We start from the raw sequence: 144,179 nt of genomic DNA, 5'->3' as shown, positions 1-144,179 counted from the left end.
ACGCGCCCGATGATTGGTTGGTGTAGCGCATCAATGGCAGCGCCCATGGTCGAAAAAAGTCAGTGCTGTGGCGAAGAGATCGTCAGGTAAGCTTACTACATGTATAAAATAGGTAGTTGTTAAAAGTAAAACATCTCTTGTCAACTGATAAGTTGTTTATATATTGCAATTTTATCTGTATCCTTATTCTCGCACTAACATTAGGTATGAGAGACAAACCTTAGTCTTAAGTACTACGCCTACTAGCCCTAGAACTCTGGCCATAGTATCCGTTTTTACTTCTACTAGGGCCAGAGGCACTTACATTGAAAAATTTGTTGGAGATGCTTGAACGATCCAGTACGAAAAATGACAGCATTTCAATGCTTGATCGAGGTCACTAATTAACATGATAAAACTCACTTGAGAACACACAATCGCCGGTCATTTCTAAAGATGCATTTATACTCAATCGCTTTTGGAGAAACCTGAATCGCACGCATGGTCAGTGTACTAAATCGCCGTCGTATTTGCCTGCTGAGCATGCGCATGGTTCGCTGTTTTTCAAAAGCGACACGTAAACCTATAATGACACCCTCTGTCGGTCAACGTTCTCTAAAATTGCACACATAACTTGTGTAGTTAGCGACAATGATTCAGTCTGGGTATAAACACAGCTTTACACAATGACTAATTTACATAGGCACAAAGACCGTGTTCATGTACCGTTACTCAGCCAAACATGGCAGAGTAGGTCCCGGATCTTCTGTACATGTTCCTATCTCCTCAACGTTATACCTTTCCAACAAGGAAAGAGATACGAAAGGCGAACGTCTATACGCCTACGCTAAAGTTGCTACGGTTTAAGGCTAGCCCGAAACACCATATGGGCCCTGTTCGGTGTTCCTTCCTCACTAGGGCCATGAATGCCCCTACGCACTGTTTACGCGCACGTTGTCACTTTGTACTTCAGAGTGGACAAACTGTAGACAGCCATTGTAATCGCCTAGACCATGTAGACCAGCCATAGGCTAGACTCGCTTGCCAGTCCTACGCCGTACCTATCATGTATATTAAGGACTGGCTTACGCCATTTTGGATGTCAATGGGAAATACACACTTCACGATCTGCGCCGGTTAGAAACTTGAAAAAAAATCTTTAAAATTTCATCAATGTATATTAAAAGTGGTACCAACCTTATTGTGCTTGCTAATTTAAGACTTGGTTGAAACAAAATTAAGGATCGAATGCATTTTGGTGTCCAAAAAGGCAAAATTAACGTCAAAGTTCTGCGAAATCGGCACCCTTGCGAAAGGGTTCAGAATTCGAATGGGGAGCGAAAATATCTGATTTTTGCGATCAAAAACACAAAATTGCAACTTTAAACATACTATTGGCAAAAGACATTATTACCAAACAATATAGAATAGAAAATTTGACATCATTTTCTCAAAATATTGAAGAAATTTGCTCACTAGACATCGAAAAAGTACGCAATCCAATTCCCGTTCAAACGCGTGGGAAACTGAAAGTGCATAATCCCCACTACCATAGGCCTAAATAAGTAAGTATGACAGGCAAACATTAAAACACATTTGCTAGTCAGCCAAATTGTTATTCACCTAGAACACAACCGCACAATACATATTTACGTAGAAATTTAAAAGAAAAGGTAGGTCAAGGAAACCTACATAAATATGTTGTCTATACTTCACTTGAGCCAGTCAGTGAAATTTTTTCAATGGTTGTCATTTATGTATGAGTTGACTTGTGTTAAAAACCTTTCTCATATTTAATTTATCACATAGTTTGACTTTATTTCTCCATCATGGCCCTAGTTGTTCCGTCCTCCAATCCTCACTATAGATAGTGATGGAGGTGTGATACATGTACAATGTACCTCAGGCTATGTGGGAATGTAAATTATTCATTTCATACATACATGCTATAACAGGCTAACAGCGCATGTGATTGGTTGAGACTTGAGAGCTGGGCACAAACAACGTTAATGCCTGGTGGCCCGGATGTGTGATCACAGGGTTTAGAAAACAAAGGAAATTCATGTTTTTTAATGATGCTACTTGATCGGCATGGTTAAAATCAGTGTCCGAAATAAGGAAAATATGGAGGTTGTCCCAAGGATATTAAACTAAAGCTTATAAATTCTGCTTGTCCTCAAAACATTTTGGTTGTCCCCAAAATGTGTCATATTTTTGAGTGCAAAAAATCAAATTTGTTTGATGTCTTTTCTTCTGGAAAATCCGTAACCACAAACTGTGAAACCTGTGCAAGCTTCAAAATTCGCCATTCTGATCATGTGGATCTCAAGCACTGTCACCATTGGGTAAAACTCAGTGAAATGGTTACCGGTACCGGTAATTAAAAATATTCAGAACTAGACATGCTGAACAAGTGGACATCACATCATATTATAATAGGCCTACTATGTGCTAGCAGTGTGGTCTATAGATCTCGCTAAAAGGATACAAATTTACAATCAAACCTGTGAAACATGAAGTCAAAAGTCAAAATTTAATGTTAAGTTTTATTATATATTAATATAAATCATGATTTGGGGGGTAAAATATAGTGGTTGTCCAGGGGATAAGTACAAGCTCAATTTGGTTGTCCCCAGTGATTTTTGGACAAGAGGACATTGAGGACAAGAGGATAAGTGCTTATTTCGAACACTGGTTAAAAAATATATAATTTTAGGCCCACGGTGATCTCAAAACCATGCTATGACCCAAGGTGCAGTAGGGGGTCATACATGTAGCATGGTTTTTAATATCATGCAATCATTGAACTAAAGTCTAGTTCCCAGACTGCATGCGGCTCAATCATGAACAACCAGCATAAGGCAGAATATATGTATACATATGTAATAGTGATCATTTTAGTAAATCTGGTGATAAATATTGAGGGATTTTTTCTACTTGTTGCATTGTATAATCCATATCTTTTAATCAATCTTTTTTCCCCAGAATCATAATTTAAAGATTCAGTTATGACTGAGACTACAAGTGAGGCAACAACAGTAGCAGCAGCTATGGGAAGTCAGCTTAGCTATGCTAACAAGGTCATTATGGCCCCCATGGTGCGCATTGGGACTTTACCCATGCGTCTCTTGGCTTTAGACTATGGTGCTGATATTGTATACTGTGAAGTAAGTACCGTATCTTCAGGGGTCCATTTCACTAAACTTTTAACCCTTTGTAACCCAAGTAACTGTTCGTAAGGTTACGAATATCCTATAATAGACGTAAGCGTCCCTGAAGTAAGTCCTTATTACTTACGAAGTGTACCTTTCTTAAAGCCATATTATAACATTTGCTGAGGAAGACTCCCTCACTGATTTTTTAAAATTCCTTTTTTTACACGATTAAATTATATTTATTAAACCAATATACCCTGCAAAAATCAAGACTCTAGGTGCTGTAGTTTCGTCAAAATCCGAGATTTTGAATAAAACGCCTGAACCGGCGCTTTATTATTACGATGGAATTATTAGTCGAACGCATACACGATGTTCATAACACACAGTACGTACACGGCGTGCGGGGCGGTGATATACACAACAAAGGGTCGTACCACAACATGACCGAAGGAGTGGTACGTATTGGCGACATGTGCGCTGGTACTGGTAGTAAATTCCAATTTTCTTTGCTTTGCCGTAGTTGTTCGGCTCAAAAATAAAAGGGGATATACCTGACAGTAAAAGCTAACATTTTATGGCAAAGAAATGCTAATCTATTTTGTTTGAAAATGTTATAATATGGCTTTAAGTAAACTGGAACTTACAACTCATCCTAAGTTACGAACGATTTCGAGACATACAAAGCTCAGTAAAGTTTAGTGAAATGGACCCCTGGTCATAGTTCAGGGTTGTACTTAGTTTAATATCGTAATGTTCGGTTCCATACAACTAGATTTGAAATTTCTTTTCCACAAAATGTTATTTTTCACTGTTAGTCAGATATGCCCCCTTTTAATTTAGCACCAGACAAATGAGGTAAAAGAAAGCAAACCACCATTTAATTCCAGCGTTGATGTCCCCAATGCATGTCACTCCGTTGGTTGTGACTACGGTCTGTCGTCTGGATGTGTATGAATATCCCATACTCCATTTACGTACAGTGTTATGGACATCACATGCGCATTTGAATGATATTTTGATCATGTTAAAATTAAACGAGGGGACACATCATTTTAGTGAAAATCTCAGAATTTGTCACAAATATGGTACGGCACCTAAAGCCTTGATTTTTGCAGGGAATATGTGAGTTAGAAATTAAAAACATTGAGGGTGCCCTCCTCAGCAAATGTTACAATATTGCATTTAGGTCCGATACTGTGTTGGCTACCGAGGCAGTAAGGTTTGATTTGTGTGACCACCACAAATGGGCCGTTGAGATATGGTCATGAACCTCTCAAAAACAAAACCTCTCAGTCTCAACAAAGAATTTCCCAAGCAATTTACCCATTTATTATAGTGCCTGCCAAACAAACAATATGGACATGTACATGTAATATATCATTGTTAGACTTATTTTTGGAATATTTGTCTGGCCAATATATCTATTTGTGAAAATTCCACTATTACATCCCATTTGTGGTGGACAGTGACATTGGTTGGTTTGTTTTTCTAAATATTTTCCAGGAAATGGCTTTCGAAATTCCTCATTAAAACCAAATTTAAATCACACCCCACACCAAGGCTTATATTATAAGCAGGCACCCAGGCTTTTTTTTTACCCCATGGTTGACAAGTTTTGGCTCCTGGCGTGTATTTTACACTACAAAGTATAGGACCATGAGTCATCTTTGGGACCAGCAGCTCATTTTAGCTCGTGGAACATACTCTTTGCGTAGCTGTGCGTAGTAAGCTGTTGTATGCAGATAACCTCGCAATATGGAGGCGTAGAATAGCGCTGTACGCTCGTGTATTAGCATGATTAGTCGTGGAGTAACAAGAGTAGTTGAATGTTCCACGATGTTTAATAATTTTTCTATAGTTCAGGCATACTTAATATATAGGCCTGCCCCACACACAGGCTAGCGTGAAGGAACTTATATGTTTTAAAGATACAGACAAAAGATTTTGAAATCAAACATGATTTAATTTTAACATGGTATGTCATTTCTCATAATGTAATAAACCTCAAAATTATTTCAAACTTCTTCCTATGCAGGAACTTATCGATTTCAAACTGCTGAAGTGTAAAAGAATTGAAAATGGTAAGTTAGCATGAATTCAACAATATCAACTTCAGGGGAATAACCAAAGGGTGTGGTTTACCTGCCGATACGCTTGCCTGCTGGGCCGGTGAATTGTTGTCACCAAAATTCTGAAGACAAATTCAATGCTAACTCGATAGGCATGAGAATATTTTTTTAGCTCATTTTGGCATTTTGAGGATGTTTGCCATATTTTACAGACTTTTCCTTTTTTTTTCAGAATTTTCCTTTTTTATCATTAAACTGTATTCTCATGCCTGACTTTATCATCAATACATGACATTATCTGTTTTTGATTTGTGAGTCTGAAGAGTCACAAATGTGGACCAGCATTAGAATTTTAACAATGTGCGCCCGTAGATTTCTTGATGGCCCTTGAAGGTTGTGGCTTGCTGAGGTATGTGACAAACAAATTCAAAAACAAGGAACTCCTTTGCAACTGGTACTTAAAGTTAGCAACTTGGGATTTTCATCGCCAGGGCCCAAATTGCAAAACACAAGGGCCCAATGGCCCTCGTTATGGTTATTTCAAGCACTGTACAGGGTGTATCAAAATTAAGTATACAGTTTGATAAATTGCCCTAGATTAAAAAGTATGAGGTCTGTGGTCAAAATTCTCTTGATGATAACTTAATCAACATCTTGTCCTCATACAGCTGAAAAATCACTGGCTTGTGACCAATAATAAGGATTTGGTGGACACTTTTGTGAACCGAGTACAAAAAGGTGTTGCGCGAAGTCAATTAAAATCAAAATAACATACAAATCACAAAAAAGACTCACCACTTTCTTTACTGTTTACAGTTATTGACAGTTTTAGTCTTAGTCTTCCACATGCCCACAATTCTTATGTATGCAGATTTCGACTCTTCTCAACATGGCGTTCACACCACGCCTCATGAGAGGTCAGACTGTCCTGCCTGAGAATGTCAACTTGTGCAATTATGCATCTCTGAAGTTTATCACGGTATGCAGGAGGACTTGTGAAAAAAAATAATGCAAACCCTGCTTCATCGCCAATGATGAAATCTTCCAGGAAACGTAAAGTACGAGCAAGAAGCCACTGACAGAACACAGTGCGACGTTGGTTACCTGCTTGTTGAAGTCGATGTCTCCTTATCATCTGATAGGGATGAAATCGCAAGTCCTAAACGAGTTATTCTGTTAAAGGTTGCAGATGGTATTCCAAGTCCATTTTGACGGCAGCTATAATTTGACCTCCTGCTTGCCCGCCTGCATAGTGTTACGGACTGCTAGGATGATATTAGCAGCAGATCTTCCAGTTCATGGGCGACCACAATGTTCACTGTTCAGATTACGACTCGTTCCAGTTTATCTGATACTTCGCAACATTTTTGTAAATAGCGCCACGTGAAGGGGGACGGACATGCATTTGGGTACTGCTGACGGAATATCCGAAACAATTCTGCTGGACTCTGGGTGCGATGGTACTTTGCAACAAGGAAGGCCGTTTGCTCTGGCGTGTACTGTGGAGTATCCATTTAAATGTTGCTATTCTCCTTGTCAAGTAAAACCTAGCATATGTAAGGAGATAGTTGCCCAGATTTACCACGTGTTATGTTACTCACACATGCACAGGATTAGAACCCTAACAATGAGGACAAATGATCTGAACACCTGCATGTTTCTCTTGACTGCACAACAATAGCAAGCACCGGGCATTTAAAACCCAATTGACTTCGCGCAACTGCTTTTTGTACTCGGTTCACAAAAGTACCCACCAAATCCTTATTAATGGTCATACGCCAGTGATTTTTCAGCTGTAGGAGGACAAGATGTTGATTAAGTTATCAGCTAGAGAATTTTGACCAAAGATATCATACTTTGTAATCTAGCGGCATTTTTCAAACTGTATACTTAATTTTGATACACCCTGTATATTCAACAAACATCTATGATATGTATATATGTACCTGTAAAAATGTTAGTTATTTGTGATGCATTCATAATTAGTTTGCCTGAGGATGAACTGATATTCTCAAAAATGTTATTGAAATGTTTATTTTTCGTTGTGTGGCTCTCCTGGCAGTTTTCAAATTCAATGAATAGATACAGAGGATGTAAATACATTCCCATAACCCAGTGGTATGTCTGCATTTTGTACACATGTGGCACAGTTGATCATACCTTTCATTGGGATTGTGTGCAAATATCTGGTGTTTTCATCCTTTTATTTAACTTTCAAAACATTGAGACTAATGAATAAAACTAATGCAGTGGGATATTATGAATGTTTTTTATAAGAAAATCTAATTTATTTTGATAAGTCTAGACTATTAGCACATTGGCTGCAATTTTAAAATTACCATTTTGGGTGTGTGGTAATGGGGACTTTGCCTTTAAAATTATATTATGTTGATCAAATTTCCCAATCATAGTGCATTATAGGAATGCCTTTAAGCCTCCTCTGGAATAGATATAATTTATAGAAATATGTTTGTGAATATACTCTACATTGCTCTTTATACACCTTGATATTTATTTTCATCTGAGCAGACATTCTAGGCACAGTAGATTTTACCATGGATGATGGTGTAGTGGTGTTTAGAACATGTGCACAGGAGAAAGATAGAGTGGTATTTCAGATGGGGACAGCGGATCCACAGCGAGCTCTCAGGGTTGCAAAACTAGTGTGAGTATCATACATACACTACCAGATGAATTCCTATTGCTGCCAACCCAGACGTACACTGCTGCCCAGCTACTTTGTGGCCATTCTAGAGTACCAGTGCAGTACCAAGATGCATTACCTGTGTGTGTACTGTTTAAGTGATTCCGATATGTGTAGTACATATTGTGTACTCGTCTCCAGAATACCCACATAGGTACTCTAGAGTACCAATGAAGTAGCTGGGCAGCAGTGTACTTCTAGGAGTGGCAGTAATAAGAATCTGGTGGTGTAGTTAGCTACAGCAGACCAATAAAAATCCTATTAAGTACTTTCCCTAAGAAATATGTCATGCGTCGAGAGTATACGAGGGTGAATGCAGAGGTGATGAACAGTCACAGTGATTGACTGATCAACAATCATGAAAACAAGATGGTTGGGCCAGTAGTCATCGGGTGCATACTGCATAGAAGGGGCGAGAATTCTATTCTACGCATGTGATGATCACCATTGCATACCAGGAATGAATTAGGAAATTTCCTTAAATGAATGAGACTATTCAGTATCCTATATTCCATACAATATTATATAACAAGAGCACATTGCTGCAGAATTTTATTGTGCCATTCAGACTAACAGGGTGAATTTGACTGACATCCTGCCTGGGCAACAATGATCAAACAAAATCATGTTCTTCTTTGATAGTGATAATATGAGCAACCATATTATAATGTGTACTCATTGAAAGTGTTTGCAATATAAGTGGAGCTGATATTTCTGTCAATGCAGTATTATCACATAGGTCATAGGTAACCCACTAATGAATGAGCAGTGCACATGTAGTGCATGGACATAGCACCATCAGAATTGGCCATGTGAGAAAATAGGCTATACATTTTACACTCAGCATATTGGTAAAACCAAATTCACAACTCGTCTTGGATATTTTCTTTACAAGGTATGTAATGAAGTTCTGCTTGTACATATTGAATATAATATTAGACAAAACTCTAACACAGGAACTTATTTTTTGCAACTTTGCGACGTTGAGTCTGGAACCACCAGACTTCATCAGGCAAACTGACCCCCTGGACTGGTCATGTGATAGACTGGAAAAGAACTTGTCAGAAAACTCTCATCAGTGAACTATTATGGCACTCATTGGGGACTTTGGGGTTAGATTTACAACCTTAAATGACTTGAAACATCTGTGATAAGAGCAAATACCTTACAAGATAACAGAGGTCCAGGGCAAAACTTAAGCCCAAAGATTTCTACTTTTTGTACCTATTGACAGTATGTGTAATCTCTGTATTATTTTACCAGGGAGAAAGATGTTGCCGGCATAGATATAAACATGGGATGTCCAAAAGAATACTCTACCAAAGGTGGCATGGGAGCAGCATTATTGACACAACCAGAGAAAGTGAGGCAGGTAATATCACTTGATCATGCACCCCCTTACCCTTTTGCATCCCTTCAAGGCACACCACCTTATTGCTGAATCCACAATTGTGGTATGCTTTCAACAGAAGATGTGTGCAAAATGGAACGCTCTGAAAGTAGTAATTTTATGTGTGATTAAAAAAAAAATGCTTTTAACAATTTCACTTTATGAATTTAGATTTTGAATTCTATGTTTTTGAGTTTTCAACTAACCAACTTTGCACCAAGATCTGGCATGGCCATGTGTATATACTATGACTCCATAGCCTACATGTACAAGGCTGTTTTCTTAACTCAGCTTTAATATTTTTGACAGGTTTGATGTCATATTTTAAAATAGAATTTAAAGTTTATTCAAGTTCATAAGTAGTGATGCGAATGATGACTCTTCTTATCGGTACATCCAAAACAGGGCTGTAGCAAGCAGGGAGGCCGGGTTGGCCATGGCTGCCCTACTTTTTTTAGCCAAGCTGATTTTGGGCCTTGATACATACCTGATTAAATCCAAGACTACTTCACATTAATGCATAGATCTCCACTGTTTTAGTTGAATTGAGCCAGCATGCCCCGTAACGATGCGCACATCAAATATGACATAGTCATGAAATATGACATAGTCTTGCTTTTGTGTACAAAGCATTTTAGAAATTACTGAAATGGTACCACATTCATTTATTGATTCATGGATGATTTGAATGACTTTTTCATCAGATTTTGACTACATTAGTGCAGGGTGTTTCTATACCAGTCACATGCAAGATCCGTGTACTTCCTAAGGTAAATATAATATTCTACAGTTCTTGAATGATGATGAAAGTGACATTATTCTTAACCGATGCGAGTATAGTCCCACCTTCGTGTAAAGTCCAAAACTTTCAGAAATTGGTAAAGTTGAGACTTGGAGTATTCTTGGACCTAGAGCTTAATGCTAGGGTCATTCATGGTTGACTTAAAACAATCACATTTTGTGTCTTCAATATGCAAATTTATAATTTGTGTTCATGTCATAGTCTGTTAATGATTTCAAAATGCATTGGATTTGTATCCAAGGGTAGTCATACCCCCCCCCCCCCATTTTGGTAATTTTTTACCTAAAAATGGTAGGACTTTACTTGAGTCAGTATGGTACTAAGAATTTCACTTTTCCTTGTTGTGCATACGGTTGATATTACAAAGGTTATTGTAAAAGTGTCAGTCTCTTTTTCCTTGGCAATGAGATGGACTCCATGGTATAGCTTGCATGCTGAGGGAGGTTTGACACTCTTCCTACAAGTGTGCATTACCTTTTCAGTGCTCTAGGACTTTATTTGGTTTGTATATCATGGTATGTCTTGATCATGTATGTGTATGACTTTGTTCAGGCATTATACTTTTCAATTATTATTCTCCCCACAGATGGAAGATACATTGGCATTAGTAAGAATAATAGAAAATACAGGAGTAGCTGCTTTAGCAGTACATGGGAGGTTAAAAGAAGAAAGGCCTAGAGATCCTGTACATTGTGAAGACATACGGACAGTCACAGAACATGTCAAGATTCCAGTGATCGCTAAGTAAGTTTTATGACAGTGACACTGTGAGATTATTGAGGGTTAACATACACCTGTCTCTGTTATAACATATCTTCCAAAATTGTTTTGTCCTAATACAGTTGATCCAGTATTTTCGCCAAATGCACTTCGTCCAAAATATTTTGGTCCAAATGATACTTTGTCCACACATACTTTGATCCGGTCCATCAAAAATTTGGTCCAAGGTTATTTGCCATAATATTTTTCTTCATAGGCATAAAATAATTTCTGTTGGCCAAAAATATAAGGGACAAAGTAAGGTTTGGACTAAAATATATGGGTGCAAAATGGAGTTGGCTGAAACTCAGCTGGACTAAAGTACTTTTAATCATAGTCTGTTGGACCAATTGTTTTTAGACAAAGCATTATTTTATATTGGAATAAAAATTAAAAGTGTAATAAAAATTGAGTAAAAAAAATATTGTCCTAATGGTATATGATGAAACTTTTTGGCAAGAATTAGGAACAACTGCTGTCGCAAGACAATAGGATTATATTTTAGGGTTAGGATTGGCTTTTTGGGTTGATAAGGGTTAAGATTAAGAGATAAGGGCAAGGATTAAGATTGGGGATAGTAAAGACTACTATTCTAAATTCGATTCTATCCATTATAATTTTTCTAAGCATACACAAAATTAAGCTGTTGTCAAGACTTCATTGCGGGATTTTAAGTTTTATTCCGTAAGATGAATAATCCCTGTCTTGATCATGTTGATACTCTGAGCATGCTTACATGACGGTAATATTTTAATTACTCTTTTTTCCCTTCTTGTTTTACAGTGGTGGATCCAAAGACATAATAAACCAATACGCAGACATCCAGAGGTTTCGTGACATGACGGGTGTATCATCTGTGATGATTGCCAGAGAAGCCCAGTGGAATCCATCTATCTTCTGTAAGGAGGGCAAAGAACCTATTGGAGATGTCATTAAGAAGTACCTCAAATATGTAAGTGATATAATGGGCTATTCCATTTGAAATCCATACACCCACTATGGAAGACATGACCTTAATCTCCCACACAGGGGGGTGTGGATTTCAAATAGAGTCACCCATTCAGGTAACCTCATTTGAAATTTGCACTCCCTGTGTGAAAGATTTAAGGTCATGTCTTCCATAGGGGTGTAAGGACTTCAACTGGAATAGCCGAATAGGCGTACTGTATCAGTTCAGGGGCACTCGGAATACTCTTGAAGCACATACTCCCTAGTTTCAAAACACAATTGCAAACGATACTTGTAAATTAGAGAACTTGGACCGGTGCAGTGGGAATAAATTTGTGAGTAAGCTTAATAAAGGTTGTAGCTAGCCCAAGTCTGTTGTGACATTCGATCTGAAAATGACTTGGGATTTTTTACTTCAAAACATTGGATTTTGCCCATAAATGGCTTGATTTTGCAATCTAAGTGTTTTCTGGGACAATTTGTCAGAATTGGCACAGATAGACATGATTTTTGCACTGGTAGATATTTGCTAAACATAGGAAAGCTTATTCGAATGCACTCACTTTCATTCTGGCCGTATGTGATATCTCAGACTCCCCTTACGTGAAATCACCAGCCCATATTTGATATCAGAGATGTCCATTAATTACGAGTGCCCCCGAACTGGTTAGTGGGATTTTTAGCAGAATGAATTTTCCTGTGGGCTTTGTTTTATTTACAGTTTAAATCACTTGATATCTGACTTTGCAATTTGAACCGTGCTCATCCTTGTTGAGTGATGTAGGTTGTTTCCTATAGCGTGTTTCTATTGGGACCATTTACCGGTAAAAAGACGGTAAAGGGATTAATTCTGCTCAATATAAACTGACCTTCCCCGCTATTTACCGGTAAACAGAGGCGAGTTTTTACCGGTAACGTTTTCCTTCTTGAGGAAGGAAAATAGCAGGGACGCTTACCGGTGAACGTCAATAGAAACTCACTCCGTTCCGATTGAATGCGCATACAGGGAAGAAAACGGAAGTTGAGTCGCGATATTGACCTCTGCATCATCAATGAGCTAGCTTGTTTATGAGAAAGGTTTTTAACACAAGTCAACACATACATAAATGACAGCCAGTGAAAAAATTTCACTGACTATCCAGGATTTGAACCTGGGACCTTCGGATCACCGGACCGATGCTCTACCAACTGAGCTAATAAGTCAGATGGAGAAGAGCAGTGATGTTATCTATAGGCCTTCAGTTCAATACCCGCCCTAGCTTGTTTATGTATTATATCATTCCGTTCACAAGAATTCTTAGGCCTAATCACATACAAATATTTGACTCACTTGCTATAAATAAAGTAAATGGAAGAAATATTCATAATGCATTATCCCTGCATTATACATATTATGCTAAATACTTAACATGAGTTATGATTTATGACCCTAGTAAAAGCCATGAAATAAAACAACAACAACATCAGCGGATGAATCCAGCTGTGCATGCAAAATAAATAGAAATCAACTCGGATCCGCAGCGGTGTGTGCTTCAGAAGATTAGAAAGATTTCATTAATTTAATATTATGTTGTTGATGTTCAATTACTATTCACTAAAAAGAATATTAACTGAAATTAAACTGTGAAAGATTAAATTCTAAGACCTATTTTTTTTGCGCGCAACAATACTGAGTACTCACGTCGATTTCCTGTCCCATAGAAACCAATGGTTAAGAAAAAAATTGGGCGACTTTTCAACATCAGCTCCCGCGACTTCCGATAGTTTCCTGCCCCATAGAAACCAATGGTAAAGAGAAAAATTGGGTGACTTTTCGATTATTTGACCCGCGATTCTGGCTGAAATCTTTTAGCAACCCTGAGGGGGATTCCCCAATGGCGTAATTTGATGTACGAGAACGAATGAAAACGCTAATAAAAAAACATTATTCTTCAGTCTTCTTTTCTCGTGTTTGCTACCTCATTTTTAGCCAAACAATTAAGAAAATACTACAATATTAAAATCCACAATGCTTTGCTATTGACCCCAGTGCACGACCTTTCGCCGGCAAACTTTTAAGGTGTGTCAAACAACGTGCAATGGAAACTGACCGTTATCCGCCTTTCGCCGCTATTTGACGGCGAACAGTTTTACCAGTAAAATGCAGGGGACTCAATAGAAACACGATAGACAACATGGGCTCAATAGACCACACTCATTAGCACCTATGATCTCTGGTCCACAACTAATTTCAAAATCATTAATTTTAATGAATGGAAACTAAGTTCTTAAATCTTATAATATAAAGTGAAATTAACCTCTTTTTAAATTATGTGTGTAGTGTACAAGATTATTGAATACAGTACCTATATGTGATGCGATCAAGCAAAATCAATCGGAACTCGGAAATATTGATTTTGAGATATAACCAAACAAGGAATTATTTCCTTTTGTTTCCTGTTGTTTTTGGAAACTCTTAAATTACTCGTATCTTTGGAACTGGTTGTTCAATTTAGATAGGATTTTCTGCAAAATGCAGAATTGTAAATGTTTTATTTTACTCTCATATAAGAAACTGAAATTTATTATTTCCGAGTTCCGACTGATTTTGCTTGATCACATCACATATTTGTGTTAACATGATATGATTGATTTGGTGGGGAGACTCTTATCTTTTTTCATTCAGTCCACCATTCTCACACATGTTTGTGTACCGTTAATGGTGGATTGGTAACATTGAATGAAAGGCTTGGAATGCCTGAAGTAAACATGTTTAGTTAATATTTCTTTTTGCAGGGGCAGTCCCTACTGGCCTCATTGGTCATTCAGAGGCTCCCCATGACCACTAAGTTCTGGTGTTTTGATTGTTTGATTTATTTAAGTATTATTATTATTTACTATTTTCAGGTAGTAGATTACGACAATCATTACCCAAACACCAAGTATTGTGTACAACAACTGATGCATGATGATCTAGAAAGTTCCAAAGGAAAAGCTTTACATGCCTCAATGTCTAATAAAGAAATATGGTAAGTTTAACACCAGGGAGGGGGTACTCAAGTTTGGTTTGGGTAGGGGTGTGCTGCTGTGAATTTGAAAGTGGACTCATCCATGTACCATTTTTCCAAGAAATTCTCAGGCATGGCTGAACCAAAAGTTAACATTATCAGCCAAATTTAATGCAAGTTGCTAAAGTTTTTACAACTTTTCCAGAAAATTTGGCTACAGTTAGGCAATTTTGTCTATTTTCCGGAGAAAATCAGGAAAATTGTATTGTGAAAAAATTGCCGTCTACATACCAAAATTTGCATATACCAAATGGCTGTAAATGAGATCCATGTTTGGGGCTTGTTCCCCATATGGTCATTTGTGCTAAATACCCCCTAGGGTTTTACAGGATTGACTATTTGGTTTGGAATTCAAACCAAATTGAATTGTTTTAACCATTCCATATCGAAGTTTTCATCCAAATCAATTGATCATCAATCAATTTTATTTATCCAAAATGCAATGCAAATATAGTGAGAACAGTATGAAAGATTTTGGAATTGCAAATAAAACTTCAAAAGTAGGAGTCAGACCGGTACGGCCGTCAGCTCCCCTCTCCTTCACTCTCTATGCAAAGACCCACTATCTCCAAATTCCGGGAGAGCATATCCACCAAAAAGATTGATGATGTATCCCCCGGTATAATCACAGCAGGTTTAAAAAAGAGTAAGGTGTGGTACCACTGAGTGTTCCAATTCATTCTGGTTGTTCATGAGGTAGAGCAGACTTTAATGCTCTGCGTGCTAGCCATGCGCTTCAACGGAAAAAGTTGAAGTTTTGAAATATTTTCTCAAAATATCAAGAGCTATCTTAAGAACTACTGAACCAATACTAGGCTTCTTTGTACTCATTTTAATGCATTTTTCATGCTGATTCCAAATATGGTCATGAAAATTTACATTTCTGAAATTTTTGAATTTAAAAAAAAATTGAAACATGTCGTCTGCAGTCGACACCAGCGTGAAGAGAGTTAATGATTAACAGTGCTAATTGGCTGTGCATCTGCTAAAGCATTGAAATAGTAACACCCTTTATTTCTTAAATCTTATTGTTATCAGTCAAGTTTGGGAGATGGGTGATTATTGGAGGGAAGTGACCACCAAACACAGAGAAGCAAAGGAGAGGAGAGATGCAGAGCTTTATGCTGTCAAGAGACGCAAACTAGAAGATGGAAGCTATGTGTGTGAAATCCATATACAATTTTTCAAGTAAGGTCATGAGAAGTGAATTGACAATAGTTGATTAATGTATTAACAAGACCTTTATGAGCAACTTTGCCCATGTATGATGGCAGCCCTATTTATAGGCTGCCATCATGCACGGGCAATGCTTTTTTAAAATAATGTTCACTTTTTTGTTGAATTTATTTTACAAACTTGTAAAACTCGTGAAAAATTCTAAAGGTTTGGTGTTCATTAACAAGGATGTCATGGCAGTTAAATGACTGTATATTCATTTAAGCATGTCACATGCAATTTAATTAGTTTGTGACAGATATAACATAGCTGCAGTGAGTTCAACATTGGTGGTGCGATTCAAGTAAAATCAGTCTGAAGACATATTCAATTTTCAGTTCCTTGTTAATTGTAACAAGCATTTGCAAAGCTACATTTTGCAGAAAATTGGAATTGTACAACCAGTTCAAAAGATATGAGCAGCTGAAAGGAGATTCTTCCTTTATATATCTCAAAATCAGTATTTCCGACTTCTGACTGATATTGCTTGATCTCACCACATTTTTTTTTATTCTTTCATTAATTTGATCTGTCATCTCAGGTTTGGTCAAAAGGTGACAAGCAAGGGGTATTCCTGCAAACTGCACTGATATTCAAGCAATTTATAAGCAGACTGATGTTTATGAAACTGACAAGACCAAAATGTTGAAAATCATGGAAATTACAATGACAGTATATAGGCTTGTGTGTTTTTATCAGAACGTTATTATACTGTTCTGTGTTTTGTTGATTTCATTTATTCCAGGGATGAGTATAGGAATGATGTTACACCAAAGAGTGTGTTATTAGAGTACTGTCGCAAGATGAAGATACACCAACCAAAATATGAGACGGTAAGCATTTTCATAAACTTAGGATTAAGGCCAGTAAATGTTGTAATGTGCATCTTATGTGTGGGTGTATTTGTCTTTCTCTTCTTCATAGTAGTCGTTGTTTTCTCCTTCTTTGTCTTCTTTGTTATGGTCTTCTTCTTCTTCATCTTTGTTTTCTACATTATCATCTTCAATCAGGGTGGTTCTACTGAGCAATCGGTCACCAGTTAATTTGGGGTGATGCTAGGAAAAAGCGATAACGACCCCAGTAGAAACAGATCGGGTAGAGGTGTATGCAGGGTGCTGCAAGTGCACCTCAGCGTCATCTGTCAACCACCTTTTGAGAGGTGAATATGCGGTAATGTTCGCTGTAGAAACAGTTCCAGTGACAATTTTGCCGGTGACACAATAGAGTGTGAGCAGTCAAAATTTGACCTCTCAAGGTCACACAAATATTTTCTGGACTCCCCACTAAGTATGTGAGCAGTGAACAGTAACCCTACATTTACAGTGCAGTATAAACGACCCGATGATGGTGAGAGGATTAAAATGTGGGTGAAGGTGAAAGCAATGTAATGCAAGATGCTCAGTATAAACAGAGTTTGTATTTGTTGTCTTTGTCATTGTCTTCTTTTTCTTTGTTGACTTTGCCATTATCTGTTTATTCTTCGTCCGCATCTGCTTTTATTCGTTTATTCTTCTTCTATTATGTGTGTTTCTTTTCTGTGCGTTTCCTCATCATCATTGAGTTAGTAAAAGTGCATTAATGCATATCACACCAACTGTAATGAACTGGTGACTCGCATGAAGTGAGTCATGATAGGTACATGTTTGGTAGGAGATTTTGTTCCCACTCACAAATTACAATTTTAACAAAGGCTGTTAGCCTGTCGCTCTCCTGTGGGTAAATCATTAATTATTGTCATGGGTGCAAATTGCAAATCTGTGTACTCGTCTCTAGGTTATCATATGATTTTTTAAGGTTATTATATTGATTTGCCCACAAGATGGCAGAAAATGATGTCACACTGACGACCTCTATTTAGTTTTTTAAAAAGAAGTGAAGCTCAGACGAACTGACAATATAATAAGGGAGAGAAAAAAAACCAGAACCGTTCAGTTTCGAACCAGCGTGCTCTCACAATTACATGTCATTTAGTTTTAAAAAGGGTGGGACTGGATTAGTATAGTAATTATGTTTGTTGATTCTGCTGTCTTATCTTAAGTTTGTTGAGTAAAAAACACTGCATATGGAGGGGGAATAGAAACGTAACACCAGCTCAGGAAATAATAGCAAATATTTTTTACTGTTATATTTCTCAGGAGGAGAGGAAAAAGGACAGGAGGTTTAAATCCATACTTACTATAGATGGAAAGAAATATTCATCAAGTTTCTGGTAAGTGAAGACAATAATGATTCTAAAAGGAATTGATCTTCTAAACAGACCCAAGGCCGTAAGCCTTTTTGAAATATGGCGGGCACAAAAGGAGAGGGTGTACTTTGATTTGGGTAATCTTCTGTCAGCTGAGAAGCATACAAAAGATTACCCAAACCAAAGTACGCCCTCTCCTTTTGTGCCCGCCATACTTAAAAAAGGCTAATGGTAATGAAAGTTTTAGCTTTGCGTCCACCGCCTGCACGATTTGAAACCTACCACATGAAATTGTCATTATTTAAAAACATTTCGTTATTTCAACAAAACAAGGCTCTGAGACAAAACTGTCAAGTTCTGAATCGACAAGCTGCTTGCGAATGCTTTATTTTACGCAATAATTGGTACCTATAGGGTCTCCCCAGTACAGATGTATCTGTATACTGCTATAATAGCTTCGATCTGTGCACTCATGAACGATACCTCCATTCAATGCATTCACTTTAAATAGGGATGACCATCATAATTTCATGTTGCCCCTATTGCTACAAAAGATTGTTTTCTGGAAAGAACTCATCAACAGAAGTATTTTGGTGGTTAAATGGTCAAAATCGGTCAAAAACTTCTCGAATTGTGAATTTTCAAAGTTTCCCATTCTGACCGGTCATTGGACGAAATAAATTGACAAAGTCTAAATATAGCAATGTGAGCAAAATTGGTATAAGCATATATTTACCTTTTTATATTTCTTTATGTTAATATATATGCAAACATGAAACAAGCATATTGTGAAAGTATCAAAGGGGTTTCTTATGAAATGGCACTTTACTAGTCAATAGCATTAAGTATTTCTTCTAAACGAGGCACTCAAATCATGCTTTTAGAAAACATTTGCCAAAAATCATCCATAATGGCCAAAGTGGCACAAAATCAAAAGTCCAGGTGAACTTTTTTCCACAACAATATACACTACACATAAGAAAAATACTAATGTACTACAAGGGATTTTCAACATAGGAATCCAAACAATCAAGTACCAACATGCACAGCTTTGTCCTGATATCACTTCTGGGGTTTTAACAAAATGTTTAACCTCTATTGTGATTGGCAGTAGCATAAGGTATCTCTTTGATAGCTGATAATGCCCAGCCATTCAGCAAGTGGCTAATAACTGACCTTGATAGGCTTGAATGACCACTGTCATGTGCTACAAAACCATCACACTCCAGGGCCTGGTCACTTTATATGCTACAGGGAGCACAATACTTTAACAATGGAGTGAAAGACTCATTATTGATTAGGCGCGTATTTTAAAAGTACAGCTCCTGTGCGTGTTTAGCAGCAAATCAGTGCAGATGGTATAAATATAAGAAAATGTTTAGGGTTGAAATCAGGTGAAAAATACATCAAATGTGCACGAAACTTCACATTTATGTTCAGAAAGGTGTCTTCTTAGCATGATTCGAAAGGAATATGAAAATTCCAAAGGGAAGCTGGTGATTTAATTTTTAACTCGAGATCTACTTGTTCAATATTTTAACCTTTGTACAGAGGGTATGATAGAGGTATTACTGGCAACTCTGCCAAATTTCAGCTCAGTAGGCCACGTTTTTCACCTGAAATTATTGACATGAATATTTTGTGCCATTCTTGAGCAGTGCTGAACTCAGCCACTGGCAATTAAGCGCACTGTGGTGATGGACCAATTTTGATTCGCACTTACAGGAAAATGAAATAAGTTATGTTGTTGTAATTTGCAAGATAGTTACAAAATATAATTGGCATTAACTTCCCCAATTATTACAGAAAAATATTGAAAAATAAAAGAATGAGATCAATTTAGAAATGTCTGTGCAAGCAGTGCACAGTTGAGCTCCCTGCATGTCTATGGGAGTGTTCTAATCAAGTTGATGGTTCATTGGTCATCCCTACTTTAAAAAGTAATAATGAATAATGAAAAACGGACGCATGTGATTTGAAAAAGTGACAGTCACAGATCTAAAACTTACATTCCCATGGCCTAAGCAAATGAGCAAATTGTTGTTATAACGAACTATTACAAAACTGTTGTGCATGGGATGTCAGATGTTCTTGTTGAATATGTACTGTATTCAACCTAATTGGTGACATGGTGCCTTCAGGAGAGAGTTTCCTACTATGAAAACCTAACTTTTGAGATGGTTTGCATGTTTGAAGGTGCAAAATTAACCATAAGGCACCCTGTTTTACCGCCACGTTCAGGTACTCATCATCACGACACTTGTAAACAAACCATGCTTGAGTTTGATTGACAGGTGATGTCAAACGCAAACTAGTCTTTTTAATTCTGTCTGTGATAGTGAATTCTTAAAAGCCATATGTGTCTGTTACTAATATCAACATTCAAATTCTCTTCAATAACAAATGTATACAGGCAGTGGCATAGCTAAGGGTTGTGGCACCCAGGGCTAAGGATACATAATGGCACCCCAACCCCCCTGAACCTTGAAACAATTGCACCAGGGCATGTGACCTCTCCCCCCATCCTGGGCACATGACCCCCTTGTCCCCCCCTTGACTTTCTCCTCTTGTGGGGGTGGGGTGCAGAATCGATGCTGAATTTGTCAATTCAGTGCCCCCTAAGGGTAGCGCCCAGGGCATGTGACACCCCTAGGGCAGGACCTGGACTATGTAATGTAAATCAGGTTTTAATGGGTTTTTTAATTAATAATTTATATTAAAAAAATATTATATTATGGCTTTAAACCATATTGCTTATTTTTGTAAACATTGCTTGACAATTTGATGTAATTCCACTCCCATTAGGTTAGTAACAGAAACTCACTTGTGTTTATTCCAGGGAAAAGAGTAAGAGATTAGCAGAACAATGTGCAGCTATTGTGTGCCTTAGAACACTGGATATACCTGATGGCAGAAAAGAAGACGACATGGAGCAGAATCATAAGACACACACGGACACCTCAAAACCACTTGAAACCAATGATAGAACTGAAAATAATGAGAACTTGGTTGACAATGAACAAAAAGAGGAAACAAAGTCATGATATGAAGAGAAAACTGCTGCATTGGTATGGCAAAGACATCTATCTGTTCAGGGATACCGTATTTAACTGCCCAGAGTGCTTAACCAAGTCATATTGGGTGGGCGCTTATTTTTTACATTGTTTAGGCCAACCAGACGTAAAAAAGGCCCAAAATTTTCATCTATTTTCATCGGTGTGTCATATGTTTCAGACCATTGATTCAGATTTGCATGGGCAGTTACTAATCAGTATGCTTGTTGTAAAGTCACTGACTGGGCGCTTATAAAGGCGTGGGCAGTTAATGGAATGAATACAGTACACACACAGTGTGTATTGTTTCTGTACCAAAAAGTAGGGAACCTGTTTTATCTGTAGAAAATCCCATAGGAAAATTGTCGAAAAAATGGCTTGTTTGTTTTGTTTTGTTTTATTTCTTCTTTAACCTGGGACACTCAATCAGTTGAAAACACAATTAATCATCTGTTCTTCCTTGAGGCCCTCATGTGGCAGTGACATCAGGCTTATGCCGGTGCCCCCAAAAGACAGGCAATTGTGTACTGTTCTTATGTTCTATGCTTCATTCTTGCTTCTAGAATCCAAATTGTTGGAGCAATTTAACTTAAAACTTGTACTCTACCATTTCCCACCTTGATGCGGCAGTGATGTCAATGCGTCAAGGCAGCTGTTTTGCGCTCGCATCTATACAACATCTTAAAGCGTGTGCATGTTTACGCTAGCACTTCGAGCGAACACTAGCGATTTGAAGCTGCACCCAATAATATGCGCACTGACGTCACTGCCACATGAGGGTGAAAAATGGTATAGGAATGTTTGGGTAATGTACCTCAATATTAAGTAGGACACACAATGTATTACAATAGGATTCAGTTATCTGCTGGACATACCTGAACATGGGCAAATTCATCAGGGCACAGTTCTATACTGCAGGTACAGTTCAGTTTTCTACTTGGCAGTGAAATGCACTGCATTGCTTGACACAAGATTTGTGCACATGATGTGTGTCAATTTTGCTCTGGGTCAAGATAAAGGAGATTTTTAATCTAATCTCATATTCTCAGCTGCCACTGAGGCTTATGAAAGAGTTATGATGAGCTTGGGACTTGAGATAGCATGATTTAAGGGGGTACTACATGTACACCCCTGCCCAATTTCGTGCCTATTTTTGCATTTTTCTCAAAAATTATAGCGCATTGGTGACAAGTAAGATATGTATATTATAGAGGCAAGGACTACAACTATTGCACTGGAAATTTTATTTCAACACAGACAACAGTTGTGGAGTTACAGTCAAAAATGAGTGAAAACCAATATTTGATCAATAAATCAATAACTACTTGCCTTGAGTTGCTGGATTTTCAGTACAATAGTTGTAGTCCTTGCCCCAATAATATACAAAAATTACTATAATTTTTGAGAAAAATGCAAAAATAGACCCAAATTTGGCCAGGGGTGTAGTAACCCCTTAACAAGGTGATAAAACTCGGTAAAATCCACCCCATCTCTCATAAAGTTCACTCGTTATTGTGTAACTCTCTCTTTCAAGGTGATGGATTCACTATAGTGTTTGTGTGTTTGTTTGTTAAGGGAGGGGCATAATAGTTGTCTAAAGTTAGGTTTTATCAAAAACTTTGATTTTTTAAATGCTATTTAAGTGCCTTACTACATTAAAGAATTCTTTTATTCACCTTGTTCCAGTTGAAATCCATACAACCCCTATGAAAAACTTCACCGTAATCTTCCACACAGGGGGTGCCTGAATGGGTGACTCCATTTGAAATTTACACTCCTTGTGTGTACAGTTTGTCCACTTTGAAGTACAAAGTAAAGTACGCAGTAAATTACGCCGATTTTGCGTGCCGTAATGTCAAAAGGAATTAACAGGCTGTAGCCACACAAACGCACGATACGATGTAAACGCAAAACCTTACTTTGTACTTCAAAGTGGACAAATTGTAGGTCATGTCTTCTGTAGAGGGAGTATGGGTTTCAACTAGAATAGCCCATCACAGTTTTCATTACTGTGGCTGAAATTCATTTGAGTCAAAGGCAGTGGCATAGTATTCTTTTTGACATGGAGTGGAACTATATTGAATCCAGCACCGTTTTGGCAACAGAATAAGTTTATAGTACAAATGTGTGTGAAAGATTTTGTCATATTAAAGCTAAAATGGTGAAATATGATGCAATAGTGGAACAAATATGTGTGCAGAGTGCAAATATTTTCACTTTTTAGGCTAAAATGGCTAAATATGAGGTTAATTTGGTCAGAAACCCACATATAGATATCAACATGGGGATGAGTGTATGGACCCCCCCCCAAAAAAAAAAAAAAATTGGGGGCATTCATCTCATCTCAGGATCTACGCCTATGATTTCAGGGCAACCTTGGAAGAAAATGACACATTTGCAGCGTACAATAAAACTCAATTTGAGGGTTGACAAACAGAAGGCCTTAACTCACTTTTGGCCATTTTGAGATTTTGGTACCAAAATAATCTGTAATACCCACAGATTCTTAAAATACTAAAGCCTTAACTCAATCAACATCCTATTGCATCTATAGCACAATAATACTTGGTCACATTTCAATGCAAAAATATTATTTTACTAATTTTTCTTTAAAAGGCACTTTTTGAGTTAAGGCCTTCTGTTTGTCAACCCTCGAATTGTTCTTCAACAAGATATAGCAATAAAATAATGAATGATATTGAGTGTCCTGAAGCATGGTATCAAGTTGAGAGAGCATTGTGTATTATTTTCTAAAAAAAAAGAAAAACATTACCAAAGAAGGCTCCATCTTAAAAAGTGTTTTCTTTTCATGAGTGAAAATCCAAGGTCTTCATATTATTAGGCCCAAAAAAAAAAAGGTTCGTCTCAAAGCTTGCGCGCGCGTTTGTAAAATTCCACGATTTGACAAAAAACAAATGCGGAAATTTTTTTTATTTCAAAAAAAAAAAATTATAGTTTTTTCCAGAAAAAATCGGCGAAAATCAGACTTTTTTCTCAAAATACCATGTAAAAAGTTGGGAATCAAAAAAAAAAATCGCATTTCGCATTTGTTTTAAATTTCTCATGAGCTTTGAGACAAACGTTTTTTGTTTGCAAGTACATCAATGCATAGATACCGTGTGTAGTTAATCCGATTATTATGTCACTTCAACAGCGAATAGACCAGCTGTGTGTTTGGTCGAAGGGAACTGTATTGTGTTGTAAACTTTAATCTTTCTTTTGTCTACCTGTGTTTTCGCGGAAGGTGTAACACGGGTGATGGAATGCAGTTTAAAATTTCCGCCAAGGCCGAATCATTTCACATTTTGAGTGCATTGTAGTCGACGGCTACCCAACTAAAGGCTGCTAGTCAGGTGTAGGAATGCGTGAATTTGGATTCCTCTATATGAAGAGATTTATCTTATAGGAAATGAGTCAATGAAGCCAATAATCACATTCATATTTCCATGGGTCTTGTAGTTCGTGATCCTAGCATCCTCTTTTTATGACATTTTTTCAGTAGATATCCACTAAAAAAGCTTATTCCCAAAATTTCAGTTGATTCCGATTTTGCGTTTGCGAGTTATGCATGATTATGTGCATTGCACTGCTCCATAGACAATGTGATGTAATTTCTTTCTGGTGTACCATAACGTAATTCAAATTTCACGATATTTTTGCTAAAAGAATTAATCTGCAAGAATTTTTTGTACATTTTAAACATTTTGTAGCCTGAGGTTTCCAGTGGTATAAATATCTCAACTTTTTTTAAGAATGATGCTGTGGATCACGAAATGCCCTTTTTAAGACCAATAATATATAAAAACAAAAGTTTGAGACATTTTCACTTCCCGAGAATGTACATGGGGAGGAAATGACACCCCTTATATCAAGCCTTGGGATCTCTTTTATAGAACCCATACCATTTCTCTTGTGTGTCAGCTTTATTTGTCTCAACACATGAATGCAGACACTGATATGTCATGCTCCCCCAACCCACCTAAGTTTTACCTAAAGCCATATAATAACATTTGCTGAGGAGAACGCCCTCACTGATTTTTTTTAAATTCATTTTTTTACATGATTATATTGTACTTTATTAAACCAATATACCCTGCAAAAATCAAGACTCCAGGTGTTGTAGTTTTGTCAAAATCCGAGATTTTGAATAAAACGATGGAACCGGCGTTTTATTATTACGATGGAATTATTAGTTGAACGCATACACAATGTTCATAACACACAGTACGTACACGGCGTGCGGGATCTACACAACAAAGGGTCGTACCATAACATGACCGAAGGAGTGGTACGTATTGGCGACATATGCACTGGTAGTAAATTCCAATTTTCTTTGCTTTGCCGTAGTTGTTCGCTCAAAAATAAAAGGGATATATCTGACAGTAAAACTAACATTTTATGGCAAAGAAATGCTAATCTATTTTGTATGAAAATGTTATAATATGGCTTTAAACCATGGGGATGGATCATGGCCCACAATCAAGCCACTAGGCAGGGCTTTGCACATAATGTTGTACATGTCTACATCTACAACAATACTTAGTAAAGTTGCCATATAGGCAATATCTGACTAAGAATGTGTATTGTGTAAGGTGATCTTAAATATAATAATTTTGCGAAGCACTTCACAAGTTGAAATCCTAATGCGGAATGCATGGTGTTTTTTGTGTGTGTGGTGGCGAAAGAACCATGAAAATAAAAGGAAATTTCCTCAATCCAGCCAAAAGCAGGTGATTTTACTAATGCGCTAGGGGCTTTAATGCATAACATTCTTGAAGGGCTTCTTTATATTCTTTATAATTAAAGTTTTTTATTTTCTAATCGTGAATGTACTTGTATATAATTTCTCTAATAAAACATAAGAAATATAAAAATAAAAGGTCTTGCTTGTTCTATTCAAATTGATCGCAGTGAATTAAACGATTGGATTCTAATGGGGAAAAAATGTTTTTATCATTCCAATATTAAAATTGGATTTCTACGCTTTCATGTTTAGTTGAAGAAAATAATAGATATTTACTCAACTTTCTATCTTTCCCTACATGATATAGGGAACAACAAGACAAAAGAATGTGTTGCCCTTCATACATAGCAAACCTGTCTGAATTGGTATTGCTGATATTAGTATTGATTAAGTAGATGTCTACGGCTGATATCAGTATAGAGGTTATCCGTGTTCTATAAGCTGCATATCCTATCGGCGACTATCAGTCCTTGTTTAGGACTTTCAAAAGAAGTACCTGCATGTGCAACCATGACTGTTTCAAAATAGCCCGCCAAAGTCATGCAGGTAACTCTGAGGTCGTGCATTGAATTGGTTTGAATGAGGAATACTACGGGAACCAGCGCCTTTTGTTAGAAGTCACGCATGAGTTAAGTGGATAACCTCTATTAATGAAGTAGCTATCTACTGCTGATATCAGTATTGATGAAGTAGCTATCTACTGCTGATTAGGGTGGGGTGAAAAACACTTTTTTTCTCGGATCGACTTGGAACTCTCGGAGAATTTTACTAGGGTACATACTACTATTGTGCTAAAATATCAGTAAGATCGGAGCATGTTTTGCCCAGGCAGTAGATTTTCGCAAAATCCATACTTATTTGCTATTTCTTACTGTATAACTCTATATAGAGAAATCAGTAGAAACAACCTGGGAAAAATAGGCATTGAGATGACATCATAGCCAATATTAAACAATTTGTATAGTTTGTTTAGACCCTCCAGAACATCACCAAATAGCAAGCAGTCTCCAATTGGTTACCATTTTTTTTGCTAAAGACATGTATTTAGTTAAATATTGATGATATTTGAGTTGCTAAATTAAGGGGTAGGGGTAGCATTATGGAGCATTCCCCCAGTTCTACTGAGTAAAATTTCACAATCTTGGTCTTGTTGGCTAGATATGAACTGCAAAAGTACAAACAATACATGAGATATGATTTTAGAGCAGCTCTGACTTGACCGGGGGTTAAAGGGTCATGTGATGCCTGATTTGTAGTAATTTAGTAGGCTGTGTGACCTTCTGACCTCTGGTCAAAACATGGATAGCCGAAAATCATATATCATTTATTTATGGCATTGCTGCAGTTCATATCTATGCAACAATACCACATTTGGAAAATTTGACTGAGTAGAACTGGGAAAATGCTCCATAATGCTACCCCTACCCCAAATATAGCAAATCAAATATCATTAATATTTAACTTACATACGTGTCTTTAGCAAAGATAATGGTAACCAATTAGAGACTGATTTGGTGATGTTCTAGAGGATCCAAACAAACTACCCAAAGTGTTGTTTAATATTGGTTAGGATGGCATCTGAATGCCTACTTCTCACGGATTGTTTCTACTGATTTCTCTATATAGAGCTATACAGTAAGAAATAGCAAAAGAGTAGGGATTTTGTAAAAATCTACTGCCTGTGTGAAACATGCTTCGATCTTACTGATATTTCAGCACAATACTAGTATGTACCCAAGTAAAATTCTCCGAGAGTTCCAAGTCAATCCGAGAAAAAAAGTGTTTTTCGCCCCACCCTACTGCTGATATCAGTATTGATGAAGTATATAGTTATCTACTGCTGATATCAGTATTAATGAAGTAGCTATCTACTGCTGATATTAGTATTGATGAAGTATATAGCTATCTACTGCTGATATCAGTATTGATGAATTAGCTATCTACTGCTGATATTAGTATTGATGAAGTAGCTATCTACTGCTGATATTAGTATTGATAAAGTATAGAGCTATCTACTGCTGATATCAGTATTAATGAAGTAGCTATCTACTGCTGATATTAGTATTAATGAAGTATAGAGCTATCTACTGCTGATATCAGTATTGATGAAGTAGCTATCTACTGCTGATATCAGTATTAATGAAGTAGCTATCTACTGCTGATATCAGTATTAATGAAGTAGCTATCTACTGCGGATATTAGTATTGATGAAGTATAGAGCTATCTACTGCTGATATTAGTATTGATGAAGTAGCTATCTACTGCTGATATTAGTATTGATGAAGTATATAGTTATCTACTGCTGATATCAGTATTAATGAAGTAGCTATCTGCTGCTGATATTAGTATTGATGAAGTATATAGTTATCTACTGCTGACATCAGTATTAATGAAGTAGCTATCTGCTGCTGATATTAGTATTGATTTTTTTAGCTATCTACTGCTGATATTAGTATTGATCATTGATGAAGTAGCTATCTACTGCTGATATTAGTATTGATGAAGTATATAGTTATCTACTGCTGATATCAGTATTAATGAAGTAGCTATCTACTGCTGATATTAGTATTGAAGTATATAGCTATCTACTGCTGATATCAGTATTGATGAAGTATATAGCTATCTATTGCTGATATTAGTATTAATGAAGTAGCTATCTACTGCTGATATCAGTATTGATGAAATAGCTATCTACTGCTGATATCAGTATTAATGAAGTAGCTATCTACTGCTGATATCAGTATTAATGAAATAGCTATCTACTGCTGATATCGGTATTAAAAAAGTAGCTATCTACTGCTGATATTAGTATTGATTAAGTATATAGCTATCTACTGCTGATATCAGTTTTAATGAAGTACCGTAGCTATCTACTGCTGATATCAGTATTGATGAATTAACTATCTACTGCTGATATCAGTATTAATGAAGTAGCTATCTACTGCTGATATCAGTATTGATGAAGTTGCTATCTACTGCTGATATCAGTATTAATGAAGTATCTATCTACTGCTGATATCAGTATTGATGAAGTAGTTATCTACTGCTGATATTAGTATTGATGAAGTAACTATCTATTGCTGACATCAGTATTGATGAAGTACCGTAAAATGGGGTAACTTTGGGCACTTTTCAGAGTTTTTAAACCACTGCTTCCAAACAAAACCAATTATATTGCTAATTATCTCTTTTTTATGACAATAGGGATACATTCTACACCTTGAAGTTGAAAAAGATTTTCTAATAATTTTGTAAGGGTGCCCTAGGGGTTCAAAATAGCCTGACCAAAGTTACCCCGCATTTGGGGAAACTTTGGTCAGAGCATACATTCCATGAAGAAAAAAAAATCAAAAAAATTGATCTTCGCTGTATAAGGGCAAGTTGTTGTTTTTTATTACATTTGACCCCTTGCAAAATTAATTCAGCACACATCCTTGCTCACAAATATCGATTTTTATTTTTCTGAAAAAATGTAAAAATGCAAATTTTTGGTCAAAATCCTGATTTTTTCATAAATTTCGAGGAAATTGGACATGAGCGACTAATATTTCTTCCAAATATATTTCTGAACAAATTGACACCAAATATGACTAAAAACAATATCGCTGTACAAAAATATGACCATTTAAAAAATATATTTGACCGACCAAAGTTACCCCGCTGACCGAAGTTACCCCATTTTACGGTAGCTATCTACTGCTGATATCAGTATTGATGAAGTAGCTATCTACTGCTGATATTAGTATTGATGAAGTAACTATCTATTGCTGACATCAGTATTGATGAAGTAGCTATCTACTGCTGATATCAGTATTGATGAAGTAACTGCCTACCGCTGATATCAGTATTGATGAAGTAGCTATCTACTGCTGATATCACTTTATCATATCAGTATTAATGAAGTAACTAGGGAATATGGGACCATTAAGGACGTTTAGCTTATTTGCATAAAAACTAAAGAAGATATGCCCACAAGAGATTGTTATGATGAACAACCTGTCCTTTAAGATTAATAAAACAGGCAATGTTACCTTGTTTTTATGTTTGTTTGGACGCTATGACGTCAAAATGACGTCATCGTCAAGTGTCCCATATTACCTGCATGTGCAGGTAATATGGGACACTGTGTTATCTCTATGGTGAAAATTAAAAAGTTCAGAAAATCACTCTTTTGTTCTGAAAACATTTTTGTTACATGATTTTGAATGTTAAATGCAAATTTCTACAAGAAAATTCAATTTTCTAAATAGTTTTGCTTTTCGCATTGACAATGCACACAATTTCCTATGTGTCCCATATTACCTGCACCCATTCAGTTGAAAATCAGAGAAAATAATCATTTATAAAGGAAAGTGCCACTTGTCAGTGGAATTTTACCTGCTGATAAGCTTAACCCATCACCTAAAGATCATAAAAATGACAAATGCCCCTCAGTACCAGAGTTTTTGGATACACAATCATAAAATGTGACGTCATTGATTTTATATCAGGCCAAAAAACGACATAATTTTTGGGCAATTTCACTCTTTTGGCATTGATTTCCAAGAGTTTGATACACAGACTCCAAAACTGCATTTCTAGAAGCACAATTGATGTCTCTAAACACTTAACAAATCAACTTAAAGTGTTTACCTTCTCTAAGCTACTTTTTGTTAAAATGAAAACAGGTGTCCCATATTACCTGCTGTCCCATATTACCTGCAGCTACCCTATATATTGCTGACATCAGTATGATGAAGTAGCTATCTACTGCTGATATTAGTAATGATGAAGTAGTGGGGGTGGTGGAAGATAAATGGGCGGCAAGAAGAATTATTAAAGAAAAAGGCGTGGGAGAAGGGCGGCAAGAAGAACGGTTGCCAGCAGGACAGCAGGGCCACTGTTCTAGGCGGTGTGGATAATTGGGGGTGGGTGGGTGTAACACCTGTAATTCTGTAATTTTTTTTTTTTAAGTAGTTGAGAAAAAATTTATTTTATGAATACAGTTGCTGTGACAATGTATGTATTCCTAATACTAATATAATAACATGATTAAAAATTAATGGAAAGGAATTTCAGCAGTATTCGTATTATATCATCATGGATTCATCAGCAATAATTGGTTTCAAATAAAAATGCACTTTGTGAGGTTTATCGAGATAATTAATGTGTTTTTCAGTTTGGTGCTATCAGGTGCTATACCTTTAAGGGGGTACTACACCCCTTGATAAATGTACGACTATTTTTGCATTTTCTCAAAAATAATAACACACTGGTAACAAAAGTTATGTATATTATAGGGGCAAGGAATCCAGTTGTTACACTAGAATTTCAGTGACTCAAGACAAGCGGTACGTTATTTATGATAAGAAAAGAGGTACCGCTAGAATGTACCTCATTTCTTAACATAAATAATGAATCAGTTGTCTTGAATCACTGAAATTTCAGTGAAGTAATTGGATTCCTTGCCCCTATAATATACATAACCTTTGTTACTTTTGTGTAGTTATTTTTTGAGAAAAATGCAAAATTAGTCACAAAATTTATCAGGGGGCGTAGTACCCCCTTAAGACGTTAGTATTGACGGAGTAATCTGGCGCTGATATTATTATCAAGAACATGAAAAACGTAGCTAAAGATAATAAAGTTTAGACTGGTAAAGTGGTTTCTAATGATATTGTTATTAATGAAGGAGCTATATATTTAGTTAACAGTGTTGACGGAGAACTATCTACTGCTGATATTATCAGTCTTGGTGAAATATTTATCTACTGCTTTTATCAATTTTAATAACGATGTTTTCGGACGCAACGTTGCAAAGTGAGTTGCAAATTTTAGTTCCAGTATTAGATTTAATTTACAAAATAATGTTTTGAACTACTGGATGAATAATCTACACCAAGATGTAACTTTTACTGCTGATATAAGTATTGTATGGTTTGGTGTACGGGTATAGTTATCTACTGCTGATGTAGGCCTACATTTTTTGAAGTACCTGTCTACTGCCAATGTTACTTGTTAGAATTGATTAGGATTAGATAAGGGTTGCCCATTTGAGGTATCTTATCGTTGTTGATGAAATAGCTATCTACCGCTGACATTGGTATTGATGACGTAGCTGTCGACTGCTGATATTCATTTTGGACAAGCTATCTGTCGCTGATATTGATGAAATAGATATCATATAGTGCCAACTGCTGGTATTTGTGTCGGTGAAGTTACCATCTGCTGAGGATTATGTCAACCTGTATCTACTCCTGATACCGATATTGGTGAAGAAGCTGTCGCTGATATCTGTATTGATGAACTATTGCTGATACAGTGTTTGATGAAGTAACTAACTTTAGCTGATATTGTTGTAGACATTTTATATGATGTTATAGATGATTTATCTTTTGTCTGTCTACATTAATGCTGGGCTACTACTTATGTGATTACTGTGGATAATAGTATACCGATCTACTGCTGATATCGGTGTTGATAAACTAGCACTCTACTGATACTGCCGAAACAGTAATGTTTATGGAATAATCACCTGCTGCTTCTTCATGCCTAGGACTGTGTTGTCATATGCTACTGTTACTGATTTTGTCAGTCGGTGTTAAATAACCACTGCTGCTTTGTATATTCATTAGTGGTGACTTGAATCGGGTGATTATATCAAAAATAACACCTAGTTTATTTGTACTATTTCTTGATCAAGTCGAGATTTTCCACTATACCTTTATTTTTAGATTTTTATCAGTTCATCTCAGTTTACAAAAAGTACAATGTTGCTTTATGACATTTAAAAGTCCGATTTAAGCTCGTACATTTTACGGAAGAAAATCTTAGCTGTGATTGCTTGGGACAATCTGCTTTCGTGGATTGTCTAAAGCGCATTTGAAGATAAAAATCTGATTACTTAGTATTTCTTAAAAGTCACGGTATTGCTATAATAATAATATGAAATTTTATCCTGCGCATGCTACGAGTCCGTTTTCAAGTACATTCACCAATGCTTGACTTGGCTGCAGTTTCCTCGAATTAACACGTTGCTTTGGCGCTGTTGAAGAGGGATGATTTCAAGGAGAGATAATATTTACCTGACTACATACTTGACACTTCTGCGTAGCTTGGTGAAGGTGCGAACAGAACTTGTAGAGAACTGTACGGATATATATATATATTTGACGTAAAAGGCATTGGTGGTGTGCGGTTACTTCGGGGGTAGAAGATTGAATTACAGTTGTTATACCAGAGATATTTAATCTATTCTGCCAACGTTCCTCATAATAAGTAGTTGTATAACCAACCCATGTTTGGGTTAGCTCTTCATACATTTTACGAAAATGTCGTTTAGCAATGAAAGTATCTACTCACAGTCTAATGAACTTGATGATACGGCTGCAAATACTACCACTGTTGACTACGAAGAACCCTTAAGTAAACGGTTAAAGTGTTCCTGGAAATCCCCGCACCCGAATTGGCCAGTTGCTTTTTCCACTTGGGGCAAATTCTGGGAGTTTCACATCTATCTTTTTGGCATGTGTTTCGTCCTGCTCGCGGTTTTATCTCTACTCTGTTTTATTTTGGATGTGGCAAGTCGATATGTACGCCATTCTAATCAAGAGGATCATCATCCAAAGGGATCGCCTTTGAGCATCTCTCTTCACGGACTTATATTTACATCTACAGCAGCGAGATCAATCAACTTATTGGTTGATCCGTATGGTACAGAGAAGGCCTTACCGTGTCCTCTTGGACCTGTCTTCTGGTCTTGCGGGTGGCCAGGAATCTGCTGTGCTTTCAGTATTCTTCTGTTGGTGTTGCTGGAAACGACTCAGATGTCACTGGCACCACCACGATTCCAACGTCCGATCGTTCTGGCATGCATCATAATACCAAGTTTGATTTTTGTTCTTGTCGCAGACATGATGGTTGCTTATGGCGGTATGAAAATGGCACTTCTTATCTGCCAAGTGATGTTTGTGGTCTGGGGGCTACTCCTTTGTAGTGGATTTGGACGAGTGTGGTGGAAAATTCGTCAAAATTTAACATCATCTTCTCAAGATCAAAGTGTCCATGGTCGCGATAATAGCCGTCTTCGAAAATTAAATGTCATTTTAATTTCATGTGCACTGATTGGGCTGGCGATGACACTGATTAATCTCTACGCAATCTCCGCAGCACGCTCGGTACTACTTCGTCCGTATTTTGTCAAGCCTGTGCCATGGATGGCATTTCAGACGTCACAGAGACTCCTGGAGATTGGCATCTGTACGCTGATAGTGGCATCGCAAAATCGAAGCAGCAGGTGGAAGAAAACTGAAATTGGACTCGGTGATGATAATAGCTCTAAAACGAAGACGGAAGGGGTTAGCGTCATTCAAGATAATCGTGGTACTGTTACTGCATAAAATTAGTGTTTGAGTGCTAAATTATTTTGCAATGTTGATCCAATCGGTAAAATGTTGGCAAAATAATGAATAACGGTTATTTTATAAGTGGTATATTACGTGTATGAAATATTATAAAAGTACTTTATTGTGACTTCGTCATCCCCCAGTCTGATGGTGACTGTGACTGCCAGACATTGAGCTTGAAGTGAAAAAAAAAAAGTATATGAATGGCTAATGTTTTAAGTAGACTGTTTAAAGGCCCATTCAGTGATCCCAGCGCCGAGTGTAAAAAAAATAATTATAAATAAATTGCTTAAAAGTGAAGGATAAGTCATTCAAATTGTCATTTGGTATTTTTGAAATGAAACATTTGGCAAAAAAGAAGAAAACAGCAGTATTGACAAAGTTGAAGCCCCATTCAAATACATGTAGCTAATTTATATACTGTCAGTATATATATAAATTACAGATTCATGTAAAATGTCTTATTTTGATACAGTAGAAAACGTTCCTTTTCAAATCTAATTATGCTGGTACTTAATCAGAAATATTTCAATCCATAATTGAATCTGAAAAAGAACGTTTTCTACTGTATTGAACTATGAACGATCCTGATGAACATGTTTCAAGTGTATTATTTTGTCATTACACTGTTTTCATCTGAACCACTAGCAGGCTATGTCAGCACATCTACAACAAAGACAAAGGTACCAAAATCTGAATTTTGATGATTTTTACGATCATCCGGATGAGCAAATCACTGAATGGGCCTTTAAAGCAGATGTAGTACTTCGCAACCTGTTTTAGAGTTAGAGACAAGTTTATAATGACATTGTATAATAATGGTGACACTAAACAGTAAAATAAAAATGAAAAATCAGTATTAAAGTATAAACGGATACTAAACTATATTATAAGCTGCAGCTGATATACGAGGGACTGTGAATCCTTTTAAACAACGCACAAAGGCACGTGATGGAGCCGAAGGAAGCCGTACATAAAATTATTGTATAGACGAATCCAACGAGCCAAGTCATGGTCAGGATTTGGTCGGCCATTATTGGGTCCCCGCATGCACCAAACAGGTGTTGTGAGTACCCAATTGGGTGGATTAAAGCCGCTTAAAATTCGATGTTAGATTCTTTGTGCTGTAAACTGTCATCATTCTTTTGTCTACGTGTAACACGTGTGATAGAATGCAGTTTAAAATACCCTCCAATGCCGCATCATTTCACATTTTAGGTGAGATAGAGCCGACTGGGACCCAGCTAATGGCTGTCATTGAGGTGTAGGAATGCGTGAAATTGGATTCGTCTATACGCAAGCCATGCACAAGTCTCATAACGCATTGCGGAAACGCGTTACAAAAAATCCACAACATGTTTCGGTATAACCCAATCCGCATTTCTACGCTGTAAATCCCTAGCTCTGAGAAAAAGGTTATATATTTTGAAACCTCCTACACATCACAAATCCAAAATAAAATCAACACCGTCCCTTTGGTTTACAAGTTATCACACTTTGAATTTGTATCTAAACACATCCTAAACCCGGTCCCCGATCCTAAACACTTATATCCGTCCAAATTACTCTAAATGATACCATTTTGCTTGAAGCGACATGTTCAGATATTAAACATCATCTAAACAGTGGTGTTTACAGTGGCGTAGCGTGAGCCATCATATTGGGGGGGGGGGACCATGATGGGGGGCACAAGCCGTTTTTTGACCATTTTCCTATGGGATTTTCTAAATTTTGCAATCGATTGGGGGGCACGTGCCCCGTGCCCCTATGACGCTACGCCACTGGATGTTTAGCTTGTGTTTAGATTATATACAGGTTGGTGTTTGATATCTAAACATATAATGTGAACACAAGTTAAACATGGTGTTTAGGATGGGGTATAGGCCTATATACCGGTATAAGTGTGTTTAGGATGCGTTTAGATACAAATTCAAAGTGTGATAACTTATAAACCAAAAGGACGGTGTTTATTATTTTGGATTTGTGATGTGTATAGGAGGTTTCAAATTATGAAATCCTTTTCTGAAAAGGTACATGTATATTTTATAAAAATTTGGCTAAACGCCTAAAATGTTTTAAAGTGTTACATCTAGAGATTTACAGTGTGCAAATTCAAATTCAACCCTTCCACACTACGCAACGCGTTGTGAGCTTTCCACAAAGTTTGTGAGGTTGAATTTGCAGAGATGTAGTTTTCTGATTGGGTAATAATACCGTAAAATTCCGTCTACAAGCATATATATGCCTCTAAACGAGGTTTTTTTGACACAAGAGACAAGAGGCAGACACTCTCAACAAAAACGTTATTTGGAGTTTGAACAACTATATTACTGATAAAGGCGGCTGTACAAACATGTATATTTGTAAGACCAATCTATTGCAATGTTTTTGAGAAGGGTATTGGCCTTTCATATCTTTCGTTAAAAAAACCCTCGTTTAGAGGCATATATGCTTCTAGACGGAATTCTACGGTACTACAACACGTTGTGGAATTTTTTGTAACGAATTGTGAATTTTTCGCAACGCGTTGCCGCAGTGCGTATAAATGATCCGTATGGCTTGCGATACCGGTACCCGTAGGAATATAACGTAGGATACAGGGTGTCCAAGAAAGTGTGCCCGGTGAATGTGGTGCTATTTTTAAGCTAAAACTAAAAATCTGTTGTTTACACAATGTCATTACTTCTTTGTTTGATCAAGTAATTTTGAAAATAAGACTTCAAACGTATACATCTTGATGCAAAGCCTATGTGAGTTTCCATTGAATTTATACTCTATCGCAAAGTGACTAGCGATTGGTATTTAACCAGCGAGCATGATGAGGTAGCTCGCTTTTTGAACACAGCAAAAAACGAACTACTTCACTGGCCAAAAACCAATCGCTCCTCGCTAAGCGATGGAGTATAAACCTAGTTAAATAATTGATTGCAAACATAATGCATTAACGCGGAATAAACACTCGCGTTTTGTTTGATCGTTCATTGTGTTTAAACGTATAAATAATACATTGACTAATCAATAAATTGAATAAATAATTTAGCAACTTGAACTTTACTTAGTATTAGTGAAATGCTGAAGATGAAAATGGAAATACTCTTTGCGGAATACCATTAAAATATCAATATCACAGCAAAGTGAGTATTTTGTTGGTTATAAGTTGATTTGTATTCTTCCATGTAGCTATACTCTGATATTGGTATTGATAAAGTAGCTATCTACCGCTGATATTGGTATTGATGAAGTAGTTATGTCTACTGCTGATATTGGTGATGATGAAGTATAATCTAATACTGATGTTGATGAACTGGCTATCTACCGCTGATATTGGTATTGATAAAGTAGCTATTATATATACCAATGAGCAATTATATATTGGCATTGATGAAGTAGCTATCTACCGCTGATATTGGTATCGATGAAGTAGCTATTATACAAGGTGTCCCATAAAAAGGTTACATGTAGAAAATTAACCGCATTTTGTGATGATACAACAAAACAATGTCATTTTTTCATATATCATTTATTGATCCTTCTTGTAACTGTTTGCTAAGTTTCAATTCCGTACCTTAAAAGCAACTTAATCTAAGAGCGCAAGATGACAGGGGTGTCAAGAGTGGCTAACCATCAAAATATCGCACAACGAAAGTTGAACACACGCACACCTTTGTTTTCAGATTTTTTCTTTATTACTTTTTATGTTTCTCTTATTTTTCATTGTTGAACTTATTGCACAAAAGAAACATATTGAACAATTTTAATTGTACACCAAAAATAAATCAGATTTAGAACTTCTTGGACTCTTGGTGGTAACAAATAAAGGAAGATGGCCATTAGAGAAGAACACGTTTTTGGTGAAAGCAGTTCTGCACGCTGTATCTGCTGTCAACAACATCGTGAAATGTATAACAATCTTTTGCATTTAGGCCTTGTTTGGATTTTGTTGACTTGAAATCGCTGCTCTTTGTTTTTACATTTCTGACTGAACTCTTGAAATAAAACTGAACAAGTTTTATTCTTTGTTTATCAGAATAAAATACTGTATCTGCCATGTTATGGCTGCGCCTACTCAAGTGCACCGCCAAATGCACGTGGGCTGTGAGGGACAATGAACCACGTGTTGCAATATTACTCGAGAATCCTTGATTATGTTCTGTAAATAGCTTGCTCAGGAATGCGTGGAATGCGGGCTAAGTACGTAGGTTGTGAACTTGATGGTGGGCCGGTAGTCCTCATTGAATGATCAGTGAATACTTTCTTGTTTCTTGTTTGATTATACTTATTACTGTTTCTTGTGTGATAGCTATGAATATCGGATCGTTTTAGAAAGAAACTGTCAAATGAACATGGCAGTTGTTTAATAGAATATTTATACATGTACGCTCGTATACACCTAGTTCTAGTTTGAATATATCATATACATTGAGCATATTGAATTTATGAAATAGTGGTCCAGAATGGCCTCGATAATGGCTATTTGAAATGGTTCTCATGGCCCATTTTTGGAGCAAATGTATTTTATCAAGATATGTTTTACATGCATTCCCCCATGTAAGTATACCATAATTAATATAAGGCAAGACAAGCGTACAATAAAGCGTGTGCAAAACACGCCCAGGTATAAAAAATTTCAACTTGTTTATCATACCTATATTCCGTGAGATTGTTTTTGAGATTCCGTTGATATGGTTTTTCCATGTGAGATTTTCATCGATAATTACACCTAAAATTTGGTTTCGGTTACCCTTTGCAAGTTTGTACCATCCAAAGTAATATCTCTGTTTTCTTGTGAATTATTTATCGAAGTCATTCTACCCCCCATAATCATGTAATTAGTTTTACTAGCATTTACAGAAAGTTTGTTTGTTTTAAACCAGTTACTCACTATCTACTGCTGATATTGGTATTGATGAAGTACGTAACAGGAGTCTGCCTATTGAGCGGACCAGATCAAGTGTTCTATATGAGCGCTGTTATAGGAAAGAGATTCAGGTGGATATTAAATTCAGATTATTACTATGTGTCCTGTACAATATTCACACAGACATACAAAGTAGGCAAAAGCGGAAGTCCGTGCTTCTGTTTGAACGGGTTGTTTTTTATTTCGTTTGGTGTTGGGTTTTTTGTTGGTAGATAGCATACAGGTCATTTTTGGTGTATCCTTCGTGTAAGAGAATACCAAACAAATCCCAACTTTAATCCTAACCCTAACCCTAATCCTATCCTAACCCTAACCTATATCCTAACCCTAAATCCTAACCCTAACCTTAACCCTAACTCTAATCCTATTCGTGCTCACTAATGATACATCTCATCATTTAATATAATAGTGCTCAGACACTATTATTAGGTTTTCGGCTGGTCTGTTGGCCAAATGTATTTATCTATTGCTGATATTGTTATTGATGAAGCTTAAATATATATCGCTGGTATTGATGAAGTTGAAAGTAACAGAATTAGAAGTTTGCTTGTAGATTTTGCATCAAGATGCGCCATGTGAGCGCTTTTTACGCTTCATATCAGGTCGATATGAAATTCAGATCAATTGCTATAACTTATGTGTCCGGATATCCACACATAAAAACAAAAGGATGAAGAATTGATTTCTTTGTCTAAAGTGCAAGCATAAACCGTGACAGCGTGAATCGTAATCATGGTAATATGTTTTTCCGCTGGATCTTCACTGATTAATATACGGTTCGTTGACCAAGCGTGTAAAAAGCAAAGCACTGCAATTTTTAGATATTTTTAAAGAACTTTTAGATATCATGAGTTTTCGTACCTAAAACGTACTACTAGTAGATAGTTACTTCATCAATACTAATATCAGCAGTAGATAGCTACTTCATCAATACTGATATCAGCAGTAGATAGCTACTTTATTAATACTGATATCAGCAGTAGATAGCTACTTCATCAACACTGATGTCAGCAATAGATAGTTACTTCATCAATACTAATATCAGCAGTAGATAGCTACTTCATCAAAACTGATATCAGCAGCAGATAGCTACTTCATCAAAACTGATATCAGCAGTAGATAGCTACTTCATCAATACGGATGTCAGCAATCTAGATAGTTGCTTCATTCTTCAATACTAATATCAGCAGCAGATAGCTACTGCATCAATACTTGTATCAGCAGTAGATAGATACTTCATTAATACTGATATCAGCAGTAGATAGCTATTAACATTAATACTGATATCAGCAGTATATATAGTATCATCATGACAGATCCCTTGACCGTGTGACAGGCGAGTTGTTTTATTCTTACTGAAAAACATCTGATCTCAAGCGGAAATGAAGATGAAAATCACAATCAACTACCTTGAAATGTCATCATTCATAACAAATTAATTCATCACGAATTTAAACCTACGTCGATCAACTCATTTGACGCAACATGACGGTGTGGTCAGTGATTATTTTAATGATAAAATCATTTACGTCAGTAAATTGGAGTTTAAATAAATGATGTATGGGTCTATGACCAATCATTTACATCGATTACTTTTAAATGTTTTCATTTCAAATTCATCGACCAATGTAAAATAACACTGCCAAGAACAAACCGTGCATGGTACCGTAAAACCTCGTCTACAAGCATAAAGTGCTTTTGATGAAAGTTAAATTAACCCAGGCGCCATCCATCCACAAAATTATAAAATTATGCAGTTTGAGCAAATAAATTACCGATACACGTATATACAAATAATTACAATGTAAGACCAATCTATTGTATTGTACGGTGTCTGATCTCCGCCAAATTCCCCCTTTTATTATTTATTCCCCGATTTTTAATTACCCCACCCCCTTTTGCAAAATACTTCCCCCTTTTTGTAAATAGTTATCCTTTTACAAATAGATTCACCTTTTTAATTTCCCCTTTGCAAAAATTCTCTTTTACAAATAGTTTCCTTTTTACTTTCCCCTTTTTGTAAATAGTTCCCCTTTTTGTAAATAGTTGTTCCCCTTTTTTACTTTCCCCTTTTGTAAATAGTTCCCCTTTTAAATAGTTGTTCCCTTTTTAATTTCCACCTTTTGAAAATAGTTCCCTTTTACAAATAGCTCCCCTTTTTAATTTCCCCTTTTTGTAATAGTTCCCCTTTCTAACAAATAGTTTAATATCCCCTTTTGCAAATAGTTTCCCCTTTTTGCAAATAGTTCCCGCTATTTAATTTTAACCCTTTTTACTTTCCTCCCGCTTTTCACAAATAGATACCCATTTTTAATAGTTACTCCCTTATTAAATAATACTCCCTTTTTGTTTAATAATACTCCCTTTTTGTTTGGGTACTCCCCGTTTTCCGTGCGTAGGCTTTACCAGTAAGCATGGACCCTGGATAGTACCGTGCACTCACTAGAGCTCATTCCACTATATCCATTTATTGGAAAGGCGTTCGACATAAATTTGGATACCAACGTAGGCAGATTTATAGCCTGTAGTGCAAGCGACCTCTACATTCAATGGGTTAGGGATCCGTCAACCTTTATGCATATGTATAGAGGGTTTTACTCCGATTTTGATAGGGCAGATGAAACCATGTTCAGAATGTTTAAACGGGTGAAACCAGCGGCGTAGCTGGGATTTTTTCCAGGAGGGCAAGACTGTATGGGGCGGAGCCCAAATCCACCAAATTTCCCAGGGGGGGGGGCGGGGTTATAGACGCATATCGTATGGATTCCCCATCTTTCTGCCCCTCCTATCCCTCTTTTTTCCTCTCTCTCCCTCCCCTTTTTTTCTTGCACTAGGGGACGGGGGCCCAAATAGGCAATGCCCCTTGCCCCCCGGCAGCTACGCCACTGGATGAAACATGACATGTTTTGTAAATGTCTCACTTCAGTTACTACAGTTATGCTGGGCAAATTCATAGCAAATGTTTGAAAGTCTGTGAACGATGAAACAACCAAACAAATGAACAAACAAACAAACACACACATGTCATGATGTGACTTGATCAGTGGCCCGACCCCCCAACTCAACACAAAAGTTGACAACCATGAGAGTTACCAAATTGCGCGGAAAAGGGGTTATTTTTTTACCAGTATATAGCAAGGACCTTGAAATTGGCAAAAATAGGGGGTATTTAATTTGCACTGTCCGTAAAATTTGACAGTGAAATTAGAATAATAGTGGTATTTAATTTGCACTGTCTGCGAAATTTTGATAAAAGGGGTAATTGAGAAAATCCAGAAATTTTATGTCAATATTTAGTGTCATTGATAAGGGGTGTTTGAAATTCTAATCATTAAAAGCGGGTGTTTGAAATTCTAGTCATTGAAAACCGCAAAAAAGGGGTTGTTTTGGCCATATTTTGTCCTCGATTTTGCATAAAAAAGGGGGTAAATTTGATGAAAAATCATTGCAAAAGGGGGCTTTTGAAAGATTTGGTAACTCTCATGGTTGTCAACTTTTGTGTTGAGTTGGGGGGCGGGATCAGTGGTAATTAAGGGAAAAGGAACTATTTGCAAAAAGGGGAATCTATTTGAAAACGGGGAAACTATTTGAAAAGGGAATGTCAAAAGGGGATTTATTTGAAAAGGGAACTTAAAAGGGACCTATTTGTAAAAAAGGGAAAGTTAAAAAGGGGAACTCTTTGAAAAGGGGGGAAGTCAAAAAAGGGGAACTATTTTAAAAGGGGAAAGGAAAAGGGGGAATGAATAAGAAAAGTGGGGATTTGGCGGAGATCAGACACCGTAGTATTGGCATATTTATAGTTGTTCGTGCTAATTTAGCTTTCATCAAAAATACTCCATATGCTTGTAGACGAGGTTTTACGGTATTTACCTTAACCATTAAGTCCCAATTCCAATTTTGTTTTCAAAAAATATCCATGCGTAGGCATATATATTGGTTGATGTTTGTGATTTTGGAACACCACCTTGAACACTGCCGTTCATATTTGAAACCCCAATGTTTAATAGTGGAACATATTATGGTGTTCAAGAACTGTTACAAAAAGGTGTTTTAAAAGGTGTTATCAGGCGTCCAAAAAGTGTACTTAATTATAATTACGATATTTTCCATTGACCTTGGGGTTTTAAAATATTGTAACCAACGTCACTGCTTGTATCACTTTACAGATGACCAACTGTATCTATTGTTCTGTATTGCATCATGGACATTCATCGCTCAGCTGAATCTGAAATATCTTATTTATTTGTATAATCACAGCAGCTTTAATTCCAATCCATTTGACATTTCTCTTATTGTTGATTATGTTGGTTATATCTGCTGTAGCCTTAGATTGATGGCTTTATGGAAATCCCGATGGAAATCTGATTTCAAGTACAATGTAATGTCGCATCGCTGCTATACAAGGCGGCACTTACACGCTTCCGTAGGCAACAACTTAAAAGCGTGTATAAAGCTTGTAATTCGATTTGTTACCAATAATCACAATAATATGCAACGCAAGTATGTCAATTTGTCACTCTGATGCTTCTGGGGCTTACATTTGTCATCCTGTAACTATTTTCAAAAGCTCATAGCTTTCGGGACTCCGTTCCGTGGACCAGTGAGAAAGAGGAAAATGATGAATGAAAAATGGAAGATGAAAAAAGGGAAAAGAAGAAGAGAGGAAGAGAACACAAGAGGAATAGGTGACGAAAACATGTTGGTGGTGATGCCAGTGCAAACGGTCATGTTTTGGGTTACCTCTAACTTTGAAATATAATTGATATCATCTTAATCAGAACAGATAAGAATTCTGCATAACATATAATATGAAAATGACTCCATCTTCTGTCACATGAAAATATTTTTTTGATTTTTTTCCGAAGGGAAAAGGTTTAAAAAAGTCACATTTTGACCCCAATCCAGCTTCGATAATTGTCAAAAACCGTGATATCATTCCAAAAGAAACTCAAGATTTAGCATTTTGTTATGCCACATTTCGTAGCCATATCTTAAAGCAAAGGTATCGTTGCCAAGTTGACTATATGCATTTACATGTATTTTAGGTGTGCTAAAACTGACTGACTCAATCAAAGTACTTTTACTTTAAACTTGATTTTCTCCGTTTCTTTCTTTTTGATGTACCGGTGTTCAAATTGTTGTAACGTTGTAACCAAAAGTCGTATTGACATGGGGTTTTCACTAACGTGGAGCTTTGAATACGCTGAAAATGAAAATGTAAGAATCCCAAAATTGACCTGGGCCTACTTCAGACTGATTTTGCTTGATCGCATCACACATAAAAAGGCCAGATTTTCCCGTGTTTACATCAGACTGCTATAAACCGCGTTTTGACCTCGCGTGTTCATGCGCTCATCAAACATATCACTCAGATATTCGCATTGTTTTACAGTTGGCAACTTTGTCTAATGTTCTGCATTGTTCGCCATGGCCACTTACCGCTTAGCTTTGAACCTGAAATATCTGAAATGCTTGTAATTATAAGCTAAAATAATTACATCAGCTTCAATTCCGCCTAATGGGCGTATTTAGCGTTAGCTTTGGATATTTAATTATTTTAATTGTGGGATAGGCTTTTACGACGGGAATTCATAACAATTAGTCTTCAGTGAACGGCTCTTTTCAGAGCCACCAAAACTTACAAACAGTCTTCAGTGAACGGCTCTTTTCAGAGCCACCAAAACTTACAAAATCAGCAGATAGGCGAGATCTGCTTGTTTCTGTTGACAAGGGGCAGTCTTCAGCAAACGGCTCTTTTCAGAGCCACCAAAACTTACAAATTCAGCAGATAGGCGAGATCTGCTTGTTTCTGTAGACAAGGGGCAGTCTTCAGCAAACGGCTCTTTTCAGAGCCACCAAAACCTTTATATTAGCAGATAGGCGAGATCTGCTAGTTCTTTGTAGACAAGGGGCAGTCTTCATTGAACGGTTCTTTTCAGAGCCACCAAAACTTACAAAATCAGCAGATAGGCGAGATCTGCTAGTTTCTGTTGACAAGTAGCAGTCTTCAGCAAACGGCTCTTTTCAGAGTCATCAGTAGACAAGGGGCGGTCTACATGTCTCATTCTTAGGTACTTTGTCCTGAAGAAGTCAGAGCTACTCCTGACGAAAGCTTGACAGTTCTAAACTTGTCCGACGGCGAACCCGCTAAAAAACCTACTAATTGTTTAATTATTTTCTTTATTTTTCACCCGGGTCACTGCGGGTAGGTTGGTGTAAAATAAAGAAAATCATTGAATGTCCGCCTTTTACATTTTACTTATTGTTTATTATATTGTTAACGCATGTATTATATATGGGATTAGGGTTTACAGGTTATGGCAAGGATTATTATTTATACCCTTTATACGGTTTTCGGACTGATACCCTTCATTAACCTGTAACTAATAAATCACGAGTTCTAAAAGTGTATGTCAATGGGGAATACCATACCATACCAAACCGTACCATACGAAAACTATACCATACCAAACCAAACCATACCATACCAAACCATACATACCATATCATACAAACCATACCATACCATACAAATCATACCATACCAATCCATACCAAACCATACCAATCCATACCAAACCAAACCATACTAATCCAAACCATACCATACCAAACCAATTCATACCAAACCATACCAATCCATACCAAACCATACCAATCCATACCATACCAAACCATACCATACCAAACCATACCATACCAAACCATACCATACCAAACCATACCAATCCATACCATACCAAACCATACCAATTCATACCATACCAATTCATACCATGCCAATCCATACCAAACCATACCAATCCATACCATACCAAACCATACCAATTCATACCAAACCACACCAATCCATACCATACCAAACCATACCATAACAAACCATACCAATCCATACCAATTCATACCATACCATACCAAACCAAACCATACCATTCCATACCAATCCACACCATACGAAAACCATACCAAATCATACCATACCAATCCATACCAAACCATACCAATCCATACCATACCATACCATACCATACCATACCAAACCATACCAATCCATACCATACCAAACCATACCATACCAAACCACACCAATCCATACCAAACCAATCCATACCATACCAATTCATACCATACCAATCCATACCATACCAAACCATACCAATCCATACCATTCCAATACCAATCCACACCATACGAAAACCATACCAAATCATACCATACCAAACCATACCATTCCAAACCATACATACCAATCCATACCAAACCAATCCATACCATACCAATCCATACCATACCAATCCATACCAAACCATACCAAACCATACCATACCATAACAGACCAAACCATAACATACCATACCATACCATAACAAACCAATCCATACCATACCAAACCATACCAATCCATACCATACCATACCATACCAAACCACACCAATCCATACCAAACCAATCCATACCATACCAATTCATACCATACCAATCCATACCATACCAAACCATACCAATCCATACCATTCCATACCAATCCACACCATACGAAAACCATACCAAATCATACCATACCAAACCATACCATACCAATCCATACCATACCAATCCATACCATACCAATCCATACCATACCAAACCACACCAATCCATACCATACCAAACCATACCATACCAATCCATACCATACCATACCAAACCATACTTTACGTATACTGTCCAACACCCCTTCTATTCCAAAGGAGTCAACCGGGCAGTCATACCATACCATACCATACCAATCCATACCATACCAATCCATACCATACCAAACCACACCAATCCATACCATACCAAACCATACCATACCATACCAATCCATACCATACCATACCAAACCATACTTTACGTATACTGTCCAACACCCCTTCTATTCCAAAGGAGTCAACCGGGCAGTCATACCATACCATACCATACCATACCATATGGTAAGTTCTGACCGGTTATACCCCAGAGTTTGGAACACCCCACACATCCATGGCTTCTGGATGAAACTAACTTATCTATATGGCTTACTTCCCAGCTTACTTGCTTTATACATGTATATGATGTTAGCACATCTTTAGAATTGGTAATTTTGGATAACAAGGTGATAATTAAAAGCAAAGATTATCGCAATGAGAGAAATTTATATTAAAAGTGATGGAAACAACACAAAAACAAGACAAACAAACATTTTGGTATTATGTTATATTCTTGTTTACATATTTACAGTTCAACAACATCAACAAATTAACAATGTCCTGGATATATAACTAGGGGATGTCTTGGGATCTCAAGACACCAAAGGCAATTGCTTTTTAAATAATGCAAACATGTATATTTCTCCAACCACAAACCTGCCATAACTAAGTACTGTAAGCCTACAATATTTCTTAGCATATTGGGAAAATCCATAATACCCCTGTGGAAATTTTGGAAATATCTTCCACTGGAGCAGAAATGTTTTCAAACATAATTGGTCAAGTTTAATAATTTTGAAACTCCCGTACATGTACTCCCCATGTATTATGGATTTACCCATATCTTCCACAACTGAAGTGAGTATTCTTAAATGGAAGTTTAGTTATCCAATTGTCTATTCTATTCAAAACTAATACTCCCTCTGTGGAAGACTTTAGCTAAATCTTCAACAGGAGTAGTGTAGATTTGAAATGGAATAACCCATTTGGTATAACAATGATCAGGTGCACATTAGATACACCTTTGTTTAACAATGATTACTCCTGATTCCAGAAAAATAAAGCACACCTTTTTGGGATTACTTCATCGAATGAAGTGTGCATTAACATAATCAAATCACTTTGACAAATTAATTGCTTAATCGAATCAACCTTTTTAAGTTCATCAAACAAAGTGATTTTTAATCTTTGTTGAACGAAAAGATGTACCTTCACATTAGGAAAATTGTGGTTTAATCTGCACAGAATCTTTGTAAAATGAAGCAAGGGGTCTTTTCAATGATTTTCAAAAAGGGCCATTCCAATTGAGATCCATACACCCCTATGGAAGACATGATCTTAATATCCCACAAAGGGGTGTAGTTTTTAAATGGAGTCACCTCATTTGAAATTCACACTCCCTGTGTAGAAGATTAAGGCCATGTCTTCCATAGGGGTTGTATGGATTTTAAATAGAATAGCCCAATGCCTTTTTTTTTTTAATAATAAGAAACATCGCAGTCTGTACATATTCGAAATTCAAAGTTTAAACATGAAAATATGTAAGCTATAATATTGACAGATATTTCAATGAATGACCCCATTTGTATAATTGCTATTGATGAAACATTCAGTCCAGTCATGTTTTGACATCTTTCTTCACAAAATTATATAATGAAATTACATTACATCATGTTTTTAAAAATGTAAATTTTGTAGAAACGTGTCTAGGCACTTTCAACATTATAATATAAAGTGCTTGAATGCCTCATACACAAGTTTCTACAATACTTACATTTAAAAAAAACGTGATGTAATGTAATTTCATTATATTTTTATTATTATTATTACAGAAACAGTAATTCATACTGTACTGAAACATGTATAATTTCACATAATAATGGATGTTTAACAAAGCACTGACATTAGTATATGGATATTAAATTGATTCTAAATATAGAAGCTTCAAAGGTAATGCAAGACCTTTCTAACACTTCACCTTGCAAAGACCTTTCGCACTGTCCAATTTGGCGCAGTTTATGACGTAAACGTGAAATTGAATCACGTTATCATCACATAAGCACCTCATTTGCCGAACAATCGGCACAGCATCATGTGACGCATGTGTGACCTAGAACTTTACGTGATCGGTCGGCTAGTGCAAATGGCCTTGACAAAATGGTGTACATTGTCTGAACACTTTCAAAAGAGTACACCGACTGATTTTACCCAAGTCAGTAATAACTGTTTTTATGATGGTTACATATACCATATTTATTTGGCCAGGGAATGGTGGCTTGTGAACTTTCCATTTCATCACTGCTTTCAAAAATCAATCAAATTTAATTTCCACATCAAGTTTAAAATCATGTGATTCTCATTAACATGCTGCATCTAGAATATGCATCTTGGAAGAATCACAATTGAACATTGATTCCCTTGATTGAGAACATTTATGGGTTTAACCTCGATAAAACAGAACCCATCATACTTGTTTTTAGACACATAACCCAAGAACTGAAAAAATTGACTTTTGCCACTAAGGCAATAGAAACAAGTTACTCCGATCTTTTGATCGGCCATCGATGCTTGTTCAATCCTTATTATTTATGAAATCAATTAATTTACTACTGTTAATTGTGATAAAATAGTAATTTGTGCCTGTAGTGATATTGACGAATATAAATTTCAGCATTAATTCTGATTAATTAGTTGATTAGTTCAATTAGTTCATTAATAACAAGCATCGAAGCAGCATCGTTGGTCGATCCAAAGATCGAACAGATTTGTTTCTGGTGCCTAATGAAAGCAGATTTCAGTTAAAAGTATGTCGACGTTGGGCAGGAAAAACCTCCTATGATGTACTTGTTGCCTATGAACATGTAACAAAACTGTCAAGAGGTTATATGAGGTTTTGCTCTAAACATGTTCAAGGGCCAATGACACATAGGTTTTTCCTGCTCAATGACGATGTTGTATGATCTACAAGACATGTTTCGTGACAAACAGCGGAACTTTCCATAATATATATTTACCTGCTCAGTAATTCTAGCACAACATTTCATGTAAAATATACGCATCATAACTTTTCTTCCTAATCATAAATTTCTATCTTTAATTTTCTCTTGGGAAAAAGACAAATAAATATAATATCAACCATACAAGTTGTATCAAAACAGTTGGGCTATTCCAGTTGAAATCCATACACCCCCTATGGGAGACATCACCTGAATCACCCATTAGGTAGGCTTAATCCCATTTGAAATTCACATTCAAATGTGGAAAGTTAAGGTCACGTCTTCCATTGGGTGTAAGGATTTCAATTGGAATAGCCCATGGTATCCACATATTTAGCTCCAGGTAGGTTTTTGGATGGGCATACCAACTCCAAGATAGACATTAAATATATGCCTACATCACTTATGAGTATGATTCAAAAACATTATCATCAATTTTATGTTTGCTTTACATACTCTAATACAAAATTTACTTGGAACGCAATTCGCCAAAGCAACAGCGCGGCGTTTACAAAAGTAACATAGACCATTTATTCAGAGAAATTGTAATAAAAATTCAGTTACATTTTCTCTGGTTTGACACACATAGGATTTAAAACCCTATTAAATCAAACATTATTTATTAAGATAGGGCATTTTCATTAAGACAAGATCTATCTTCTTCTTCTTGATTATGTCTCAATGCTTGATTAGGGCCAGATGAGAATGTTAAGTGTAGCTTATGTAATAATGATAAGTGATACAACTATAATTTGTATTGTCCTTAGTGAATACAATGCTGCATTTTGTCTGCTTTCTTATAATACAGCACACAGCTACTATTAGACTATGAGGCATGAGCATTTATCTTTCACTTCTGTAGTCTACTCTTGGGAACTACATGAAAACATAACAAATCAAGAGAAAGATATGTCTGAATTAATATCAAAAAAGTTCCAACATTTTAATTTACACATTTAGGAGTTATTTGGGGTTAAAATGTGTTTTTAGTGATTTTTTTTTCCATTTTGCCCAAAATGTCAAATATTAAAATAGCTGTAACTTTAAAATAAATTAAGTAGAAATTGTATTTCTATTGTAGATGTTACATGTCACATGGATGTATAACACTGGTGAATAAAAATGTCACAGCACAACTCTAAAATATAAAAATATGGCAAAAATCATATTTTTGTGCTATTTTGGCCATTTTTGACCTAAAAATGTAATTTTTGCATGGGAAAAAAATATATATATATTTTATTGATTTAAAAAAATATGTCATTATATCAACCTAGTTATTCTGAACAAAAAAGTTAATGATGGTGAATGGCTGTGAGCTATAGTTTTTGATCTATGGCCCTTTCAAATTCACATACGGACTAAAATAGCATGTTTTTGTCAATTTTTCCAATATTAGGCTGAAAATGGTACTTTTTTGTAATTTTAACAAAATTTTCAATGTTTGTAAACTGGGAACTTCACATATATTATGGACATATTATAGTACTTTCATTTTAAGCTATTTGTAGATCCACTGGTAGCTCGGTTTCCATGGCAGCAGCAATTATATTGGTCAATTTTACTAATTTCAATGCAGCAAAATCATTTTAGTCATCATTTTACTGCATTGAAAGTAGATAAAATTGCTGCTACCCGGTAGTGGGCATACTAGTGGATCTTGAAATAGCTTAACATTAAAGTACAATTACATGTCCATATTATTAAGTGAAGTTCCCACTTTCCAAAAACTAACAAGTTGGTTAAAATGGCTATAAAGGACCATTTTTGGCGTAATATTGGAAATATTGAACAAAAATGTGCTATTTTAGTCCATATGTGAATTTGAAAGGGCCATAGATCAAAAACTATAGGTCACAGACATTCACCATCATTAACTTTTTTGTTCAGAATAACTAGGTTGACATAATGACATATTTGTTAAATCAATAAAATATATATTTATTTTTTTTTTCCCATGCAAAATGACATTTTTAGCTCAAAATGGCCAAAATAGCACAAAAATATGGTTTTTGCCATTTTTTTATATTTTAGAGTTGTGCTGTGACATTTTTATTCATCAGTGTTGGAAATCCATGTGACATGAAACATCTACAATAGAAATGAAATTTCTACTCAATTTATTTTGAAAGTTACAGCTATTTTAATATTTGATATTTTTGGGCAAAAATGGAAAACAATCACGAAAAAACCCATTTTTAACCCTAAATAACTCCTTAATGTCCCAAGTAAAACGTGGGAACTTTTTGAATATCAATTCAGACATATCTTTACTGTTGATTTGTTATGTTTTCATGTAGTTCCCAAGAGTAGACTACAAAAGTGGAAAACCAAGGGCCGTAGAGATGCATGCCCCATAGTCTATATTGGTTCTAACATACACACGCCAGGTTTTTGAGAAATGTTCCTGAAATTTCAAGGGCTATCTCAAGAAACACTGAACCAATAGTCATGTTTGTACTTATTTTGCTGCTTTTTTTCATTCTGATTCCATATATGGTCATAAAATATCAAAATGTTAAAAAACTTTTTTTGAAAGTTGTTGACTCCAACAGACACCCACATTGTAGAGGCTTAATACACATTACACACGTATGGGTAATCAGTCATTTTGGTACAAGTTTGTATAATGCTCCTCACGTTGACATCCTCCAAGGCTAACTGGACGTGGTTGTTGCAGCGGCGGTTACTGATGTCATTGCTGCCTCAGCGCGCTTGATTTCTGTTGTGATTTGAGTGAGATCCATGATGAAAATTTGAATCTGTAAAAAAAATACAGGAAACAAAAATAGTGTGAGCACTGAGCGTCATTGTAATGATTGATTTTATGTTATGCTATGGGCAAACTGATTTCAAAACAGTTGCAGGCCTATGAAATTCATGGTGAAAAACAAAATTTGGGAGGGGTGGGAAAGGGAAGGGAGAGGGAGGAGGAGGAGAGGAGAGGAGAGGAGAGGAGAGGAGAAGAGAGGAGAGACAAGATATTGAGAAAACACATAAAATGGAAAATAATGATGAAAATATGAAAAAGCCACTGCTCCAAGCCAGACAGTTTTTCAACAGGCTTGCACTGAAAATGTTAGATCACTTCATCATTATGCCTCCTGGTTGCGAGGTTCTCTTACTCCCATCAAAATCATATTATTTTTTTACATAAATTCTGTTCAGTTTGAAATAAATAAGCTGTAAGTCTGCATGTAACACATGATAAATTCTGATTGGAAAGGAATATTTGATCAGGCTAAAAATAATAGTTTACAGTAGAGAACACATATTTTGCTTTGATGAGCAATTTTACTGCATTTCACTTTTATTGCAAAATCCACACACAAAATATATTTTCATGCATGAAATAATTGTTTCAAAATATTTTTATTTGTTTATTTATTGAAAAGGTTCTATTATTTACATCTAACCTACTTTGCAACTGATTTGACAAAAACAAGAAATGCACACAAACAGACACACCCCCACACCCCCCTGCCTGAAAGCACCTACAAACGAGGATTTACAAAGTAGAAAAGCACTGTACTATCCATCAAGGACACATATTCCTGCAGTGAATCGACATACCATGGACATACCGTAAACGTTCGCCTAATGGCGCACCTGGGCTCCTTTGCCTTGGGGTAAATTTCATGTGTACAAATAGAGAGCTCCCTCCTTCTAATATCCCAACAAGACTTAAGGGTATGTGCCCTTGTTTGCTAGTGGGATTTTTATGGGAGGGCGCTTTTAGTTTGTGTCTAAAATTCCATTTATGTCAAGGGAGCCCATAGCGCCATTAGGTGAACGTTTACGGTATACATACACACTATGAGATGGTATTATCTAAGAGGGTACACCCCCTATACTGCCAACAGAAGACGGACTCTAAATAGCATTTTTAAATCATTTCCGTTATCCTGCCTCTATCAGCAGAACATGGATAGGACATGTTTAGGTGTGTGTCCATGGTTAAGGTGTGTTACCACAAATATGTCCTGGTTTGGCGGGGAATACCTACTCAAAAACATTAAAAAAGGCATCTCCCATCTTGACTTTAGAACCACTGACATATGTTGGTTTTTTTTGCTGTTGATGCCGATTGGCTGATTAATAGTCATGACAACTCTTTTGGTCATCTGCGTATGTCTCTTCTACAGAATTGATAATCACCAGCGGTTACCCGGACCACAGAAGAATAAAAAAAATTACTTAGGGTCATTCTGCCCTAGCAGGAACATTACCTTTTTTGGCAAAAATGAGTACACAAGCTTGTTTCATTGGGTGTTACACAAGCTATGCATTTGAGTTTGGACACACTTCAAGGACGTGGAATAATTGCAATAGATTTTGCCTTGGAATGACGTCCTCAAGTTAACTTAGTATGCTTATTACATTTATCACTTGGGACCATCCTAATGCCACCCTCCCACAACATTTCTTTGTCCCCAATCATGAATTATGAATAGTTTTATGTCCTTGAAGTAAATTTTGGTTTTAGATCTTTGATAACCAATTCTTGAATCGCTAATGGTATTTCTAAGTTATCTGTATGTCACAAAATCATGCATGATTTAAGAAATATACACTGTAATGTTTTGGATCCCTGAGAATTTAATAAAAAAATTGATAAAAATAGATAGTAAAAACTTTAATAAAAACATTTAATAAATGTGTCACCAAGGAAAATATTTTCTTTCCTAGTCTCTTGGAAGCACCGGTGTCGCTGTATTGATTGAGTGTATTACAAAGAAGAGCAACAACAACAATAAATGTAAAAATGGACTATTCCATTTAAAATCCACACTCCCCCTGTGGACGATTTTGGAAATATCCTCCACAAGGGGAGTATGAATTTCAAATGGAATAAACACATTAGGCAGCTCCATTTGAATTTCATACACCCTCTGAGAAAGAGTCAACCTTTATATTTCACAGAGGGAGGGTGAGTTTCAATTAAAGCTGGTTAATGTGCAAATTCCATTTGAAATTCATACTCCCCCTGTGGAAGATATTTCCAAAATCTTCCACAGGGGTAGTGTGGATTTTAAATGGAATAGCCCATAAAATGTTGAGGGTATTCTTGTGGAAAATGGTTGAGGGTATTGCAAAATCAACAGTATGAATTTTGCATGAAAAATTAAGCATTTCTCCAACACATTCCCTAAACAAATAATTACGAACCCTTTCTTCCCTCCCAATTTCAATGGACATATAATAAGAAAGGACAGTCTCAAAAAAGTCATGACCACAGGAAAGATCAATGGTACGAAAATGGTGGAAGACAAAGACAAATCTTAACCAAAAAAAAAATAATAATAATGCAATGCTGACGAACTTCATGTGAGTGTGCCAGAGATGCTTCATGATGCCGCAACCATGTTTTGTGGAATGTCATGATCACCGAAGTCCACCTTGGACATGGTACTTGAAGATGAAGATGAAGAATTTTGGAAAATTAAAATAGCTTTTTTCCTGACTTTCCAGGCAAAGAGAAAAAACATCAGTCAGTCTGCTCTGAAGTACAAAGTACCGATGCGAACACACACATTGTGCCGACTTTGAAGGCATGCATACCTGCAGCAGAGACGCAACACTGCGCACTGTTTACGCACTGTATACGCGCAGGTTGTCATTGTACTGCAGAGTGGACTAACTGTAGTGTTCTCCTAAATTCCCCACTGAATTGTATACACATGCAGATCAATATCCAATTCCATTTTCCAGGACATTACTAAATAATGCTGAATGTCAATGTCTTTCATTTCCTTTAGAAAATAGAAACTTTAGAAAATCAAGGTCTTGATATGAATCGCCTGGCACAGCTCTATTTTGTTATCTTTTGCTTATAATACCATCAGAAAATCTGAATCAATTTTACACATGGCATGCATGGCACAAAGTTGCCTTAGTTTATCAGCTCTCTCTAGCCCAAGATGAGTAAGCTCTGAAAAATATCAAAACATCTTATAAGTATTTGGCTTGAGAATGTCCTTGTAATTGGTTTTTACATATGCAACAAGGCATATATCGAGTATTTTGTTAAGCAAAATTCTCTTTTCAAAATTTACCAGTGAGCTTATTATCAATATAGGAAGATGCCTGGTCCAAGCACCAACCTTTTCTCTATCAAAATGGAGATTAAATAACAGAGCCTGCAAAAATCCTTAGCAACAAATCTTTAATTCCACAGTGACGGTCCATGCATGTAAAACAGCACCCCTGCATACATCTTACACACTACACATCTCAAAGTTTTTGTGGTGTTTTACCATGCGTTTGTTACGAATGAATGAGCAAACAAACTGAAGAACACAAGTACGTACTGCTTGAGCTGGCTTTGCCGCTAAAAATTTGAACCCAGCAATATTCATGAAAAAGTTTTGCTGAACTTGGATTGTGAACTTATTTAAGAAACCACAGGGCATTTCTCCCCCGGGAGGGGGGCACTTTAATTTGAAATGGATATAGGTGTAGAGCTGGCACTTTTGCACTAAGGGGCATTCGGGGAGAGAAAAATGTAAAAAATATGGGTCATTGGGTGAGAGCATGATTTTTGGCATTCGGTGAGAGCAAAATGTAAAAATATGGGGTCATTGGGTGAGAGCATGATTTTTGACATTCGGTGAGAGCAAAATGTAAAAAATATGGGTCATTGGGTGAGAACATGACCTTTTTTTTAAATGGAATCTTCAGGTGAGAGCCGAAACAGCGCCACAGAAACCTCGAAAATCAAATTTCTAGTTCTAAATGGCTTCAAATTTCTTTGAATAAGTGACAAAATCAGTGATAAATGAAATTGAACTTGTAAGGGTCTTTGGGAGACAGATCAAATGAAAAAATAGGGGGTCTTGGGGTGACAGAACATGTGTTCGTAAAATAATATGGGGTCTTTGGGTGACAGCGACGCTGAAAAAGGGGGTCTTAACAGCCCTACATACGCATCACCTCCAAAGTTGGAGTGCCCCCGGTTTCTCCTCAGTACAATTTGCTTTAAAATGAGCAAAAAGTACATTTAGTGCCACAATGTTATCAATCAATATAAGATTAAGAATATAATTGGCAGTGCTATAACATGTAATTTCCAGTGTTGCTTACATAAATACACTATTGTACCCAATTATGAAGGCATTCACAAGGGATCTGGCAGAGAGGTTCAATATCTTCTTTGATTTAATCAGGTATGTACTTTTTACCATGTCTGCTGGAAAAATCCACCTCAGGACCCTCAAGAAGAATACTGGAAAAGTCAAAATTTTATGCTATTCGCTGTAGAAGTGATGTAATTAATCGGATTAACTACCATAGCAGATAGATGAATACAATTTTGAATATATCGCCCTGCACTACAAGGTTTATACGATACCTATGCATTGAACCACAGATGTTGAAGAAAGGCTGATCACTCGCACGCACCTGTAAGATTAGTATCTTTGAAAAGAGCGGTATTGTATTCAATCTATGTTTGCTGACATGCACAGGTGATAAGTGCAATATGCTTGTAGTGCAGAGTGATCTATTCAAAAAGTGTATTCATCTATTGCTAAGGTAGTTAATCTGATTATTACGTCACTTCTACGGCAAATAGTCACACTAGCTTACCTTATGCAACTGTTCCGTTGTGTTATCTGTGGCAATCTCCTGTCCACTCTGTGCTTTGAGATGTTTATTAACAAGCTGAAATAGATTATGGGTAGCCCTGAAAAGAAAGGAATCAAATATACAGTGAATATTGCTACATCTCTAACATCTAAGAGCAAACGGTGCATTCATGCTATAACTTTATTCATCAAGTCATCAAGGTAACATGCTGTAACTTTATTCATTAAGTCATCAAGGTAACTGCATGTAACATGCTGTAACTTTATTCATCAAGTCATCAAGGTAACTGCATGTAACATGCTGTAACTTTATTCATCAAGTCATCAAGGTAACTGCATGTAACATGCTGTAACTTTATTCATTAAGTCATCAAGGTAACTGCAACATGCTGTAACTTTATTCATCAAGTCATCAAGGCAACTGTAACATGCTGTAACTTTATTCATCAAGTCATCAAGGTAACTGTAACATGCTGTAACTTTATTCATTAAGTCATCAAGGTAACTGTAACATGCTGTAACTTTATTCATCAAGTCATCAAGGTAACTGTAACATGCTGTAACTTTATTCATCAAGTCATCAAGGTAACTGTAACATGCTGTAACTTTATTCATCAAGTCATTAAGGTAACTGTAACATGCTGTAACTTTATTCATCAAGTCATCAAGGTAACTGTAACATGCTGTAACTTTATTCATTAAGTCATCAAGGTAACTGTAACATGCTGTAACTTTATTCATCAAGTCATTAAGGTAACTGTAACATGCTGTAACTTTATTCATCAAGTCATCAAGGTCTGACTGACCACGTGTAATGTTGCAACTTTTGAGTATTTGAGAATATGAAATGATCCAAATCTACATACAGTGACACACACTAAATTCATTTATTTCATTTTGTTCGTCTGCAAAGCAGGCGACTATAAGTTTCTCCATGTACTACAATTTGCAGTGGTGATGGCATCTGGCAGTAAAAAGTTGTTGAAGTCCCCCAAGTTTTTGCACATAAGGCAAGTAGGATCACGTAAGTAAATTTGTTTTCACTTTACTTCAATCATTACTTCTTTTGCCTTAGTTTAAGTTCTTTTGAAAAAAAATTTTTGGAAAAAAGTGTTTTCCAGACTTTTTGGGCTTTGGAAACTCAAAAATCTGAACAAGTCAGATTCGATATACAGTTGACAAGAACATAAGGGGGCACTGAACAGTAACCTTCCGCAACCGGAAGTGTAACGTTTGTATAGTACCTTAAAAACATAAAATTTAGGCCAAATATGTGCGTATTTCCACCAAAATGTGCATATGACATCATTGTAGGGTGTTTTGTTAAAGCTGAGATGCTCTTGTTGCCCATGGATGCGAAAAAAATCACTTGAATTTTGTTTCGTGATGTGTAAGATATCCCACAATGCAATGCGTCAAGAACCGATTTTTGAGAGGTGAAACGCTTACAAAATACAGGTTGAGTTAAAAAAGTGAAATTTGTGAAAAACTGACACTGTCGATCTATGTGCAAAAAAAGATATATTAAATTTAAAGAGTGTTGCTCCATCACCAAACAGTTCAAATAAAATCTATTTATTGCACGGACTAGACAATAATTATAGCTCGTTCTTTTAGACCCTCGGCGCATGTATTTTCAATGGCGACGCTTACTGTTCAGTCAGTGCCCCCATAATAGAATTCTCATCGTATAGTGATATGAGACACCATGAGAGTATAATGGCAATGGTTTCAATTTGATACATTAAGCTCATTCAATAATGAGAAATCAACAAGGCATCTCAGTGAGACAGCTTAAAGCACACACAAATTGCAGCTGACAGCTTGTTGTTTTTATGAGTTCAACGACTCATCCCCAATATGCAGAAATGTCACTCAGTTTCACTCAAAAAACCTGAAACTGGTGAGGAAAACCTGACAAAAGCACGGAAATGCAGACCAAAAAGCCCCAAAACGGGCTGAAAATAAATAAAAACACAGAAATTTGTACTCACAAAAAAAACCCTGAATTCAGGAAAAGTGGCATCTCTGAATATGATACAAGGCTGTATCTTATAGAACACTGACATGTTACCTCCTGGCCTTTTGCTATAGTTTTGATCAACATTTTAATGATCCTCACATGGTAAAAAAAAATGTGACATGGGGAATGAGTCACATGTCGACCCTGGTCGAAAATGAGTTTTAAATATCTTTCGAAAGAGGATATTTAAAGCTTTCAGAAACTGAAAACCCCATGTTGATACGACTTTTCTTTGTGAAGTTATGTCAATTTATCAATCGCTGACTTGATCAAAACAAAATAAAACAAAAGAATTTTAACACTTTCTTTGCCAATATCTCAAAATCAACATTAGCGACATCCGACTCATTTCCCTTGATCGTGTCACAAATGTAACTTGTAAAGTCAATAAGAGGAATATACCTTCTTTTGCTAATGTGTCCTAATATTTAACCAACCCATGGCAAAAGACAGTACCATTGTTTGAATCTCTTTGTATGTTACAACCATTTTCCACATGAGTTCAATAATAGATAAGTAACCCTAACCTATGGCAAACGGAAGTAAATTGATAGTGATGTAAACAGAACATACACCCATTTACCCATTACATGCATAAGAAAACATTTCAATGTAAAAAGTACTTAAAATATAGCAAAAATGCTCAAAAAAGGGCTAAAAAGAAATAAAAACACCAAAATAAAGCAATACCTGCAAAAAAAGAAAATTTACACACCTGATATTAGGGTCATACAGTGAGAAAATAATGAAAACCTAAAACCAATGGGGGAGGAACATTTTAAAACCATAATCTAATCTAATGTTGATGATTTCTAATTTTGATTTTTGTTCATCGTCCATTCACACTTTAAAATGTCAAAATATGGTCCAAACCCCATAAAAGGTTCACTTCTGTACACAGGGGGTTGTGGCCGCACCCTCCCGCCTTTGCAAAAGTATAAAAAAGTCACAGACAAGCAGCAACAACAGTGGCAAAAGTACTAGCAGCAGTAACAATATCAACAATCGCAAGAAACTGATCAACGAAAAAATCCTAATCACCACCTGAGTGGCACCAATGACAATGAGGCATTTACTCCAAGTCTTAGGTCTCATATTAAAATAAAAATTCATTAATTTTTCACTTTTGGGCAAAAATACCCATTTTGGGGCATTTTTGTTTACCAACCCTCAGAAATTCATGTTACCCCCTATCCCATAAAAGCAACTGGCCTGCCAGTGCCACAACAAATACAAATGCACACGTTTCCAACTTTAAAAAAAAAATCAAACTGAAATTTCTTTGATTAATTAACTTTACCACAAAAGGTAAAATTGCCATATATAATCATTTTTTGTCAATTAGTAGTTGATTATTTGTCCTATTATCCAGTATTTTGTTATCAGAAATACCATCTATACAAACATCTGCACTAAAAATATTTTCTTACCAAATCCACTACCAATATCAATCAATTAAACCAACTGCTAAGGGATGATATCAACCAATACCAATCATTGCTAATTTTATTCAATTTGCTATTTTCAACAAAGTTTGTGATATTTATTTATTTATTTCCACCATTTAGGTGAAGACCGCGTTATAATTGAATTGATTTCTACAAATGTATTGAACCATTTTTCAAGTAACCTTTACGCCATGATTTAATTATCTTCACAATGTGGATGAAGGCTGCGTTAAAATTAATTGATTTTGATAAACATACAGAAATAATAATATTATTATTTGGTCACCTTAGGTATTTGGTTAGCTTAATGGGCTATTCCAGTTGAATTCCATACACCCCCTATGTAAGACACAACCTTAATCTCACACACAGGGGGTGTAGATTTCAAATATAATCACCCATTCAGGTAACCCCGTTTGAAATTCACACTCCCTGTGTGGGAGAACAAGGTCTTGTTTTCCACACTGAGGGGGCGTTTGGATATACTGGAATAGCCTAATTGTTTGAAGGTCAAGTCCAAGCTCGTAAACAAACTTATTACTTTTCTAATTAGGTTTTCTTTTCCCTTCTTTTTTAACGCTTAAAACTTGGAAAAAGATTTGTACAAGTAAAAAAAAAAATCAAATTTTATCTCAAATATAATAACGTAAGTGGTGGAAGGAAATTGGAGAATGTATTCATGATTGATGTCATTTTGAAAAATGCAATTGAAAAATTAACACTTAAAACTTGGAAAAAGATTTGTACAAGTCAACAAAATAAAGCAAATTTTATCTCAACTATAACATAAGTGGCGGAAGGAAATTAGAGCACATTATTCATGATTGGTGTCATTTTGAAAAAAACAGACTTGGAAAAGACTTGTTCAAGTCAACTAAATAAAATTTTATCTCAACGATAAAATTAAGTAGTGGAGGGAAATTGGAGCACATATTCATGATTGGTGTCACTTTGAAATACAATTAAATCAGTATCGCCTAAATTATATAACCATCACAATACCAAAGAATTTGAGCCAAAGCATTGTTGTACTCAGAGACATGTTCATAATGACTTTAATAAAGGTTGTGAAAGACCAGACACACATAATGATAATTATATAAGTTAAAAATTAAAAATTCATAACATCATCTGACTTGGACACATCGTGTGTCAAAAGCAGTTCAGCTGCAGGAAACTGATGTCCATTAATTTAAATTTTGAGCAACCAGCCTGAAAAAGTTAGGGTTATGTGTAACTTTACTGTTACTTTGAATAATAAAGTGCACAATTGCGGTCTTTTTAGAGTGCAGGTTTTTATTAATTGATTTTTGCATGTTTGTTTTTTAGGTTAATTATAACTATTTTATACTTAACATTTACTCTATTGTTATTATGTGTATTTCCTTGTTGCTTTGATGTAATGTGCAATCATATGACCTATGTCTTAAATGATGTTTTTTTATTGTTTTATTACTCTAATGAAAATGTGTGGGAACCACGGGAGAACAGTGCCAGTGCATTGATTGGTCACCCCAGGTTAAATAAGAAATAAATAAATAAATAAATGTTGTTACTTTCAAACATGTTAATGTATTTTTGTTGTTGTAAAGTAAGCTTTTGCTTTCTGCACTAGTAAGGTGAATTGTTGTTATTAACACTAAATGGGTCGTAACTTTTTAAACCCGCAGACAACAACATTGCATTAGTACATGCACAAAGTAAACAGGAGTAAATACAAGAAGAAATGCTGGGTATATAAAATAAATATCAGATCAGACAGACACCGCTGAAGTTCTTTGCTGAATAGTATAGTAAGTGCAATTTAGGTTTGTCTGCAGTTTTTTTTTTAATGAGCCAACATTTACACAGCCTATTAAGTCCCTTAGGTCTAAAAATCTATGGAACCAAACTCAAATGTAAAATCTACCCATAATACATATTTAACAGTTTGAATATTTATATTAATGTTACACTGGTCTACATTTTGTGACACTTTCTTATACTTCAAAATCACAAATCAACAGTAAATAACACAAGGATGGATATTGATGTTGAATTCAGAATTCAGTCCATTTTGCTGACTTTGGTAACAAAAATTCACACAATATTAATATCAGCAGGCCTGCAGTAATTTTCACTGGAATTTGTAAAGGCCATGTCGTACTAGCAATTGCAGTGTGCGATTTCAAAATTGCTAGTAATCAAGCATTTTCACTTTGCTACCAGCGTTCAGTCCTGGCTAGCGACGTAGCGACAAAGACTTGACTTGCATGAATACAAGATATCTAACAATCAAGCAAGCAAACAAGCAAGACATCAGACAAGCATGCTAGCCAAATATCAGACAATCAAGCATGAAAGCAAAGTATCAGACAATCAAGCAAACTCGCATGCTTATATAGCTAGCAAGATATCAATCAAGCAAGCTAGCAAGATATCAGACAATCAAGCATGTCAGTCAGATACTAAATAATCAAGCATAAAAGCAAGGTATCCGACATCAAGCAAATGAGCATGCTAGCATGAATTCAATCAAGCAAACAAAGCAAGCTACCATGATATCAGACATTCAAGCTAATAAGCATGCATGCAAGCAAGCATGCAATTAATCAAGAATATAAGCACATTTTGTTTACAATATCTACAAACTCACATCTTGGTCCTCCCTAACATCAACGTCTTCTTCGCTGCTGTAGTTTTGATATGCGTCCATACAGACTCCCTAATGAAGTCGTGAACGAGCACCAAATCCAGTCAAGCAATGAAAGTGATAACAAAAGAAAGAAATAGGAGAGTAAGCTAAAATGGAGTTATATGAAAGTGGAGTTGTACACTTACATGTTGACTCTCCCAAGCATTAATGTCTTCTTGGCTGCTGTGTTCTTGATGTGAGTCCATACAGACTCCCTTGAAGGGAAGGAATTACATAACAGGTTATTATCAAATGAAACAAATACATTCACTTATTTACTATCAGTCCTACCTCCCTTATCCAGACCTCTCAGTTACAGGATACCCTCCTGTTGACCCAAGTTCAATGTAGAATTACACAGAATTCACCTCTCAGGGTTGTTCACTTATCTAGCCAATAGAGGCCGTCAGCCTTTTGCCATCTTGTGGGTACAAATGATCTGTGTGTTTATGCGTCGGACACTACACGCAGGGCGCCTTTTGCCACGCAGCTGTTATCACGCATCAACGCGGTGCCGATTTTGCTGTTCACGCATGGAGATCGAACGACCATCACAGCGTGTACCCACAAGATGGTGGCATATGATGTCACGCTGACGGCCTCTATTGCTTGGTCCAATCATTAGGGCCAGATAAAAGAGGTTGTCCAATCATGGCCAGATAAAAGAGGTTGGGACTGTATTTCAACTCCATACTGCTGGGAATGCACTGTGTTGTTGCAAAGATTTTAAAGCACCCTCTCTCAAGGACATCTTATAATCTCCCTTTTCTTATTTTCAACATGCTGTCACCCCAAGACCTTTCATTTCAGAGTGCTGCCTCAAAAGAACATCCGTCTCTGTCAAGTGAATAATCTTTTCTGAGTAAAATTAAATGTTTTTTGGTGACAACAACACACTGATATCAAAATTAAGGTATTTGTATTCTATAACAGGGTTCTTTGACTAAAAGGATGACAAATAAGCAAGTTAAATTCATTTGTATATAGAGCAGGGGTTGACAGCTTAAGTTATGTCAAATAAATTAGGATATAAAGGAAGGTCAATTGCTATTTTCCCATGGAAACATGTTTTTCCATGCAAAGTTTGCATGCATTCACAACTGAATTTGAGAAGGCAACACAATGAAGTTAAAAGATTGTAATTTTTTACCCCAATGTAACTTTAAAAGAATACTACCTTGTTTAAATTGTAGGATGTTTGATTAAAAAACATCATTTTATTTTCGGTTTCACTGACAAAACAATGTTCAGAAACAAATCCAGCTGAAAATGTGGTAATCAAGTTGGATTTGACCACAGAATTAGAGAAGGAGAACCGACTCCCTATACCGCCACGCATAATCGCTGCCATCAGCTATGGGGAGAAAATTGGGGTATTCGGTCCTTGCCGACGGTGCACGGAGACAAACGAAAACAATTCTGCGTCTCATCTGAAGCGTCTAGGTACTCGCGTGCAGGTCTCATCAAGTGCGTCTTGCAAATGCGCCCTTCATCCATGTCGCGCTTGCATGACAACGAGTACCTCGAGCGCATTCCGAGGGAAACCGAATACCCCCAATTTTTGCTCCATGCCTGTATCAAGATGGCGGTCGAGTCCTGGTTCTCTGGTTTTAATTCTGTGGATTTGACACAACATGCATAGCCCCATTTTGGAAATTTTGTTTTGACTTCCAAATAAAATATGATACAAAATTTCCCAAATCTTCCACTGTTTTTGGATGAAATTTGTTGGATTTGGAATTTTTTTTTTTTTATTCGGGGGTGGGGGTGGGTAGGGATAAACGAAATGGCGCAATGTGAGTTGAACAGCTTCCAAACTGTGAAGGCTTTTCAAGCTCAATTTGAGTTGAGCCAACATGATTAATTTTTACATGATTATCTTTGACTAAATACAGGGTGGTCCAAAATTATGTTATACCAAATTAAAAATGGATAATATTTTCAACCACCCTATACGTTGTGTGTATTCTTACTCACCATTTGACTGCTTCACTCTGTGCTTTATCTAATCTTGTTTGTAATGACGCTAGTTGATTATTATATTGCATTATTTCATTGTTCCTCTCCTCCATGAATTTCAGTAATCTGCCTTTTTCCTTTTCTACGGCGTCTTGAGTTTTGTGCGACTTTTCTAGCAAATCCTACAAAAACAAGTAGTAGGGTTAGTGCAAGGCCAATTGGTAATAGCTGCCAGATATCATTATTTCATGAGATGCATTATGCATACAATATAGAATGTGAAATTGTCAAATAGCTACCTTTAAATGGAAAAACTACTTTTTGTGTTCAAAAACTATAAAGTTTGTGTTAGGCTTGGAGACTTGAATGTTTAAGGCATATTTTATAGCAAAATAGTTAAGTTATATTAGCAATACATACTGTATGTGTAGCAACTAATGTTTCATATCTAGCGATGATTTCTCTAATTTCCTGGAACTCATCAGCGGATTCAAGAGTCTTCTCAAGAAACTTGTGGTATATCTTGTGTTTATTGAGTCGGCCAACCAGCTTGTCTTTCACACCTTGCAGTTCTCGTTTCTCACTCATCAGCCTGAATTCACAAGAGGACATGAAATGGTTTCATTATTCATTCACTGTGATATATCTTGTGTTTATTGAGTCGGCCAACCAGCTTGTCTTTCACACCTTGCAGTTCTCGTTTCTCACTCATCAGCCTGAATTCACAAGAGGACATGAAATGGTTTCATTATTCATTCACTGTGATATATCTTGTGTTTATTGAGTCGGCCAACCAGCTTGTCTTTCACACCTTGCAGTTCTCGTTTCTCACTCATCAGCCTGAATTCACAAGAGGACATGAAACGGTTTCATTATTCATTCACTTGCACCATCCACAACATTTTCGTGACAATTATGATAAGTGGCATAGCCTGGGGCCAGTGCCCCAACTAATCATTCATGAAATAACAGTACATCGCAGATCGTTGATACACGATGGTCCCTGGTGAAAAACCTATTTGCAGTCAACACAATTTTGTGTGTACCAGGGTTTGGCCAGGGGAAGAACCATATTATATTTTGACAAAATCTGTGATGTGCTTCTTTCATCCCTTTCGCCTGTTTACGTTTAAAATTTGTTCAAAATTAACCAATATTTCTATATTGCAGTGCATTGAAAAACTGTTGGTTTCCACCCCCCCCCTACATTTGTGAGCTCCCTGGGCAAAAAAAACATTAGGATAAATAATTCACATTTTCAGCCAAATTTAGGCCAAAAATATTTCCATCGATACATTCACAAGTTTGTGCCCCCAACCCTCACTCCCATACATTCTGAAAACCTGTGTACCAGGTACTGCCTTTTGAGGAGAGCGAGAGCTATCGCTCTCTACTGCTCTCCTTAAATCTGATATAGGAGAGTGCTTTTTAGCTTTCCTTGGTTGACCATTATCTCCTTACATTCTATTGTTAAACAGCTCTCCTTGAAGGCTCCAGAAGAACTATTTCATGCTCTCCTGCCAATTCTCAAAGACAATCCCTGGAGTACGGTACCCCACTGATTATGATGTACTGATTAGAAAATTATCCGATTCACACCTCTAAATGAACAAAAAAGCTGACTTGTGGTAAAATGTTGACTTACTACAACTATTATCAACCCCAAACTGATGTTGTTATTTCCAAATCCCAGCAGTGATTATCTGTTCTGATGGGACTGGAGGAAAAATGGGGGAGCAGCACAGCTGATCCTCACATTTCAGATTTATAAAACATTTTGTTAGCGGCAGATAGGTTACCTTTGAATTTCTTGGTCTTTGACTCTTTTGAGGTCCTTTTCATCGTGTGCTTTCTTCACAGCTCTAGCTCTTTTGGAGTCATTTTCCTGTACATAAAAAGAATGTGTTTTTGTGATTAAACTGATAACATTGAAAAGGTAAAATCAGTAAAAAATTATTGCAGTTATAAATACGCAGCATTAAAATACCTTCTTGAAACGTTGCTGATCAGATCTCTGAGGAATGTTACAATTTCCTGATTAAAACACTAATGATAGCAAGTGCTATTGTTCACAATTGGAAAAGAAATATGTAAACAACAAAAATCGTGTTGGAAAATTGTTGCATCTCTTGCAACACTTTTTGTTCCAGATTATTGGTATTACTTATTATCAATTATGCTCCAAATTTAAGGTAGCATTGTTGCAAGTAACACACGCATTAAGCTCTTGAAGTTTGAATTTCATTTTGTTGCCCATGTCATATGAATGTAAGTGCAACATGCAATCATACTTTTATACCTTAAGAAATTTGTCAAATTTCAGTAGTGACTCCTTCAGCTGAAACTCTTTTCGTTCCAACTCCTCCCTCCTCTGTTGAAGACTCTCCATCTTCATTTGGAATTCCTACATGAAATAAAAATGCAGTAAGATTACATTAAATGATGACTTTTACAGATCACTTTCTTTTATAGCTTTTTATATAGTGCATCATTTTGTATCAACATTTTATAAAGTTTGTAAATGTTTGCTTAAATAATGTGATGTTGTTTTTAATTCTACTAAATATTTTGCAAAGTTCATTATACTCTACTTTCGTTGATCCATATCACAATGCTTCAATCAAGGTCCAATCACTTTATAGTATAATTGTCCATAATTCAACCCTTAAGATTGATGGTATAATTTAAATTATACCATCAATCTCTTAAGGGTGGAATTATGGAAACTTTTGGGCATCATAACTTCTAAATTGTTGGTCTACAGTATACAAAAGTATACATGTGGAAATGACTTGATGAATCCACTTGTGAGGTCAAATTTGGGCAAAAATGCTCAGTTTTGGAGAAAATCCAAAAAAAGCAGGTGTTTTTTGCCCAAATTTTTTCGCTCACCGTAACAAAATATTTCTTGAGTCTAAAAAACATTTTTTATTGATTTTTAAAAACTAGATAAAAATATCTAGGACCAGTTTTTTATTTTGAAATTTGGACCAAAAATGTCAAAAATGCTCAATTTTTCCCAAAATCATAAAAACCCTGATTTTTGCCCAAATTTCAAATATTTTTGGCTAAGTTAATCAAAATTTTAAAAAATGGGTCCTCAATGTTTTTATCTAGTTTTTAAAAATTAATAACATTTTTTTTTTACTCAAGAATTTTTTTGGGGGCCAATAAAACAGTTTTGGGGGATTTTCTCAAAAAAATGAGCATTTTTGCTCAAAATTGACCTCACAGATGAATTCATCTAGTCTTTGCCATATTAATTAAGTACGGTATGTACATACTTTTATATACTTTAGATGAACAATTTAGCAGTTATGAGACCCAAAAGTTTCCATAATTCCAGGGTTAAGACCATCCTTAAGTTTGTTTTATCAGTTTGTCTCACTCAATCTCATAGATTATGTGAAGAGTGGTTGTGGGACCAACTTTACCATATATTCAACCTAATTAGCATCCTACATGTAGCTCCCCTAATTAGCATCCCTTGTGAATTTGTCAAACCCACATTAGAAATACCTACTTTTAAGGTAATAAAAAGGGTATAAATACTGGTTGAATCACAGCAAATGCTACTTTTGCAATATACCTGTGACATTATTTTGGTCTATGGGTATTGTTTTACTTTTTTGAATTCTCACATGTAAGTGGCAATCATATGGCAAATTGGCAATTATGCACTATTGGGTAAATATGCCAATTGTCACAAAAATCTACAAATATCAACAAATATTTTCAAAAGGAACGGTTTTGTCTCACACCTTTGAGTCAGTTCTTAAAGTGGGTTCTTAACATCAATGGTTGGGATACTGTAACATGCATTCAAATAAAAGTCACTTTTCTGTGAAAAAAAAACCCCTGTTACTCACTTCATATCCCATTAAGATATTCACCTCTTTATCAACCAAGAAACCAGGTTTACAAGAAACTCAGCTTCTTATGAACCAAATTTGAAAAGCCAATTTTTTTTTTTTTTGGTTTCTCAAATTTGAAACGCCCTGCAGCTTTTTCAAATCAAGAAACTAAGATCTTCATTTACAACATCCTTAATTCCCCACATCGGTTTACCTCTTTCTGTGCACCTAGTGCCTGTTCCACTTCTGCCATCTCTCGTCTTTTCTCCAATAGTCTGGTAGCTGGCGTGAGATGGTCATCTTCTCTCTCTGGCATTTTACTGTAAAAAAATTACAACAGACAAATAAGCCTAGGCTACACCTACAGTAAGCCAAATAATTAAGGTACCAGTTACGTTCACCCCCTACATATCCTAAACAAAGGCAGATATGTCATAATTGGTACCAACAGCCAATAGCTGCATCTTTTAGCCCAAATTTAAGACCTTATTCGTAGAAATTGTTCAAGAAATAAAGACACAAACTTACAAAGATCCAAAACCAAATATGCAAATTTAAAAGTTGCAGTTTGGCACATTGCATGTCCTATTAATTGTACACAAAGCATTCGCGAACAAGAGAACTACATACCTGCCAACATTGAAAACCTAGAAAACAGAGTACATGGCGAACATAGGGCGCGAAGCGCCCATAGTATCGCCTCTGACGGCGGGGGTTAGAGGGTTTCTACACTGTAAAAACCCTTATAAGCCCCTTCACAGAAGACACATTTGTGTACATCCATATCAAAACGATGCACTTGTCGGCTGCTACATGTGCCTCATTTCACATAATAGATAGGAATAAATACCAGACTCATCTCAAGTAGCAGTCTCGTCAAATCATCCCCAAGTGACTTAGTTATGGAATGTTCTCTGTATTAAATAAGCCATGTGACTTGGGGATGATATGACGATGATGAAGTGACCCCCACTTGAAATGAGTTTGGTATTTATTCCCAGTTATTATGTGAAATGAGACACATGTAGCAGCCGACAAGTGCATCCTTTTGATATGGATGTACACATTTTATAGAAAAACCAACAATAAAGAACAAGATGAAGCCCTAGGCTTTTTATACACTTTCTACTCCATATCTAGCAACAATTTCAACACATATTTGATGTACAACCTTTTAAAAAAGTGTGAAAAAACATTCTGGGACCTGTTTTTATAAGTTTGAAAAATATGCTTCCTTCACATAGAAAATGTGCTTTTAAAAATGCAGTTTCCTATACTTTTGTACATAACGATCATTCGTTGAAGTGATTTTTTGGCTTTATAACAAGGCCTACGTGACTGATAGGACACTGATATGATGCACAATACAAAGTTAAAAATTCAGAAAAAAAAATATTTAAAAAAAAAACATGTCAAACTTTTTGTTGACTTTGGAGAACCACTAGACATATATTCTGAAGTGCTAGGATCATTCACAGTTAATTTGAAAAAAATTGGAAAAAAATTACAAAAAAATTACAGTTTGTTATCTTTAATATGGAAACCACTAACTAATGTTTACCTCTTCATCTAACACATTATTATACATGCATTGGTTTTCCATGCATTTATAATATGTGCTAGATGAAGAGGTAAACATTAGTGGTTTGCATATTAAGGATAACAAACTGTAATTTTTTTGTAAAACTAGCTTGACCCAAATAAAATTGCGTTGAAGTGCAATGACTTGTTCAATGAACCCCTGGATTGTAAGAATTGGGGAGATATATAGTCAACAAGGCCAAGGGGAATTAGTTTTCCAGATCTGCATTTAACACAATATATAGCAGCTTCTCATCTTCTCTGGTTTTCTGTACTTAAGATAAATTAAAATGTTTTTTCTTTTCTTTCTAAAGCAATAGTGGTGTATAGTTATGCATCAAATGGAGATAAAAATATAGGACTTATGCAGACCTGCCCTGCCGAATTCGGTATACTTTGAAACAAATTGCTTGTGATTCAGTTTGACACATAATCGATATTGGAGTTGGACCCCAAAAATTTTGGACAGGCAGTTTCTGAATCCTGGCTAACACCCTGGGTTTGGGCCATATTGGGGGTGATCTTTTCTTTTAGACCACCCGAGCTATATAAGGTTAAAACTATGAATTTATCAAATACAAATTTCGCATCAAGGTTAAACATGTTCTTATAATTATTAGCAACACAAACACACCTTTATTTTGTCGAACAAGCTTTATTTTGTTCTAAAATCTATGTTTTTATCTCAATTTTTGATGAAAAAGAGCTGAGTACAAACCTGGTGATGCAAACTCCAAAAGATTCGCGTAGCATGAGCGCTTGATGTACGCTTGTTTTGACGGTGATTTACGCTCGGGTATCAAACATTTTCACGCATGTTTTACAGTACATGTATTTTGCTGCATGGCGCAATTTTGCATTTATTCAAGATGGCAAATTTCTCGAAAAACACAATGTATTTTTCTTTAAAAAATCCTTCTTTCACAAATTCTTTGCCACTTTCCACTAGGGGTGTGATTTTCGGGTAATTTTGTGCCCGGCGCATTTTTTTTGGGCGGGTAACCGGGTACCAAATTGCAAAAAAAATTTTTTAATTAATTTTTTTTTTGGTTTTTGTAGTGTCCTGGACCTAGATTTAGATGCTAGGATCATTCATGGTTGACCTAAAAAAAAAAAAAAAAATTCAAGATGTTTTGTATTTTAATATGAAAATTGATAATTTGTATTCATGTCATACTCTATGATTTCAAAATGCATTGAATTTGAATGCATTTTGAAATCATTAATAGAGTATGACATTCATACAAAATATCAATTTTCATATTAAAAATACAAAACATCTTGAATTTTTTTATTTTTTTTTTTTAGGTCAACCATGAATGATCCTAGCATTTAGGTCTATGTCCAAGGAGACTACAAAACCGAAAAAATAATTTAAAAAAAAAAAAAAAAAATCATTTTTTTTTTTTTTTTTTTTTTTTTTTTTTGAATTTGGGGCACCAGGCAGGGTATTTCCTGCCGGGTAATGTAATTTCGGCGGGTACCTGCGAGCCCGCCCGAAAATCCCTGGCTTACTTTCCACTCATCTGATCATCTTTTAATGTGACGGAAGGGATGCTGATTTTATGAAGGTATGTTTCTTGCTTTTCCGGTAATTTTTAAATTGTTTCTTGAGACAAAAACTTCCTAGCTGAGTAGTCGTTTTCACTTGTTTTCAAAAAGTTGTTTTCACCTTGTTTTTTAACCCATAAGTTCCCTCATTTATCAAAGTGTTTGGCAATTAACTGTTTAACCTTGATTCAAAAGTAAACCTTGATGCAAAAGTAATATTGTTTTGTTCATACATACACGCTATATAACAGCGCGCGTGATTGGTCTCGAGCCGGGCATAAACAGCGTTTATGTCCGGTGTCCCTGATGCCGCATGCGAGATCGCCAGGTAGGGAAAATGAAGGAAAATCATGTTTTTTAATTATCGTCACCCTATAACAAAACTGCCTTTCGTCATTCTTACATGTTTCTCATTTGCAATTTTGATTTTCTGAGTAATAAACCCATAATTAATTAATCAAATTTCCAGCCGCATTCTTCATTAACTTGTGGAATACATCTCTGACTCTGTGAATGTGATGACTTAGGCAGTTTTGTTATGAGGGTGACGTTATGTTACTTGTAATTTTTTGTTATTATTTTGATGAAATAAGAATCACAAAATGTTCTGGTATGTATGAACGGGGTAAAGCGGCCCCTCGGGCATAAACAACCGTTTAGTCATGAAAATATATGAACATGATGAATGAACCTCTAAAGCTAAAATGAGTCAAAGACAAAGTGTGTGAAAATATTGAATCCAAAACATAAACAATAAATTGGATGCTTTATGCCCAATATTTATTATTCGACTATGTCTCGTCCAATATTTTAAAACTCATAGCTCCACCAATAAATATGGGCTAAAAAAACCCCTTAATCGATCCAATTTTATACATGTCAGTACGGGCGCACAGAGTTTTTACGAGACATACTTACTTGTCCCGCAATAACGGGAATTCTTTTACCAACCGGACTTTGCTGTCCTGCAATATCGGAAATCCTGTCATAATGAGACATTATGTTTTTAACATGCTCTTCGGGCTAAACGATTGAGTATCGCATGTCGTGAATAGCGTCATCGTGTTCAGCGTGAAAAGAACCCCTAGGTCGACCATGGGGGGTTACGGCAAACTGGGATGTTACTGATATTTTGCTATTTCTTGTTTTCCATTGAAATATCCATAGACAATTCGAACAATGCAATAGGTTCGGTATTTAGCAACGTAATATAAACAATTTTTTATTTGACTTAAATTTCAAACAAAATATATTTTATTTGTTCCAAGAAAGAATTTCCAACAAATGAGGGGTCAAATTTTACTACAGTTAATTTCCCGACTCCCAAGCAAAATTTATAAGTCATTTTTTTAACCACATTCCACTGCATACATTTTCAAAATATCGTGCTCACATTCGTGGGATTATTTATCGATAAGCTGCTCAAAAAAGTAGCATAATTTGTTGAAAACTGAATCAATTCCCATCGGATTTTTTTTTCAGTGGGCGCCATGATGCTTATTAATATTCTGACGTAAAAAGGTCATAGGTTGAGTATTTGCATAATTCGGAAAACTCCGGAAACTCCGCTGCTAAATTTCATTCATAAATCCAAAGTCGGAAGCTTTTTCCGACCGATTATGGTGGTGACGTCATCTAAATATGAGCCATCTGCGCTTGCGCAGAGTGAAAATAACAGCGGCCATTTACACACTGCCGAATGCATACTTCGATAATGTCCTCTCATGGTAGTTTTCACGTCGTTATAACAGGACTTCCTTCAATCACCGGACTTATTAAGGTACGGTGGGAAATAATAATTACGAATATTTAATAATGTCTGTTTATTGCAAGACATCCTCTAATGTAAGAAAGTCCGGTAAAAAGTCTGTGCGCCCGTTACTGCATCTTACTATAAATAGGGAAATGTTGTATGTATCTATCTATCTATCTATCTATCTATGTATCTATGTATGCTATAAAGGCTCCGTCAGTTTCGATCCAAATGTCGCCAAATTCATACGCGAGATCGATGAATATACGGGAACGATGTTTAAACTTTATTTGGTTGAAAACGGTCAAGAATTGGCCTCAAAATCAGTGAAAATGTGGTACGTTGCTATGCTGGGTAAACAAAAGCGGAGTCAGTTGTCAAGCTAGCCCGCATGCGCGTCGACGGGCGTATCTAATGCCAAGCCGCTCGGCGTAAGCGCAGCGATAGCGCTTGGTAACGCAGCAACACTACGCCATGTCGCTGCGTAAACGACGAGAGTCGCAAGCAATGAATGATAATACGGGTGAACGTCCGAACGTAGGCGTAATAAATACGGGGAAAGATGTGTGTTAAAAAGTACAAACAACATGAAGAGGTAGGCCTACTATACTGTAATTAAAAAAGAAAACAAAATGAGGACAAACAGGTAGTATGTGGGTTAGCCTATAGTTAGTCACAGTAAGAAAATGAAAACGGGAATAAAATAGGCTAAAGAAGGAAAGAATAATAAAATCTAATAAAATTAGATGATTTAAATAAAAAAAGCTATTAAACTGAGGACAGAACTAAATAAATAACATGAAAACGGGAAATCACAAGCTAAGCAGCAAATAAAAATGAAGTCAACAGGAAATGTAAGAAAGGACAGATTTAGAAAATAATGGGAACGGATTGAGTAAATAAAAAACATGGTAACGGAAATTTGCAAGCTTAGCAGAAAAAGTTTTTTAAAAATGGAACAAAATTGGCCCATGTAGAAGAAACTAAAAAGAAAGAAAGAAGCTAAAATGGAAACTTAGGCTTAACGAGGGTCAGACTCAGATAAATGAAATTTACCTTTTCAATGATTCTACCTGTTCAGTAATTCCTCCCGTTTTAGTGAACACTCCCATTTACTCACCTAGCGGGGACCCGCGCGTAGCGCGGGTGTCCCGCTAGTGCAGTGTATATAACTCCCCAAATATTTTTACAATTTCAGCCTCAGGGAAAAATTCGGAAACAGGACACCTCGCCCACACGCAACTTCGCCTACACGGCATCTCGCCTACGTGCCATCTCGCCCCCTATGCAATGCAATGCATTGCAATGGCGGTTGTGGATGTATCATGACGATCGATGTGACAGGAAGGGTCGTGTGTTCTTGTGTTGGTAGCAGACTGTACGATCAAGGATTCGTTCCAATGAATGCACGGGAATATTCAACAAATTTTGTGTGTGGGGGGGGGGGGGGGGGGGTTTTTTAAATTGAGGCCCCTACCGTCCGCGTCCCGGTGTAGATTATGTTCGGTTTTTAACACACCGCTGATGTGATTAGGCCTATAACAATATTTTTAAATATTTTAATATGTGTATGCATTTTTTCAACATGCATTTTTAATAATTTGATAACTTCGTGTTAAAGTGTGTTATACAGGAATTTTTATTAAGATAATTAAAAAGGAAAATATGAGAGTCTTAATTTTCTTAATACCATTGATTGTTAAAACTTTCAGCCTACTTTTAATAACTTGATAACGTGATAAAGTGTTTGAAATAAATTTTTGGCCATTTTCAGCGAGCAGGGCCTGTGCTGTGCGTTTAAGCCCTTTTTACACAGCTGGTATTTGCTGCCGGCGATTGCTTGACAAGTCCCCTGCGTGCCTGCACACCGCCAGCCAAACCACGGAATGGCGGGGAAATGGAATATACTGGATACGTTGCGTGCTACGGTCACAGTGCCATTGATTTACCCATGTCATACCCGGCGATTTCGCGGAAGTCTTTACTTGCCAGCGTGTTGGAGGACTGGTAGTGTGCACAACAAAAAAATTGTAATTGCGGGCCGTGTTAAAACATGTTTAATGCTTGTAAGTCCGTACCATGCGCAGGCCTACACGAAGACGAAGGAAAGCCATTGAATTATGATACAAAATCATAAGGGTAATGAAAGTTGATTCCAAGTTTCCCATCATCGGCATCACTTTTTACATTATCCCAGTAAACACAAAAAACGTTTTAAAAACGTTTTAAATAAGTTATATTTTGGCTTTTGGTTTAGGTAAAAACGTTTTAATAACATTAAAATGTCGGGTTATATAAAGGCCATGATAACGTTTTAAAACGTTTTGTATAAAAACACACTACACCAATATTTTTAAATGTTTTCAAAAAATGTTATTGTAAACTATTTTTACAAACATTTTTGCCAAATATTGTGTCAATACTTAAATAACATTATGTTAAAATATTTGAACCCAGCAAACACAGAAATGTTCTTAAAATGTTTTTTTCAAAACCTTTTAATAACATTTAAATGTCGGGTTTTATAAAGGTCATGAAAACGTTTTTAAAACGTTATTGAAAATATTTTGGGCAAACATTTTTCGCAAAATATTTTTTCAACCCCAAAATAACATTCTGTTTAGAATGTTTTGTGTCAAGTTTTCAATAATGTTTTTGGAATGTTATTAAAACGTTTTATACCCTTTATATAACCCGACATTTAAAGGTTGTCCGTAAAACATTTTTGTTTGCTGAGCAGTAGATTATCAAAAATGTTTTTAAGGTTATGAAAACGTTTTATACTCTTAATATACCCTTTATATAACCCGACATTTAAACGTTTTCTGACAACCTTTTATAACCTTTTGCGAATGATGTCGAAAGCGTTTTGTGTTTGCTGGGATATTAGCTTATATTTTCACGAACAATAATTAATTTAATATGTCCAAAATTTAGGCCTTATAAATGTATTTTTATGTTAAATCCTTAGGCCCGTGTATTTTATTTTTACAGGTATGTTTTCATGAACAAAAGAATCAATTAGGCCCTATTATATGTGTTATTTTATTTTACAAATTATGTTTACTTACTTCATATAAGTTTGTACTTTTTAGTGTTAAATTAATTATGGCCAGTATGGCCTAATAATTTATATAATATGGCCAAAAAAAAAAAGCGCTTGTGAGTTTTGTGTATTTTTATTTAATTACGAATCATTCATTTTACCGGCTCAAACTCACTTAAAATAAAGTTTGAAATGTTCAAAACTTTTAAAACTTGCAGTCCTATAAAAGATATTTGCAGACCTATAAAATATATTAAATCAGAGAAGATCTTCTTTGACATAGCCTAATAAAACAATTAAGGGGAAAAAATATTTGCCAAATTTTTCAAAGACAAATGCGCACAACTAGCAAAACAAACGCCAGCAGCATACAGCTTTCAGATATTTTGTGGGGTGCTGTGCAGTGACTTATGTCCCATTTTTGCACCGCGTGTTAACGGCGGATATTAGCTACCACTCACACGAAAACGCCGGGTGTGATTATGTTCAATCAATGGTACCGTGATCCAAGCACGCAAAAATGCCAGAATACACCGATGTACCTTCCTTGACAAGGCGGGCCCAGCGTCATGCTCATACACTGATGTGCGATCGATTGCTTGACAAGTCCCGGGTCAAGTATGCTCTCAGTTTGATTAAGACCCGAGAATTATACGGGCCATGTTTTGTGCTTGCGACGTAGGCCTATCGGAGGCACGCGAAGAAGAAAAAGTTGCAAATGTTTGCAAAACTGATTAATACTAAATACGATTTCGGTAAAATTTTAATTTGAGGTTATTCTTAATCAAATATTATTAGTATTAACGTGCTCCCTTATAGGCCTACACATCCAAAGACCCATCATTTTCTTATTGTTTTCACGCAAAAGGCCAACTCCCAAGATCATTTTGTGGAAAAGTCCTAAGTTTTAGAATATGGCCCAGAAAGAACTCTTTTTTTAGGGGGGGGGGGTCTTCCCTCGAAAAGCCTCATTTGTTAGCAACTGCCCTCGAAAGACCTCTTTTTGGATCCTACTCCTATTTATTGCACAATTTTGCCCCGAAATACCTTATGAGCGAAAATGAAAAATGTTACTTTTATGCGCATAAAACTGAATCTGGAATCTGTGTTTTGTTTTCTTTCTCCTATAATTCTATAATGACTTTGGTTTGTTTATTTGTTCTCTCTCCGTCCACTCCCGCATACACACCCACCCCAACACTCCAACCACACCCTTCCTGAACACATCTCGAAGAATCAAGCGCTGAAATTGAAAATGTTACTTTTATTGCGCATAAATCCAATTTGAATTTTTTGTTTTGTTTGACGGTGGTGTTTGTTAGAAATCAGTAAAGAAATATGATGTGCATATGAATAATATACAAGAAGGTATACGGTCACATATATTAAGTTGGTACCCCCAAAAAGGTGGATTTGTCACATTTTCGGTGACATGTGTTGAATGTTTCCCTCATAAAAAATGTTTTAAGCATAGCAGGGATGCACATTTGGGCTTAAATGAGAGCCTATTTATTTGTCTAAAAGTACCACAAACAAAAAATAGATCCTGTACACCAATTAATTTCAGCAGCTAATTAACTCTAATTAGTCAGGGGTGGATGTGGTGGGTGTGAGGGTGGTGGGTGTGAGGGTATGCACATTTCCTATGGGTGACTGTGCGTGTTACAAGTTTTTTCTTTGTAAAATATGTTTTAAGGCATAACAGGAATTCAAACAAAAACTTAAATGAAAGAATATTAATTTCTTCAAAAGAATCACAACCATTTCCATTAATCAGGGGCTTTAATTAATTATAGCTGTCACTTAATTACTCCTAATTAGTCAAAGAATGGAAGAAACTAAACTATGCAATTGTACTGTATGCAAGCTTTATCCATTCTACAGTGCTGTTACTTTGACTCAAAATAGAGATGAGTTCTTGTTGTCCAATGCTGATCATACAGATATATTCTGCAGTATTTCCTTATACTTTATAGTGAAAGATTTTCATGAAGTCAAAAGTACAAATACATTGTACACATTCTCATTAGTAGATGTATGTCGCAACACAGCACATTTTTGCCAATTATCATCACCCTGTATGAAACATTGATAGCATTGTTAGATGGTGAAAGTGATTCAACAATTGCATGTAGTACATGTCATGTACATGAATAGGCCTATTCATTCTTGATTCTCTGTCTTTAGGTTAAGTGTACTTGAACATCGCCGTCATGCTTTGTACATATAGGCCGTAAATAACATGCAAGCTATATTTAGTCAGTAAATGTATAATTTTGACACACCCTATAATGTTCTATTCATTTGTAATACACATGAAATCTGTGGAATTGACTTGAATACTATAAGCAATGCAAATATAACAAGAATTCAAGTGGTAGATTTAACTGTCAACATTTCTGCTGGGAATTTGGCCACTCAAGAATAGCATTTCACACAGTCTATGGTAAAATTTGGCACACCCTGTATAATAAGCAATCATTTTGTCAGAGTTTCATGTCATATGAGCACAGTCTGTTTTCAAACTATCATAATGCAGCATCAAAACTGAGATTTTAGTCAGTAATCTTAGGATATTGAGCTACTTCAGTGGGATTACATATTATCATAATATATTATGTTCGCTTTTTTGCACACCCTGTACAGTGATCGTGCAGATAATCAATTGATACAAATGTTGTATTTTTAGAAAGGGCAAACTGTGTACTTTCTTAAAATAAAAATGAATTTCAGTTACTACATACTGGGAAATGATGAGACTGGCATAATACTATTCAACTTTTTGTGTGAAATTATTTTGTTACACCCTATATTACCTATCGATCACCCTGTATATTCAAATGCTAACTAATGTATTGGCAATCCTTGAAACATAAGCTTTCCAGAAATGTATGGGTTTACATACTTTTCTTGAACTACATTTGAGATATAACCAAAAAGGTGCAAAAGGAGATGATTTCAACCAAATTTCCAAATGTGCACCAATGGGGTACCAACTTAAAAAATGTGACCATACACATGATAAATGAAAGAAAGATAATAATTATAATAATAGAATCAAGGAAGGAATTATTTTAGTCAAGTGTTAATTGTATGTATACGACATCCGAGTAATCCGAGCTTCCAAATCTGGGTATTTGATAAGCCTAGATAGGGAAGACCTGTTCGTAGACGGTGCGCACATGAACAGACAAAATACGGGGCAAAATAATGATTTATATGAAGTTTAAAATGAAATCATGCATGGTATTTGATAGACCTAGAAGACGCGGTGCGCGTGTTAACAGGATCTAGGAAAAATAACGAGTTATATGAAGTTTAACTAAACGAATCATACCTGTATATAAAGCCAAACAACCTACATCTTCCAAATCTGGGGAAAATAACGAGTTTCGTGAAGTTTCAAATTAAATCACAGCTCAGTATATCAATAAACACATTTACTGCACAAAATGTTTCCATTTATTTGAAATTTTTTCGTAGCTCCGATGTCTTACAAACATAATGAATTTGATTCCAATGTATACTCAGTGGACATGTTAAAACATTACAATACCAAACTAGAGCGATAACCGCACCATAGCTGAACCATGTGGCTTTGTCAGTAGGCCTATATTGTGGTAGGCCTATACCACTGTCACCCGGAGTCTGTAATGGACATAATCTCGAAATGCTACGAAGGTATGACCGCCCGAGTGGTGTTAATGAAAGAGGAAAAGTAAAGAATATAAAATAAACTAGAGCAACTGTGCCCTTTGCAAGGGCACGAGGTAAGTTAGGCGGAAAAAGTGACTGTGACGATCTGATCAAGCAGCAATACTGTGCAGGATAATATTAATTTTAATAAGACTGTTTTATTAATTGCCGTTTTAATATACCTTGATCGTGAGAAGCTGGCATTTTGAAAACTTGACTTTTGACCTCTGTACGACCCCCTTAATGACCTTAAATGAATTTTAAAATATTTAAAACATGTTAAGAATGTCATAAGGATCATTGCATTTAAATTTCAGCTCACTTAAATCATTTTGAAAACTTGACCTTTGACCCCTTTATGACCCCTTAATGACCTTAAATACATTTTTTTAATGTTTTAAACATGTTTAGAATGTCACAAGGATCATTGCATTTAAATTTAAGCTCAATCGGAGCATTTTCAGTTAAAATGACCTTTTTTGACCCCTGTGACCCCTTAGATGACCTCCGACATTTGGAAATATTTTTATTACCGGTATATTCTTTATGTTTTTCTCTTTCATATGACACCACTCATGGGGTCATACCTTCGTGGCATTTAGAGATAGGCCTATGTCCATTTCAGACCAAATGGTTAGTCAGTTAGTAAGCTAGTAACTTAGTAAGCTAGTAAGCTAGTAAGTAAGCTAGTAACATTCACTCTTATAGGCTGATACCATTTCATGGTTCAGCAAAAATCAGAATGATCAGGGTTGAAACGTTTTTATGTAAAACGATCAAGGCCTACACTATATGGTTTTATCTCTTGGCCCGGCTCTTGACAGTTCAGTTTCGCACACTAAATTAATACTAGGAGAAACTTAAGAAATAAGGGGAAGGATTCGACTTTAAGCTTGTCACCAAGAAATTTAAGAAAGAAGGACTCCGGGAAGGCCCGAATAGACTTTGAGCATTGGTCATCAAAAGGCCCTTCCATCATGAGACGACCATCTATATACATATTGCGTAGAGAAACGTAATACTTGCAGCTGTAAATGCGTAGGTCTTTTAGTTTTAGCTTAGTCTTTCACATGTCATTTCAGTGCACCATTATATTATAATCATTTTTTCTCTTTAATTCCCGTCCAATTATGCTTGTTTTGTACTCCGTCGGTAATCACATGGTTCAAACTATAAACGAACGTATTAGATTGTTAAACCCGGTTTCCTCCTTCAGGCATAAGGCCAAAGTCTTTCTTTCCTTATGTCCTTAATTTTTCTTTATTCAATCCTGTTCTTTCTTGATGCCTATATGCCTAATTCTTTTTCCCCTTTGATACGTTATTGTATTGTCAATGGTCCTGTCATATACATAAATAATTCAAACTTTCTGACTTTGGTTTGAGCTTAGACTAAAATAGCTAAAGCCTTACTTGCATTTGAATAAATATATTACCGGTATATAGGATACATGCTAAATACTTGAAGCCAAAGCAATTAAGTATAACAAGTCAGATCATGCTGACGGTGTTTATCTACATCATATGCGCAGGTGCTCCTTTGTTAAAAGGGAAATCCCTGATGAGGAACGGTCAAAGAGTAGTTCTCGCCAGTCAAGAAAGAGAAAAAGTGAAAGTCCACTAACCGCCCCACCCGAAAAGGAACTTTCACCAGTTCGTCTTCATGGTCTTTCTTACGCCATGTGAGATACTAGTAGTGATCATATATTCTGAGCTAAGCATAGCCTAGTTTGGTAACTATAAAGAAAAAAAGCCCTACTCGTCCGACTGTCAAAAAGCTTAGACGGTTAAATAATAGCATTGCATGAGTACGACACTCACAGAATACTAGCTTAAACATATAAATCATCATTATCAGTTTGTTTTATAAAGTTTCAATACCCGTATAAATTATATGACATGCATGAATAAAGTGCACATGACATAGGCCTACGTATCTTCCAAATCTAGGTTTATCAAACTCCCAGATTTGGAAGTTATATGAAGTGGTCCTTTTTTTATTATTATTCATATTGCATTTATATTAAACAGGACAAAAGACAAATAACTTGAGCAAAAAAGATAGAAAGAATAAAAAACAACATACACAACACAAATACAAAAGCATCTCTAACATTATAATATATGACTAGTACAATATTAATGCATATTTTTAAATTCGTTTTATACTTTGTTTGTCCGTGGGCACACGAGAAAGACAATAATTAATATGTTATATTTATGTAATTACTACTTTTCTTTGTTGTTACATTATTTTCTTACACAAAACATTCCCATTTCATACGAAGTGGTCCTTCAATAATGTGTGATTTGCATAAGAAATAGCTTCCTATTTAAATGATAGTTTTCACTGATGATAGCTCTATAGCTCGTACTGATCGCATTATCCCCTTTTAATTTCGAGCCAAACAAATGAGGTAAATTTAAAACGAAGAAAATTGCTATTTCATTCCAGCGCCTACAATCTGTGTATTAGCTCGCCGATCATATTATTATCGGACGGGAGCTAAAGGAAAATTATAAAAGACCAACTTGGACCCAAACCATACCGATCAGATAGGGCCTACCATGAGTCGGACTCAGATGCCAACAACACAACCCACCAGGAACCACGGAAATCCATCCAAAAGTGGCAATATAAATAATAAGAAGTTAAGAACACATGCAGTAAAACATAAAATCAGACCAAATAAAAGAGGCGAATAAAAGTAAAACAAAATTGTGACTAAAAATTTTTTTTTTAAAGTAGAACCACATAACAAAACAATAACATAACACATAACAAAAAGTAGAAAAACAAACATAAAAATAGAACAAAAAGGCCTAAATCCAAAAGAAAGCAAGACCAAAGAAAAGCATACGTAAAAAAAATATTAAAAAAATTAAAGAAAAACATAAAATGGAAAAACAAAAATAGGACAAAAAAAAAAGCCCAACCCCAAACATGTCAGAAAACAATACCAAATAAACAAAATCAAAAGGAAACAGTACATAATACAGACAGACAGAATATTAATTGATACAGACAAAATAAAACAAACAAAAACGCATAATATACAAAAAAAACAATACGATCGTACCAAATTAGTATGTAGTAGGCTACAAAACATTACAAAATAAAGAAAAGGATTATATTACCAAACCAAAACGAGCCAAAATATAACTAGAAACGTAACAAAAACAAGCACCTATCCCAAACAAAGAAAAGCATAAACAATACACTAATTAAAGGGAAAAAACTAAATTGAAAACATAATATAACCAAAAACCCACTCAGACAAAGCTCTAATAAATCCAAATGAAGAAAAACAAATAAACATTAAACAACATAACAAACTATAGCAAGAACCAAGAACAACAACAAAGCCAAACACTAAAAAAACATTGCGAAATATAAAAGAAGAATATTACAAATTACCCAATAAAAAAAACATGCAAAAGTCCAAAAGACTATTAAAAAAACGGTACCGTAGGAAACGTAGGCCTATTAAATTTTGATACACTATACTTTCCTTATTTCGGAAACGCAAATTAGGTGAGGGGGAAATACAACAATACTTCTCAACTTCAAATCACCACAGCACCATCATCAAAAACAATCATCACCTACCGGTATCGACACCGGGCTATTCTCAAGACTACAACAGGACGTGGTCACTATATTCTCGTCCATTCATTCAATGGGGGCGATTTAATGAATACATCATTGATAGTACGATCTGAATACACACACATCCTGTGCGCATCGATCGTATACATCCACGATGCCATTGCGTTGCATTGCCGCAATAGCTAATTAGGGGGCGAGATGGCACGTAGGCGAAATGGCGTGTAGGCGAAGTGCATTGTGGGCGAAGTGTCCTGTATTCAAAAATTCAGGGAAAAACATGCAATTTTGCATGTCTCTGCATAGGACCTTGACCTTGTGGAAAACAATATGCGCTGGACAGTTAACAGTACGCTTAATTTGTAAAAGCAATTCTGAAAAAAATTAGAGATTGGTCATGAGAAAGTATTTTGAAGTACGACTGTCATGACTGTACGCATGTACGGTAAGCTTAAATTTTTTTATTTAATTTTAATTTTAAGCTTATCATCTGACCCTGATTAACTACTACTTACACGAGGAGCTTGTCCTCAAATGTCGTTCTGAAGTACTCTTCTAAACTAACAGACATCTTGAATTTGGTTTTGTATCAAATAAAACAAAAAATAACTTGAAATTGACGGGTCCAAAAATCACTCGACGTTCAGAAAATTTCACAGCTTCAATCGCTGCTTAGCAACTATCCAGAGGGCGGTATGACAGGTCAACATGGGTCACTCAGGGGTCAAATGTCACAGCTGCTGAACTTCTGCAGAAATGGCTTGTCAAGGAAGAATGTTGGTGCAACGTTCAGGTCTTTTTCTACGAAATAAGGGATGTGTCAGCCAATTGCAAACAATAAATAGGTAATTCATATATTCAAGCAAAAGATCAATTTAGTTTTGTTGTCAGAAAGATATCTAGAGTAAAACAAACTGTGACAAAACATGTAGTGTTTTCAATGTTATGATTATCAATATCATTCTGCCAGAATTTCTGGAATTTATAAACTTCAACTTCAGTTCAAAGTGCAAGTTCAATTCATGCCATTGTCATGATACTTGTACTATTTTTTATACTATTCAATGTATTTTAGGCGATCTTTTCCTTTAAACCACCCTCACTATATAAGGACTAAATTATTGTCTTTTGCATCAAGGTTTTATACTTTTGCATCAACATGATCAAGCCAAGGTCAGGACAAGGTTTTATCAAGGGGTTGACAGTGATTCGCCGATTCTCCAAATTTGGCCAAATACGGGCAAATTTGCACGCTACGGTATGCTATACAGAAGTTGCAGGGAATCACAAATTTGGTACCAGCATGCCATGGGCGCCGCCATCTTGGGAAAAGGGGGTGCTGGCGACCGGCACCCCCGAACGCGCCCAGCAGTGCCAGTGCCAGCACCATGACTACGCGTAACAGTACGCGTTCCCGACTGTCAATCATCAAGGGTCAATCACCTCGAGCTGGCGATATTTGAATAGACTATTGCCAAGTCTTACGTATAAGCGCGAAATTAAGGTTAATTTTTGTGATTGAAACAGTATTTTTCTTGTATAAATCTTGGTCTGGAGAGTGGGATTGTTGGTCGATTTGATGTATTTAAGGGGGTACTACACCCCTGTCCAATTTTGTGCCTATTTTTGCATTTTTCTCAAAAATTATAGAGCATTGGTGACCCGGGGGGGGGTCACTCGCATAACAAAGTGGTACGCATGCTCGTCCCCAAAAACATCGAAAAAGGGTTGATTTTTGGCCTTGTGGCGGCGTCGCCGTTTTAGAAAAAAGGGTGCTTTTCAGGTAAAGTTTCGACGTTTAGGGTATATTTTTTCAACTTCAGTGGGTTTGTTTTATAATTTACGCCTATTAGGGGTCCATTTTAGTTTCTTACGGGTTTCTTAGGGGTAAGCTTTACAGAGTCTTACGCCAATAAGGGGTGAAATCTTTCCACACTGATTACGCCATTTAGGGTCCATTTTTGAGGTGCTGGGATGAGCATGCATGTAATACCACTTTGGTATGCGAGTGATCCCCCCGGGATTGGTGACAAGTAAGATATGTATATTATAGGGGCAAGGACTACAACTGCTACACTGGAAATTTTATTTCAGCACAGACAAAGGTTGTGGAGTTACAGTCAAAAATGAGGGAAAACCAATATTTGATCAATAAATCAATAACTACTTGCCTTGAGTTCCTGAATTTTCAGTGCAGTAGTTGTAGTCCTTGCCCCTATAATATACATATCTTACTTACTTGTCACCAATGCGCTATAATTTTTGAGAAAAACGCAAAAATAAGCAAAAAATTGGCTAGGGGTGTAGTACACCCTTAATAAATTAAGTTAATGGATGCGCTAAAAATATTATTAAAAGCATTAAAAACAGCTATTCAACATTTGAAAAAAATACACTGTAGCAGGCTTGAAAAGGTCTAACCTTGGTTGCAGCAAGCCGTGATTTTCACGGGTGATTTTATTTCTTGAACGCTGAGCACAGGCGCGATGCAGCGGTAGAAATCGCGGTAGTGTTCCAGGCCCTCGCGATGGCAGGGTAATGGCGGCATCCATAGTTTTATTACATTTATCCTCGAGTGACGCTTCCCAATCTTTATTTATTCCCTGGTTTTATACATAATTTTGCATCAAGATTCAAGGTTATTTTGTTGCCAAACACTTTGAAATTGAAGTCGAGGTTTAATTTAATATTGGAAGGAGGACAGGGCTTCAATAAATGAGGGAAATTATATGGTTAAAAACATGGTTAAACCAACTTTTTGAAAACAATTGAAAATGGCTATTCTACTAGGGAGGTCGTTATTGTATCAAAAAACTATTATTAAAAAAATGATCGTTCATAAAATTGGCATCACTTCCGTCACATGATGATAAAAAATGATCAGATGAGTGGAAAATAGCAAAGAATTTGTGAAATGAGGGAATTTTTTTTCGAGAAATTCCCTGTCTTGAATAAATGCAGAGTTGCGTCACGCAGTAAAAAACTGTCAAACGTGCTTGAAAATGCTTGATACGCGAGTGTAAATTACCAAAACAAGCGTACATCAAGCGCTCGTGCTACATTGTACGTGAAAGTTTTTGAGTTTGCATCACCGTTTTTGCATTTAGCTCTTTTACGTCAAAAATTGTGATAAAAACATGGATTTTTGGAACAAAATAAAGCTTGTTCGACAAAGTTTAGTTTAGTTTAGTTTAGTTTAATCTTTATTAACGTCACACTCTCACATAGAGACCAGCCAATTCTGGCATATGAGTGACAAAAAAATAATATACAATAAGTCAATAACTACATGTAGATTTCACTCTAAAATGGCTTAGGAAAACAGTACGAAAACGCTTAAATATATGCAAATTTTCCAGCTCGCTGTGCTCTCAATAGGCCCCATAGGCATAGACCTATATCTAAACCAGGGATTACTTTAACGCAAAAAAACACGCGTATTTACGCGTTCAGGCACGTTTCTTACTCCTTCAAATCCATAGTCCCAAAGTCCAATGCGTACAAAATCTTGAAAACGTATGTGTTCAGATATTGCAAGATTTGAATAGAGAAACACCCGATAATGTGCATTTATTCTCGGCAGCATCGATCCATGTATGTTTTAGTGATTGCAAGTCTCTAAAATTGTATAGTGTCAGTTTGAAATCTTGCAAATTGGGTTCGGGCCTTTTTTCTGGTTAAATGATGCACCAAATATGTCTTCAATTGGACTTTAAAGGGGTACTACACCCCTGCCCAATTTTGTGCCTATTTTTGCATTTTTCTCAAAAATTATAGCGCATTGGTGACAAGTAAGATATGTATATTATAGGGGCAAAGACTACAACTACAACTACTGCACTGGAAATTTTATTTCAATACAGACAACAGTTGTGGAGTTACAGTCAAAAATGAGGGAAAACCAATATTCGATCAATAAATCAATAACTACTTGCCTTGAGTTGCTGAATTTTCAGTGCAGTAGTTGTAGTCCTTGCCCCTATAATATACATATCTTACTTGTCACCAATGCACTATAATTTTTGAGAAAAATGCAAAAATAGGTACAAAATTGATCAGGGGTGTAGTACCCCTTAATTTTGCAAAATTTTCCCTCTCAGGGGGGAACATCCCCCTCAGACACCCCCATGGGTAGTGGATAAACAAGTGACCATTTTCGCTTCTGCTTTCGACATTTGCCAATTTAGGCCCTATGTTTAACACATTTTATAGGTCTAATGGGGAAAACGTGACAACAAAAGGCTTTATATGGACCGTCATTTCACAATTTACGGCTTTTCAACTGTTCAAACTTAAATTTTATACAGTTATAGCGCCAAAATTGTCCACCAAATCGCTTCAATTAGGTCTTCATTTTGCAAAATTTTCCAAGTTCAAAGGGGGGGGGGAACATCACAAATGGCCACTTTCACTTCTGCTTTCGACAACTTGCCGTCCACAAAAGACTCCATGGACTGCTCATTTCACAAATGTTTGACTTTTTTAAACTAACATTTTACACATTAATAGTGCCAAAATGATCCACCAAATTGCTTCAATTAGGTCTTCATTTTGCAAAAGTTTCTTACTTCTCAGGGGGCATTTTTAAATATTATTATTTCCTTCTAAAATTGCCCTCACCCCCTTCTGACTGCTCTAGATCCGCCACTGCTCCAAACAGTGGCGTCGATTTCTTTTTGACTCGGGGGGGGGGGTCCAGCACCTTTTGGAAAAATAATAAGTTTATGGTACAAAAAATTTTGCCATTTTGAAGCTAAACTGTTGAAATATGGTGCAAAAGTGGAATAAACTCGCGCGAAGCGCGCAAAATTTTGCACTTTTGGGGCTAAAATGGCCAAATTAATTAATTAATTAATTTGGTCAGAAACCCACATATAGGCATCAACATTGGGGGATGATTGTATGGACCATCCCCCAGGCTAAATATTGGGGGAGATTCCCCCCCCCCCCCCGGAGCTACGCCTATGGCTCCAAAAACACACATATTGTTAAAAATGTCTTCAAAAATAATATTATAAAAATACCCATTGGGCAATGTTTTTGACTCCTTCAGAGGAAAAATTCACAATTGAAAGAGTCAAAAAAATTTGAAAATACCCTTCAGCAAAATGCTTAAAGAAAACCTTGATCTAAACCATTTTAGGTTTGCAAATTGGGATCCAAAAATTTGGTATGTGCCAGGGGGGGGGGGCAACGATATTATAGCTGTTTAGCAGGCCGGAGCAAACAACTTTTGGCAGGCCATGAAATTTTACCCGGGGGGGGGGGGCTCATAGTTACTAGTGCACAGCCCTTACTAGATCTTTCAATTTCTTCAATGAGTAACTGATTTGTCGCAATAGCCTGTTAAATTCCCGGGGGTCACTCTTACACAAAAGTGCTTTCCACCCGCGTCTGACCACCTCTGAAATGCACCCTTAATGGCGAATTTTCACATAACCAAATTGCACCCCTTAATGGCGAAACACATGCAAAATCCTACCCCCATGTCAAAAAGAAATCTACGCCACTGATTCAGATTAAAAATAATAGGAACGGGGTTAGATAAATAACATGGAAATAGAAAATAACATGTAGAAAAACTCATTTGCATCAAAATACAAACAACATTTAACCCTTCATGCTTAGGCCTACAGTTGTATGTTTATTTTCGAATTCTATTCTTCTTGGTCTTTACTTTATCTTGGCGTTTGTGTGGAAGGGAGAGGGGAATAATAAAATTGCTATTCGGCATGGTATAATCGCCAAAATATCATGTCACCTGTTCAGTGATTCTTCCCGTTTTAGTGATCGCTCCTGTTCACTCAACTAGCGGGGGCCCGCGAAGCATGGGCCCCCGCTAGTTGCCAATATTTGCAAGTATTTTGAAGGATCGGTAGTAATTAATAGGTTTTATTTTGAAAGTAGAAGTTTTATTTTGTAATATAGGTTTTATTTTGCAAGTTGAAGTTAGTGAGTTTGTGGTTTCGCAAGATATTGACAGGCTGTGATACTAACCAATCCATCATATTTGCCTAGACTGGATAGTGCTGTTCCTAAACCTTTTTAGAGCATTTTATTAAAAAGGTGCCACATGAATACAGTGTACAAATTAAGTGGCCATCCGGTCATCCTGAAGCCCAGATTTACTGGTGGATGACCAGAAATTCACTGCAGGTTATCCGTCGGATGCCCATACTGTTATCCGTCGGATGCCCATACTTTATAAAAACTTTTTTTTAAAATATTTTCCCTTATGGAATGTTACTTGACCTAGAGCTAATTGCTAGGATCATTCATCTTCGATTTTTAACAAAATGTGTTTTTAATATATACAAAGTTCTAAATTAACTTTTAACTTTAAAATAATTTACGGATGACCAAAAATTTTGGCGGATGACCAGATTTCATGACCTGGTCATCCGCTGGATGACCTGATTTTTTTTTGTTAATTTGCACACTGCATGAATATGTAGTGGACAAGCTCAGTCATATACTCTTCAAGAGTTCAGCCATTTGAACTGAAGTTGAGAAATTTTGATGTGTTTATTTGAAATATAAACATTACTAACATTAATGTCATTTTGTACTTGAAATAATATAACCCTTACACCTATGTAGGGTCTATCATTTCTCTGTCTATATATGATCCTGACACCTAGGAGTGGGGGATGGAGGGAGGTGAAATAAAATAATAAGCACTGATGGGATTCGGAGACCTCTACAATCCTGTCCAGACTCCAGAGGAACTAACTAATATATTCTATGTGTAAAAAATAAAACATCATTAAGAAATTACTCAATCTTGTAATAGAATAAATTTTTTTTCAGGTAATAATGTCAGATGTTTGATCATAATAACACTGAATTTATATTACATCTTACATTACATTTTTGTTTCACCCGTAGGAATTATGCAAATGGTCCAGACAACTGGTGGAGTAAGTTACTACATGTGAGGAGGGTAGAGCCACCAAAGTCAGCCCATGCATCGATACTTACAAATAAAAATGTAGTCTACGAGTTACAAGGTAAGTCATACTACAAGGACATCAGGGTAGTTTCCATATACCGTATTTCCTCAAATAGTCGCCCCCTCTCAAATAAACGCCCCCCACCACTTTTTTCAACCAAGATGTTTCAAAAATGCTGATATTTCCATGCTATCTTGTGTAGTAAGCCTACCAAGTTGCTTACATGGTCGATAATAGCATCAATAATTGGCAAAAATCTGCATCGGAAACCTGGAAGTGAACCAAAAGTCAGTGTTACTAGTTCATAGTTTGTCATTTTAGCTTGAGTTTTAAGCTTACCTAATGATTTTAACATTCTGTATATTTTTTTCCTTTTTAACAGTTCACAACATCAAACCAGACAGAATGGGAGATTACATCAAATTGTCGTAAGTAGCAAGATACAAGACTTTTCAGTTGCCCGGGAGGTCACTGGTCATTGCCTAGGGTGTATCATCCTTGAACAAAAATTCATGTTAAAATGGGTCATTTTCAAGATCAAGACAATGTACGTAAAGTGAATAGAGTATCTAAAACAAGCAAATTTGTGAAAAAGGGTATTCTTGCTTGTAAACCATATACATGTATTAAGGTTCATATGAAAAGCAAATTGTATACCTTTGTGGAAAATGAAGCTTGATTCTTTAAATTATAGTTATTTGTGAGTCATTTGATTCTCACTTAATCTTTGCTGCATAAGCCAGCTCTGGACCCCCACCATGGTTTATGGCCGTGCTCTGCCCTCGCAGAAAAATTTCAAACAACGTTCAAGTTCCCAGAAAGGAAACCACTACCCTAGCGTAAACATTTGTAAAAAAATATACCAAGGATCAAGTTAGATTTGAGCAAATTTGTTTGCGAGAATCAGTTCGAGGATTCTCGCTCGAAATTCTAGCCCTGATACAGTATCAGTACTCAGCATGTGTCAAACTTCACAGATTATTAACATATTTTGTCCACAGGTATCAATTGTGTCTTTATCATGTATGTAATATGGGTAATTGCTTTCAGAGATCATCATTTGAGGAGAGTACATGAACATGAGGAATACCCATGCAAGTTGTTTGGTAGTTGGAGCACAGCATTTGGTCATCAGGATCAAGCAGGTAGGACAACCTTATCAATTTAGATCTTTCATGAAACTTCTTTACTGGTAAAAGTGATGGTTTAACTATTGATCCAAAACATATGAATATATTCCTACCTTGTAATTTTTCAGATGGCCCTCCGATCTTTCCTCAGCGAGAGTGAGTCTGTGATGTGCATCAGGTCATGATTTTTTTACATCAAGACTATCTTCACCTGGTTGCAGACTGTGGATCGAGATATATATATAGTTGAATGAATCCATATTACAGCTTTAACGAGTGTCGACTCCTGGAAATTTGAAACTGCCCCTGTCCTTGTTGAGAGATTGGGCTATTCCAGTTGAAATCCATATTCCCCCTGTGGAATTGAAAACATGACCTTCTCCCCCTATGGAACACATGACCTTAATCTCCCACACTGGGAGTTTGAATTTCAAAAGGGGATACATGTATGTGTGACTCTATTTGAAATCTATACCCCCCTGTGTGGAAGATTAAGGTCATGTCTTCCATAAGGGATGTATGAATTTCAACTTGAATAGCTCATTGCTCATTAATTTTGATGTAGACCTAGACCACATTGTGTTTTTTGAACTGAGTGAGTCATTAAGGAGGCAAGTTACAGGTGATTTGAAAGTGTCGTTAAGGAGACAGTTTAAATTTAAGTCAACAAGTAACTGTTGACAGCTGGTAGCATTATTAAGAAGTACCTAGACTCGATATATGCTGTTTACAACCGCACACATTGATTTGTTGCTGGTTAGGTTACTGACGACTGAAAAATAAATCATTCACAACGTGACAAGACACAAGAAACTCTGCAAGCTTAACTTTTGCCACATATCATAACTTGGTAGGATTGCGCCGAATGTTTATCCAATATGTATATATGTGACCATCCAGCACAACTGAGCCCTGAAGTCGCCAATCATCATTTTTGAGATATTCAAGCAAAATATTCTGCTTGAAATTAGCTTTAAAATGATGTATATCATGTCTATAGCACTTGACATTTAAGTAGTGAAAAATCAATAAAACAGTCAATAATTCCTTTGTTTCCTATTGTTTATTGTTAAGTTCAATGGAGCATATCTCAATAGTGGCACTGGCGACATCCGGGCTCAGTTGTGGAGGATGGTCACATATGTATGTATCCAAATTATATCAGATGTATCTAGGTTAAAAAGTCAACTTGAACACACCTGCGCAGAATCAGTTCCACTAGATTCTGAAGGTAAAGAGGGACACAAAATGAACACATAATTTTCATAGTCATCATCCACAACATTATTCACTGAGGGCATCAGTCTGCAGAAATACATAACAATGTGTGTACTGTATATCAAGTAAAAATAACTTTTGATTACAAGCCGACGACGAATGTCGGCTTGTTCTGTCTCTTCTCAATTCTTCTTCTTAAGTTAGGCGGGCAGCCTAACTTATTTCTTTCTTAAGTTAGGCGTGCAGCCTAACTTATTTTTTTCTTGCCATTTCTTTCTTTCCTCTTCTTCTTCTTCTTTCTCACAATTTGCTACTACTCCCACATCCTTGATCGGATTTCGACCAAACTCAGTCACAAGCAGTATTGGGTAGCTGGCTACAAAAGTTATGGATTTGTTTAACGTCCGAGGTCATCCAGGGGTCACAGGGTCAAATAAGGTCATTTTAATCGAAAATGCTCCTATTGAGCTGAAATTTAAATGCAATGATCCTTATGACATTCTAACCATGTTTAAAACACGTTTAAATTTATTTAAGGTCATTAAGGGGCCATGAAGGGGTCAAAGGTCAAGTTTTTCAAAATGCTCCAATTGAGCTGAAATTTAAATGCAATGATCCTTATGACATTCTAAACATTTAAAAAAAATTTAAGATTCATTTAATGTCATTAAGGGGTCATAAAGGGGTCAAAGGTCAAGTTTTTCAAAATGCTCCAATTGAGCTGAAATTTAAATGCAATGATCCTTATGACATTCTAAATATTTTTAAAACATTTTAAGATTTATTTAAGGTCATTAAGGGGTCATGAAGGGGTCAAAGGTCAAGTTTTCCAAAATGCCCTGATTGAGCTGAAATTTAAATGCAATTAGCCTTATGACATTCTAAACATGTTGAAAATATTTTGAAATTCATTTCAGGTCATTAAGGGGCAATAAAGGGGTCAAAGGTCAAGTTTTCAAAATGCTTCAATTGAGCTGAAATGTAAATGCAATGAACCTTATGACATTTTTAACATGTTTTAAATATTTTGAAATTCATTTAAGGTCATTAAGGGGGTCAAAGGTCACATTTTCAAAATGCCAGCTTTCCACGATCAAGGTATATTAAAACGGCAATTAATGAAACAGTCTTATTAAAATTAATACTATCCAGCACAATATTGCTGGTTGCTGCTTGATCAGATCGTCACAATCATCCGCTTAACTTACCTCGTGCCCTTGCAAAGGGCACAGTTACTCTAGTTAAGTTAGGCGGGCAGCCTAACTTATTTCTTTCTTGGCATTTCTTTCTTTCCTCTTTCTTCTTTCTCACAATTTGCTACTACTGCCACATGCTTGATCGGATTTCGACCAAACGCAGTCACAAGCAGTATTAGGTAGCTGGCTACAAAAGTTATGGGTTGTTTAACGTCAGAGGTCATCCAAGAGGTCACAGGGGTCAAAAAAGGTCATTTTAACCGAAAATGCTCTGATTGAGCTGAAATTTAAATGCAATGATCCTTATGACATTCTAAACATGTTTAAAACATTTTAGAATTTATTGAAGGTCATTAAGGGGTCATAAAGGGGGTCAAAGGTCAAGTTTTTCAAAATGATCCAATTGAGCTGAAATTTAAATGCAATGATCCTTAAGACATTCTAAACATTCAAAAAATATTTTAAATTCATTTAAGGTCATTAAGGGGTCATAAAGGGGTCAAAGGTCACGTTGTCCAAAATGCTCCGATTGAGCTGAAATTTAAATGCAATGATCCTTATGACATTCTAAACATATTGAAAACATTTTAAAATGCATTTAAGGTCATTTAAGGGGCAATAAAGGGGTCAAAGATCGTCACAGTCATCCGCCTAACTTACCTCGTGCCCTTGCAAAGGGCACAGTTGCTCTAGTTGCCATTTCTTTCTTTCCTCTTCTTCTTCTTCTTCTTTCTCACAATTTGCTACTTCTTGCACATCCTTGATCGGATTTAGACCAAACTCAGTCACAAGCAGTATTGGGTAGCTGACTACAAAAGTTATGGATTTGTTTAACGTCAGAGGTCATGCAGGGGTGACAGGGGTCAAAAAAGGTCATTTAAACCGAAAATACTCCGATTGAGCTGAAATTTAAATGCAATGATCCTTATGACATTCTAAACATTTAAAAAATATTTTTAGATTCATTTAAGGTCATTAAGGGGTCATAAAGGGGTCAAAGGTCAAGTTTTCCAAAATGCTCCAATTGAGCTGAAATTTATATGCAACAATCTTTATGACATTCTAAACATTTAAAAGACATTGTAAGATTCGTTTAAGGTCATTAAGGGTTCATAAAGGGGTCAAAGGTCAAGTTTTCCAAAAAGCTCCGATTGAGCTGAAATTTAAATGCAATGATCCTTATGACATTCTATACATGTTGAAAATATTTTAAAATTCATTTAATGTCATTAAGGGGTAATAAAGGGGTCAAAGGTCAAGTTTTCAAAATGCTTCAATTGAGCTGAAATTTAAATGCAATGATCCTTATGACATTCTTAACATGATTTAAATATTTTAAAATTCATTTACATGTAAGGTCATTAAGGGGTCATACAGAGGTCAAAGGTCAAGTTTTCAAAATGCCAGCTTTCGACGATCAAGGTAGGCCCCTATATTAAAACGGCAATTAATGAAAGTCTTATTAAAATTAATACTATCCAGCACAGTATTGTTGCTTGATGAGATCGTCACAGTCATCCGCCTAACTTACCTCGTCTTTCTTTAGTCCAGCCGAGCAACGGCTGGACTCTTGAATCCCAGTGGTTTCTTGCACAGCCGCCATCGGCGCTGTGCATTGTTTTTACCGCGTTCTTCTTCTTCTTTCTGTCAACATCATGTCAACATCATTAAATCAGCCATCGTAGCCACATGCTTTCAGCCATGTTGATCATAGTTGGTCACTAGGACTATTGGGTGGTGCCACAGATGTCACATGATCAACTTCCCATCAAATGTCATCCACTTCCGGTCAGTGGCCAAAACGTGATTTTCACTAAAATGCTACTCCTCCCACATATAACATAGCATCGTAACGTCACTTGCACACATACATCACCTATAGCCAGTGTCTAAAAGTCCTTCACAGAATTGGGATCAAAGGTCATTAAGGGGTCACTTCCGTAAAAGTCTGAAAAATTTGTAAAAAATATTCAAAAAATCACTGTCTTTACAAATTACATAGCAGAGAGTCGCCATTAGCACACATGCATCGCTACTAGCTAGGGTCTTTAGGATGCCTACAGTTTTGGGGTCAAAGGTCATTAAGGGGTTACTTCGGTCAAAAATCAAAATTATCAAAAAAGTTTAAAAATTTTTATCTCAAAATGTAAACAGACCAGAGTAATATAATCATCATACATGAATCAGTGTTACTTGATGTATGCATGGTATTTTTATTTTGGGGGTCAAAGGTCATTAAGGGGTCACTTCCTGTTTTTAGCTAAATAACTTTAAGAATTTTTATCTCGACAATTAAACATGGTAGAATTTTTTAATTAAAATTGGAACAATACATTTTGTCGGTGTACATGAGGTTTTTTTTTTTCATTGAGGTCAAAGGTCATTAGGGGTCAAAAGGTCAATCATAAATTTAAAAAACTCAAAATCCATGTATAAGTTCCGATTAAGCTGAAATTCACCAGGAATATTCCTTATGACATCCTAAGCACTATGTAATATTTTTGCGGGGTCAAAGGTAATTAAGGGATCACTTCCGGTTCTCACAGATTCGGGGTCATAACTCATTTGTCCCTGCTGGCTGTGCATGCTCACGGCGGATCCAAACAGAAAAATGGAGTGCGCCCGCATACGTTCGATATCAACTTTGACTCGACTCAGCACGGGGCATTGCCCTCTCGGTCAACAGAGCGGATTCGCTAATCGGCGCAGTGGATATAGGAGTCCCATTTTACAGGGATCTAATACGTGAACCAAAGCATAAAATGACTTGAAATCAAAGATTACCGTAGATTACAAGGTGCTACGCCTTTGGGTAAAATGACATCAATTCTGCTTTTTCTAAATTTGATGGAATCAAGTTTGTTTGTGAACCTTCGAATGACACATACATCGTCATGATGCATATTGTACAATGATGCTTGTTTTGGAACACCGATATTATTACTAAGTCCCTCAACAGAGACTTGAGAAACATGCTATAGTCGGAACAGGGCCTAATATAACCAAGGAACACAAAATCTTTTCTAGGCCATCGCAATTTGTATCAGAACGGAACGCCAAAGTGCGGTCATTTTTCACCAGAAAGAACATCTGCACGGCAATGCAGCCATAGCAATGCGTGCGTAACACGGCAAGAGATAGGCATACCACACAGCTACACTCGGGACAAGCCGGCAAGCTCACTGAACAGGACCGCTGCGTAGGACATTCACTCAGTGCACTGTGGAATATGCATACGGTAAGTTTTATGATGTTGTTGGTGTTTTGAGATGTAAATTATTATTTTATACTACTATTATATTATCTATTTATTTGCTGGTTTAACTGATTCGGCCCATCTAATAATAAACTGGGAATTGGGAAGAAATACCAACATGAATGATCAATTCATAGAATTTACAATAAAAATTTCGGCATCATATTTGTAAGTGATTGGGCCTATTAGATGCAACAAGCAGCAGCCAACTTGCATGCTTGTAGGCCTAGTGATAATTGAATATCCACTTTGGTCTGTTTTAATTTCTTTAAAAAATATTAATATAGGCCCTACTTTTTAAAAATCTATAGAAATCAGCTACATGTTATTTTCTGTTCTCATTGTCATTTGAAGCTCTAGTCTACTGTATGTGATAATTGAATGTATGAACAATTTTTTCCTTGGTATAAATCAAGATAGATGACTCTTCTTAACTATTTTATATATTTATGTTTGTTTTGTTTTTCTATTCTTTTTTAATTTTACAGAGGATCTAGAAAGACAAGAATTGGGCTTATTGGATATCTGCTGGACAAACGGGACAAATGAAAATAACGAGATTACAGGACAGCTTTGTTGAAGCCCGAGACGGGTTTAGAAAGTTATAATATTAGAATGGTTTCAACCATTCCTTGTAAGGAAGGATTATAAAAGCAGAGAAAAATTCCATACAGCTCATTTCAGAGCTACAATAAATACAACGGCAAATTAAACAAATTCATCCGATGTTGATGTGCAATATTATAAATATAATTATTTGAAACTGATCACAAGAAATTGACACGAAGAAAGACATTTCTGGATGTTTGGAATCCTCAAGGCTGCATGATACTTTATAAATCATTGAAATATAACAGACAGTAGTTCAAGTGCTGAATCATTTGGTAAGTGTTTTAAATATAATTTTTTTTTTTTTTTTTTGAATCTTGTGTTTACAAATTATCAAAACAATTTTATGTTCTAAAATTTTCTAATGAAATGAAGACCCCGTGAAATGTCAACAGAATGTTCATAACATTTTTAAACTGTACAGTGATTGAATACTATAAGCCTTGCATGCTTGGTAGGAAATTCATTTCTTTTCAAAGAATAGGCCTGCTACAATAGCATGCATTTTTTATGTTGACTTTTATTTATATTTACATGTAGATGGAAATATGAATTATAAAGCAATTTGTTTATTGAGAAATTATTTCATATATCAGAAACAAAAATGTAACCAAGATATTTAGGAAAGCAAAATAAAGTTTCTATAAAACAAACAATAAGCAAACAAAAAGCACATTGTGCATGGTCTATAAAAATGCATTTATTAATAGTTTTTCTTCTTTTCATAATTTAGTCATTTATTGATGAGATTATTTTTCTTCACGTGATTTATAATAAAACTATATGAAATCATTATGTCAACACTCAACAGTGACTAACACAATGAATTCCATTTGCATTGCTTTGGAGAGTAATAAAAACAAACAAACAAACAAACAACAATCAAACAAAAAACAAACCAAAGAAAAAACAAACCTTTGTATTGATTTTAAAATAAAAACAAACCACATTTATAATATTTATAAACTGACTGTGTTTGACTCGTAATATTTTGTAACTTGTCTTGTCATGTGTATTTAATACCGCATGTGGTACATTTTTGTACACTCATGCTGTAGCGCTTGTACATCATGATGCGCGCATCTGTACTATCCTAGGGGTTATCAAGCGGTCAGGTTAGTGCATTGACTGTCATGTGCGCGTACCTGTACCATAACATTGGGGTTATTAGCGGTCAACTATGGGTCATGATCACTGTCATGATGTGTGTAACCAATTGTATGGAAATGATGTTTGTAAACAAAGAGTGATTCTGAGTCGAAAGGAAAAAAAAAGTGATTCTGATAGATTTTGCAAATTCAAAACTTGAACATGTTTTAAGGCCAAGTAAAATAAATAACACGTAGGCCTATAGTCTCTGCCCTCGCCGATTTTTGGAGATTTCAAATTAAACATTTTTGTAATGTTTCTTCTTTGTTCCCTTACTTTGTTTTTCTAATTGTTGGAATGAAAAGGCATGTTAAAAAGCTCTTGGTTATCATTTATAAACACATTGCATATACATGTTATTACGTGGCTTAAGTAATATGATGAATATGGCCAGTGTATGCGGTGCATCAACAACATGCGTTGCATCAGCAAATGCAAAGAACTAAAACTAGTATGTTGAACTATGCTCAGTCCATGGACCAGGGTTGGATTTCGTAAAAGTGATTAAATATTTTTTTTATTTAATATGCTGTAGGATTTCATAATACAACTGAGTTCTGACTTGGATTATTTCTTTCTTGGCGTCCAGTACAAGATGCTGTAAAACATGCGTGTTCAGTAGGCCTACTCATGCATCGCATGCATGCAGCGGTCGCCAAGAGTCGAGTTTGTGCGTGTTTGCGGCAAACACGCCGCAATTAACAGTGAAAAGGGGTGATTTAATTAAGTGATATCTCTTCATATTCTGTTGGCCTAGTTCTAATTTTTCAAAAGTTAGTTAATAACACGCCTCATTTTGTAGTAACATACATCCCCACTGTTTATTGAAGTGTCAGTCTTGAAATATCTTTGATTCTACATTGCATGTTTAGACAAACAATAAAATTAATGTGAAAGGGTGCAATTTTTTTGTGATTTTATTGTAAAAAAATTTCAAACTTAAAAACATTGTTTTATTCCAATAAATGACAAAAACATTGAGTATTATGTACCTTATAAGGCTCCTTACTTGCTTTCTGTTTTGGCACTGTTTTATCAGAGTTTGAAAGCAACTTTATCTTACATGGCCCACCGCTTCGATTATTGCGTGCAGTACAGCGATCGAGCCGTGGCGTTTAGTCAATTTCGTGCGTATTTCATCAGTGGAGAAAACAAAAACTGCACGCACGAATCGGCAAACCTAATTATCGTGTTTCAATGGGAGTGAAACTGCTGTGCGCTCGCGGTCGCAGGCGAACGCAATCAGATCTCGTTCTTCTTTCTTTCTTCTGTCAACATCATAATCAGCCATCGTAGCCACATGCTTTCAGGCATGATGACCATACTTGGTCAGTAGAACCGCTTGGTGGTGCCACAGATGTCACATGATCAACTTCCGGTCAAATGTCATCCACTTCCGGTCAATGGCCAAAACTTGGATTTTCACTAAAAATGATACATCACCCACATATAACATAGCATCATGACGTCACTTGCACACATTTATCACCTATAGCAAGTGTCCAAAAGTTATACCACAGAATTGGGATCAAAGGTCATTAAGGGGTCACTTCGTCAAAAACCCAAAAATTTGTAAAAAATATTCAAAAAATCACTGGCTTTACAAATTACATAGCAGAGAGTCGCCATTAGCACACATGCATTGCTACTATCCAGGGTCTTCAGGATGCCTACAGTTTTGGGGTCAAAGGTCATTAAGGGGTTACTTCCGGTCAAAAACCAAAATTATCAAAAATTAAAAAAAAAATTTATCTCAAAATGTAAACAGACCAGAGCAATATAACCATCATACATGAATTGGTATTACCTGATGTATGCACGGTATTTTTATTTTGGGGGTCAAAGGTCATTAAGGGTTCACTTCCTGTTTTTAGTTAAATAATTTTGAGAATTTTTATCTCAACAACTAAACATAGTAGAATTTTTTAATTAAAATCAGAACAATGCATTTTGTCGTTGTACATAAGGTTTTTTTTTTCATTGAGGTCAAAGGTCATTAAAAGGGTCAAAAGGTCAATTAAAAATTTAAAAAAAATCAAAATCCATTTATAAATTCCGATTAAGCTGGAATTCACCAGGAATATTCCTTATGACATCCTGAGCAGTATGTAATATTTTGCGGGTCAAAGGTTATTAAGGATCACTTCCGGTTATCAACAAAACCGCCTGGTGGCTGTGCTTTCATGGGTCGCAGGTGACCGCAACCGATCGTATATCTTGTTCTTCTTTCTTTCTTTCTTTCTTTCTTTCTGTCAACATTTTACATAATTGGCTCTAGCTCCCTAATTATTTGACCGATTCTGACCAAACTTGGGCAAAGGCTCCACTACACCAGGCTTTACATTTGACATGACCCATTTGGGGTCAAATGTCACGCATGAGTAGTTTTGGCTAAAAATGCGATTTTTACCAAAAATGCTTCTTCTTTACAGATTACATGGTAGCGCAATGAGACTTGGTCATCGGCATCGACTATAGTTGGAGTCTATGGGGTAAACACAGATTTGGGGTCAAAGGTCATTAAGGGGATTTTTTCTGCACATAACCAAATAACTTCAAAATGCTTCTTTTCCTACAGATTACATGGTACAGAGATACGATTGACACATATGCATTGACATTAGCTGGTGTCTATGGGGTAAACACAGATTTGGATTTCAAGGTCATGAAGGGGTCAAATAGGTTAGATTACTGAAAATTACCTTAAAATTCACTATTTGCTGCATATTAAGTGCTCTGATCATCAGAATAATGCCAGAATGACTATAACATTGGGTGCATATAGGGTTATAATCAGATTTGGCTTGAACATGGGGAGGGTCTGTTTTGGGGTCAAAGGGGTAAAATTCTCAAATTTGTCCAATTCGAATGAAAATTAGTATATGTGATCACGATATGATTCAAAATATGATGGAGGTCATTTCAAGGTCACCAGAGGTCACCTAAAGGTTAAAAGGGGTAAAATTCCAAAATTCGTCCAAATTAACTTTAAATTAGAATATATAATATTGATGTGATTTAAAACAAAATGGAGGTCATTTCAAGGTCATCAGAGGTCAACAAAGGTCAAATTGTTTTATTAGCTAGATTGTTATTAAACTTAATGCCTACATCTTTCACGAAAATGCAATTTTGTTTCTAATCTTTTCAAGGTCATCAGATGTCACTTCAAGGTCACGGCTGGACTTCGCAGCCTTACAGGGATGCAATATATCTAGTTCTTACCTAGCCGGGACACCGGCTAGGTCTTGAAATGCTACCGGATCTTTCTTAAGTTAGGCGGGCAGCCTAACTTATTTCTTTCTTGCCATTTCTTTCTTCTTTCTTCTTTCTTTCTTTCTTTCTTCTCACAATTTGCTACTACTTCCACATCCTTGATCGGATTTCACCAAACTCAGTCACAAGCAGTATTGTGTAGCTGGCTACAAAAGTTATGGGTTGTTTAACGTCGGAGGTCATCCAAGGGGTCACAGGGGTCAAAAAAGGTCATGTTAACCGAAAATACTCCAATTGAGCTGAAATTTATATGCAATGATCCTTATGACATTCTAAACATGCTTAAAATATTTTAATATTCATTAAATGTCATTAAGGGTCATAAAGGGGTCAAAGGTCAAGTTTTTGAAAATGCTCCAATTGAGCTGGAATTTAAATGCAATGATCCTTATGACATTCTTAACATGTTAAAAATATTTAAAAATTCATTTAAGATCATTAAGGGGCAACAAAGGGGTCAAAGGTCAAATTTTCAAAATGCTTCAATTGAGCTGAAATTTAAATGCAATGATCCTTATGACATTTTTTACATGTTTTAAATATTTCAAAATTCATTTCTGGTCATTAGGGGTTATACAGAGGTCAAAGGTCAAGTTTTCAAAATGCCAGCTTTCCACGATGAATGTACATTAAAACGGCAATTTATGAAACAGTCTTATTAAAATTAATACTATCCAGCACCCAGCACAGTATTGCTTGATCAAATCGTCACAATCATCCGCTTAACTTACCTTGTGCCCTTGCAAAGGGCACAGTTACTCTAGTTACCTAGCCGGGACACCGCTAGGTCTTGTGATGCTATCGGATCTTTCTTTCTTCTTCTGGCAACAAATTCAAAATGCTTCTTCTCCTACATGTTACATCCTACAATGACGTCACTTGCACATATGCATCGGCTATATCCAGTGTCTATAGGATGTTCACAAATTTGGGGTCAAAGGTCATTAAGGGGTCATTTCGGTATAAAACGAAATATCTTCAAAATGCTTCTTCTGCCACAAATTACATAGTACGATGATGTCACTTACACATATGCATCGGCTATATCCAGTGCCTATAAGTTATTCACAGAATTTGGGTCAAAAGGTCATTAAGGGGTCATTTCCGGTCTGAAAGCTAAAAATATTCAAAAATCACTGCTTTTACAAATTACATAGCAGAGTGTTGTCATTAGCACACATGCATTGCTACCAACCAGGGTCTTTGGGGTGTCTACAGTTTTGGGGTCAAAGGTCATTAAGGGGTTACTTCCGGTCAAAAACCAAAAATCATCAAATATGTTCATTTTTTAAATCTCAAAAGCGTAACCAGACCAGAGTGATATAAACTTCATATAATGCATTAGTGTTACCCGATGTATGCACGGTATTTTTATTTTTTTTTGTCAAAGGTCATTTAGACGTCATTTCCGGTTTTAAGCTAAATAACTTCAAGAATTTTTATCTCCATAACTAAGCATAGTATATTTTTTTAATTTAAACTGTAACAATGCATTTTCTCGGTGTATATAGGATTTTTTTATATTGGGGTCAAAGGTCATTAAGGAGGTCAAAACGTCAAATTTGCAAAAAAAATGTTTAAAATTACGGAAAAGTAGCTGTATCTCAGCCTATTGAAGACGGATAAAGCCCCTACATGCTACAGTGATGCACCATTAATGGTGTGAGATGTCCATAATAGCCGCTTAGCCGGTCAAAGGTGAAACTTTAAGTTAAGACTGGCATTTCCGGCCCGGCTAGGTCCAGATCTGTAACCAGATCTAGTTTCTTCTTTCTTCTTCTGGCAACAGATTTCAAAATGCTTCTTCTCCTACATGTTACATCCTACAATGACGTCACTTGCACAAATGCATCGTCTATATCCAGTGTCTATAGGGTGTTCACAGATTTGGGGTCAAAGGTCATTAAGGGGTCATTTCCGGTATAAAACCAAATGTCTTCAAAATGCTTCTTCTTCCACAAATTACATGTGATGGTGACATGCTTAGGTCATGTGACTTTAATTTGGTCGGCGTCTATAGGGTGTTCACAGATAAGGGGTCAAAGGTCATTAAATGGGTCATTTCCGGTCTGAAAGCTAAAAATATTCAAAAATCACTGTTTTTACAAATTACATAGCAGAGTGTTGTCATTAGCACACATGCATTGCTACTAACCAGGGTATTTGAGGTGTCTACAGTTTTGGGGTCAAAGGTCATTAAGGGGTCGCTTCCAGTCAAAAACCAAAAATCATCAAATATGTTAATTTTTTTTTATCTCAAAACGTAACCAGACCAGAGTGACATAAACTTCATATATGCATTAGAGTTACTCGATGTATGCACGGTATTTTTATTATTTTGGTCAAAGGTCATTTAGACGTCATTTCCGGTTTGAAGCTAAATAACTTCAAGAATTTTTATCTCCATAACTAAGCATAGTAGATTTTTTAATTTAAACTGTAACAATGCATTTTCTCGGTGTATATGAGGTTTTTTTAATATTCGGGTCAAAGGTCATTAAGGAGGTCAAAACGTCAAATTTGCAAAAAAATGTTTAAAATTACGGAAAAGTAGCTGTATCTCAGCCTATGGAAGACGGGTAAAGCCCCTACACGCTACAGTGATGTACTATTAATGGTGTGAGATGTCCATAATAGCCGGTCAAAGGTCAAAGTTAAGACTGGCATTTCCGGCCCGGCTAGGTCCAGATCTGTAACCAGATCTAGTTCTTTCTTTCTTCTGGCAACCAATCAACTGCATCTAGCTCCGCAAGGGATTGACATATTTCAACCAAACTTGACCCAAAAGACCACTGGGCTAGGCCAAACCTTCCATTTGACTTTGACCTTGCTGTGACCTTTGACCTAGCTATAATGGTCAAAAATGTGATTTCACAAAAAATGCTACTCCTTCCACAAATTTCATGCGATGAGGACATGGTTATACCATGTGACTCGACTTTAGTCGGTGTCTATAGGGTGTGCTCAGATAAGGGGTCAAAGGTCATTAAGGGGTCATTTCCGGTCAAAGTCTAAAAATATTCAAAAAATCACTGTCTTTACAAATTACATAGCAGAGAGTCGCCATTAGCACACATGCATTGCTACTAGCCAGGGTCTTTAGGATGCCTACAGTTTTGGGGTCAAAGGTCATTAAGGGGTACTTCGGTCAAAAACCAAAATGTTCAAAAATTTTTTATCTCAAAATGCAAACAGACCAGAGTAATATAACCATCATACATGAATTATTGTTACCTGATGTATGCATGGTATTTTTATTTTGGGGGTCAAAGGTCATTAAGGGGTCACTTCCTGTTTTTAGCTAAATAACTTTAAGAATTTTTATCTCAACAACTAAACATAGTAGAATTTTTCAATTAAAATTGGAACAATGCATTTTGTTGGTGTACATAAGGTTTTTTTTTCATTGAGGTCAAAGGTCACTAAGGGGTCAAAAGGTCAATCAAAAAAAAAAAAAAATCAAAATCCATGTATAAGTTCCGATTAAGCTAAAATTCACCAGGAATATTTCTGATGACATCCTAAGCACAATGCACGAGCAGTTGACCCCATCCGTGACCCAAGGGTCAAGTTATAGGGGTCAAAGATCAAGAGTCGGCTTGTACCCGTTCTATGGAACGGCGGTTTCTAGTTACAAGCCGACGACGGAACGTCGGCTTGTTCTGTCTTCTTCCAATTCTTTCTTCTTCTTCTTCTTTCTTTACCTAGCCGGGACACCGGCTAGGTCTTGTGATGCTATCGAATCTTTCTTCTGCTTCTTTCTTCTGGCAACAAATTTCAAAATGCTTCTACTCCTACATGTTACATCCTACAATGACGTCACTTGCACATATGCATCGTCTGTATACAGTGTCTACAGGATGTTCACAAATTTGGGGTCAAAGGTCATTAAGGGGTCATTTCCGGTATAAAAGCAAATATCTTCAAAATGCTTCTTCTTCCACAAATTACATGTGATGGTGACATGCTTATGTCATGTGACTTGACTTTAGTCGGTGTCTATAGGGTGTTCACAGATAAGGGGTCAAAGGTCATTAAGGGGGTCATTTCCGGTCTGAAAGCTAAAAATATTTAAAAAATCACTACTTTTACAAATTACATAGCAGAGTGTTGTCATTAGCACACATGCATTGCTACTAACCAGGGTCTTTGGGGTGTCTACAGTTTCGGGGTCAAAAGGTCATTAAGGGGTCGCTTCGGTCAAAAACCAAAAATGATCAAATATGTTCTTTTTTTTTTATCTCAAAACGTAACCAGACCAGAGTGACATAAACTTCATATATGCATTAGTGTTACCCAATGTATGCACGGTATTTTTATTTTTTGGGTCAAAGGTCATTTAGACGTCATTTCCGGTTTTAAGCTTAATAACTTCAAGAATTTTTATCTCCAAAATTAAGCATAGTAGATTTTTTTAATTTAAACTATAACAATGCATTTTCTCGGTGTATATCAGGGTTTTTTTATATTGGGGTCAAAGGTCATTAAGGAGTTCAAAACGTCAAATTTGCAAACAAATGTTTAAAATTACGGAAAAGTAGCTGTATCTCAGCCTATGCAAGACGGATAAAGCCCCTACGTGCTACAGTGATGCACCGTTAATGGTATGAGATGTCCATAAACTTTAAGACTGGTATTTCCGGCTCCGGCTAGGTCCAGATCTGTAACCAGATCTAGTTTCTTCTTTCCTCTGGCAACCGCAATCAACTGCATGTAGCTCCGCAAGGGATTGACAGATTTCAACCAAAGTTGACCCAAATGACCATTGAGCTAGGCCAAACCTTCCATTTGACTTTGACCTCGCTGTGACCTTTGACCTAGCTATAATAGTCAAAAATGTGATTTCACAAAAAATGCTACTCCTTCCACAAATTTCATGCGATGAGGACATGGTTATACCATGTGACTCGACTTTAGTCGGTGTCTATAGGGTGTGCTCAGATAAGGGGTCAAAGGTCATTAAGGGGTCATTTCTGGTCAAAGTCTAAAAAATATTCAAAAATTCACTGTCTTTACAAATTACATAGCAGAGAGTCGCCATTAGCACACATGCATTGCTACTAGCCAGGGTCTTTAGGATGCCTACAGTTTCGGGGTCAAAGGTCATTAAGGGGTTACTTCCGGTCAAAAACCAAAATTATCAAAAATGATAAAAAAATTTTGTCTCAAAATGTAGACAGACCAGAGTAATATAACCATCATACATGAATCAGTGTTACCTGATGTATGTATGGTATTTTTATTTTGGGGGTCAAAGGTCATTAAGGGGTCACTTCCAGTTTTTAGCTAAATAACTTAAAGAATTTTTATCTCAACAACTAAACATAGTAGAATTTTTAAATTAAAATTGGAACAATGCATTTTGTCGGTGTATATAAGGGTTTTTTTTCATTGAGGTCAAAGGTCATTAAGGGGGTCAAAAGGTCAATCAAAAATTTAAAAAAATCAAAATCCATGTATAAGTTCGATTAAGCTGAAATTCACCAGGAATATTTCTTATGACATCCTAAGCACAATGCAAGAGCAGTTGACCCCATCCGTAACCCAGGGGTCAAGTTATAGGGTCAAATTAAACTTGTATTCAGCGTCTGTTGACTCTAGTTTTATTATTTCTTGTGTTTTCAGTTCACATATGGTACTATGAAGAAGGATACGATGCCGTCAAGAAAATGTCAGAATACCTATGGGAAGATAAGGTCAGTATTAACCCCATCAGAGCTACCTGCCGATTGGCCAAAAAGAAGTTTTCATTATCGATTGGACCAATCAGCAACATTGTCAGAATAATTTCACCACGCAAAAAAATTGGGGTGAATTATCTGCAAAGCTCCGTTCTGATTGGTGATTAAAGTGAAGATATCACATAATTGACCAATCAGAGGCAATGTTTGATTGGCAGGTAGTGCTCAGGGGGTTAAGCAGAGAAATCAAGATAGGAGAAGTTGGAATTTGTGTAGATCCATGCCAGTACTATTGGAAGTCGGCCATATTGCAATCATATCGTTATGAGTTTGGCAGACAGCCAAATCCGTATTTGTCTGTTGGTAAATTCATGTTACACATGAATTTATTTTGAATTAGTGAACAAGGGATCAACGCTTTAGCTCAAGAGGGCAGAATATCATTTTTTAATGGTGATCATCGTCGACTGTACTGCGCCGCACCATTTATACCTAACCTTGTTTGCCGCCCTCTTTCACTTATCACGCTGAACGCCATTAAAAAATGAGCTAAAGCGCCTGATCCCTTGTTTAAAATAATTCATACATAACATGAATTTATCAAAAAGACAAATCCAGATTCAGCTGTCTGCCAAACTTATAACGACATAACATGTAGAGTACAGACCAATCTAGTGTATTACTATAGCATCTTTGGGTGAAGGTCAAAATCAAATTCATATTGGTATAAACAAGAAGATACAAAGGTTGTGAATGTATATCACTTACTGTAGGGGTTGTTATCAGTGCAGTAATCACAGCACATGCAGCTTGTAAACAAGCATGCACTGATAATGTTTATCAGGCTCATGGTTTATTATTTTGCTTCATTCAGAATGGTAGTCTGGTTTGTCCTAGTCTAAATTTAATCCTGTCTTGCATTGCTTTATTAGGTTACATGAGTCAGACATTAATGTTATTTGGTTTACTTAGTTCCACATCAGGACTCAAAATACATAAGAAATTTCTTCCCTTTTGGTTAAGGGCTGGGGTATGAACGTTTGGACAGTATTTATTTTGGGACATTAGAGCACATCAGACATATCGAATTGCATTCTGAATACGGAGAATGTCTTTCACATATCAAATAATTTTGATTTTTTGAAATTCGCAATTTAATACATATTTTATGGCAAATCATTAAAAATTGATATTTTTGATATTTAACAGTACTCTAAGTAAACTTACTAAATCTGATGATTTATACTTAAAGAGTATGTAGGTGGGATGAAAAGCCGACGATCAATTGAAAATTTTGACCTTTCGTATTGAAGATATGGATTTTTTTCCCAAAACACCAAAAAAATTAGGTCTTTTTTGGAAAAAAATCCATATCTTCAATATGAAATGTCAAAATTTTCAATTGACCATCGGCTTTTCCTCCCAGCCACATACACTTTAAGAATATATCATTAGATTTATATAATTTACTTCGAGGACTGTTATATATCAAAAATTTGAAAAATATCAAATTTTTATAATTTTTCATAAAATTTGTATTATATTGTGATTTTCAAAAATGAAAATTATTTGATATCAGAAAGACATGCTTCAGATTCAGAATGCAATTGATAGGTCTGAGGTGCTCTCATGTCCCACAAAAAATACTACTCGAAACGCAATAAACGCTCATTCTAGATCCCTTAAACCAGGGGTTGGCGACCTTTTTGAAACAGAGTGCCAATTTTAAAGTATTTGTTCAGGCATATGTCAATGAACCTGCCCTCATCTTTCAAGATATCTTCGGACTACAGAGAGCAAAAGAATTAAGGTACCAGTTATGTCCACCCCTGTATATTCCAAAGAAAGACAAATATGTCAATGTTAAAACAACCAATACCTGTATCATTTAGCACGCATTTAAGACCTTGTTGAAACAGTGATCGAAAACGCAAGGAAGGAACTAAATCAAAAAGCTGTATTTTTATGTTCTAATCAATGGAAGCATGGTGCTTGTTCTCTTGTTCGAGAATGTGTTGTGTACAAATCAATAGCGCATCCAATGGCAATCTACAGCTTTTGAATTTGCATCTTCCTTGGGATTTATTTCTTGACCAATTTCAACGAATGAGGTCTTAATTAAATCTGTGCTAAAAGATGCAGCTATTGGCTGCTAGTTCTTATTTAGGATATTACAGGGATGAAAATAAGTGGTCCTTTAGTTCTTTTACTGTCTGTACTTCTATACTGAGTAAGTGATTGACAATAACATAGTTCACTTGTTCAATTGTGAATATACTGATGTTATGTTCATTATTTCATTTTGCAGTTTCACAAGGTACAGCAATGTTGAACTAGCCTCTAGGAATATGTAGGGACAACATGCATGCAAGAAATAGGGAATATGATTCCACAACAAGAAGATAAAAACAATTACACCAGAAATACGACACTAACACTAAACAACAACAACAACAAACAAGTTTGTTTCCTGTAGGGCACATATATTTCTTTTGGGAAGCAATTTTATCGCATTTTGTTTTTTACATTTCAGAAATCCGGAAGAACCTATATTTTTGTTCATGAAATTCAGAAGAAAACCGGCTTCAAAATATTTTTCTCATAGAAACCAATGGGATGAAACCAATACCACATTAAAAATCAATATTTACCTTTCCAAAAGATCTGCAATACACTGCACCCACAATGCGCAAACACTGGCAACATTTTTCAGTTTTATTCATCTTACTGTGGATCTTTAACTTGTCACTATCCAAGTGCAGACTGTCCTTACACATCCATCTGCATTCATTGTTTTTATGATCACCATTCACGAACAGTGGTCGTCCATGTTTCATGTGTGTCCGCTGTTACATACTAGATTCTTGTGTCTGTATCCTTGTTTACTAATGCTTTCAAACACACCCCACACAAAAAAGAAAATATTCTGTGTCTCGCATCTTGGATTCAGAGCTGCTAACCCTTCTTGATCCTGCAGAAGACTTCCTCATTTGCTGACAATCTTCTGTCTTCTGCAAAACATATTAAATCTTCTGCATTTACAGCCATCAGGCTAAAAAAATCCAAACAAAATCAATTATACACCCACTGTTCTGTCCTTTTAGGGTTGAGTAGCCTTGGAAAGGCATTTTTAAGGGCCTCAAAAGGCTAACATCCAGGGGCGCTGATCCCGCAAGGGCTGCTGCCCTTGGCGCAAGAATGCCACATCCTAAGCTTTTTTTACACTTTGCAGAAATCTTTTGCATTTACATATTCCAATGTTGGCAGCTATGTGGATTTTAGACCACCTGCAGGAAGCAAACATATTTATATTACATATAAATATAAAAACGTTGACCATAGTCAATCAGAATGTATCACGCAACTAACAACACAGAAAATAATTTTCAAAAAAGTACAAAATTTTTTATAGAAGATAATACAAGGTAGACTAGGATAGCAAGGTTAGACTAAGATAGCAAGGTTAGTGGCTGGTTTGGTGCAAAATGCAATGTTTTAAGCTGTTATTATCATTATCATTAAAATATTAAATATAATTGGGAAAAATGGTTTGTCAGGTTTCCCAAGAGTCCCAAATTTTAGTAACCCACTCCCTGAGTCTTATGGATGCAAAATCTCTGTATTGGGAGATTTATCAGGAAAGTGTCAAGTAGAAGCATGGATATCATCTGATATGTGACTTCTCAAAGCATATTGCTCTATGGTAAAAAGGCTTTTAAACTGGGAAGTATCCTTTACCCATATTTGATTGCATGACATCAGTTAGGCTTAACATTGCAGATAGCTACAATCAAGGAAATTAATGTTGGCACACTCTGGCATACTAAATGTAAATCGCCACCCCTCTCCCCAGTTCAATGTTGATGAAAGCACTTTTTCCATTGGGCTCTCCAGTCTCCCCAACATTGATTGAGGGGGAATGGGGGGAGGGAAGGCGAAAGGAGAAGGTATGTACTTCTCATCAAACATACATTTTGTAGTTATACTAATTTCACTGAACTATCAGAGCAGCAATGAAAAGTTCCAACTTATTGTCAAGGTGTGCCAACTATTAATTTTGTTGATTGTAGCTACATTGGGCCCAGTTGATGTCACAGCATGAACAGTGTTTAAAAAATAAACAGGCCTTGCCATCTAGATTTTAAAGGCGAGTGGTTAATCACTCGCTAGCATGATGCTAGGCGAATGGCCGAATTTTTACAAATATCACTTATTTGGGTATAATCAAGTAAAGCTTTGGTCTTAAAACGGTATCTATACATATATGTTGAAATGCATGGGAAGCACGCTAAAATGTTTGACTTTCTCCGCTTGGAGGGGACAAAATCGATTAAATGCTGAATTGGTTGATTCGATGGTAGATTTTGGGAGATGCGCGGCGAGTGATATTAAATGTCTATGGCGAGTGGAAAATCGCTCGCTAGAAATCGAGTTTGGGCAAGCGGTGGCGGCGAGAGCGATCGCTCGCCTCAAACGGCAAGGCCTGAGTAAAGACTCCTTGGAGTGGTAATTTTAATTAATTTCAAGTAAATGAGAGTCTTATCTGAGTCTTACTTAAGTTGCTTTGTTATGAAAAATTTTGCCAGAATTCACCCATAGTTCTCATATTAATAAATACAGTGTGTGTTTGATATTATACAGGAATATTTAGATTACAAGCGACAGAGATCTGAAATGATAACAGACAGAACCAACTCCCTCCTATTGCCCTTTGCATTCTGGGGTGAACCACCAAAACGTGAACCAGGCAATCTCTATGAACTAAGGAGCTACCATCTCAGGGTGAGTTGTTATTGTCAGTTTGTTTGTGTTTTTGTTTTGGTGGGGGGGGGGGGGGCAACAAAACACGAACCAGACAATCGATACAAATCTCTATGAAGTATTAAAGGTGCTCTCATTTCAGGTAGGTTGCCATGTCAGTTAGTTACCTTGGGGGTTAGCTACCAAAACTAGAACCAGGTAATCTGGATGAAGTAATAAGGACATACCATCTTGGAGTGAGTTGTATCAGGCTGTTGCAACTCATATACTAGCGCAATACAAAAAGGTGGCGACAGCGTCGGCTTTCCCTGTGTATTACTCTGCGCTTAAATGGCGTCCATCATGGGCGGCGCCATATTGGAAAAGTAAAGAAAAATGCTGCTGCCACCACGATAGTACTAAAAGCTACGTAAAAAAATATGCGTAGTGCTGTGGAGACTTATGCTAATTAAAGAAAAATGCTGCTGCCATCTACGTCCACATGTTGCAAGCGTGACGATCGCTGACCTCACATCGACGAACAGAGTTGCAATTCCATTTCTATTCTTCTTCCATGGTTGTATTGTTAGCTGTCGGGGGAGGGGTGTGACCCACCAAAACAAAAACAAGTTGTAAGAAGTAATGTTCCTGGAGTCCATTTCACTAAACTTTATGAAAGGTCCCTGTAGTAAATCCCTACCATTCGTAAGCAAGTTTAGTGAAATGGAACTTACGACTCGTCATCAAACTATTTTGAGACTTACACAGCTTCGTAAAGTTTAGTGAAATGGACCCCTGATCCCTATAACCATTATGAGTTGCTCAGTATCGATTGCTCTATATACTTACTGCCTTATTTTCACTTTTATTTCAGCCTGGAACACTTATTGAATGGGCAAATAACTGGTAAGTAAAACAATCACATAAATGTATTGATCAGTATAATGGGTCATCAACTTTTGGGTTGGAATTGTTTTGTTTACGTGTCCACTAGTAAATTTATAACCAGGAGGGTGAGAGTTCATAAGAGTAATGCCGGGTCAAGCGGTTACAATGCTGGACCTAAGATACATCATTTTTTAATGCATGCATGTTTGTCAGCACAGCTTTAAAGTTTGTTCGGCTTATATAAGGCGGAAATTATTCAGCTTTTGTTACTGCGCTAGGCAATAAAGTCCCAACTCACGCTCGCGTAAATTTACATAAGCGTTTGCCAGTCACGCATTACGCAATGCACAATAAGCGTACGCACTGCGACCAACAGCGTGCACGCAATTCTATATCAATACACAGTGCTATGAGTCTTATTTTTTCCACCTTATATAAGCTGAACAAACTTTAGTCTTCTCCGCCTTCGCAACACACTGTGTGGAGTGACTGGAATCGCACTGACAGCGGAGGAGAATACTAGCTGGTTAGAAAGTCTAATTGGTCTAATTCTATCAAGCATATAATACCTCAACAATCACCGTCACATTCCATCAATTTACTACAGAATATATTGTATGCTGGACATACAATTTAAAATTGTAAACCTGTTAACTTATGTATTTTTGTTCTGAAGGATTACGACACAGAATAACACCATCCACACCTATGACAAATCATCTGAATTGTTACGTCATTTCCGGTTGCCTTTCCCTAATTTATTCAAGTTCCATGTTCTAACATGCATGTACCTACTCCCGATTAGAAAAAAAACATTTGCAAACAGTGCTTTCAAGATGTAACCAAAGTGTGCATTTACTACCTCTTTACTGTATACAGGGCTAAAGGTATTGAAGCTAGACGAGAAGGCGATGAAAATGTGGCTGGGTTTTTCACACAAATAGGTGACTTGTACCTTGTACATCATCTATGGGGTAAGTTATATTAAAGTTTTGATTGCTTTTGTGAAAGAAGTTTATTGCATTCTTTATGTTCTTTAAGGGACTGATAAGCCAACAAAAGCCTTTCACATAACCAAGGTGAGGTTCTTGGCATTTACCACAAAAATTGTCTCTCTCTCTCTCTGTGCTGGGAGAGTCTGCCCTCTTCAGTCCTTGACCTATGCCGTTCACTCCAAATTGGGGGTTGAGTGGTAGCAACCGCATCACAATGTCCTGCCAAAACTGCTCTGTTATAATTGAAGACAGAATTTAAAAGACTTTGCGTCTGATGTCATCTGTCAATCAAACTCAAGCACGGTTTGTTTACTAGTTGCTGAATGTGGCGGTAAAACAAGGCGCTTTATTGTTAATTTTGTACCTTCAAATATACAAACCATCTCAAAAGTTAGGTCTTAATACTTGGAAACTCTCTTTCTTTTTGCCATTTTCTGCGATTCCTTTTCTCTGATTGACACCAGACGAATTGACCTTCTTTTTACGTGCTATCAACCAGTCGAGGGTCGTAAGGAGTTTGATTGACACGGACGTCAGACGCAAACAAGTCTGTTAAATTCTGTCTGTAATTATATCTGCTGTAAGTTCTTTTGCAGTCGGCTACTAGTAGCAGACAGTCTGTCCACTTCTTTGGTGGTCTCCCTGGATGAGGCATTCAAATGCTATCTTGGGAAGGTAGTATCTGTGAACAAATTACAAAACAGTTACCGCCTTCTTGCTTGGGAGACGGGTAGTATTTGAATCAGTCTGCCCACAATATAAAAATGCTGTATCTACAAATAAATAACACTAGATTTCGCGGTTCTCGGGTTGTGCGCTTCTCGTAATAGGCCTGTCTCTAATTGCCCCACACCCGTTACCCATATAGCTTCCCTGACCTATAGTAGTTCAATCGGGAGAAATGTCAACCCAATAAGGCCTAATATTACGGGTTATAGGCCTTACCTGATTATTTTATTAACAGATTATTTTTATCATAATGTTAACCATTCTGGAGGACCTTGGGAATAGTCATGTTCTGCTGAAATAGGCCAATGCACGCGTTCCGTATTGAAATATGTGTTGAAAGTAGGCCTAATGCTTTCCGATGCACGCACTGCGGCACTCCGCGTTGTTACTACGCCATAGCGCCCAGCGAGCACGCGATTGTGCACCGCTCGAATGCGAACCGCGCGGACGCGATAGCGCGCGGACAGAGAGACGGACGGACGGACACGCCATAAATAGTATTATGATAGCAGATACTAGTTTGATTTGGGCGGCAAATATTTTGAATCGGTCTGCCCCAAAAGTAAAAGGCAGTATTAGCTATAGATGAATCCGACGAGCCAAGTGATGGTCAGATTAAGTCTGCCATAGCTGGGGGCTATCCGCGCCAAACTAGCTTAGTTCGTTTGGATTGCGATCCAAGACGCCCACTATCGCGAGCGTATCATAGCGCGTAGCACTTTTGCCGCATCACGGGAGCGGTAAACGCTGCACGCCTATGATACTGACGTCGCGTAAAATGGATGGATGGCCCCCAGCTATGGCCGCTAGTGAGGTGTAGGAATGTGGCTCATCGGATTCGTCTATAGTCACTGGCAGAGCTAAACTCAGAATGTTGTGTCTGCCGTCAGGCAGAGACACAAAGTGATTTGTTGCTGACCTACGCAGTACAGCGTAATCAGTCTGATTGACAAAATGTCAGACGCAACTTTCCAAGTTTATCTTTGCCGGGGACTTTGGCAATTAGCAAAGCAGATACTTTTACTTGGGAGGGGCAGGAGTACAGAATCTTATTGGAGGTTACTTCCAATTTTTAATTTGATCTAATTTTGTCTGCTATGAAATAGAAGGAATTAGTCATCTGTGTACATTTTAAGTATTTACAGTTCTAGTTATGATAAGGGGCACAGAATCCTCCGGGGCAAGTTGAAGTACAATAATCATAACCTTGAAGTTCAAAAGGGTTGTTAAACTGCAGAAAAGTTCAAGATATAGCAATAACTAGTAAAAGTTAAGTTTTAAAAACTTATTTTTGTTTTATTTTAAGCTCATTATAGCATACAAAAATCTGGAGATTACGCAAACAGATCCGTGAGTCATCATGGAGGAAACCAGGCTGGGATGAATGTGTAGCTTATACTGGTAAGTTATCTGTACACAAAGGCTTATTCCATTTAAATATGTCTTACCCGTATGGAAGATTTAAGAAAAGTCTTCCACAGAGGGAGTATGTTTTTCAAATTGAATTGGCTGGAGTTAATTTTGAAATCCATACTCTCCTGTATATAGCTTTGCCAATATCTTCCACAACTGAAGTGAGTATTACAAATGGAAGTTACCCAATTGTCTATTCTATTGGAAACCCATACTCCCTCTGTGGAATACTTCAAGCTAAATCTTCTAAATGGGGAATGTAGATTACAAATGGACTAGCCCCAAAACACAATGTATAAAGTTTTCTGATAAACAGTGTAGTTTACAATCTTAAAGCTGGCTGCTACACTACACAAATCCTATTGGACCACCTGCACAGGTACATCTCCAAGGTACTTGGTTGGTATTGTACAGTACCAAGGGAGTACCAGTGTAGTATCAGTGCAGCACCACTGCTGATTGGTCCTGTGCAGTAGCACCATTGGTACTGTGTAGGTACTCTTTGTTTACCAGTCAGGTACCTTGACGATGGTGTACCTGTGCAGGCGGCCACAATAGGAATCTTGTAGTGTAGTTGATAGCTATCAATAATACTACCCCATTCTCATATCACAACTTCAACGCTGTAATCACCAACCATCCGACACCCCCTGCTTGTTGCCCTTCTCTTCATCCTGCTCAGCTTTAAGGAAGAGTGCACTCGATTGGACTTCCAATTATCTATAACAGAGCGCAAAAGAATTAATGTACCAGTTATGTTTACCCCTGTATATCCTAATCAAAGACAAATATGTCAGAATTAAAACAAGCTAATGCCTGTTTTTTTATATGTCAGAATTAAAACAAGCTAATGCCTGGTTTTTTTAGCTCTGATTTAAGACCTCATTTGTTGAAATTGGTTGAGATTTAAAGAAACAGGGATCTAAAATCTAAGAGATGGCCGAGCGGTTAAGGCGTTGCGCTGCCGGCCGGCCGGGAGATACGATCGACGAGGGTTCGAGCCTTGCCTTAGGTGAAAATTCTCTTCCCTCCCAAAAAGTTCCAATATGGTCGGGAATCTTTCAATTAAGTTCAGTAATTTAATTTCAGAATTTAATTGACGAATTTCTTCTCGCCCCCATACACTGCTTAGCACGTGCAGATATAGGTAGTGTATGTGCGACGTCCGTGATTCGGAAGTCATGTAAAGCCGTTGGTCCCATGTTTAGGAGGATTAATCCCTGTGCACGTTAAAGTGTCAGAGCTATTCGAAAAGAGAAGGGGGATCATCCCCAGTTCTGATATCTGCACTCAACCCTCTAGGTTCAAGAGGACAAGATGGGCGCGATACAACTGTACATAGGTTGTCTACCCATAAAATCCTGTAGAATGTAGAATGAAGGAACAAAATCAAACGTTGCACTTGTATGTTCTAATCAATGTAACCATGACACTTGTTTTAATCAATGAAAACCACAGCAATAGTTCTCTTTTTTGAGAACGCTTTGTGTACAAATCAAAAGTGCATGCAATGGAACAAACTGCAATTTTTGAATTTACACCTTCCTTGGGTTTTTGAATCATTGTGTCTTTATTTCTTGAACAATTTCAACGAATGAGGCCTTAACTCCAAGCTAAAAGATGCAGCTATTGGCTGTTGGTTCCAATTCTGACATATATGTCTTTCGTTAGGATATACAGGGGTGAACATAACTGGTACCTTAAATATTTTGCGCCCTATACTTTGTTTCCTCTCAAGGTTTATTGTGATATATGTGCGTATTTTGTTGTGCTCATTCATACTTGTCCTGATCCTTTGATCTCCATGCCTCTTTGGTGAGACGTGTTCTAACAAGTAGATATCTCTTTTTTCCACACCCCTTACCCCAAACCACCCCCACGGATGAATGCATAGCAGCTTATTCTGGTAAGTTGCTGTAATGCACCAAACAAATATGGCACTTCCTGATGTGCGCCCCCAGTTTATGGTGTAAAAAAAAGTAGGTCTCGTCAAGGTAACACAACGCTACCCCAATTGTTCAGCGATGTGCCGATGGTTCATGTCAGGCAATTCAATCAGCCAGTTAGAACCTCACTTTTGTGTTTAGGCAGGCTACACTCTGAATTGCAAAAAAGGTGCCAAAGTTTTCTGATAAACAGTGTAGTTAAAAAAGTATAAATGATACCTCCCCCTTCTTTACACCCCTCATACCACCACTTCGACCCACACCACACCCTCCTTGTCATCCTTGTCTTCCTCTTCAAGAAGAGTGCACTCTTGTGGATTACCAATTATTTTACTTTCGTTTTATTTCATGGTTGGTATAACATTTTGCACCCAGATGTAGCAGTGATGTCAACGTTTTGAGGCAGCTGTTTACGTACGCATCTATGCGGTATCTATCAGCATGTGTGTGCACGGTAGCGTTTTGAGCGAACGCTAGCTATAAGCTGCACCCAATGATATTCGCACTGACGTCACTGTCACATCAGGGTGAAAAATGGTATACAGTATGTGTTGTTAGTTGCAGTAGTGATTCATGCAAGCTAAGTTAGTCCTAAAAGCATATAATTGTACAAGGGTGATGTGTCGGAAGCTCAGATGAAATTTATGCAAAAAAGATATTTTATATTTGTTTCTATTTTTAGTATAAAGGGGTATTTCGTGATTTTAGCATCCACTTTTAGTTTGCCGCCATATGTTATTGCCCAGATGGTATGTGGAGCTTATGTTATTGCCCAGATGGTTGCCTGGTTGTTTGGCTGTCTGTCTGGGCGGAAGCAAAACCATTAATCCACTGTGCAGCTTAAACGCAATAACCGATCAACTTCATTATTATGTTTTCAGGGTTATTAGGAGTTAAGAAAACCTAATAATGATAATATTGGATGGCTTATTTCGCATGATACCATAACATATCGGATTTGTCATACAAATATCGAACTCGCCATTGGCTCGTCCGATATTTTTATGACTCATCCGATATGTTATGGTATCATGCTCAGCCATCCAATATTATATCAAACTCGTATGGTGATAGGATATGGTGGCCTGATGTGCTGTATAGTTTTGTGGCATGCTATTTGCATATTTATGAATATTAATTCTAGCTCTAGAATAGGCTCTAATAGATATCCACAAAAAAGCTTATTTGCAACATTTCTGTTTGATTCAGACTTTGAATTTGTTGTGAGTTATGCATAGTTACACATATAGGCCACTGTGTTGTAGTTATATTTTAAACACTGTTAACCTATGAGGGCACGGTGGCTCAGTGGTTACGGCCTTGGACTCATAATCTGAGAGCTTGCTTGATGTGCATGGGTTTGAGTCCCCGTCCCACCACCGTGTTGCGCCTTGGGCAAGGCGCCTTGCCTTACCCCACCCAGGTGCAATGGGAAGCTGTTAGGGGTTGTCACAGTCGTTGTACTGATGAAAACTGCGCCAATTGAAGGCTGCAAACATGGTTCCGACATATTCTAAATGTAAAGCGCTTGAGGCTGTTTACGGCATAAAGCGCTATATAAATATTTACATTTAAAAAAAAAAATTTATATTCATTTTTGTCTCGCCTGATAAGGCAGGAGACTATATAATCACTTTTCCGTATGTATGTGTGTGCGTGCGTGTGTGTGTGTGTGACAAATTTGATTAAAGTTTTGGTTTTTCTCGGAGACTAGGAGTCGCACGTTTCTCAAACTTGGTGGGTGGGTGCATCTTGACCCGAGACAAAACCGGTTTGTATTGGTTAGTGGGTCAAGGTCACTGAGGTCCTCTAGGGGTCATCTGAGGTCAAATTAGTAAAACTGCCATATGGGCATGAAACTTGGTAGGTACAGTCAACATTTCAAGCCAAATTTTTGGAAGGTCATTTCAAGGTCACCAGGGGTCATCTGAGGTCAAATTAGTAAAATCTGTCTGTATGGGCATGAAAGTTGGTGGGTACAGTCAACATTTCAAGCCCAATTTTGGAAGGTCATTTCAAGGTCACCAGGGGTCATCTGAGGTCAAATTAGTAAAACTGTCCGATGGGCATGAAAGTTGGTGGGTACAGTCAACATTTCAAGCCAAATTTTTGGAAGGTCATTTTGAGGTCACCAGGGGTCATCTGAGGTCAAATTAGTAAAAACTGTCGGATGAGCATGAAACTTGGTGGGTACAGTCAACATTTAAAGCCAAATTTTTGGAAGGTCATTTTGAGGTCACCAGGGGTCATCTCAGGTCAAATTAGTAAAACTGTCAGATGGGCATGAAACTTGGTGGGTACAGTCAACATTTAAAGCCAAATTTTCGGAAGGTCATTTCGAGGTCACCAGGGGTCATCTGAGGTCGAATTAGTAAAAACTGTCGTAAGGACATGAAACTTGGTAGGTACAGTCAACATTTTTTGGACGGTCATTTTGGGGTCACCAGGGGTCATCTGAGGTCAAATTAGTAAAAAACTGTTGTATGGGCATGAAACTTGGTGGGTACAGGCAACATTTAAAGCCAATTTTGTGGAAGGTCATTTCGAGGCCATCATGGGTCATCTGAGGTCAAATGAGTAAAATCTGTTGTATGGGCATGAAACTCAGTGGGTACAGTCAACATTTAGAGCCAAAGTTTTGGAAGGTCATTTCAGGGCCACCAGGGGTCAAATTAGTAAAAACTGTTGCATGGGCATGAAACTTGGTGGGTACAGTCACCATCAGCCAGATAATCGTACCTAGCTGATAACTGCCACATTCATTTACCTCTACCAAAAGTAATTGCAAAAGCAAGCGGTTGCGAAAGTAGGCGAGACTCGTGGTTCGAGAACCGCCTTGTTTGTGTTTCTTAACTTATGCCATTGTTTATTTTCACATGATGTCAGTGGTGTAGTGTGAGTCATCCTATGGGGGGGGGGGGCACCGAATGATTTGGGGGCAACAGGTCTGATTGGGGTGGCACAAGCTGTTTTTCTGTCATTTTCCTGTGAGATTTTCTGAATTTTTGTGCCCCTATGATGCTACGCCACTGCATGAGGAATGGATAAAGTAAATAATGTCGGTTTAATTTAACCTTATTTTGTTTGTTAACTTTTGCTTTGTTTCAGTACCTCTGATTCGTAAGATGGATAGTCGCATCATGATACCTCTGCCATGTTCTCCCATGAAGTAAATCATCAACCATTAATACCATGCGTGTGCAGAAACCATTATCATCTAGGGTGACCAAAATCCACATGAATTATACCGAAATTCATTGTTTGCAAAGAAGAACATATTGAATGATAGTATCGAGTCACCAAGTGTTACGGATTGTTAACTAACTGTATAATAAATAATTTTGTTTGAAAATAGGTGCAAGAATGTTTTGTAATTAGGCCAAGAAAAAATTGTTATATTAACATAACACAAACTACCCTAATTGCTGGGAGGACAACAATATTTGGGATTGGGGTAAAAAAAACACGAATTTTTTGTGCATTTTGAAAAATAACTGAAAAATGTAACCCAACTCACACAAGCCATCAATTTACAATTTTTATTATTTTAGGGCTTACCAACCATTTTAAAGTTATGAATAAATCAGATTTGTTAGTTGAAAGAAATACATCATGATAAGAAGTGTACAGCCATGTGAGGGAGGGTGATTTCATTTTTTTTTCAGTGTGAAGATTATAGTTTCCAAGGTTGTCCATAAGTCTATGAAAAGAGTGGTATCCACAATTTTTTGCCAAAGAAGTATGCAACTCACAAACCAACTTCTCAGGAGACACATACAAAGCACAGGGACTTTGCATGTTGGGGAATGGTCTGTATATTTTCTCATCTGCGAGGGACAATTATAAATCTGTTAGTCAGCATTATGCAAAAATGATGACGTTAGACACAAACCTATACATTGGGTTGCTTCATGTTCAGTAGTGATCACCATAGGTGTGTATTTCACAGGTCGCAGTATCAAATCGCACATATTAAGTTAATAGCATAGAGCATTCACACACACATACAGGGCGGTTAGTCAGTACGCTTGCAGCACATCCACGGAAAAGCATTGACCAGGCCACAAAATACTTTTTTGATTACGAGGGCTATTTGTGACAGATTCCATGAAAAATGGCCTTCATGTAATGTATTTTGCCATTGACAATTTTTTTCCAAGGGGGCTATTTTGGGAAATTTGGGGGCGAATCGGCCTTAGCCCCGTGTATTTTGATCCCTGGTATTGACGTCACTACTGACTTGAGGTGAACAAGTGAGCTATCAGTTGTAAACTACATTCGTTTATTTTGTGCAACTTTTATAAACAAACACAGAAGTGAAGCCTTTTTTTAAAAATTCAGGTTAGACCCACCAAGATTCTGCCAAGTAACGGTTGAATGTATTTAGTGTTGTAAAACCATTTGAAAAAAACCCTGTTTATTCAATCAATAATAACACTGATACAAGTGTTTTATGGTGGTTAGAAATAGAATGTAAATAGATCAAGATTGTGGGCATTATCTAATTAAAGGGAATATCAGATATTTTGTGTACAAAATATTTTGCCTAACTGCACCACAAAAAGATATCCAACAAGTATATATTGGCCAGGTTGATCATAAAATGTCATGTTTAAATATTTCATCCATTGTATTTCATCCCAATGTTGACTGCTATAATCTGAAGCTGAATTAAAAAAGACTAGTTTGCATCTGATGTCACTGTCAATCAAACTCCCTACAACCATTAATTGGTTAGTAGCGTGTTATAAGGAATGTTGATTCATCTAGTGCCTTCATCGGAGAAAGGGAATTGCAGAAAATGATGGCACTTTTACAAGGCAAAAGCAACTTTTCTAGGCATAGTTGAGTTAACACCTGCTTTCTAATTAGTCAGGAAGTTTCCAATTACTAAGAGCCAACTGTGAAGACAGTTTGTATTGTTTGAAGGTGTAAAATTAACCATAGGACACGCTATTTCAATCATAACGAATCGTAAGCAAATCGTTTCTGAGTTTGATTAACAGGTGATGTTGGACGCAAACTAGTATTTTCAATTCATTCTGAGATATGATGTTACATTTTGTTTATCAGATTGTTTTCATGTTTTCCATTTGTTCACTTTCTTAAGCACATCTATGCTTGTTCCAAAATGCAAAAACTTTGATTTTAATGAATTTGAGGGTGTTCTTATCTGGCAGATAGCTGATAATCCCCTTAATACAGGTATTTATCAGAGAAGCTATCTTATACTTCCCATAATGCATTTCTCTCATTTCATTTTTATACTGATTTGCTATCTAGTGCAACATGGGTTGATAGTGACGAAGGGTACCTCAATGAACAGAGCGCATCCAGAGCTTGCAAATTACATTAATTTCTTGACTATCGACCCATGATGTTTAGTCAGTCTATTCTCAAAATGGAACCTGTACAAAGTAATCGGAGGGTCATTTAATGAAATGAGGTGAGGTATCCTGTTGCTAAGGATTTTGGGAAGGGTAAGATATCTTGTGGTATTTATTATTTTACATAAATAAATAATCAGAAACGGATTAATCGGAAATTCATATGTATTGAAAAGTTACCAGTTGCATGTAAAAAAAGGATGTTTCAAATTTCAAAATCGATATTCATTTGATTGTATTCTGCAAATATTTACCTCTTGTGGGAATTAGGGAACAAACCAAATTTGATGACGTCCCATAAACAAAAGTAATTTCCGTAGGAGATAGACCCCTCCCTCCCTTTCTCTAATGAGTTTAAAATGTTGAAAATTCCAACCCAAAAGATCACCTTTGACCAATATTTTAACTAATTTTTACAAATGTAATCAGACTTTTTGACCCCTCCCCAACAAAAGAATTTTGTTCATATGACATCATCAAACTTTTGGTTTGTTCCTTTACAATTCTGAAGATTGAGTTGTTATCATCAACAACTTGCTCAGTGAACGTACTAATTGCTCAAATCCTTGTAACATATCTGGCTGGTTGGGAAGTGATGAGATTTTTCCAGAAAGGGGGAGGGGACTTTCAAGCAGGGGTGTAGCAAAGCCTGGGGGCATGGACAAGGAGCAGTGCGGGTTATTTCAACATCCCGTTTTATAAGCCCTATCCCTAACCTTTCATTTTCGCTTTTGCTCGGGCCCTTTGACTTTGTCCATTCTGTCCACCCACTTGCAGCGCCCCTGCTTTCAAGTAGACTGCGGAACTCAGTCCTCAATGATAGTCAGTCACTTATCTTTTGGTCGATATATGACTATCATTTGAGGACTGAGTTCTTACCATACATCTTCCGAAGTGCAGTTTCAGACAATAGCTTGGGATTATTGGGGCAGAGGTTATCTTTTGAATTCTTTCATGACCACTGAAGCATAGTCAAGCCTGTCAAGGACACTCGGCGTGAATTGAAAGACCATGTCACTCGCCACAAAAAGAATGTCAAAGGTCATAAACACCAATTTGGTGTACTTCCGTGCCTCGGAAAATGATGTTTAAGGTTTAGGACTAGCTTTCAAGCATTTAGCAAGGCAAATTTTGATGAAAATGGGCTAAAAATGCATGTAACAATTACAGCAGGCAGCATCCCACAGCTGCACCTTGCCCCCTGATTATGCCACTACGACCAGTGGCGTTGGGAAAGGTGTTTATTGAGAAAGTTACAAACTTTTTAATTGTCTGTTTTTGTAACCCAACACTTACGTACCTCATGAATACGCACAATATATATAAGGGAGTTTAATTTATACGGATATGTAAGAGTTGGATTTTAATTTACATGTATTGTTTAATATTGAGTATAACTTTGTATATTTTCATTAATTGTGACGGGGTACAATGAAAGCTATTTCATGTCTTCATTTTTTTTTCAAAATTGAAATTTGTATTGTAATGAAAAGAGAAAGAAACCGGCTTTAAAATGATACATTGCTTTAAAAAAAGCATCGTTAAGTTCCAAATTTATAACGAAATTTATACCGATTTATAACGAGGTGTTTTTATTATTTTCATTATAATTTGCTGGTTTGATTTACTCGAACTCCGAATTCTTGTAGCTGACATGAGGTACCTTTTAATATGCCCTGTATCAAGTACTGTATGAAATGGTACGTTAGCTAAACCCGTCTTGGGAGTAAATGGCATGGAGAAAGGGATCAAATTTGTTTCTTTGTTCTTGGTCACATTATTATTGTTTTCATTTCAATAACATTGTTTATCTTTTTGTTATTATCAGCAACTCATTGAAACAAAGTGTTAAAAGAATAATAAGAAATTGGAATCTAAAACTATTTCTTCACAAATATAATTTCCCTGATTAAAAAGGGCATTTCATGTTCCACAGCATCATCCCACATTTTTTTCAAAAAAAGTTGAGATTTTTATATCACTGGAAACCTCTGACTACATAATGTTTATGTACTAAAAATTTCTTGCAGATTAATTCGTTCAGCAAAAATGTTGTGAAATTTGAATTACGTTCTGGTACACCAGAATGAAATTACAACACATTGTCTATGGAGCAGTGTAATACACATAATCATGCATAACTCCCAAACGCAAAATCAGAATTAATTGAAATTTTTGGAAAAGGCTTTTTTTCGTGAATATCTACTGAAAAATAAAAAGCGGATTACGAAATACTCCTTTAATATCTCCCTGGTTAAGATTTTTTTTAATTTAACTATTAACTTTTACATTATTTCTGAAAATCTCTCTGATTGCTGTAGGAAATCTCCCTGATTCCAAGATGTAAATGTTGTCATCGCCGACATAGTAAAGATTTATGTGACCCACCTTCACAAAAAGAATGTAGTTGTGTAATTAATGTCTTCATGTAATGAAACAAAAACAGCAGCTTCAAAGTTGCCAGAAAATAATTTATTTTGTTGCTTGATGTGTCTGTACCATAAAAATCCACATTAGTAGTCTAGCTCCAAACTTCTTGGCCTTTTCTTTCCTATCCTCACACAAGGGCCATGAACGATTGATATTGTATTAAATAAGATGGGTACTTTGCTCCACATTTCTACAAAGAGAATAGTATCTTTCCCACCCGCATTCATGCTGTTCCTAATACTGTACTTTCGTGTTTGAGCCGCATACACTCTGGGAATGAGATCATAGTTAGAGGATTGCATGATAAACAAAATTAACAATTCTGTCATAATTTGGGTGATTTCGTGAAGTCTTTTATTCACATGTAGGAAGGTAGGAATCGAGAATTTGTCCACATTTTTTTTTGTGTGTGTGCCCTTTTTGGAATACGGTACGGCTCAGACTTTGTACTGAAGATATCACTATTATCAGTGGGATTCAGAGTGAAGAAAGCCGAGTTGTTTTGGACTAGTCATACAACATGTTATGGTATTGAAAGTAGATATACGTAAAAGTCTGATTGGTTAAAATACTATGTTTTGATTTTTTTCAAAGAAAATTATGAAACATGGATCTGTCTTCTAATTTTAAATGCAATATTTTTGTGTGGAATAAAATGATTTCAGAAATGATGTTGTTTTTGTCTTGAATTTAGTTAGTGGTTGGTTTGAATGCTCATGCACCATCCAGGTGTTCAAATAGACCAATAAGCTTCACAACAGGAGGTTTTCTTGGGATATTCTGGGTTTTCAAAGAATCAAATCGGGCTAGATTTGAAAGAACATGTATATGTGATAATACATCAAGGGTGTTTATAGTGGGAGCAGACGATGACAGCTAATAATAAACAGTTGCTATCTACTGAAGACAGCTAATAATAAATGCTTGAAATCTTCTGAAGACAGCTAATAATAGATCTACTGAAGACATCTTTAATAAATAGTTACTATCTACTGAAGACAGCTGCAGTAAATAGTTGCTATCTACTGAAGAGCTGCAATAAATAGTTGCTATCTACTTAAGACAGCTGCAATAAACAGTTGCTATCTACTGAAGACAGCTAATAATAAATAGTTACTAGAAGTACTGAAGACAGCTTACTATCTATTGAAGACTGCTGCAGTAAATAGTTGCTATCTACTGAAGACAGCTAATAATAAATGCTTGCAATCTACTGAAGATAGGTAATAATAAACAGTTGCTATTTACTGAAGACAACTGCAGTAAAAAGTTATCTACTGAAGACGGCTAATAATAAATGCTTGCAATCTACTTAAGACTGGTAATAATAAACAGTTGCTATCTACTGAAGACAAACTGCAATAAATAGTTACTATCTACTGACAGCTGCAGTAGTAAATAGTTGCTATCTACTGAAGACAGCTAAAATAGTTGCTATATACTAAAGAGCTGCAATAAATCGGTGCTATCTACTGAAGACAGCTGTAATAAATAGTTGCTATCTTCTGAAGACAGCTAATAATAAATAGTTGCTGTACTGAAGACTGCTAATAATAAATAGTTACTAGAAGTACTGAAGACAGCTGCAATAAATAGTTGCTATCTACTGAAGACAGCTAATAGTAAATAGTTACAATCTACTGAAGACAGCTGCAATAGATGCTATCTACTGACGACAGATCCAATAAATAATTGCTATCTACTGAAGACAGCTACAATAAACAGTTGCTATCTACTGAAGAGAGCTGCAATAAATAGTTGCTATCTACTGACGACAGATGCAAGAAATAATTGCTATCTACTGAAGACAGCTACAATAAACAGTTGCTATCTACTGAAGACAGCTAATAATAAATAGTTACTAGTACTGCAGACAGCTGTAATAAACTTACTATCTACTGAAGACAGCTGCAGTAAATAGTTGCTATCTACTGAAGACTGCTGCAATAAATAGTTGATATCTACTGAAGACAGCTGCAATAAGCAGTTGCTATCTACTGAAGACAGCTAATAAATAGTTACTAGTAGTACTGAAGACAGCTGTAATAAACTTACTATCTACTGAAGACAGCTGCAATAAATAGTTGCTATCTACTGAAGACCGCTAAATATAAATAGTTGCAATCTACTGAAGACAGCTGCAATAAATAGTTGCTATCTACAGGAGACTGCTGCAATAAATAGTTGCTATCTACTGAAGAGAGCTGTAATAAATAGTTGCTATCTTCTGAAGACAGCTAATAATAAATAGTTGCTATCTACTGAAGACAGCTGTAATAAATAGTGGCACTATCTTCTGAAGACAGATGCAATAAATAGTTGCTATCTACTGAAAACAGCTGCAGAAAATAGTTAAAGGTTTTTTATAGTAATAAATAATATGATATCTATATACATGTATTTAAAATTTATAATTAAAATACCACTTCAAACGCCCCATTGTTTAAAATTACCCATCTTAAAAGGGCATTTCGTGATCCACAGCCTCATCCCCAACTTTTCTCAAAAAAGTTGAGATTTTTATATCACTGGAAACCTCTGGCTACATAATGTTTATGTACAAAATATTTCTTGCAGATTAATTCGTTTAGCAAAGATATCGTGAAATTTGAATTTCGTTCTGGTGCATACACCAGAACGAAATTACAACGCATTGTCTATGGAGCAGTGTAATACACATATTAATCATGCATAACTCGCGAACGCAAAATCGGAATCAACTGAAATTTTGGGAATAGGTTTTTTTCGTGGATATCTAATGAAAAATGACATAAATAGAGGATCATAGGATCACGAAAATACTCCTTTAAGCTAGAGCACCGACCAGGTGGTTCATGATTCAACTCCTTTTGCTACACAAAGACACGAAAGTGGCCCAAGCTGACCAAGACGACCAAGTAAAACTCAATACAATCAGTAAGTGACACGTTTGCCTAATAGTACTATTTTCTAAATTGTAGACCCTATACATTTTTTTGTTACAACCTGTAGGCCTAATTTGCGTTTATCAGGTTTAGCGTTTTATGCAGGGTTTTATCTGCGTTTTCCTGGGGCCTGGCAGGTGCCTGCCGCCCTCTATCAATAAAGAACGCTCGCTATCATGTTGAAAGCTGAATATTGTCATTTTGGTCCACCAACTATGACACATTTTATCTTTAGAGAAAAGCACGTGTCTAGAATTGTGTTATATAATTTCAACGTGTTGTGCTTTTAAAATTTGAACCCTTTTTCTTTTTGTATATATCGTACATGCAATAGTTTAAATATACCGTATAAAAATATAAAACGCGTTAAAGACCCATTCAGTGATCCAAGCGCAAGTGTAAAAAATTAAAATTAAAATTGTTTATATAGGATAATTCATGTAAATTGTCATTTGATATTTTTGAAATAAACAATTTGGCCAAAAAAATCAAGAAAACAGCAGTATTGACGAAGTTGAAGCCCCATTCAAATAGGCCCTACATGGAGCTAATTTATATACTATATAAATTACCGATTACATAGGCCTAAATACCTTATTTAGTCTTATAGGCCTACACATTTTTTCCCCAAAAGACCTCAATTTTTACGTGTTGGGTGATAAAAATCTAGATTTTCAATACGAAAGATCCTAATTTTCAAACGATGGGCTTTTCTTCCCAGCTTATACATAGGCCTACACTTTAAGTAAATAGGCCTATCTTTAGATTTATAAATTTTACTTCGGGGACTGATCAATTTTCAATAATTTGCCATAAAATTTGTCATGGCTTATCGCGAAGTTTCAAAAAATCAAAATTATTTGATATCATCAGAACATTCTTCGTATTCAGAATGCAATTCGAGATGTCTGATGTGCTCTCATGTCCCACAAAAAATACTGTGCAAACGTTGCTACCAGAGCCCTTAATACCTTTTCGTAATTCAATAAACAAAAAGATTCATGACAGTCTATCATGTGTGCATTTATGTAAAAAGGTCGGATGCAAGTCAGCCGGCGGTGAGGGTCAACAAACTTTCATCATCAGTGAGAGCAGGAGCAACTGATGATGAAGTGGAAGATGATGATAACAATTACGCAACAAAATGGTGTTTGTGTAATTTTCCCTCCCGTTTTCAATCTAAAGAGAAGGTGCATGGTGAATTTGATCATCAAGAGGTTTGATCCTTTGATCTTATGGTGACCATGATTTATGTAATCAGAGATCTGATAGCTTCTGATGATAAAGAGCTATTATTAAAAGAGGAAACACCGTGATGTATTTTTCCCCAACGGTATTATTCGTCTCTATTTTTTACTGCGCTGTGCGGCCCGGACCTTGCTCCCATTTTCTTACAAATACAATTTGATCTAATCTAGGCCATGTCATTTCCCCCCTTTTTATATACAAACAAGTCATGTTGATGACTGAAACCCGGAGACTAAAATTAGCAAATCCACCATCAGTGGCACCGGCAGACAAATATTTTTCCTCAATACAAATTAGGTGCATGTCATGTGAGGGAAAGCTCTTTTATTTATATTGTAATTTCAAAATCAATTATACATATTTGTTCAAAAAAACTTCTCAATTGTAATCAATATTATTTCGGTTTTCCGATAGTCGTGATATTATAGACCAATACTCCACAATAAAAGGTTCCAAAATAGATTTGAAATCAAAAATAATCATGTTTAAATCGCTCTCCTTCTTTCCCCCGCTCTTGAACATTTTTTTATCCGATTTACCTTTTCAAGTATTAAATTAACATCTACGATAATAATAATTCAGGGCCATCCTCAGACGCGTTTTAGAATCAGAATAGATATTTATTCACATCTCACTACATCATAGCAAACAGGCTTCATCACACCAGCCAGCCATCACAAAGACCTTCAATATGTGTTGTGTGCTGTGCGTCAGCATACGTCATGAGGTAAACAAACTTTCACCCAGCGAATCTATAATAAATGAAATTGCGAAAGGTAGACAAACTTTTGCCATCACAATCCTCCGGCTTTAAGGTGTCGCGCAACGGGTACAGTCACATGCGGCAAAATGGTTGGTAATTTTATTCCATGATATCAAATTAGATGGTGTTTTGTAAGAAAAATTAATACGCGAGTAAAAGACTATATTTATGGATATGTAACCAGTGTTTTTTTTGTTTATTTTGTCAAGAAAAAATGTTTCCATATTGTTCTGAATGATTTTTTTTTCTGTTGTACAATTTTTTCACAAATTTCTCATCTAACAGTAACGGTATTGTTTTATAATCCATGGAAAATATACATGAAACTTCAACTTTCCAATAATGTTCTATTTGAGGCATTTTTTCATCAAAAACCACAAACAAAAACGGGTCACTGGGCATAACCTATTTTACGCCTCCTTAATTGCTATGTTTCCGTTATAGCAGGGTCGACAAACTTTTGCCCATATGATGCAGTGTGAAGCAGAGAATATTTTGCTTGCAGAGGCGGGCATCAGTTGATCAGCTGATTACGCCGGGTTGAAGAGGAATTTTGCAGATGGCTTCTGAGAACAGATTGTCTAATGGTATTATTATGGAAAGACTATCTATGAATGGCACGGAGATGATTTTATTTGAAAGGATTTGAATTTGAGGCACTGTGTCCGATAGTGAAAGGTAAGTGAATTTCTGTCTTTTGTTTAATTTTTGTTACGCCTGTGGATAATAAGGTATCGGCATGTGAAGAGCCCATACTCATAGTGAGGTTAATTGGTTGGCACAAAATTTGTGTTATTGGTAACAAAGGCATGATTATGTACACGTGTGCGTTTCTGCATATGAGGTTTATGGGTTTTATTAATAAATATGGGATCGGAATATTATAAGGATAATGAAATATGTTTTAATGAGATGAGGGTAGATCTATAATCTCTATTGTATTCAACACAATCGCGAAGTAGGGGGGCCTATAGATGTAGGCATATATAAATAAACTTATTGATTAAAAAGTTAAGAATGAGATGCATATTTAAGATGTATATAAATAGCCATAGATCTATCACAAATCTAAATCTGAATATTTCACATATAATTTTGATCATCATGTTCAAGTTTATAGATAACTTCCACTTTCAGTTCAGCATTTTATTCATTGGCCTTTCATGGTATGTGAATTCATACAAAGAAGAACATATTTAGCACATGAATAGCTTTGTACCTCAGATATATCAATCAAAATATATTTTGGCCTATATATTACAGGTATAAAGGAAATACAATTTAACAATAGGCCTATACAATGGCAGTTAAAAAGAGAATGTGTAGATGAAATTGAAATTGGAGAACTTGAACAGCAAAAATCGAGGATATGTTGTGTAGAAAGTTAATATCATTCAAGTATTTTTAAAAAGGGCCTACTTATTATTTTTTAAATGTGTTTAGATGTCTAAGATCTAAGTAGGCTATTTAAAAACACTTAGAATTAGATCTTAGACAAAGATATAAACACATAAATCATATGGAACGTAAACACCCATCTGTCCTCGATTTCTAAACACTTGTTTTTGCTGTGAATTGACAGAATTTGGATTGATTTTACAAATATTTTACAATATTTTATGTTTCAAAGAGCTAACTTCATAGAAAATGTTGTAGAGTTCCTTTTAAAACAAAACAAATATATATAACTTTATATATTAAATTAAAATTTGTAATACAAAAATATAAATCAAAATTTACCAATTCGCCCAGTATTATATATATAGTCCTGCTAAAATTAAGATAATTACCTTGGTAATTGTTGAAATTTCAATAATAATAATAAGACAACGCTAATGGCATGAAGGTCAGCAAACTTTCTTCAGACAGGGGAAGTGTCGATGTCATTTTAACACTTGGCGATTTAGTTCTTTGTTTGTCATTGAGGGTTTTGTCTTTTTGGTAAAAACTATTGAAAACTTCAGGAACAATTTGCGTATTTGCAAGGCAAGCAAAGCAAGGACAACTAGAACTATAATTATTCCCGGACTATATTGAAAAATATGTTGTTGTCAATACGACCTGCATGCACGAAAATCGCGAATTTGGCGCGGACTTGTCATATCATGGATCATATCAATAGACCTACTAGGCCTATCCGCTACCCTACGCAACATTCGATTTATAATTATAGATCTCATGTTTAATAGCACATCTTTATTCTCTTAGAGCGTGACGACTCTAGCTGCCACCTGTAGACCAAAATGTCCCAAAGATATGCAAACCCATACCAAAAAAATGCAAATTCAACACTTTTAACTGTGCAAATTATATATTTCTTAGAAAAATTAGGTATTCCCGCGGGTTTGCCCCAGATTTGGTCAGATATCGTAGGCCTACTAATTTTCAAAGGATGGGGAAAGGCCGGATGCATTTAAAGTATACCGTTATATTGCAAGATTATACAAACAAATACCGTTATTAGGCTATACCATGCACCGTTGTATTCAAATGACCTCCGGATTTATTGAGATAATCTGCGCTTCATTGATCACCAAAACCTGAAAACAGTAACACAAAAGTCCTAAGACTTCCTTGTATAAATTTTGTAAGAATTTTGAACCTTCTGAATCTGAAGTTGTCAGCAGGGCAAGGAAAAATCGCACATCGCTAACATTTTGGTGATCGGCATGCTAGTACTTTTTTGAGAGAATGCTATTGTTAAAAAAAGTGCTGAGTCATTGTCTCCCAGCGCAGACCTTCGGCCAAAAAAACAAAAACAATTCTGTCTCAGACACATTTGGTAAGCTAAGTCCTATGCTATATATATATATTTTACAGTCAAAGGCACAATGTTTATGTACTTCGTGATATTCAAAAACAGAAACATAAATAGTTTTTTACAATCATGACCAATGTACAAAAACAACAACCAAACTGCAAAAAAAGACAAAATTGGATCGCGATACGATACTGAAAATATCAAAAAAACTAAATTTATGATACTCACTATTTTGTTTTAGGCTATATAATTTTAACGCATATTTATTAAAATAGCCGGATTGGGAGGGCCTTGGTAAGGCCACATAAAATTAATAATTAGTTTCACATTTTTAAACTTAGGAGGAGGTTTTTATATTTTTGTTTTTTAAGGGCTCTGGTATGAACGTTTGACACTCATTTTTTGTGGGACATGAGAGCACATCAGACATATCAAATTGATTTCTGAATACGAGGAATGCCCTTCTGAATGCCCTTCTGATATCAAATAATGTTGATTTTTTTTAAATTTGCGATATAATACAAATTTTATGACAAATTACTAAAATTTGATATTTTTTTAAATGTGTAATATTTCCTCAAAGTAAACTTTCTAAATCTAATGATCTAGTCGTCGGCTTTTCATCCCAGCTACATGCACTAAAGTACATATCATTAGATTTATAAAGTTTACTTAGAGGACGGTTAAATATCAAAAATATCAATTTTTAATCATTTGCATAAAATGTATATTATACCACGCATTTCAAAATTATTTGATATCATCAGGACATTCTTTTTATTCAGAATGCAATTTGATATTTCTGATGTGCTCTCGACTCATGTCCCACAAAAATACTGTCCAAACGTTCATACCCCAGTCCTTAATGCATTTTTTGACATCAGTTTTCAGCATCTCCAAGGAAAACAATGAGGACCCGCTTGAAGCATGAAATTTTACCATGAAATTTTAAAAACCTAAGCATATTTTATTACGAAAATTGAAAAATAGCTTTTTTTATTAACTGATCTCAGAAAATGAGAAGCGGGGGAGGTAAAGCACTTTTTTATGTGACCAAAAAGATGGTTAAGGTAGGGTTAAAAGGAAAGGGTTTATGATCAATAAAAAAAAAATTATTTTCAATTTTGGGATATAGTTTCGACAGATCAAAGATTTATTTGGTGTGAAAAGAGGTAGCATGGGCTGGTTTTGATTACCATGGAAATAGTAGATAAGGCCCATGAAAGTCAATTCCGAGTTTATCGTCCCTTTTTTTTTCCCAGGTTGGTGAGGTGACTTTTTCATTTTTCATTATTTCATCAGATTTCATTATTAACCTAAAGTGCGTGTTGATTTAAAGCCACACTCATACATGTTATTTATAAACATGTTTTTATATGGGTAGGGACTAGAAAAGCTAGAAAAGAGCCTGGTTTTGGTTCCAAGTTATAAATTTATATGTTTTACAAACAAAAATATATGTTTCCAATTGCTAAAACTGGTGAAAACACTGATACTTTGAAAATAATGAATTATTTTGGCATTTTTGAAAATTTGACGCGGGTGTTTTTGGTGTCCAAAAAGTGACGCGGGCGGGGGACGATAAACTCGGAATCGACTTTCACGCGCCTAATCCATGTGATTACATAACTGTTTGAGTGTTGTTTGCCAACTGACAATTGTTACTAATTATAATATTTGGCAAACAATAACCAAATTAAAAATTTTGTGACTAAAAATCATATTATATGTAATTAATGTTATTTCTTATGTTTTATTATTATTTTATACAGGTTTATAGATTCCATGCTTCAATTTGATCTACTCCGATCCAGCTCTAGTGCACTGACTCAATTCCAAACATAGACCTACGTAGAGTCCTTGCTTCAATTTAATCTACTCCGATCCAGCTCTAGCACACTTCATTCCAAACTCACATTTTGATCGTCTGCTAATATCTGGACACTTTTCAGATCAGCTGTGTAAAACTTTTGGACTGAATTCCATTTCTCCGTTATTACAAATCGCCATATACGTAAACCTCCATCATCATGAAGTTTGATTGCATTGAGAAACCGCTGCGAAGGCTTTTCCGCTGGTATGGCGGAATTGTCGCAAAGTTCCCTTTGGTAATCATGACAATAGCCATCTTAATAACTTGCTTGTTAGCTGGTGGACTGTCATACCTAGAATACAACAAAGATACTTTGAATTTACTGGCACCTGAAGATGGCAGATGGAAGGTGGAAAAAGAGATTGCGCATTCACTTTTTGAGCACCAAGATGATACCAACATGCTTCCTAACCGTATGTTTGAATCGACTAGATACGGTGCAGTCACTATAACCCATACTGATAGTACACAGTCGTTGATTGAAGAAAACGCAATCAGCGAAGTGCTGCGATTCAACGACATCGTCTCGAACATTACCGTAATGGGTGATAATGGTGAAGCAGTTAGATTCCAAGATCTATGCATGTCATGGCAGGGAAGATGTATTGATAATTCTATTCTCGCATTTTACGACTACGATGCAGATGAAGTATCAGAACGCCAGATGACTTACCCATTCGCCAGTCTAGCAAACGGTTTCCGACTTTTTAACGGAGGTACTCTTGGTGGCGTCACTCCACCTGATAAATTAGGACAGATCCAAGATGTGGAAAAAGCGCAAGCGATACGTTTGTTCTACTTTCTACGAGATGATGATAACGCAGACGACAGACAAAGTGCATCATGGGAAGAAGAATATAAGCGCATCGTGACTCAATTCCAATCCGACACCATTCAAATTTCGTGGACTACATCTCAAACGTTGCTGCAAGAGGTCGATAACGTCGTGAGCGAGGTGTTTGGCTTATGGTGGGTAGGAATCGTACTGGTGATCTTCTGTATTGGAGCTGCGAGTACTAATAACTGGGTTCAGAGCCAGCCTCTTCTGTGTTTGATGGGAATGGTTGCTGCGGCAATGGCTATTCTTTCCGCCTATGGCATGATGGGATTTCTACAAGTGCCTTATAACATCCTGTCTGGTTCAGTACCATTTTTGATACTTGGTGAGTACCGTACTTCCTTTGTATTTGGAATTCTAGACTCATTATAGTTTTTACAAACCATGCAAAACTCAATGCAATTAGCCTTTTAATGATATGGCAGACACAATAGGATGGCGCTGCACAAAGTAGGTAAAGTCATTCAACATTGATTTTCAGTGTATCTGTACTTATCAATTTGAAACAATTTTCAAATTGTCCCACTGAGCCGCTTCTGAAAAGACTTTACCGGGACAAATGTGTGTGAAAATTTGCATTTTTAATGCTAAAATTGTGTTCTAAAACTGGGCCAAGGGCTGATGCACATTACAACTTTTAGTAAATTTTGTCCTGGTATTTTGACCAGGTTTTTTTTTGGGGGGGGGGGTCCGTACACCTCTGGTGATTATGTTCAATAACTTACAGTTTCTGGTTCATGCTTTGACTTGCTTGGATTTGTGATGTGATAAATTTGATTATGATTCAAAGATAAACACTAGGATCCACAACATGCTCCTCTATCAGGGGCACAGTTCTTAAACCCCAATACATTTGTACATTAATTGAATGACCTTTGAAAATTTGAGGTCAAATTTTGCACTATGATTATGTAATTGAGGTTATTGGACTATGCCATTGGGATGAGGCTATTGTGGTCCATAGTGAAACCAGGTTGCTAAGTGATGAAAGGGCTCTAACATCAGGCTTTGCCAGCAAATAATAACGAAACTTGGATGGAGAAGATGAAATTGAAAGGAAATGATGAATAAAAGAGGATGATATAAGAAATAGGGAATTTGACAGGAGGGAAGATTAAAGTGAAATGAATATGTCACATCAAGGAAGATTACCACATTATACAATTTCCGGAAATCAAGATAATTTTTCATTTCCATTCCAGTTTTATGTAAGGGAACAAACAAAAAGTCTTTTCGTTTTGTTAGGGAGACAGTCAAACAGTCTCATTACGTTTGTAAAAAACTAGTTAAAATATCGGTCAAAGTTAACTTTTTGAGATTGGAATTTTGTTCCTAAACTGTGACCTATAATACTTATAGATGTTGTTCCATATTTTCCATTTTTGTTTATAAACTTATAACCCAAAAAGACCTCCATTTTTTTTTTGTTTTGGAGAAAAAATCCATATCTTCAATATGAAAGGTCAAAATTTTCAATTGATCGTCGGCGTTTCATCCCAGCTACATACATTTTAAGTACATATCATTAGATTTATAAAGTTTACTTTGAGGAGTGTTAAATCAAGAATTTAAAAAAAATACCAAATTTTTATACTTTGTCATAAAATTTTTATTTATATCACAAAAAAATTTCAAAAACTCAAAAATTATTTGATATCATCAGGACATTTCTCGAATTCAGAATGCAATTCAATATGTCTGGTACTCTCAGCTCCCACAAAAAATACTGTGCAAACATGTAAAACATTAATATCCAATCCCATAACTTTTATTATTAAAGTAATTGATCTATTTTTTTATATTCATGCAGGTATAAGTCTTGATGACACTTTCATCATCATCGGTTCTTGGCGTCAAACAAGCAGTCAGAAATCCTTGGAAGACCGAATTAAAGAATGTCTCTCTGAATCCGCTCTATCCATAACCATCACATCCCTAACAGATGCGGTCGCATTCAGTATCGGTATCTACTCAGATTTCCGTGCCGTTCAAGATTTCGCAAAATCGTGCGTCACTGCAATCGTCCTGTGTTACCTGTTCCAGCTCATATTGTTCGCTCCGTGTTTAGTTTTCTCCGGAAAGCGTCAAATGCAGAATAGGCATTGCTTCACCTTTCGGAAGGTTAAACCAAAGCCAAAGGCAAAATCTTCAGCTTACCGTATCTTCTGCGCCGGGGATTCAATGTCCAGCGAAGGAGTCACTGGTACTCCTGCTATGAAGTTCTTCAGAGATTACTATGGTCCATTCTTGAACAAGACCTACGTGGCCATTGTTGTGGTGATAGGTTATTGCGCATATTTAGGTACAGCTATGTGGGGGTACACATTACTGCAGGAAGGATTCCAAGAGCGCAACTGGGTGTTAGACGATTCCCATCTTGTCCGATACTTTGACCTCCAAGAGCAATATTACATGCATTTTGGACCAGAAATAAACGTCATCGCTACAGATGAAACAGACTATTCAGATCCCGATGTACAAAAGTCTCTAGAGGATACTTTAAATGAATTAGAAGCTAGCCAGTATACATTCGAATCGTCTGTATTTACAACATCTTGGCTTAGAGAATATTTGCGATATCTTGAAGGCACCGGACGAAGCGGTAACATGTCGAAACCCGTTTTCATAGACATTCTTCGAAAGGAGTTTTTAAACCATCCGTTTTATCAACAATATAATCTAGATATTGTGTTTAACGATGACAATAGCAGTATTGTAGCTTCAAAATTTTTAGTATACACCAAAGATATGAGTAATAAACGACGTGAAGCCGACATGATGCTTGAATTCAGAGACATAGCCAAAAAATGTCAAGTGCCTTTAATCGTGTACCACGCAAACTTTATCCTCTATGACCAATACATCATCATGTGGCCAAATACTCTACATAATCTATTAGTAGCAGGGGGCGCTATGTTTATAATCGCCCTCTTCTTGATTCCTCATCCGGTCTGTGCTTTTATCGTAACCGCGGCAATTGCCTCTATCATCATAGGCGTCTTAGGCTTCATGTCGATATGGAATATACCTCTCAATCATGTTTCAATGGTCAATCTTATCCTCTGCGTCGGTTTCAGCGTGGACTTCTCCGCGCATATATGTTATTCGTTCATATCGGCTCCTGCCAAGAACAAACGTGATCGAGTACGATACGCGCTGTTCTATCTAGGGTTACCCATTCTTCAAGGCGGACTTTCTACCATCCTTGCATGCGTAGGAACATCCACAACCGATGCGTCGAGCTATCGTATATTCTTCAAAACAATGTTTCTAGTAATAACTCTCGGTATGCTGCATGGTCTAGTGTTTCTACCAGTCTTTCTGAAAATCTTCATTCCTATTCGCACAAAATCTACAGAAGAGAAGAATGAAAAAGAGAAGGAAGCACTGAAGGATCAAGATAAGGGTACTACAGAAAAATTTATTGTAGCACCAGCTGTTGATGCACAAGAAAAGAAACCGTGCACTTTTACAAAAACTATGGAAGGCAGCGTGTACCAAAATGGTGCCCAAGTGATCACTGGACAGATCACATGGACTGATAGCAAAGGGGAGCAAATGGAAAGTAAAAAGTGGACTGTATTGCAAAAAGGTTGCTCCTGATGATGTTACAAAAACACAATCATCAGCGCCGTTATTAAGCGACGATGCAAAACAAGTGCCGACTTTATGCATTCAGCCATTGTATGATGAGCTAGCACCAGGTGGTGAAGGCGAAAGAGACTTAACAGAATTTCAGAAGCAGTTGGTGCTTCTTCCGGCTGAATGCTTATCAAAGAACATGCAATTGCTGAAGGATGATGTTGTTGCAGAAGATCAGGTGGTGAATCCATTGCTGTATGGTGCGGTACCATCCGGCAATCTGCATCATATGAGCGTCTCTGTAAAGTATGTATACAGTGGAGAACCTACTGATGACTCTGAAAAGGGTAAACATAAACATTGCTCTGATGAACATCAAGAGTCACAGAGCACAGAACAGACTAAGTCGGATGATACTGATAATGCCGATGAGGAAACACAGTGTAATCATGAGGACATTGATAAACAAGATCAGTATGGTACATCAGTGGACATTGATGGTACATCAGTGGACATTGATGGTACATCAGTGGACATTGATGGTACATCAGTGGACATTGCTATTAAAAAACAATGCAATAGAAGGGAGTCAGATTTGAAATTGGACCCTAACAGAGAGACAAGATTGTAAGTCTAAAAATTACAAGGTTATTTGTGTACCAATTCTGAACAAAAATGAACTTGCAAATTTCATAAACTTTGTTGATGGAGGAAGGTGTTTGAAGAAAACTTTGTGGTTTGTGTGAGACAGCTAACAGTAATTAATTAATAGTGCCATAATAATTATAGGTGTGTAAAAGTTTTTATGTGTTGCTTATTTGGACTGGGAATTGAGCTGCATGAACAAATCTCTCTTCTTGTGTTTTTATAAGCAGCTATGACACATTAATAAGGAAATGACCTGGGAAATGACAAGGTTTGTCATTTATTGTTTTCGGTGCATGTAGTTAGCAAAACTAGCATGAGCAATGCAATGGGATATAATTCCGGGGGGGGGGGGTACTCAGTACAAATGACCATACGGGGACGTGCCGCAAACATGGGTAGCATTTTCTGCCCTCTGGTATATCAATGACCCCTTTTTCAAAGCCTATTTTGGTATATGAATGGGTCCTTTTTTCAAAATTCTCAATTTTTTCGGAAAACAGCCCAATTTTTCCTTAATCTAGCCAAAATTTTCAAAATTTTTCCAAAATTTTGGGAAATTTGTAAAAACCAAGACAATTTTGGTTAAATTCGGCCGAAAATTTTGACTTTTGGTATATAAATGGGTCCAAATTTCTTGAAAAATTGGTATATTTATGGGTCCTCTTCCAAAATCTCAGCAGCACGTCCCTACCAAAACCAAACTTGAGTGCCCCCCCCGGGATATAATTCTAGGTGAATTCCACACTCCCTCATAGATGAATGGAAGGCTGACTTGATTCTCTGTGACCTGTCCCAGTTTTTCTGTAGCACATATGTGATGCGATCAAGGGAAATGAGTCGGATGTCGCTATACTAAAATGCAGAAAACCTTTGACGAGCGCGACTACCGTGATGTTGCAAATTCGGCGCTAACAACGCGTACGGCGCACAGTTCATTCATAAATTTCTACTCGGCAACAACAGATCGCCTCAGCAGCCAATCAGAGACAAGAGCGTGCAACGCAGTAAATACGCGATGTATCCTTACAATACGCGCTCGTCAAAGGTTTACTGCATTTTAGTATAATATTGATTTTGAGATATTGGCAAAGGAAGTGTTGAAATTCTTTTGTTTTTTTATTGTTTTCAGCGACTGATCAATTGATGTAACTTCGCAAAGAAAAGTCACATCAAGACAGGGTTTTCAGTTTCTGAAAGCTCTTAATGTCCCCTTTGGAAAAATATGTACAACTCATTTTCGACCAGGGTCGTCATGTGACTCATTCCCCTTGATCATGTCACATATGGTCAAGGCAATCAACCAGCGCTTACATCATGTGCATTTGAAGTTTGATATTTAATTCTTATAATAATTGTATGGTAATTTGCATCCCTCAGTACCAGCATATTAAAAGCCATGCACTATCTGCAAAAATTGAATCATTTTATGTTGAATTTTTGCCAACATGTGATTAATTTTGGGTAATGGCCCGAGCTTTCAATCGCAGCAGTATCTTTATCAAAGATAGAGGGATTGAATTTGCAAATTACAAAATGCAGAAAATCTATAGATTGTGGAATTCATCAGTTAATATACCCATATTATTTTAAGTTATATGGCAATCTGAATCCTCGGTTTTAGGGGTCTAAATTATTTTGTGTATTTTAAGGTTAGGGTTTACTTAGCTTAGGGTTAAGGCAAAAATTGGAATTACATGTAGGGATAAAGC

At 36.4% G+C, this 144,179-nt stretch overlaps 5 protein-coding genes and 1 non-coding gene across 6 annotated transcripts in view; 4 read left to right on the top strand and 2 right to left on the bottom strand.

The window, feature by feature from the left end:
- The window catches only part of LOC140165152 (tRNA-dihydrouridine(20) synthase [NAD(P)+]-like), a 22,607-nt gene extending 1 nt beyond the window's left edge, over positions 1 to 22,606 (top strand). Inside the window, exons 1-13 of the mRNA XM_072188592.1 lie at positions 1 to 86; positions 2,965 to 3,146; positions 5,173 to 5,218; positions 7,736 to 7,871; positions 9,174 to 9,282; positions 10,005 to 10,070; positions 10,689 to 10,846; positions 11,645 to 11,813; positions 14,696 to 14,817; positions 15,895 to 16,044; positions 16,817 to 16,904; positions 18,207 to 18,280; positions 21,096 to 22,606. The exon at positions 1 to 86 is cut by the window's left edge and continues 1 nt beyond it. Coding sequence (XP_072044693.1) covers positions 2,988 to 3,146; positions 5,173 to 5,218; positions 7,736 to 7,871; positions 9,174 to 9,282; positions 10,005 to 10,070; positions 10,689 to 10,846; positions 11,645 to 11,813; positions 14,696 to 14,817; positions 15,895 to 16,044; positions 16,817 to 16,904; positions 18,207 to 18,280; positions 21,096 to 21,300 — 1,482 coding nt within the window. The 5' untranslated portion in view covers positions 1 to 86; positions 2,965 to 2,987 and the 3' untranslated portion in view covers positions 21,301 to 22,606. The remainder of the gene's footprint in view (positions 87 to 2,964; positions 3,147 to 5,172; positions 5,219 to 7,735; positions 7,872 to 9,173; positions 9,283 to 10,004; positions 10,071 to 10,688; positions 10,847 to 11,644; positions 11,814 to 14,695; positions 14,818 to 15,894; positions 16,045 to 16,816; positions 16,905 to 18,206; positions 18,281 to 21,095) is intronic.
- Trnat-ggu (transfer RNA threonine (anticodon GGU)) lies at positions 12,940 to 13,013 on the bottom strand. Its single transcript has one exon. It is a non-coding gene; the product is annotated as a tRNA-Thr (tRNA).
- A 10,757-nt stretch (positions 22,607 to 33,363) lies between the features above and the next one.
- LOC140164168 (uncharacterized) lies at positions 33,364 to 34,545 on the top strand. The gene has a single exon (XM_072187410.1). The coding sequence runs from the start codon at positions 33,364 to 33,366 to the stop codon at positions 34,429 to 34,431; it is 1,068 nt and encodes a 355-aa protein (XP_072043511.1). The 3' UTR covers positions 34,432 to 34,545.
- A 17,885-nt stretch (positions 34,546 to 52,430) lies between these two features.
- On the bottom strand, positions 52,431 to 85,508 carry LOC140164085 (coiled-coil domain-containing protein 42 homolog). The gene is made up of 9 exons (XM_072187338.1): positions 85,353 to 85,508; positions 69,819 to 69,924; positions 68,050 to 68,154; positions 67,550 to 67,635; positions 66,171 to 66,342; positions 65,769 to 65,932; positions 63,938 to 64,006; positions 57,648 to 57,744; positions 52,431 to 52,822 (listed from the first exon to the last, which is right to left on the bottom strand). Exons 1-9 carry the CDS (start codon positions 85,406 to 85,408, stop codon positions 52,718 to 52,720), a joined length of 960 nt encoding a protein of 319 aa, XP_072043439.1. The 5' UTR covers positions 85,409 to 85,508; the 3' UTR covers positions 52,431 to 52,717.
- Positions 85,509 to 85,569: 61 nt separating this feature from the next.
- Positions 85,570 to 128,504, top strand: LOC140165150 (protein NipSnap homolog 2-like). Its single transcript, XM_072188591.1, is given in 11 exon segments — positions 85,570 to 85,682; positions 91,726 to 91,847; positions 92,173 to 92,218; positions 92,841 to 92,935; positions 109,250 to 109,320; positions 113,947 to 114,087; positions 114,920 to 114,951; positions 115,813 to 115,907; positions 117,974 to 117,990; positions 117,992 to 118,058; positions 123,125 to 128,504. Coding segments are annotated over 11 exon segments (840 nt in total). The 5' UTR covers positions 85,570 to 85,593; the 3' UTR covers positions 123,190 to 128,504.
- Positions 128,505 to 133,247: 4,743 nt separating this feature from the next.
- Positions 133,248 to 141,843, top strand: LOC140165149 (patched domain-containing protein 3-like). The gene is made up of 3 exons (XM_072188590.1): positions 133,248 to 133,446; positions 137,302 to 138,565; positions 140,051 to 141,843. The coding sequence occupies exons 2-3, from the start codon at positions 137,560 to 137,562 to the stop codon at positions 141,841 to 141,843; spliced, it is 2,799 nt and encodes a 932-aa protein (XP_072044691.1). The 5' UTR covers positions 133,248 to 133,446; positions 137,302 to 137,559.
- Positions 141,844 to 144,179: the final 2,336 nt, after the last annotated feature.

This window comes from Amphiura filiformis, chromosome 11 (assembly GCF_039555335.1).
Source record: "Amphiura filiformis chromosome 11, Afil_fr2py, whole genome shotgun sequence".
NCBI classification, from domain to species: domain Eukaryota; kingdom Metazoa; phylum Echinodermata; class Ophiuroidea; order Amphilepidida; family Amphiuridae; genus Amphiura; species Amphiura filiformis.
Note: the sequence above shows the minus strand (reverse complement) of the source record. Positions and strands in the feature narration are given on the sequence as shown.

What these genes read in the sequence shown, in the direction of transcription:
- LOC140164168 (XM_072187410.1), top strand. Translation starts at nt 33,364, where the DNA reads ATGTCGTTTAGCAATGAAAGTATCTACTCACAGTCTAATGAACTTGAT.
- LOC140164085 (XM_072187338.1), bottom strand. Translation starts at nt 85,408, where the DNA reads ATGTCTGTTAGTTTAGAAGAGTACTTCAGAACGACATTTGAGGACAAG. An exon ending in CACTAGGTGCACAGAAAGAG is followed by an intron (nt 68,155 to 69,818) that starts GTAAACCGATGT and finishes TATTTCATGTAG; the next exon opens with GAATTCCAAATGAAGATGGA. An exon ending in CATTAGTTGCTACACATACA is followed by an intron (nt 65,933 to 66,170) that starts GTATGTATTGCT and finishes TTGTTTTTGTAG; the next exon opens with GATTTGCTAGAAAAGTCGCA.
- LOC140165149 (XM_072188590.1), top strand. Translation starts at nt 137,560, where the DNA reads ATGAAGTTTGATTGCATTGAGAAACCGCTGCGAAGGCTTTTCCGCTGG. An exon ending in AGTACCATTTTTGATACTTG is followed by an intron (nt 138,566 to 140,050) that starts GTGAGTACCGTA and finishes ATATTCATGCAG; the next exon opens with GTATAAGTCTTGATGACACT.